The 128,920-nt window shown below is 33.6% G+C and overlaps 3 protein-coding genes across 5 annotated transcripts; 2 read left to right on the top strand and 1 right to left on the bottom strand.

Moving 5' to 3' along the window:
• Window positions 1-9,440: 9,440 nt before the first annotated feature.
• LOC129230116 (mediator of RNA polymerase II transcription subunit 28-like) lies at window positions 9,441-24,753 on the top strand. Its single transcript, XM_054864521.1, has 4 exons — window positions 9,441-9,476; window positions 11,167-11,233; window positions 21,667-21,779; window positions 23,696-24,753. The coding sequence occupies exons 1-4, from the start codon at window positions 9,441-9,443 to the stop codon at window positions 24,131-24,133; spliced, it is 654 nt and encodes a 217-aa protein (XP_054720496.1). The 3' UTR covers window positions 24,134-24,753.
• Window positions 24,754-26,780: 2,027 nt separating this feature from the next.
• Window positions 26,781-66,908, bottom strand: LOC129230747 (guanine nucleotide-binding protein G(o) subunit alpha-like). Of its 2 annotated transcripts, XM_054865176.1 has the most exons (10): window positions 66,798-66,908; window positions 66,481-66,614; window positions 66,300-66,391; window positions 61,352-61,444; window positions 59,512-59,672; window positions 58,584-58,712; window positions 42,772-42,901; window positions 42,609-42,680; window positions 36,308-36,395; window positions 26,781-27,079 (listed from the first exon to the last, which is right to left on the bottom strand). In XM_054865176.1, the coding sequence occupies exons 2-10, from the start codon at window positions 66,602-66,604 to the stop codon at window positions 26,889-26,891; spliced, it is 1,080 nt and encodes a 359-aa protein (XP_054721151.1). In that variant the 5' UTR covers window positions 66,605-66,614; window positions 66,798-66,908; the 3' UTR covers window positions 26,781-26,888. The 2 variants fall into 2 exon arrangements, with proteins under 2 accessions (XP_054721151.1, XP_054721153.1); XM_054865178.1 differs by lacking the exon at window positions 36,308-36,395 and having other exon boundaries at window positions 26,863-27,079.
• A 291-nt stretch (window positions 66,909-67,199) lies between these two features.
• On the top strand, window positions 67,200-100,980 carry LOC129229931 (uncharacterized). 2 transcript variants are annotated; one of them, XM_054864313.1, is made up of 11 exons: window positions 67,200-67,388; window positions 70,079-70,279; window positions 70,372-70,560; window positions 72,633-72,794; window positions 75,827-75,937; window positions 83,934-84,035; window positions 91,826-91,876; window positions 93,076-93,311; window positions 97,782-97,947; window positions 100,653-100,766; window positions 100,864-100,980. In XM_054864313.1, the coding sequence occupies exons 1-11, from the start codon at window positions 67,379-67,381 to the stop codon at window positions 100,905-100,907; spliced, it is 1,386 nt and encodes a 461-aa protein (XP_054720288.1). In that variant the 5' UTR covers window positions 67,200-67,378; the 3' UTR covers window positions 100,908-100,980. The 2 variants fall into 2 exon arrangements, with proteins under 2 accessions (XP_054720288.1, XP_054720287.1); XM_054864312.1 differs by having other exon boundaries at window positions 70,076-70,279.
• The last annotated feature ends 27,940 nt before the right edge of the window (window positions 100,981-128,920 follow it).

Here is a 128,920-nt window from a genome sequence, read left to right as displayed (position 1 = left end):
AAGATAGCATTCGAATAGTAAACAATCGATAGAATTAACGTTACACAATGTGACTTCCTCGGGAAGAAATTAAAAAAATTGAACAAGTATTCTTCAAATTACTGTACACTATTGCATATTAACCAAAAATTTTGGACTGACAACACATTCTAAAACTGAAATATTAATTAAAAAAAAGCTTCGAAATGTTGCCCCCCCCCCCCCCCCAAATGATTTTTTATGCACATTTGAAGAGATTTTTATGAGGAGGGGAGCATAGTTTCTGAAAATTTCACACTATTCTGAAAATTTTTCTTTACTCCACTATCACCCCTGGCTCATGTTCTTACATTAAGTTGTTGATTGCCCTCTAAGAAACACCTTTCCAAACACTTCCCCTTACATTTAGGGGACAAACCTCTAAGTTGGCTACTCTGGATGACTGATGGAAAGAAAGACCATAAGTGAAATTGTGTGTGAAGGTTTTTGACTCGTGGCCCTATGTGGTGCTTCTTAGCTTCTTTTGGACTACAATACGATTGTACTGTTGTACAATATTACTTTTTGTAAAATTGTTTAGTTATTTCTGTTTACATAGTAATTATAATTTTATTTTTCCAAAAAATGTGAAAAAATACAAAAAATGTTTACTTTTGCACCCTCTATGACTCTGGAATTGTTCCATTAACAAGATTATGCACATGACCGTTTTGTTCATAATTAAATGTACATTAATCGTATATTGCACTTTTCTTGCTAAACGGCATAGTTTTCTAAATATTTCCGAAAAATTTAAAAAAGCTACTAATTTACTAACTGTCCCCCCCCCCCTTCCCCTCAAACTTGACGCTCAAAAAGGTGTAACTTTTTACAAAACAATATGTGGACGGTGTAGAGCAGTTTGGATTGTTGGAGGAAAATTTTTACTTTGAATGTTGAGGTTTAGGTCTAATTACACTGTACTGTATCCTCATCTACGCATACAACAAATCTTTTAAGACTGACATAAAATCCACTTGAAAGGCTTTCTTGAAAATTATGCACTGCTTTCGTAGCCATTTCATATGCTTTGTCCACATTATCTGATTTAGCTGCTATACTCGTTTTCCAGATACAATGTTTACTAATCCTTGAGGATGCTCTGATGGATTTAAAGGTTGTTTACACACTTCTAGCTTTCTTCTTTGTGTAAATGCAATTTGTCAGAACCTCTATGTTCTCTCATGTCACATAGATCACTTCTAAGTTGACTTGTCGCATGCATACTTAATGCCCTGCATTTTACTCCTGATTTATTTGGAGTAAAACCAGTTAAAGGGCTTCCAATTTCACTGTGTCCGTATCTCATAAATTTGCTTTCAATCATCATATCTCCGTTCCTATAGCCACTTCTCTGTCTCAGTACTATGTCATTTACTCCATGAACATTCCATAAACAGAAGCATAACGTAAATAGTTTTAATGCCCAGCAGCAGCAAAGTAGGGCAACATTTGTTGTACACACCAAAGATTAAGGTACTAGTCTGCTTCCCTTTCAGCCCTCACATAACTCATCGTCAACAGACTTAGTTGAATAAAATTGCAAATCCGCGTAGGAGTGGTTCGGCCTTGTGTGCGCTTTTCTTCTAAGTTCTCAATCATATTTTCAAAACTAGTAATGTCATTCTCTTCAAAAACTGGTCGCAGTACTTCTTCTGCCAAAAACCACAATGCTCGCATATTCAGAGGAATTTTTTTCCTTTTAACGTTTTCAATACCCCAGTAAATACAGACTCAAGAATTTCTAAAATTCTACTCTCAGCCATAAGAGAACCTACGCACCCCTGAAAATAGGTCAATGTATGCATCCTACCTTAAGCAGGGAACAAAGATAGTAAACTTTTCAAGATGGTTCCGCATAATATCTACAACTACTTTATATAATAGCTTGATCTGCTGTGAAAACTACAAATGGCCGTCTACACTCATTGGTTAATCGCTAAGCTTTTAGCATGCAGGTTAAAACTGTCAGTTGGAGGAAATCCACCGATGGTTAATACATTACTTGTGTATAGTTCCCCAGTTTATGTCTTCAGGGGTCTGTCCAGGATTTTTTACAGGGTCCGTTTTTTGTGAAAAATCAAATAATTTTGTGAAAAATGAATTAATTTTGTGAAAAATCAAAAAATTTCGCAAAAAAAAAAAATTTTTTTTGTTCAAACGAAATTTTAGAGTTTAGAGATGGCACAAACTGCATCAATTAAACTTAAAGTTGAGTGTTTTCCTCTTCTACGTCGAGAAAATCATTCTGGATTTTTTTTCTGATATTTGCCGGGGGGAGAGGGGCATCGCTCTTTCAAGTATCAATATTTATCTACCATTCTGCATTATTATAAATTATACTAGATATATTTCAGTACAGTACTTAAAATAATTGTATAACAAAAATATAAATAAATAAAATAAAATTCAGAATAGGGTTCAGCATTCAACTTTTTGACCCAAGACACTCTTAAAAAGCACAGAATTTCGTTTAAAACTTATAAATTCCGTGATTTTAACAAAAATAAATATATATTTCAATTGTTTACCTTTTAACAAAGCGTAATAATCATTAAAAATTCGAAAAATCGGATTCCCATAGCGGATGCAAAGAGATCGTAAATCTCAAAGTGAAGGCATGAAAAGTATAAAAACGGCTTGTAAAAGAAATATTTTTGATAAAATTATTTTAAAATTGCATTTTAGAGTCCTATGATAAACATATCATTAATATCTGCGGACACAGTTGACCCAAAAAATAAAATAAAATCAACCATATATTTAGCATTTTAATTTTTGACTCATAACAGAAAATGGAATTTTGCTTTAAAAATTTGAAATGAGAGTTCTAACAGAAATAAAGAGACTTTTCATTTATTTGAATCCTAATAAAGCGAAGTTAGCTTGAAAAAAGAACAAAATATGATTATCATATCGGATGTTAAAAGATTGCATTTTTCAAAATGTAGACATCTAAAGAAAAAAAAACTGTAATTAAAAGAGTTTATTTAAAGTTAATCATCCTTTTCAGCATCGAAAAATCAAAACCCATATAATTTTCTCCCAAAATAACAATTAAACATCGCACCGCACCCTAAAAACGGAAATATTGACAAGCTGGCAAAATGATGAGAATATTTTCTAATCAAGTCATTATAAAGGTTCAACGCCAGACGCTAAGTGGTGATAATTTTGAAGTTAGTAACACTATATGAAGCTATCATATTTTTTCCTCACCCTTACTATCCCTTTGCCCATAAGTTCATTTTGCAGATATATATTATTATTGTTTATTAAATCATGAGCAGAGAAAAATGCTTACCAATGCCTTTTCAGAAAAGTTTACAAAAACACCCCTGCTAATTAGCTGTGATAAAACAAACAACCATTATATTTATTTGGCAGTAGCAATTATTTATCGCTTGCAGGAGCATCCCAAGAGTGCTGATTTTTTTTTTTTTTTTTCAAAATTAGCCGATTTTGTATAAGCTGATCCCTCTAATTTGACTTAAAAAAAGGTTCCAAAAATTATCGGTTTATACACAGAAATATGCGTTATTTTGCTTTCGGATTTGCTCTTTCAATAAACAATTTGACAGATCCGATCTTGTTTATCAGAATTTTGTGAAGGGTCCGTTTTGTTTAATCGGGATTTTGTGAAAGGTCCGTTTTGTTTGATCGGGATTTTGTAAAAGGTCCGTTTTAGTTGATCGGATTTTTGTGAAGGGTCTGTTAACGGACCCAAATATCCTCTGGCCAGACCCCTGGTCTTGATTCCCTATTAATAATTTATTCAAGGAAATACTGATTTGGACTAGTTGACACGTGCGGAACTCCGCACTGTGCTTCAAATCGTTTCATAAGGCATTTCGTTCTTTAAAAATTTCAAAGGAAGAACATTATGAAGAAGAACCAAAAAAAAGTACACGGAAAAAGTAAGCGCACAAGAAAAGGCATGTAATTTGAAGACATCAGTAACAAAACCTCGTTAAATACAACGTTGAGATAATTTGATCATCGCTCACCTTTTGGTTGTACGTAATTTCAATGCAAACATAAATATCATTAAAAGTGTGGCTGAGTAGTGACTTGTGAAAAAGCAGTAATTGTGCATGTGAAAAAACAGGTTGTGGCAAATACAGTCCTGTCCATGTGAGCTACTGACGGGAAAAAAAGAAACATTAAAGAGATATTTATTGGCACGGATTCGAATTGGCGCCATTCTGATTAACAGCACGACACGCCAACAAACCTAGCAATTGCGTATTACTTTTCAAATGCTATTCATTGAAGGAATGCGTAGTAAAAAACAGCAAAAAAGCTTTCTGCCGAAAAAAAGTAATCAGATTATGCGTCTATTTTTTGTCATTAGCCAGCATGATACGATTTAAAATTATTTGTCTAACATGGGATTTGATTAAAGAATGACGAATATCTGACGTAGCAATTGAAACAAACATTCTAAAGAAGTAATAAATTAGATTGAAAATAAGTGTTTTTATTTTTGAATATGAACTATTTCCCATAGCAGGCTGCTTTAACTGTTACGGCTTAAATTCCCGCACATGTTTCTCTTTTAATCGAACACTTAAAATTCAAAACCAAAACCAGTTAACCTGAATCCGTTTTTTAAAAGTAATTTTTCGTATGTATGTATGTTATACGAAAATGTATTTTTTTTCAGCAGAAAATGTATTTTTTTTTCAGCAGAAAATGTATTTTTTTTTTCAGCAGAAAGCAGAAGAGTAGAAAATGATTTCTTACGAATGACGTTGATAATAATTTTAATGTTTTATATCGCAGTCGCACAAATAAAAAATTAAAGGTTTACTGGGTGAGTCAAAGCTTTAAAAAAAGGAAGAACACCCTTCGATTAACAGTCAACTTATCCGAATGATAACTGTAGCCTGCATAAAGTAGTCGAAACACCAAGTAACATTCCCACTGCATTTATTTTATTACGTTTGTATGTTATGAGTACATGTAATGCGTAATACTAATATAAATTTAATATTATGTCAGACAGCCCAAACTTGTCCGAAATTCATATAGTTTATAGCTGAACGCTCTACCGAAAAAAACTTATCAATTTAACCGAACAACTAAGTCCAGTGCTTTTAAGCTTTATTAAAATATAAACACACACACAGGCTTTTTTTTTTCCCCAAAGCGACGTTAAAAAATGGAAAACTGCATTACAACTTTGCTTTAAAAAAATGCATAAAAACTACAGGCTGCATCAAGGTTTTGAAACAGCAAGGGGCGTTTTCTCAAACTTGATTTTTCGACCGTAAATCTATTTTTCCTCATTAGCCAGCCTGATAAGTTTTAAAATGTGAGGGGAATAATATACTAGATAAGATATTGAAGAAAAATATTTTTATTTTTGAAGATTTTTACAATTTGTAACCGCAGGCTGCTTGAACCGTTATAACTTAGATGGCAGCACGTGTTCATCATTTAACAGCACGGTTAAAATACAAAATAAATTAAATTATGCTTTTTTTTTAAGCGTAGCTTTTCGAATGTAGTAAAAATGTGATAAGCTATTTGTTTTGTTTTTTTTTTGCTAAAAGAAGAAAAAATATGTATTTTACTCTTCAAATTGAGGTAGTAATTTTTTTATTTGTACAAAGAGTCAAAAACTCATTAGAAGAATATATATTTCAATATACGATTTATTATTTTTTTCCAAACAAAAAACAATTCTATTGTAGTCTAAAATCTTAAACCTGTTACTTATATTTTAGCTTACATCATGCTTTAATTTTCTAACCAGAGCCAAAGCTTTAAAAAAAAAGAAAACGCACATTTCAGAAGTAATTTAGCCACAAAGTCGCATCAAGTTTTCATAAGAGCAAGGAGCGTTTCCTTCTCATTTATTCTATTTCCTCATATTTGTTATTCACTTAATTAAGTGTTAATGTAATGCACGATATTTCTCTAATTTTTTGCTGCAGATTGTCCGGACGTTGGCCCGAACACGCATTCTCCTGGTTACGAGGAAAACGCTCTGCCGATCAAGCTATTCAGCTCTGTCGGCCATAGTGCAAGTTAAAGTTATAAGTTTAACCGAAAACCTCATTCTGGTTCTTTAAAACACGTTTTTCGGCTGAAAAAAACGATTTTTAGACCGTGGGTCTATTTTTCGTCAGTAGCCAGCACCATAAGCTTTAAAATAAGGTGTAAATCAAAGAAATCGATCAAGAATTGAGGAAAATCTGGCGTAGAAACCAAAAACAGGCTACAGAAATAATATATAAGGATATTATAAACTATCTGTTTTAGTGCACTTATTGCTGTTTCCGTGCAGGGCCATTGGAAGAGATGGGTGAGTGGGGCAATGGCTCCGGGCACTAAAATATGAGAAGGTGCCGTAAATTTTTGCAGCATTGTAATTTAGTTTCTGAAATATTATCATTATTATTTTTAAACAAAAATAGTTTTTTAAATGTTCACTCTTTACATTTCCTTTCTTAAGATTCATATACATTTCCGATTATGTGTTCAACTATGTCTAAAAATTAAGTTATGATGACACGCGTTTGGTAATTTTCTATCACACAATTACGTGCCCTAAACAATTAGCACAATTTTTGAGGTTTTTATAAAAAAAAAGCCTTTTAATGTTCATCTTACTCTATACTAAAGTGTATATGGGGGGAGAAGGGTTGCCAGAGACTATTCACCCGGTAACCATCATTAGAACAACACTGGGTATGCAGATGATTCACTATAGGTCATTTCCATGCGTGACTTACACTACAATTGACAATTTAACAAGTATTGTTTGCATAGTTAATAATCAATTTTCATTTAATCAAAAAATCTTATTGTATGTCAGTTTACCTCTGAACATGTAGTATTTTTAGCAATATACAAAAACTTTTACATTTTGTATTTTACCAAAAAATCATAAAATTGTCATGATGTGACTTACACTACAGGAAAGGAAGTCAAGTTTTAGATACCATTCTAAATTCAATTTTCTTCTTCACTGGTGCAGTAATTTAACATTCTGTCAGTGTATTCTTTTAATACAAGGTTTAAAGCTATAAAATTGAATACAAACAAATTTTTAACTATTAAAGAAAAATATTTATTAGCATTTTTGTGCGTGACCTACACTACATTAATTTTGTGACTTACACTACAGGATGTAAATTTTATAACAACAATGGATACTGAACAAATTTAAGTAACTTTAAATCTTGTAAATGGAAGTTTAGTCACTGTATATATAGTAAATTAAAGTTAAGCCATTGCATACATGGTAAAATCATAAGTGGGAAAAGTGATATGTAACCGCCGGTCAAAGTTAGGTTCCGGTAATTTTTTAATACCTTCTTCAATGTCAATGTCTGACGAATCTTCATTGACAGGCCACGTGAAGTAACTTCCTTTACATTTCAGAAATTTCACTTTTATCGAAAACAAATCTTTGCTTAATATCTGTCCCACAAAATATTTGACACTTCTTTCCTGCAAATGGTACTAAAACCCAGCCGCCGACATCAAATTCTGTTTCATCTGCTTCTTCTTCTATATCTACATCTACATCTTTTTCCACATCTACATCTCCATCTTTTTCTGTATCTACATGTCCATTGGTTAAATCAACTGTACAAAATTTTTTGGGGTTCAAGGAAACATTTGAAAATTTAAGTATGTATTTCTTTACTTTAATGAAACAGTGGGATTTCTGAGTATCGGGAATCGGAAATATTTCTTTTCCGTTTGGAGAGCAAATATCATTGAGTTTAGTTATTTCTCCCTTTATGTTGTTGTCAGAAATATATAACAATGTGACGCTTGGACAAATATCTTGTGCACAGAGAAAAAATTCTTCTGCAGAATGTGGATCAATTTTCCTGGAGAGGGTGGCTTCTTTGACCCTTCTCTTCACCGTGCCACCAAGTCCATCAATAGGTCCTTTACCATGACTGGTTGCAGAGAAATGCCATTCAACAATGGGGAAGTTTTGGAACATGGCGATGCAGATTGAATATTTTTGCTTAAAGTGTTGTCCAGTTCCATCTGATTTGTATATAAGTCTTGAAATAAACAATTCAGGATAGTCGCATTGAATTTTCTCTATGATTTTTTCATTAAATACAGCTACTGCGTATTTGTCGTGCTGCATGTAATCTGATACTACAACTATTGGCACAGTTTTTTTTTTCATTTTGATATATGAAATATGCTATGGCCGTGTATATTGTGCACGATTTCGAGACCCAATGAGCCGACTGTATCTCATCTTGATAGAAGAAACTATAATTTTCACTGAAGTCGAAATGTAATAGCAAAGTGTTGGTTGATATGCCTGCCTTCAATTCTAAAAAAAAAGTATCTTGTTGTCGCTTGATATATACATGTGTTAAAAACTGTGGAAGTTTAGATTCTAATTTTTCTAAAGCATCTTTTAAAGTAGAAGAAACATTTCCCCTGAAAAGGGTTTTTGTCTCATCTCTCATCCATTGTGAATATTTAATTTCCTCTTCCAAATTCAAATCTTCAGTTAGCTCTTCCATGACATTGTGAAATTTCTGTAAATTTCCACAAACGGAACATCTTCCATAAAAGCAATCTTCCATATTGCCATCACAAACAATTAGCTTGACCAATTCTGAAGCATAATTTGGTAACTGTTTGACTGCTTGTAAAATTAATCGAACATTTTCGTGGTAAATACACAAACATAAATTTGATGGTGTTTGATGTCTGAGGCAAATGTGACCTGGTCGCAACTCACAAAATTTAGAGCGACCAATCTTAACACTTGGATTTTCAGCTTTAAAAATTTCATAAGTTTCTCCAAGAGTCAGCATCAAATATCTCTTCTGAATCTTATTTTTGTTGCCTTCTTCATCCTTCATTATTATAAAATCCCTAATACCAGGTGCCTGGTAGGATATACTATCATTTTCAAAAAAAGATAATACATGAGAAATTACTTCATTACTTATCTTGGTTACTCTTGATGACTGGGGAGCAGGTGATTTTAAGATGTTAGGAACTAGCTGGTGAGCTAACTTTTTCACAAGAGCTTGACATTTGTTAGGACTTGTGGGTAGGTTCCTTTTGACTTTTGCAATGGCTTTCCCAAATGACATTGGACTTTTAAATGCTTTTCTTGGTGAATCGGAATTGGGATCAAAAGAAGTACTTTGGTTTTTTGAAGCATCTCTTATGGATTTTTTTAGTCTGTACTTTCTCATTTCTTCTCTTTTCTTTACTCGTAGAGCTTCTTTATCCTCAATGGTCATTGACTTTTTCTTTGCTGTACGCCTACTCTTCTGTTTTTTGGTTTCATCTTCTTTAAAGGATTGAAATTTATTACTAGCTTTAAGTCTCTCTCTTTGCTCTCTTTTTCTTTCAGCTGCTGATTTAGCCATCTAAAATCAAAATGAACAAAATATCAGAAATGTACAAATCTAATGGCTTGTCTACAGCAGATAGATCAAACAGAAGCTGTAACTGACACTACATTGTGACTTACAGTACAAAGTTAAAATATTTCATAAATAGAGAAAATGACTTAAAATTTAAAATTTAAACATGTGTTAATTAGAGACATTACACATAGAAAGAAATAACTTAAAAATTTTAAAGAAAAGCTTAATTTTGAATCAAGTAGAGAAACTTTAGTATCTTTTTGTGACTTACACTACAACCAAAACAAGGTGATTTTTATGCTTCTTATTAAGTAACTTAAACTCATGAATCACTATTTAAAATAGGTTGTTTAATGGTAAATATATTATATTTTAATAATTTATCTACAAAAATCTGATGAAAATGCCACTTACCTTTAAATTCAAGAAATCAAAATGATGAAAAAAGACAGACCATGCTTTCAAAACAAAGTAGCCATTTTGAAACAGCAGTGTTGCCACAGATAAAAACAAAAATAGTTTTTGATATAAAATTTTTACATTTCAGACTATTCTAAAATACATATAAAAGTTATAACTGTTTAAAAAAAATATTTTTGTAATTCACTTGTTGGATACATTTACATGGAATTAACCTATAGTAGGTTTGATTGCATAAATACATTAAAAGTTAATGTTGCTTCAGAACAAAATTTTCAATGCTTGGGTGCCATCTTGAATTGCTCAAAATGTTCAACTCTGACAATGTGGCATCAAATGCTTCCGAAATGTACATAACATAAGCTATCAAAAACAGTCGAAAAATTTTATTCATACCTCCAAAACAAGCTTTTCAAAATGGCACCCAGCCAAGAATCTTCTATTCATTTCATTGGGAAAACAAGCTGGAGTACTTTTGATCTTCCTGTTTTCTTCCGATATAGCTTCCAAGTCATAATCCTGTTCAGAAGAAGGCCATTTAGTTGGATCTTCTTTTATCCATGAAGGCCACCACTTAGGATCAAAAGGATATTTATTTGTTTTTGCTCTCAAAACATTGCAAACTATCGTCCTCAACTCATCAGAACAAAAACTTAAACAAAAACGATTGCCACCATGAGACTAAAACATAAACTTTAAATAAACTTCTTTCAAAGCTTTAACACCCAACACTTTGGATCCCAATTCTTCCAAGTATTCTATCACATCACGAAAACCTCGATTAACTGCAATAATATCTTTCTTGAGTAATTTCATCAGATCATAAAGATCATTTGAGATGATTCTCACAATTTCTGCGTTGTTCAAAATATTAGCTGTTTATGGGCCCATTCATGTCTATAACAAAACCATTTGTGTTGCATATCGTAAATAGTTTACACGAACGGACCTTTCATTCTTTAAACATAATCTGATTTCCTTTGGTTTTCATTATTTGTACTTTATTGGTGGCGAATGTATATTCCATCGCAAATTATTAACTGATAACAAACGAGACAAAAATACGCTGAAGAGAGGAAAAGAAAGATGCACAAAAGGGTAGGCGAGAAAAAGGAAGTATAGCACAAGAGATTAGCTTAGCTAAATACCAAGTATATCAAACTAGTAGAGGAAATTTTATAGATTTGATGCATGTTTGTTTCTTTTCTTTCTCTATTCTTTTTTCTTTCTCTATTCTTAAAAAAAGGGTTGAGGGATGAGGTTTTAAGTTAATTGGAGTTTGGATTTGTAGTGCTAGACTCTATGTGAAATTAAATGTTGTAAAATATGTTATTACTTTATTTTCCAGGCTTGTCTTGCTGCTTTGACAAATCCTGATCATTTTAATGTACGTGATTCAGAAGAAATTAAAACTGGTAAGTGTAATTCTTTGTAGTCATGATAATATCTATGCATTTCCTGCAAAAATTCTTTCTGCTCTACTTGAAATTTTATTTCGTTTTTAATGTACTGAAATAATGTAATGCTGTTCAACTTTTCTATTATAAATAAAGGATGCACTGAATAGGGCTGGACGATATCTGGATTTGCATATTGCGATATATCGGAAACTAAACTTCATGATATATCGATATAGTCAACTACATGGGGGGGGGGGGGGGGGGGGCTTATAAAAATTCCTTCTCCACACCTTTCTAAAATAAATATCAAAATCAAGCTTTCATCTCTTACAGGGTCATACAAATAACTACCTTTAATTCGAAATGAGAGTTTTGAATAATATCCCAAGCTTTACATGTACAGTAGAAGATTGTTAAAGCATCCGTGGGACCAGAAATTTTGCATAGTACAGATTTTGGCACTATATAAATAATTTCATAAATTTATAAACTACTTTTAAAATAATAATCACATCAAAATAAGTTTGTAACATATTGTTATAAGTGTTGATTTAACATCAGAATAAGTTTCTTACTGTTTTTAAATTTCAAAATTGTTTTTTCCAGTTTGTGAGAACACATTTCTTGCCCTGCAATTGTATTTTAGAAACTTTTCCTGATTCAAATATGCAATTCTTAATTTTAAACATAAAACATCTAGTTATATTCATAAAGAAGAAGATAATGAGGAAGTAGATGAAATGTAAAAAAGAAAATGAAACAAAACTTTTCCATATACATAAAAGAGAAGCTAGTTTATTTATACTATTAGATAAAATGCATGAAATTATTGTCATTAATAAATAAAACAGAAAATAAAAATACTTAAAATAACAAAGCAATAATTTTATATTTTGTCGATATTTTGGGCCAGAAATATTTGCATTTTTAGGCTTTAAGGAAGCTCTTTGCTTTGTTACAACCAAACCACCTGTGCTGAACACTCTTTTTGAGGGTACATTTGTAGCTGGCATCGCTAAGTACTTCCTAGCAAGTACCCTCAGAAGTGGAAATGAAGAATGGTGGTCTTTCCACCATAGCAAAGGGGATTCATTACATCCAACCCTCGGCATGGACAAATACTCTTTTATTTCCTTTTCGGCTTTATATGAGGGAAGATTTATGGAACTTATTGAGAGGTTTTCTTCTTCCTCTTCTGCAAAGTTGAAAAACTTTTTTAAGCCTTGTTTTGCTTTCGGGGGAACATTTATAACTTCTTCCGAATTACTTGGCTGAACTAATTCTGCCATTTTCTGAAGGGCAGACTGCTCAACTCCTACTGGATCCTCCAGAAACCTTAATTTGAATCTAGGGTCACACAGTGTGGCAAGCCCTAAAATTCTCGTCATCGGAGACTGGAGACCGGAGCGTTCCTCTAAAGGAGCCAAAATTGCACCTTTGATTTTTGTTAGGAGTTGCCCCTGTCCTGCCTGAGGTTGCAGCTGCTGTTTTATCCTTGAATAAAGTGGAAGAACTGATGAGGCAGTAATATAGTTACTTCCACTCAAGGTTTTCGTCATGTCCTCAAGCAGGGAAGTCGCAGAAACGAAGTCCTCAATTGCACTGACTTCAGCCCCCTCTAGCATCAAATGCTTCTTATCAGTGTATGATAACAGCATTTTGCAGATTGCAAGCTGGTTGTGAAAAAATCGGTGGCAGAGTTTCACTGTACTCCACCACCTAGTTGGGCAAGCGCTGGGCAGAGTCATAGCATCCAAGTTTAAGTATGCTTGTGCTTTATGTAGATCTCTTTTCATTTTTCCAGCTGCGTGCTACACTGTTTTGAGGAAACTTAAGTCGCGACACAGCTTTTTTTAACTCTGGGATCTCCAATGCCTTGTTTACACCAATGTTTATGCTGTGTGCGAAACATAATATGTGCGGTAGTTTCAAGTCCGCTGCAGCTTTTACAATGTTCGCTCCGTTGTCGGTCGTCATGCAGCAGATTTCATGTACATTAATACCCCATTCCGACATAACATTTGTAATGATTTCAGAGATGTTTTCTCCTGTGTGGTCGGATTCAAAATGTCTGTAACTTATACAGGCGTCAGTCTGCTTCCACTCTTGGGAAATAAAATGTACAGTTACACCCAAGAATGGAGAACTCGCAATGAAAGTCCAGCAGTCAGTTGTTATCGACAATTGGTTGACACACACTTCTGCCAAAGCTCTCTTCATTTTAGCAACAGTGTCATTGTAGAGCTTTGGAATAGATGTGCAAGAGAAATACTTTCTCCCTGGTAACTTGTACCTCGGATTCAGTGAATGAACCATCTTTTTAAATTTTGGATGTTCCACTGTGTTGTAGGGCTGCATGGCAGTGGCCAAATACTCTGTTATGGCTTCAGTACATGAAGAACTGAGAGAAGCAGAGTCCAAAGGTTGAAATTCCAGCATCGTTTTCTGCTTTTTTGCTGGTGGTGGGGTTGCAGAACTAAAACTACTATTTAATGCCACTATAGGAGGATCATCAGCATCAGAAAAGTAGATTATTTACCCTTGTTCATATTTCTAGTTTTAAGATATATTTATTGTTATTGACGAAAATTGTTTTTGACTGTTAAATGTGTTTTTAATTCCATTCCCCCCCCCCCTCCCCCCGAGCAGATCACTCCACAATTTCCATTGGGCTTGCAACAACCCGTTTTAGTTCCTCGAACTTCGGGTATTTAATTCACGGTAGCACACAAGTCAAACAAACATAATAAATTTGCGTTAATTAAGGTTAATTTTACAGTTTCGTGTCTACCCAAATTGTGCATTGACAGGTTCATTGAACATTACAAATCTATCAGAAATTGTAGGCATTGGCAAGACTTTCACAATATCACTTCTAGACACTGGATGTTGTTCAGCATTCTCTACATAAGAAAAGCTTGTTGCTGATACTTTCTTTAGAGATAATTAAGTCATGATTTTCATCTTTGGGAATCGAAACTTGACATACAAAATTTTGCCATCTTTTTTTCCCTGCAACTTTTCCTAAAAGGAATGAACCTGTAACAATTACTTTCGACATTCGTTTGTTATCTACTTCTAAATATTTCAAAATGAATGTGGTTTCTTTACAGCTACAATTAGTGTAGAAATGCAATTCCGAATTTTCAAAAATAATTGCATGAATACTTTATATTCCTTTTACCTCCTGTGCTTTTGACCAATCTGTAGCTTCAGATTCTTCATCGATTTCATGTTGCATTATTGACATAACTGTGATATTAGGCATAAATTTAGCAGCTACTCTCGAAAAATCTAAAGCTGTTTGGACCGTTTCTCTTCTGGCCATAAAATCCGCATGCACTCGTGTTTTTGCTGACCCGCCAATACCATCAACAACTATTTTGCTATGAGAAGTGGCAGTATATTTCCAGCTTATGTTATGAAATTTTTCTTGGAATTTTAAATTTAGTTCATGTTGTAAATATGCCATGTACCGATTCTTAAATTCACTCAATGGGCCATCGGTCCAAATTATTAATTTTGATCTATTATTAGCTGGAATTACATTTAGGAAGATGGTTAAAAACACTGCAACAGTGTTTGAACTTTTATCATTGGTGTCTGATACAATAAGAAAACACAGGGTATTTTGTGCATCAAACAATGCTGCAGTAAACAATGTAACAGAGCTTCGACTCCATAATGCTGACTGCACCTCTCCTTGTCACTCACACCCGTAATTCATTGCAAAATCCAATTGAAGAACTAAACCATGCTTTTTGTCGTTCTCGAATGCCGATGCTTGGATTCGCTTAATGCGAACATGTTCTTGAAATTGGGTGTTTCTCCCAAAGCCCCCCATTGAACATGGGACTCAGGTGTAAGCTTATTAGTTTCCATTGTAAGACAGGCTCCATTTTGACAGTCTTCACAGTTATTTTGCCAACAATCAGATTGCAAGTTTTTGTATATAATCTGTGAACTTAATAGTCCCTCCCAAAATTGATGATTGTATTGCAGTCCTAGACCATGCAACATCATAAGGAAATTCTCTTGCAAAAAGCACTTGCACTGGTCAGCTGGTGTGTTCTTAAGAAGCAAAACATTCTGTGGATGTAGGCTACTGAATTTGGAATATCCAATTGGATTGTTGGGCTATTCTTCTTAAAATAAGAAATGTGCTTCCTTTACATGCAATATTAAGTAATATTTCTGCACCTGCTTTCTTTCCCCTTTTACCCAAATTGTCATTTCATCCTTTTGTCCTGGTGCTGTGTACACAATATCAGGACAGAAAAAGAAATTGGTGACTAAAGTTTCAGTCTCATTCCTTGGTTTTACTTCATATTTCATCTCCTGTAATAATTTTAGTCCAACGGTTTAGCCAATCCTGCCACAACAGCTTTCATTTTTCGAGGTGACTTTGGATGAGCTTATAGAGTTTTACGCACAGCTTTTCCGTATGTCTGAGGCACTCTGTAAGGGCTAGAAGATTGCTCAAGAACATCACTTGAACTCTGACCTTGTTTTGCCTCTGTAACTACCAACTTTTTGCGCATTCTGTATTGTCTTTGTCTTTCTTTGGCTGCTTCTCTCATTTTCATCTTTGCGGATGCACTCAATCTATCCTTTTTAAGATGTTGAATATCAGCTTGTCTCATCTTCTCCTTTTCTCTGAACTTTGGATTTTCATACTTTTGCTTATCATACACTGCTCGACATTGAAAATGCAACACCAATTAGGAGTGTTCAGAAATTTACACAAATTTTAACGTACATAACTGAGTTATGTAAATGATGTGAAATGCGCAGCTCTCCGACGCACATGAAGTAAGATATAAGGGAAGGAACTTGCAGAATGGGCAATATTCGTGTTGTTATTTCTGACTGGAGAATTATCAGAGAAATTTTGTTTTTGTCTTGGAGGATACGTGCAACATGAGAGAATGCCAGGCCGACATCAACGAAAGCACTTCCAGCAGGTAGACGATTTACAAGGGGTATGGTGATCGGACTGCGAAGGGGAGGTTGGTCTGTACATCAAATCGCAGCTGATACCCACATGGATGCGAGCACGGTGCATCGACTGTGCTGAAGATGGTTAGAACAACGAAATGGGGCAAGATTGAGGGGTGCAGGGGCAGCCAGAGTGACGTCAGAATGCGTGGATCGACACATCCATTGACAATCTGTAGCAGACCCACAAGTCACTTGTTCCTCGATTCTGCAGCAGGTGAAAGATACCCTGAATGTTCCTGTGTCAACCAGAACCATTTCCCGTCGTTTGGTCACACATGGTCTGCAATCACGGCATCCGCTAAGAAGACTGCCATTGACCTCACAACATAGACTGCAACGTTTAGTATGGTGTCCTCGCTTTTGCCATTCCACAGCATACATAAAGCAGCGAACTTTTCCAAACAAATTCCCTTTCGTAAATAGTGACATCATTGCTCTGACTTTCAAATAAAATACCTGAGCTGTCATGGCGATTGTTTGGTTTTTGTCCAGGTAGCAAGGCATCTGAAATATCTTTCCATCGTGGGTTGCAAGTAAAAGTAAGGAAAAGATCAGGACGGCTATAATGATGAATGTAAATCATTGCATCTTGTGTCTTTTCGTGCATGTATCTAGGCGATCCGGTAAAGGTTGAAAGTAGAACAACCTTCTGTCCAAGTTGAGAAACATCGGTGTCCTGTTTACCCACCGCATCTTTTAAATGTACGTAACTATCTGCTCTTAGCTATGCTTGATTGTTTTGGATGTAATTCAATCTTTATGTTTCAATTTTGGCATACATGTCCACTAAATATTGACTAAATAGAGTACAATAGTAAAGTAATCTATTTTCATCTCTTTGTCTGATCATGATGCGGTATGAATAAAAATTTAATGCTGATACTGTTTTCGAAAGAGCAGTTTTTGTTTTTGGATCATGTTGAGGTATATCAATGGAGTAGCCATCCTCAGCATAACAAAATATCAATGGATATTGTAGAGCGTCGTATGAATGGTGCAACTCGCTGATACCACACAACCTGCTATCGTGGCTTTGTAAAATTGTCTCTTTTTTTCGAACTGCTGTCCAACAATGACCAGAGCTACTTACCCCCTGCATTATAACATCCAATGCGATCATCGACTGGGGCTCTATCAGTGTGAATAACGATTTCAAAATTAGCAGCCTTTGGGTATTTTTTGTAGCGTTGTTTTTAGGGGTCCTTTATGTATGAATTTTCTTCTTGCAACATTTCTTGTAACTGTTTTATCATATTTTGGCTTCACATCTGAGAAGTTGCTGTATCTCAACTTTGCTTCTCTTTCATCTTCACCAACAAAGTAAATTTGAAGAAATTGAGGCTCTTGATTGGGCAAACGTAGAAGGCTTCCAACCAAATGGTCAAGTTGCCCCTTAACTTTAAAAGTCGGCAGGTAACCGTCTTCTATTATTCTGTTAGCTCCAAAAGATGTCATCTGAAAGCTGTGCGTTAATTGTCAGTCAGTAAAAGCTACTATATATATATAAAGTAGCTTGTCCTGACTGATGGATAGAGCCTTGAGCTGTTTATCTGAGTATCTGTATATACATATACTCAGATAAACAGCTATTAGGTGAATTTAACTCTTCCTGCAAAAATTCAACTATCTCTCTTTAATTTTTTATCTGTTCAGAAATTTCTATCTTCTTCGTCCGAAGTATCTTTGGAAACTTTAGCAAAAGCTTCTTTTTCCGAAGCATAAGCTAAATAGCTCTTAGTTTCACAATTTTCCAGTCATGGAAATCGAAAAAATATCCGTCTTTCCACAGCACCTTTAATGTGTCTGAGGCCTATAATTGTAGATTTGGATAAACTTAACCTTTTCTTTGTCAATATATTGTTATTAAGGGAAAAGCCTCGTATTACATCTGCATTTCCATGGGCATGAATTAAACGATTCTTAATCGAAATTGGAAGATTTGGACATCTTGTTTTAAAGGAAAATGTTTTTTAGGTCGAATATTTTGCTCCAGAATACCTCAATGCTATAATGATTTTCATAGTTGAATTTTTCACATATTTAAGTAATTTCGGGGTCCACCCTATAAGCTTGCTATTCAAAAACTAATCTATTCCTCTATCAAGATTTATAGGCTTTAAGTTGCTGGCACAATCGTTGAATTGCATCAGCTGATTTATTTTTCATCATGCAATGCAAAATTTGTAAATCTTGCAGTACATGATTCGTTAAACCAAGGGCACCTTTAAAACGTTTCGCTAATTTGATCAAGCATGACCATAATGCCATTTTTTTTTTTTTTGATTGATTTTCTTCCAGTAATAAAAGAGCTTTTGGTATTTATGCTAACAGCTAACTTATTGAGAGCTTTAAAATCACTGAAGTAATTAAAAAAATCAATTTCAAAAAATTTTTTTTTCACCAACTGGGTAACACTTGATTGTTCTTTATAAACATTAGCAAAATGTTATGTAACAGATCATTCATCTTATAATACAATATATGAACAAGAAGTCACTCAGTTTGAAACAATGGTAAATAAACATTTAAATTTTGTGACAGTGCACAACAAAGTGAATGTTTACGAGTACCCAGTTTTTTTAAATTGCTTACGATATGCTTGTAACGAGAGTTGTTTTTGAGAGCACTGAAATTACTCCTCTGTTTCGGCAGGAAATCTATGAAATATTCTTTGAGTGATTTATAAACACTCAACACTCTGTATCAGGACCCAGAGTAAGCCATTTACAGCTAACATGTCTAAAAAGGAATTCTCTTCACACTCCAAAAGTCTTTGCAGCTTTTGTAAATCTTCATGACAAGCAGCACTATATTTCAAGAAAGAAAACAGATCAACGTAGAATTCATTGATGTCTAAAGGAAAGTTGCTGAAATCTTTTGCAAAACAGTTGTGAACTTTGTGTAAATTACACGTACCAATCTCTACCAATTCGTTGGATTTCAAATTAAACAGTTCATCATTTAATTTTTTTGCCACCAATGAATTGGTGTTTGGACCATCTATACCTAACATCAAAATTTTCTTAACGTTTAAATTTTCAGCCTGTAGTGCATCTAAAATACTTATACAAACTATTTTAGCATCAGCATGGCCAAAAAATAATGATCTTTACTCTTTACTAATAATAAAGCTCAATGTCTGGATGTCTAGATGTCCGGATGTCTGTGACGCGCATAGCGCCTAGACCGTTCGGCCGATTTTCATGAAATTTGGCACAAAGTTAGTTTGTAGCATGAAGGTGTGCACCTCGAAGCGATTTTTCGAAAATTCCATGTGGTTCTTTTTCTGTTCCAATTTTAAGAACAAAACTATGATAAATTACGAAATTATCATAACGTGGAACCGTAACATGGGCACAAGCCAATTGGCGAGATACGAAATTATCATAACGTGGAACTGTAACGTGGGTACAAGCCAATTGGCGAGAAAATTCACCATACATTATTTGTAAATATACAGGCTAACCAAAAGACCTTTTTCTATTACGGGCAAAGCCGTGCAGGTGCCACTAGTTTAAAATAAGAGGACCTAACAGAATTGCTTATTAGACTCGAATACCTGAAATGCATACCCAATTGCAAGGACGCCGACTTGCAAAAATTATTGGGGTGGCCAGACATCACCGTGGGTTTAGAGGATTATGTAATTCCACGGAGGTTCCCAAGTCCCCCTCCCCAAAATAAAGGTCAGCTTTTTGTACCTTGAAAATGCCAATTTAGATATTTTTCGTGTGTATAATTTAAAACAAATAGTATGTGACAAGGCGTTTTCAAAGTAAAAATATCTAAAAATTGGTATACAAATTTTCTAGTTCAACTAGATCATGTCACTTGTCTTAGTAAGAAAAAATTTTTTGTTCCATTTTATGGGGAGCCGTGCAGTGCCGTAGCTAGGCATTGATATAAGGTAGGGCACTTGACTTGCATGGAAAGGCACTCCCAGAGAAGCCGACTTAAAAAAAATATTGGAGGGGGGGGGGGGGTATGCCAGGAGATCTTGCAGTGGGAAATTTTCTAAATTTGACATGAAAAAAAAGAGAGTTTCAAAGTTTTTTAAAAGTATTTTATAGTCTTATAATCAACATTAGAACCTCGAAAACTCGACAAGCCCGACACATATTTTTGGCTTTGAAAAAAGGAAAAAATAAGTACAAACATGCACAGTATTTTTGTAAAAAGGTAATTTAATTTATGCATGTTTTTTAAGACCAGTTGATTTTTCATTAGGGATATCAGCTCACATATTTCAAGTGTAAACGCAGTCTCTCAATGTCTGGTTAAGTCATTTTTGAAAAACTCAGTTGATTTTTCAAAATTTGTTTTACCCCTGTTTAATAAAAGCAAGCACTCTTGTTCAACTGCAATAACCTGTGTGAGTCCAGTTGATGTAAACCTCCCAACAATGCAAAATTGCACTTGGTACTACTCCTTTGGGATTTTGAATCAATCCCCAAAAGCATTCAAAACTATCACGCCTCCCATTATACAAATCAAACCCTCATATATTTTCTCCAGATCAGCAACACTTACTCACACATTACTTAATGTATTTTACAAGGTAAACTATCTTTAAACAAGGAAAATAAAAGATAAATTTATGAGTTGAGAAAGCATAATATAACTAATAATTTTCTTGATTTATTAAGGGGGCTCAGGCCCCATGGAGTCGGCGCCACTGCCCAGTTGTTTCCTAATTTGGGAAGTTGCTGCTTCGTCAAAAGATAGAGTGAAAAGCCCTCCATTATCTAAAGAACTTATGAAATCAGAAACATTTTCATTATTAAAATATGGTCCTAAACCATGTGAAGGGTTCCTGCACATGTGTGCCGAGTTAGAAAGGTTTTCATCCATTGAAATTAGCTTTGTCGAGTTACTGAGGTAATTGAGTTATCCACGTTACCAAAGTTTCACTGCATTTGAAATTTTGAAACAATTATTTTTTTAGTTGCATATTTTATGTAAAGATTCAGCATTTTATTGACTTAGCATAGCTTGAACATTTAATAGTGTTTTTCTTCTTCTGGTTACTGTTTTATATTTGATTGAGTTAGTAATAGTAAGGTTAATGTTATATGTTGAAAGGTTTAAAAGAAATTGAAAAGCCGGAAAAATTAAATTTAACATCTGAATGTTCCCTTTTTTAATAAATTTAATTTAAATGTCATAATATTAGTAACAATTTGAATTAGTATGACATTTAACCTTCTTTCATGGTATAAAACAAGTTTGATTATAAATTGTCGACTATCTAAATATGTTTACTATTTGGTTGCCAAATATTCAAGTATTCAACCAAACTGAATATTTGGTTTGTCAGCCGAATAGATATTTTTCCGAATAGCAACAGAATATTCGATGCATGCCTAGTTATAATGCACATTTTTTTGCATTTCGTTTTCAAAAGTTTTATTGTACTAATATTAAACATATTTATTTTGTCATTTCAGGTGTTGAGCAAACAATTCAACGCTTCCTGGATGTTGCAAAGCAAATGGAATGTTTTTTTCTTCAGAAGCGCTTGCTGCTGTCTGTGCAAAAGCCAGAACATATTGTTCTTGAGGTAAAGTACAGAATTGTGTGTATCAGAGGTCTTCTAACTTCATTGGCACATGAAACCTTTAGAACTACAAGATTTTTCTGGAGAACCTCGTCCTACCCTAAGAAAAATAAAATGTACAATAATATTCTAAGTGGATCTATATACTGTACTTTATGTATGAAACTTTTGACCTGCATCTGTAATACATATATTGCAACAACAACAACAATGTAAAGGTCAGTAAAGCTTGTCAGAATGGATTGACGGTTGGCGCATTGTCATTACAGGGCATATGTATATATGTAATCAATATTACAGAGCATATGAAAAAATCGTTAATATCCAAAGAACAGCGTGTATCAATATACGTTATGATGTATTTTTAAAACATTGAATTACCATATTTCACAAATGATTGTAAAAATCATTCAGATATAAATACCATTTAAAATACCTAAATTTTAATATAAAATCTATATTTATACACGAATAATGAAAGAAACATCAATTTTCTTTCCTAATAATAAAGCTGAAAGTCTCTCTGTCTGTCAGGGTCTCTCTCTGTCCGGATATCTGTCTGTCTGTCAGGATCTCTGTGACGCGCATAGCGCCTAGACCGTTTGGCCGATTTTCATGAAATTTGGCACTGAATTAGTTTGTAGCATGGGGGTGTGCACCTCGAAGCGTTTTTTCAAAAATTCGATTTGGTTCTTTTTCTATTCCAATTTTAAGAACAAAAATATCATAAGATGGACGAGTAAATTACGAAATTATCATAATGTGGAACTGTAACATGGGCACAAGCCAATTGGTGAGATACGAAATTATCATAAGGTAGAACCGTAACATGGGTACAAGCCAATTGGTGAGAAAATTCACCATACATTATTTGTAAATATACGGGCGAACCAAAAGACTTTTTAATTTTTCTATTACGAGCAAAGCCGTGCGGGTACCACTAGTAAGTCTATATATCTTGTAACAATTATATAAGAAAATAAAACAGTATTTTGATGATGCAGTTACTATTTAAAGACTTTAGTCTGTGCTGGTTGAAAATGCCATGTATATATGTACAAAAATGTCAGATCTTTTCGATATTTTCGAACCCTGCTTACAATTTATGTAATATGCCATTAACTTGTCTTTAGGTGTCATCTGCTCTTGTATTGTATTTGGTGAAGCCAACAAAACATCAGTTTAGATCTTTTTAGTTAATATACAAACATTTAGTTTTAAAATCAACAAAACACATGGTGAAAATGTCCAAGCTATTACTATATTTGTTAAAATTTAATAAACTCGGGGGGGGGGGGGACACTGAGACAAAACATTCACGCTTTTCATTATCTTCTGTGTTTAAGATTCGGCTACCAAGATGTCTTACTGAGCAAAATAAGTGGGCTCCCTGTTCTAACCTGCAATTAGAGAATCTGTTGAAACTGCTGGTAATGATAATGCTATGGCATATCATTCAGTAATCTGGTTATTCAAAGTATATTTTTCCTGACTCCCTATTTGAATTTTAAGAAAAGCTAATTACATTATATGAAAACACCCATTGAACTTAGTGAAATTTAGTTTCAGGGGGGGGGGGGGGAACATAACTGATATTTGCAATAAAAAGTTATAATTTGCTTTTTAGTGTAACTGAACTCAATCAAAATTTGTAGATAAAATAGAATTTTTTTTACCTATGACTATTGCTAGTTTCTATTTCTGAGCTAGAGAATTTTTGAACTGTTTATTTTTGTTGTCAAATTTTGTGATCTATTTATAAAGTTAGGATTTTTGTGAAAGGTATGTAAACAAACCCACTCTTTATAAATAAACCCCTACTACTGTGATAAAACTTAACTGCACTATTATATTTCTCTTTATATCAAAGGAATCGTGTTGAAGTTATTGTAATACATTTTTATCTTTCTGGTTTACAGAATATCACTGAACTGAAAAATGAACTACTAAGAAAAACTCATCTCCTCAACAAGTACAACGAAAAGCACCAGGTATGGCAAAATCTCCTACAGCAAGAAATACCGGGAACTCCGAGACCTCCTCCTCCGGCAGTCAATCTCCAACCCCCGCAGAATCTGCCACAAATGCAAGGTCCTCCACCGCAACAGATGCCCCCGATGCAGGTGGTGCCACAGGGTGGGGCTCCACCCGGCCACCCCCACCACATGATGCAACAGCACATGGTGCCACCCATGACTTCCTCCCCGGCACCCAACATGCAAGGCGGCATGATGATGCAATCGCAGCAGATGCATCCACAACACATGGCAGCAGCTCAACAAGGTGGACTGCAAGGGCCCTTGGCATATTTAGAAAGGACCATGTCTAACATTGGGATGCCTGATAGTGGAAGGTGAATTCTTAATGTTTGTTTATGTAAGATGCAAAGGATATATGAGGCAGTGAGAAGCAAAGGGATGCAAGTGGCAAAATTAAAAATTTGGAGATAACCAGTACAAATGGTAGGTGAACCTCTCCTCTGTCTTGGGGCAAGAGATTGTACTAGTAGCCCTGGTAGGCACTGCTGTACAGCGTGATATAGAAAAAAATTTCAATGAAAGCCTACCTAGGATCTGATCTTTAAACGCGTTTTACTCGAAACTTAAAATAGTCCACGCATCCCTTTGCTTCTCATTGCCTCATATGAAGAAGTGAGAAGTAAAGGGATGCAAGTGGCAAAATTAAAAATTTGGAGATAACCCGGTACAAATGGTAGGTGAACCCCTCCTCTGTCTTGGGGCAAGAGATAGTACAAGATGCCCTGGTAGGTGTTGCTGTACAGCATGATTTAGAGAAAAAAAATTCGATGAAAGCCTACCTAGAAAGTAGTTTTTATATGCATTTTACTCTAAACTTGAAAATGTCCACTTACATCACTTTGCTTCTCACTGCCTCACATAGAGATTTGCTTGTCATGTACGGGGATCAGGAAGAGGCAATCCTGATGAGAAATTATTCCTTACATGTACAATGTACATACCTGTCAAATCTACTGTTTTTTACCAAGAGCTTCCCACTTACTTAAGCTGTCTCCCAATTTCCCACTAAAATGATCTTCTTCCTCTTTTTTTTTTCTTTAAAAATAAGCTGAAGTTATTTTAAAAACTGATAGATCCTCAGAAGATCAGGCAAAAATAAAAATGTTAAAATGTACAAAAAATATTCAAAATTGCAGATTTTTCTTTTCATTATTTTTTAATACACCCAAAGGTTCCAATTAATCATATCAGTAAAGTGAAATTCCGTAACAACAAACTCCAAGAGTCCTCAAATTTTGTTTGATGTAACAAGAATTTTTTTGTAATGGAATGTATTTCGTTGTATTCATATTCATTGTAACGGGATTTCACTCATTGTTATTTATTAATATTGTCAGATTGAAATGCAATTCTAAAGTAATTTTATGTATTGAAAAATTCTGTTTTCGAATTTCTGATGAGAAATACAATCTTTTTGCATATGTGTTTGAATTAAAAAAAAAAAATCATTTTTGATTATCACTAAGCATTTAATTTAAAGGCTAGTGGGAAAAGTTTATGTTGTTTTCATTGAAAACCTTGATTTGAATATGTTTAAATGAAATTCTGTCAAAAGTTCAGAATGAAAGTTTAATTAAAAAATATTTTCAATTTAAAATTTGCTGCTTTCTGATTTGAAAATTTTTTCTCTTTATTTTTGAAGTTCTGTCTTTGGAAAGAAGTTCAAAAAACACAAATCGCTCAAACAGCGATATCCTTCGAACACATATTCCCTGGTCATTGGCAGTCAATGTGTTCAATTATATTGCTTCCTCTCCTCTTACTTATTTGTTTTGTATTTTCATAGTTTTTAATTTATCATTAAAATCATTTAAGTTCTTAAAATTAATTTTTTTTAGTATTTTCTTTTATTTTTTTCTGTATGGACAGATATTATTGTACCTAAAATAATAAATGTAAATATGTACATAATATGAGTTTGTGTTTTATTTGATATGTGATATACATTTTCTTAACAGAAATAAACTATTTAACCAAGTGAACTAATGAAAATGCTTGAAACTTCTTCATTATTTATCAAATGAAATCATATTAAAAGCCGTATTTTAACATTGTTTTTTCCTTTTTTAAAGTATGCCAATAATGTAATAAAATATTTTCTAAATGTTCTTTAATTCTCGAGACTTTTTCTACAAGCTTGGTTCAAACTGAAAAGTATAAAATAAGTGTATGATTTCTTCATTACAACACTCAAAAATTGTTAAATTTTTTATATTTAAGTAAGTTCTAAAGCGACCAATAGAATCAAAGCTAAAAGTTTGAAAGAAGGACAGAAATACCTTTTACTATACATTCCATTTTACGAGTTGTTTTCTCATCTATAAGCTGTTCTTTGTGTTCTAAAAAGAGCTCTTATTCACCTGGAAATACGTTGCTGCAATTCTTATTATTTTCAACTTCATAATTTGTCTGAGGTTTCGTAAAAAGGTTAACATTTTAATTGCAACTCTCTTTATTCTTATACAAGGAAAAGAATATGTAACATAAATATTCATTGAATTAATTTTTTTGATTATTTTTTGTAAAGGATTTGTAGAAGTGCAATTGCAGGACTGTCCCTGATAACTAAAATGAGGACTAATTTGAAGCAAAGGCAACTATGGAGATTATTTTATCCGAAATATGAGTGGCAATCCTGCTATTTTTAGTTTGTTTTTAATTTAAAATAATTCCTTTTTTGCAGAAAGGGATTTATTCATTTTGCAATAATTATTAAGTTTAAAATGTTTGAAAATTGTGCCAGTATTGTTACCTGTATATGTTCTACACATGTGTTGTCAGTTAGTTACTAAGGAACCTTTTTAGAGTGAAAAATACTTAGTGTCCCAAGGCTCAAAATAATTTTGCATTGTAAATTAGGTCCTTTTAACACATGCATTGTTTGTTTTTTTTTTCAGTTGAGAAATAGTAACAAACTTTTTTAACAAAAATAGTTTATTAAAGTAAAAAATGTATAAAAGATGAACAGATGTATCAAAAGAAAAATATGCAGTTCATGTATTCATTTGCATAAAAATGATTATAGGATTATATTTACAGCTCCAAAATGGCACTACAAAATGGACGTTTAACTTTACAACAATGTAGCTGTCTTTAAATTTTCTCTCACAATTGTGTCCATAACGACTTGGAAAACAACTTGAACATTGCTTGTATCTGTGGCTGTTGTAAAATGTGGGTAAATCACTTTTCCAGAATGTTTATTTTGGGCCTGGAACTTATGCTGAGCAAAAAGTGCACCACTATCAACATCATAATCAGGTCCTAAAATAAAAAGCACAATTGATATTAATTAACCTAACCTGTTGTATATCCCCTGCCCCCAATATAAGTCTTTTATTTTTGTTACTATTACTTTCTATCAAATATCTGTTTAGTTGCAGATTCGGCTGTCTGCACACCATGGTTGGTTATTTTTCTCCATAAGTTTTTCAATATTAATGTAGTTACAACACCATTCTCGAATAACCAAGGTGTGTTGAAAGCTCTCAATCGAGACTGCTTCTCTACCAAATCCATTTGGGAGTGCCATAATGCACTGTTAAGACTAGCTGGCAGTAGTAGGGTTTCCCTTTACTGGGTACCTGGTCATTGTGGGCAACGAATTGGCAGATCAGGTATCTAAGCAGGGCTCCAATACACCATTTATGGGACCCGAGCTTGCCCTCTGCCTGCCCTACAATGCAGTAAGGAGTACTGCAAAGAACCTTCTGATGGATGAATCATATGGCCTGTGGCTTCAGTCCGACTCTCAAAGACAGGCCAAGACTCTGAACCTCCCTGGCTTAGATCCAAAGAACTGCTTAATTTGAGTAGGAAAGAGATCAAGAAGTTTGTTGGGTTACTAACTGGACACTGCTCTTTTAATAGGCATCTTAATCTGATGGGTTTACCGACAATCCTTCGTGTAGAGGATGCTATATGGCTGATGAGAGCTGAATTCATGTGCTACATGTGTTGCAGATTGAACGTTAAAACCTGGGAGGTGGCGCTTCTGTGCCGAACCGGTGGAAGCGAGGTCCGATGTGGATGTGAGTGAAAAGGAAAAAAATGTAACAAGCTGTTCTTTGTGTGCTTATGTGACGTTCCGTATTGTTTATCGTGTCGTCAAGTGTTCGTGTATGTAATTAAAGTTTTTGGTATCTTTAAGTGGTGACCTTTTGATTTAGAAGGCGAAAGAAAAGAATCAGGTAAGAAAATTCTGATTTCATTAATTTCTGATTTATTATAGGGTGCCGAAATTACCGGAAGCCTAAAAAAAATATCATTAGTTAAAGAACAAGATTCAAAAAAACAAGATCTTAAATTAGAAAGATCCAAAGTTAAACGGAAAACCATTAAATCGGCTTTAACGAAAATTGTAAACAAAGTAACCGAACTACTTGACAGTGGAGATAATATAGATGATGATGATTTGGAAATCTTATGCAATCAGTTAATTGTGAAATCCGAACTGATCTTGCAATTAGATTCAGAAATCGAAGATCTCATTGAGGATTTAACCTTGCTCGAAACTGAAATTGCAGGAACTTTAGAATATCGTGAAAAGTTTGAAATCTCCAAATCAAAGATAGATATCTAAAACGGAAACATAAATACGAGAATGGAATTGATGCACAAAATGAACACTCTTTATCCTTTGAAGAAAATGTAAAAGAGAAGCCCAGTGTTCCTGAAAAACCTATTAATGCGTATTATCCTAATGTAAAATTGCCGAAACTAACAATTGAACCTTTTGACAGCAAACACGAAAATTGGCAGGAGTTCTGGGGATAATTTGAGGGAGTTATTCACGAAAACAACCAATTAGCGAAAGTTGAAAAATTGAACTGTTTAAAATCATTTTTGAAGGGTTTAGCTTTAAAATGCGTACAAGGTTTACCAATAACACCAAGCAGTTATGATTTATCTATTGAAAGGAAGATTTGATAAAAGTGAAATAGTCGTGCATTCACATGTCAACAAACTGTTAAGCCTAACACCAGTAAGATCAAGTTCTAACTTAGAAGAATTAAGACAATTATACGATACTTGTATGATTCAAATTAGAAGCTTTCAGGCAGCCGGAGTAGAACTAAATAACTATGGTGGGATTCTCTTTGCAGTCTTAATAAAGTTGATCCCTGATGATATTATTTTAGGATATAACTGTTCTACTAAAGAAAAAGAATCATGGGATTGTTCTAAATTGTTAGAATTTCCGAAACAAGAAATAGAAAAACGCGAGAAAACCTATTTGTTTCGCAAAACGGACGAACCTGATAAAAATAAAGCGACTTACAGAAAATGTAAAAATCATAAACCCTTCCCAACAGCTGCGACTGACTTTAAACGCATCAATCAAAAATGCATGCTTATTTTGTTCCAGTGAACATCACGAGATAGAAAATTGCCCCTTATCTATAGACGAACGGAAGGCTAAGCTGCAGTGTATGGGATATTGCTTTAATTGTTTGAAAAAATCCCATATTTCTCAATACTGCAAGGTGCTCGAATTGTAACAAAAAACGTAGCCGATATCTCTGCGAGCAAGACGAAAAAAAATGCAAATCATACACTGAGAAAGAAAAAATCGATTGAAACTCCTTGCACTTCAGAGGCAATAATCCAGAGTCCAGGGAAGGAAATATCGGAGTTCTGTGAACAAAGAAATATACCGATGGCTGATATATCTGGTTCTGAAAATTCGAAAGTATCTTTATTAATTGGTTCAGATTATTATTGGAATATTGTCACAGGGAAAATAAAACACATGCCAGGATCTTTAGTAGGAATAGAAAAGAAGTTGGGATATGTATTTAATGGGTCAGAATTTTTAGGAAATACTCTTGCAAAAGAAATAAAAATAATGAAGGCTATCGTTATAAATGTTGATTCAGAAGAAAGGAATATATTACAGAAAATATTTGATTTAAAAAGTTTGGGAATCGCAGCGAATGATAATTTAATTTCTGAACAGGATGAAGTACTGAAGCAGTTTGAAAATGCCATTTTAATTCCCCATAACTATGTCAATGCTGAAGGACGTTTCCGACACTAGTTAGGAAATTTAGGAAAAATGCTGAATTTTTTGATCAGTATAAAGGCATTATAATGAAGCATATTACGGAAGGAATTGCTGATGAAATGATCATGTTTCGAAGACTTTCTACATGCCTCATCAAGCAGTCATTTACGAAGATAAATTGACATTTAAAATGAGAATAGTTTTCGATGCGTCGTCTTGTGCTTCCGGTTCTCTCTCTCTCAATGACTGCTTACATCCTGGTCCAAACCTAACTCCAGATTTATTAGCATTGCTTTTGCAGTTTAGGTTAAATAGAATCGCCTTAACAGCGGATATCGAGGGAGCTTTTCTGCAAATTGCATTGGCTCCAGAAGATGGAGACGCGCTCCGATTTTCATGGTTAAAGGAAAATTTAAATATGGAATCTCAAATTTTAAGAATGACGCGTGTCAGTTTTGCTTAGTACTACAATAAAACATCACATAAAGAAAGATGAAGAAGATTATCCAGATGCATTTTACATCTTAAACAATAAGTTATATGTTGACAATCTTATCTATAGTCTAGAAGACGAAGAAACTGCATTGAAAGCTCATCTAGAAGTAAAAAGTATTTTGAGAGAAGCTGGATTCAACATGAGAAAATGGAGAACGAATTCTAAAGCACTGAAAGTTAAATTGCGCGAAGAATCCATCAACGACTCTGCCTCTTGCAAAATTCTAGGCTACTGCTGGAACTCAAAGCAAGACCTTCTGAGCATCGAAAATGAAAAGCTGCTCAGTGAGAAAAGGGCACACGATTTGAAAGCAACCAAGAGGGTTGTTATAAGAACTGCAGGAAAAGTATTTGATCCTATTGGACTGATTTCACCATTTACAGTACGAGGAAAGATTCTTTTGCAAGAAATTTGGAAGAGAAAATTTGATTGGGATGATCCCCTACCACCGGACTTAAATGACACCTTTCAAAATTGGTGCAAAGAGCTATATTACTTAAATGAAATTAGAGTAACAAGGCATCTAACTTAGATGTACAAAATGGAAGAATTGTCTGATTGGACCCTTCACTGATTTGTAGATGCTAGTCAAAAGGCCTATGGGATTGTAATTTATGAACAACGTTAGTAGCCTCAAAATCAAGAGTCGCACCGATACATGACATTACTCTTCCAAGATTGGAGCTTCTTTCTAAGTGATGTTCCGGATATCCGAGGGAAAATAAAGATCTGTATCCTTATTCGTTACTTTTTTGACGGATCTTAAACGGATCATTTCTATTCTAAAATTTTTTAAATATTTGAATAAAAGACTTAAATTCCGTTAAAATTAGGTTTTATTCCCTATTTAAATTTTACGGTATTTCAGAAGCCAATTTGTATCCCCCCCCCCCCCCCCGTTGCAAAAAGGAAGGGAAAATAATTTTTAAAAGTGTGTATCAATGTGTCTTTTTGTGGCATCGTAGCTCCTAAACAGATAAACCGATTTTGATAGTTCATTTTTCGTTCAAAAGGTGACTTGATTGAAAGTGTTCTTAGCTTGGCCTCGTTTTTGTAGAACTTTAATTACCGGAAATGTTAATAAAAACCGACTTAACGTTTTCACAATTAGGGTAGTAAAAATTTACCCATACGTTAAAAATATTGGCCCTAATTGAAAGAACGAAAGTAGGAGCTATAATCTTGTCAAGTAAATTTTAAATTCAATTCTAAGCCTTTACATGCGTGATTGGAAGCGATTTCATAGTCGGAAGATAAGGAGAAAAAGCTCAATCATTTAAAATTTTTACCTGTTGTCAGTTCATATTTGTTAACAAATGTGTAATCTGACCCGTGAAATTCATCTTAATATGAGGTCGGCTCTTTGGGACATGTTTTGGTTTTTTAATTTAATATTAGTTTTTGTTATTGATTTGGGGTTTCTGTTATTCTTCATTTTTGTTTTTCTCGGCATCCTTCCAAAAAAGTGAGAAATTCTCCATTGTATTTACTGTTTGTAAAGGTGTTCCGGCTTTGTATTTCATCAGTCGGAGTAAGTTCGGTGGAATGGGTCAGCGCTGCATTTATGCTGAAATAAAATGCGAAAAATTATTTCTAGCCTGTCCAGTGGCAGCTTTACACTCTTGTTCCTGTATCCTACATCCACCGAGCAAGCTAGAAATAATTTTTCACATTCCATCTAAGCATTAATGCAGCGCTGGCCCATTCCTTCCAACTCTCCCTCAATTTTAACGGACATTTATTTAAAGAGTAAATCATAGGCTTTATTATATTTTTGCTGCAGTTGACATTTTTTGAAGAAACTGCCATTATTCTGACGGAAATACCTACCGTAACAAATTTTACATTTGGATAGTTGAATTGGGTTAAAAAAATTTTGAGATCCGTATCCGTAGATCTTAACTCTAATGATCCGGATCTGTATCCGTGGATCTACTTTTTTAACGATCCGGCACATCACTACTTCTTTCAGCGCTCATAGGAGCAAGATTGTTCCAGTTTATTCGAAACAATCTGAAACTTCCAGAAAACGTTGGATTTTACTTCTGGTCAGATTCAATGATAACATTACACTGGATTAAGGGAAGCACAAGAAAAATATTCGTAAGAAATAGAGTCTAAGAAATCAAAAGGATTTGCCTTCCTGAGTGGTGGCATCATTGTCCTGGAACTGAAAATCCTGCGGACTTACTATCGAGAGGAGAAAATATAATTACCTTGAAGGATAAAGAACTGTGGTGGCAAGGACCACCATGGATAAGGAAAAACTCTGATCAATTGCTAGAAAGAATCAATAAAGAGTCTCATGAAGTTGATTTTGAATCTGAATTTCAGGAAGCAAACTAATCTCCATTTAAGTACGGAATTAGGAGCTCTTTTTGATCTACACAAATTCAGTAAATTCAATAAGGTACTGAGAATTACATCGTGGATTAAAAGATTAGTCTTCAACACGAAAAATCCTCTTAGTAAGAGAACTGAAGCGTTAACTTTGGAAGAACTTCAATCAACTGAGGAGTACTGGATAAAATTGACTCAGATGGAAAACTTTCCTGAAGAATATTTGGCTTTGAGAAAAGGTAAACCATTATCGACAACATCTCCCATCGAGTCCTTTAATCCATTTTTAAATGAGAAAGGAATCATATTAATTGACAGACGTTTGCAACATGCCAGTATGTCCTACCAAGAAGCACATCCCATCTTGTTGCCTAGTAAAAGTCCTCTATTGAATTTCATAATTATGGATTGTCACGAAAGAGTAAAACACGGAGGTGTGTCAGAAACCTTAACTCAACTAAGAGGAAAGACCTGGATCTTAAGAGCCCGACAGAGAATAAAAAGTATTATTTACAGATGCAATTTGTGTCAAAAATTGCAGGCGAAGCCAGCAACAGATTCCCGCACCTCTTCCAGCCGATAGGATATCCGAAGCATATCCATTTCAGGTTACTGGCGTGGATTACATGGGACCCTTGTATATTAAAGATCAGAACGTATCAAAAAAATCCTATGTACTGATATTCACCTGTGCTGTAACAAGAGAAGTGCACTTAGAATTGACAACAGACTTAACAACGAAGACATTCTTACAGGCCTTTCGAAAGTTTATTGGAAGACGAGGAATTTGTAAAACCATATACAGCGACAACACCAAGGCATTCCATAAAGCAAAACAAGAACTAAATCTGCTGTGGAATATAATGAAAGATGAGGAAGCTTGAAATTTATTTAGCAACTTGGCTATTCAGTGGAAATTTCAGTCGAAAGAGCAGCCTAGTGGGGTGGTTTTTTGGAACACTAAGTAAGATCTGTCAAGATGTCACAAAAGAGATTATTAGGGAAAACTTCAGTTTCGTTTCAGGAAGTAACTTTGATCGATGTTGAAACCATTATCAATTCAAGACCACTGACATAAGTTTTTAGTGATCCCCATGAGCCAGAACCACTCACACCAGGGCATTTTCTTATAGGAAGAAGATTGCTGACAATTCCTCAGGCTGGTAAAGAAATCAGCTCCTCCCTTTCCCAGCTGCTTAAATTACAGAAGTACCAAGAAGATCTCCTGAACCGCTTATGGAATAGATGGAAATCCTCGTATCTTCTTGAACTAAGGTCTGCTCATCAATGGAAGTCAGTGAGTGGAAATGTGAACATCGAAAAAGACACTGATTTTGATATGAGACGGTAACACCTCCAGACTTTTTTGGAAGATGGCCGTTGTAGCAGAACTTAAACCTTACACTTGAACGTTAAAACCTGGGAGGTGGCGCTTCTGTGCCGAACCGGTGGAAGCAAGTTCCGATGTGGATGTGAGTGAAAAGGAAAAAATGTAACAAGCTGTTCTTTGTGTGCTTATGTGACGTTCCGTATTGTTTTTCGTGTTGTCAAGTGTTCGTGTATGTAATTAAAGTTTTTGGTAAGTGGTGACCTTTTGATTTAGAAGGCAAAAGAAAAGAATCAGGTAAGAAAATTCCGATTTCACGAATTGCTGATTTATTATAACGTGAATGCGACTTCTACTCTGCGCAGAGATTTGAGCACTTGGGATACCCAGGGTTGGCAAGTTTCTGCCGACTCTGTTAAAACTGGCATGGCAAAAACCACTTTCTGCAATGTTCGTGAAACTTTCATCTATTGTATATTTTTTTAAACTGGTCCACCATGTAGTAACTGGGGTAGTGGTGAAAATTTGACTGGAAAAATAAATTTCGAGAAATGGGGCCAATTTGTTTTTCAAAGCTGTGACGTTAGGTACAAAATATATGTTAATATAGGAAGTAAAATTCTGGCACTTTCTTTTTGAAGCACATGATAATTTCAATCACAAGCAATTTAGATGAAGCGTATAAGCGAGCTAATAACAATCAGTAATTGCCTGTTTAATTCTGTATGTCACTCCTCTTTCCTAAACACCCTTATGATTTTTCATCCTTTGTTAGATTAATCCAAATATTATGAGCATTTGCAATTGAAAAGTTCCCTTTCCAAACACTAGCACTAGCATAGGATTTTATTTTTTTTAATGATTGAATAGAATTAAACTTTTTAGTTTACTTTAACGAATATCATTTAGTAATTACTTGAGTTATTAAAGATGCTTTTAAGTTTCTGCCGGTTTTTACCGGTTATAATAAGTTTCTGCCACTTGCAAGGCAAAAACTAGTTTCTGCCGGCAGAAAGCCAACCCTGAGGATACCACTATGTAGTTCCCTGGGAACTGCCTAATATTTCGGCTAAGCAACTGCTGAAATTTATTTCTGTTACTGGGTTCCTTTAGTAGTCTAAACGGGAACAGTACAATAGACCTGCGATCTCTGTGCTCACTTCAAGCGCCCCCCCCCCCCCTTTTCACTTCATACTTCAGTTACAACACTAATGTGGTACTATTAAATCTTATTGTAAGTTTTTCCCTTCATGTTTTCTGGAAAAATTTTAAAGCACTTAAAATTGTATTTCATATTATTAAAATCTTATGGAACTAAAGATTGCATGAACCTCAACTTTTGTGCTGGATAGTTTCAGCTTTAAGTACTGATAGGGTATTGTCTCCAAACGACTACCTACCTTTTAAAGCATGTTTGGGATTGCTACATGGTCTGGCATAACCACATCTCTTATTTGGAGAGAGCGTTATGTTACTTGCAATGGGGAAACAATGGTTGAGATAGTATCAATTGATAGCGGTATGCATGCCATTTGCAGTAGTCACAATGCCATGGTCGTTTGTTGTGGAGGAGTATATTCGTAATGGTGGTAATTTGAGTACTGCTTAGCAAGAATTTTGCATTTAGTTCCGACTTGTCCGACATGATCCTATTCAGCTAGAAAAATTATTCAAATTTTGAATATCCTGTACAGTTTTACTTACACTCCTAAATTGGACAATCACAGGGGCAGCTGTGTGTTTATGTGCTAAGATTTTAGCATGGATGCTCTCACATGCATTGCACCACATTTTTCAGACAATATAATTTTTAAGTAACAAATTTTTTGGTGATTATAAATCAATGGATCTAATTTCTCCAAATAGAGATGCTACATTTCTAAGCACACAAATTTTTAAACAAAGTATTTATCGTGTGTTGCTAAAAAATTACGTTCCATTTTAAAGAATAATGTAATAAAGCTAAAAATTCAAAATGAACCATATTTTACTCATATTGATTGCATTTTCATTGAAACAAGTTAAGAGGGATAATTTTTTTTTAATAAATTGAAACTTTTTTAACTTTTGTACAAAACTTTTCAGATAAATTTTAAAAACTAATGTAAATAATTTTTCAGTTGAATAAATATGAAGAAATTTTATAAGTACTAAGTGAAAAATGAAATAAATTTGCAAGGCGTATTTAAATTCTTTTTCAGATATTTTACGCATCAAGTGCTCATTTCTTCTGCTATTATTTTGAAACAAACAATTCAAATAATTATTAAATTATAATGAAAACTAAATTTTAAACAAATAAAACAAATTTTCTTAACATACCATCATAATCAATCATGTAATGTCTTAAATGACGTCCAGAATATAATATTTTTTCACGAAACAGATCTAGTTTGTTGAGAAATAATATCTAAAAAATAAGAAGCATGCAAACATAAAGTGGAAAATTCAAGTAAAAAGTGTAAACAAAAATGAAACAAAAACTCATATTTATCTGAAATGATAAAGTTATGAATTTAAAAACAGGTCATTCAAAAAATTAACTCAAATATTTTTAAGGTTTTTATTTTTGAGTATTTATTACAACAAAAGTAATTAAATCAGTGTTTTAAAGAACAGTAGAATGTAAAAATCTGAATCTAATTCAGACCATAGGTAGTTCATATTTTCAAATTGTTCAGATCTTTGAAAATAACGAAAAAAAAAAAAATCCTTAAGGTAAATAGTATGTCATTTAATGATATAAAGTGGTTATTTAATATGTATGCACATACCATGCAATACAATAGATAAGGTTATAATATATAACCACATTTTTTCACAAAATTTTATAACTATTAACTCTTCTTATTTTACTGGCGGTCCATTCTGTTACCTGAACATAAACAAACATTTATTAAAGCTTCATAGGAAGGCATTCAGACTTTTGACACAAGTCAATTTTCAAAGTTGAGAATTTTAAATTAAATATAATGTGAGTGCTGTATGTTAAAGCTCCCAAACTGGGTGCCTTAGGAACAGACAAGAAAAGCTACAAAGTGTTCATGGTATCAATAATATAGAATAAGAGATATAGATTAGGGTGCCATGAGAAAATTCGAAATCTTCAAACTTCAAAGGGTGCTGTCGTAAATTGTTAAAATTTGGAAACCTGTATGGTAAGGTATGATCTGCAATGAAAATCAAGTCCGTCTGGTTAAGAGTTAGAAGATACACAAAAATAAAGAGGTGGGAGGAGGAATTTATTTTTACACTGAAATAAAGCTACACCACTGGCCAAACGTATTACAAGTTTGAGAAATCTAACATTTTTACAAGATAAGGCCTTAACAATTAGTATTTTTTCAATTAAACTGACCTTCTTAAAGAGGCAACTGTAGCAGCGGCATTTAAATAACCAATTAAAGTTTGGCATTGTGAACAGCTAAAAAAAAGTGCTGCAAACCCTTGTGGAATCCATGCCTGGAAGAACGGTTGCTCTGCTTCAAGCCAAAGGTCATAATCATATTAAGAACCAGTTTTTATGAGTCAGGCAAGTCAGATACATGCCCATTTTTGATTTTGCTAAAAATTTTACAGTAGTTTCTTTGAATGATTTTAGAAGACACATATTTTTTTTTTCTTCCAAAAAAATTTTTTATGACCCACAAAAATTCTGAAAGTTGGTCCCAATTTAGAGATTTTCTCAAATCGACCTTTTTTAACATTTTTAATTATCTCTGCGTATTGAGCATCAGCAAAAAAAATCTTTGTGATTACAACATATTCAGGGGTAGAAGTGATCGACTTGTCACATATAGGACATTTCCCACAAAAAATGTAGGACACATTATACGAATAATTTTGCTATGAAAAAATAAATAATACGTATCATATATTATTTAGTTACTCTTATCAATGATTTTGTTTTTAAAAAAACCTCAAACAATATTATAACTTACATCTGAAATGACTTTCCTGTAGTTGAAAGAATAATTTTTGAAAAAGCAAAGTGTACTTTATAGACTAAATAACTAAACAAAATTTGAGCAAAGATAATTTTATTATTTCTTCCTCACTTCATGACCCAAGTACTAATTCCACTGTTCTTTGATTTTATATCTAAACTGAACCCTTTAGTACTTGTATTAAGAACAAACAGAGCTTGAGAAGGATCCTTCTGACGTTTTACTGAGTCTTCTTTATGCTTGAATGTTTTAGCATGCTGCCTCCATCGCAAAAATCCACTATTGCTTATGGGCACTGAACAGTTGCGAAAATGGCAAAAAGCGGTAAAATAATCTTTTCCTTTAGTGCACCATGCACCAAAATTTGTACTATTAATGTCCTCCTGGTTGAACCACGCCACACGAAATTTTGTTAAGCGATGCGATTTCGCCTTTATAATTTCACTTATTACAACAAACTACCATTTTCACATCATAAGGAACTAACATTCCACGATCACAAAATTCCACAAAAAGAAAAGATTGCCAAAAAGAATATTAGAACATTCCGATCAGAAAATGCACTAAACACAAAAATATACCAATGAAAACGAAAACCATGATGGAAAACAAAACAAAACGGCTGTTGCCCCCCCCCCCCTCCCCAAACTCAAAATTCTGAAACCAACTTCAAAACTTAGTTCTCGAAACTCCCCCCACTATAGTGACGTCACATTGCTGTAGCCAATGAGCGAAGATGCCTTTTGCAGGATTTAGTCAGTTTCGTTTTTTAATTTGAAATTCGTTTGGGGACGTACTTTCAGCTATATTTCAGCGAAAAATCTGATGTCAGAAAGTTTATTTAATGTTCTTTTTAAAAGATATATAGGGTAAAAAACTGGAATATAGGAAATATAGGACATTTTCGAAAAATATAGGAAATATAGGACGGTTTTTAATGCTTTTTTTGAAAATATAGGATACATAGGACTTTCTACCCCTGCATATTTAGTGCCTCAAATGAAATGTATCGTTAATTTTATGGCTGACCTTCAGTGGACCCTGGCAGGGGTGTCTAAACTGTGCCGAAAAAAGTGAAAATGTGTCATGTTTGAGGCCTCCTGGTTTCATGCACTGAGGTTCAAACCATAGTTTTTGCAAGCAATTTGTGTAGTGATATATGGATGCTTCACTTGTCAAATCTATTAACTCCATAAAACAAAAAGTCGAGAAAAGTGACGAAGAATATAGCGTTTTACACAGAAGCAAATGGGCCCCTCGTGTTACATTTTCTGCCATCGCAGGATCAGAAATGAACTGAACCAAAAGTTTAATATAAATTCACATTCTAAGCAATGATTAAGCACTATCAGGGGCCAATCCAGGATGTTTTTCTTGCTACCTATTTTTGTGAAAGTATTGCCTCATTCTATTTTTGTGAAAGTTTTTTTTATCAGCATTGCTTTTGTGAAATTTTAGACGCATCCTAAATTTTGTAAAAGTAGTAGTGGAACAAGTGAAATTTTAGTTCGAAAAGTGTAAATGTTATCTAGTATTATTTTTAACAGGTTTCGTTTTTTTTTGGGGGGGGGGGGGGGAGCTGAAAACCTAAGAAGTACTAAAAATACCATCGTAATTTCAGCTTAATGGTCTATATACTGTGTACAATATAGGAAATTATGAGAAAAAAAGGTTACTCAAAACAGATGTTTAAAGATTGCGATAATATTGCATAAATACACATTGGTGTGAAACAGATAAAAATTAGTTAAAATACTACAAAAAGGTTTCTATTTAAGCGATTGTTCATATAAACCTGCTTATAATTTTATTTTATGACTATATTTTGTTTTAAACAGAGAAACAAATTTTAAAATGCGAATTTTTGTGAAATTTTCGATGTTTTTGTGAAGCTACTGATTTTATTACTTGATTTTTGTGAAAGTACCGATTTCAAAATAATATTTTTGTGAAGGTACCGAAAAATGGTAGCAAAATCAGCCTGTATTGGGCCTTGACTATTAAAGCAGAAATGAGGATTTTTTTAAAAAGTGGAGTTAATCGGTTTGGTAACTGAGGCATCCATACATAAATTATTAAATTGGCCCATTAAATGCATGGTTAATGCTCACTGCTGCGAAAAAATATCAGTTTTGTCATCAAAATATCATTAAAAAGTGTACTTTTTAGAGGGCTTGTATCTCATAGCACTGAGGGTCAGTATAGAACTTCTGCCTACATTTCAAGCTAGAGTATGTGTATTTTCACAATCAAGTGACAGAACTATGGGCAAATTCTTTTCAAGAACACAATACGCATTTCAAAACAGTAAAATGAACTATTCAGTTTTCAATTCAATCAATATATCCGGGTTTTAACTTTCTTCCAGGGACTTCCAGATGCTATTTAAAAAACTAATATGATCAAAAACTTACCATAAAAGAGTTATAGACTTGCAAATATGACTAATTATGCTCACCCTCGCATGCTTTATAATATGATAACTGGAAGCAAAGCAACAAAAAAAAAAACGGTTATTATTGCGGTAAAAACTTAAGTTATTTGTAACACTTTTTTGAAGGTGTTTTAGGTATATTTTTAATTATTTTAATTAAGATAGCTTTTTTTTCGTTTAGGCTGTACATTATAGTGACAAAAAATTATTTTCGCTGCACTAAACTACTATGTGAGCAAACAATTACTAAGTCATATTTTATTACTTATGATAAAAGCAATACTATGACAGATAAAAACAAGGGTATAGTTGCCTAACTGACTAGTGGGACAATAAAAAAATGCAAGACAAAGCATATAAACTTGAGTACAACTAAGTGGATGCGTCGTTAACTCTTATGCAATTTCCTCATCTTGAAGTGCATTTTATGGACCTGCTACCATTGCCCATAGTTATTTCACTTGCTTGCAAAAAAACTTTGAAATGTAGGCATCAAGTTCTATACTAACTCTCAGTGCACTGAGATACAGGCCCCTAAAAAGTACATTTTTTATCGTATTTTGATGTTTTTCTTTCGCTTTGCTTCTAGTTATCATATTATAAAGTATGCGAGTAAGCATAATCAGTCTATTTGCAAGTTTATAACTCTTTTATGGTAAGTTTTTGATCTTACTAGTTTTTTAAATAGTATCTGGTAGATTGAATATTTCATTTTACTTTTTTGAAATGCGTATTGTGTTCAGTGAAAAGAATTTGCCCATAGTTCTGTCACTTGTTTGAAAATACATACTCTAGTTTGAAATGCAGGCATCCAGTTCTACACTGACCCTCAGTGAAATGAGATAAAGGCTTATGAAAACCGCTCTTTTTAGCATTTTTTGATACAAAAACTACCATTTTTTTGGCAGAGTAGAGGGTAAGCCATGCAACTAATGAGGGTATTGAATAATTTATACATATTCTTACACAAATTACATGAAAAAACCATGGTTGAGCCTGAATGCTCAACCATAGAGCCACAAACATGGCACTTTTTAATTTTTCTCGACAAAGTTCGGTGACCCCTGAAAGGCTGCACTGAACGTCAGCCACAAAATTTACGATATATTTCAACTTAGGTACTAAATGTCATATTGTCAACACAAGAATTTTTTTCTCTGATGCTCAATACACAGAAATAATCGAATTTTAAAAAACTCTGATTTGGAAAAACCTCTACGTTGGGCTCTACTTTACGAATTTTTACAGGTCCCCAAAAAGTTTTTTGGAGGAAAAGAAAATATACGTGTCTTCGAAAATCTTTAATAGAATCCACCATAAAAATTTGCGCAAAATTAAAAATGGTGTATACTCGAACATACATTTCTGCCCGGTTCTTATAAAAACTAGATCTTAAATATTCAATAGGACATCGAATTAACGGTTGCAGGCTAGCTGTTTTATACACAGTTTTCAAGAGAATATTGTAAAGTAACACTTGTCAACTGAACTACCTTTTCCGATTTTGAGTATAAAGGGAAAATTTTCATATTGTTGAAAGAATCGACCATAAAAGTTTGATCAAAATCAAAAATGGTGCATATTCGAACACCCATTTCTGTACGTTTCTTACAAAAACTGGCTCTTAAATGCTTTTCGTTTCAATTATGGTCCATTTATTACACCTTTTTTCAGGAAGAACTTGAAGTGGTTTCTTTATTTCCTTATGCTCTAGAATCAAAATGGATTCCAATTTCTGATAACCTGAACCTTTTTTCTGTGCTATTTTTTCGATAATTAAAAAATTATTTTATTCAGTAACTTAACCATATGTCTTGTCTTATACTAGCTATATCAATTTCGAAAAATATCAGTTAAGTTAAAAGAATACTAATTTACTTTTTTTTTCTTGTTTTATTCTTGAAGAACTATTATGAGTTTTTCCCCACTATACTTTTTGGCCAGTACTGTATTAAAATAACAAAAGCTTTTGCGACAACCAACTTGGTTATTTTTTTTTACGCGGCTATATTTTTTTTGATGGTTGGTGTTTCCAAATATGGGTAAAGAATTCTTATTACAAAATTACCTTGCCACCATTTGTTTTTTGCAACATTAATTGACCGCAAACCTGTCACTTCACTATTTGTATATGGCAATTATAAAATAAGTAAAACAGAAAAGCTAAGTATAAATAACAATAGCAGCAATAAAACAATAATACCAGCAAATAAGAAATGCACAAAATGTTAGAAAAACTCACTATTGATGTGTTGATAAAGAACCGGTTATTGCATATTGAAGAAAATAAATGCAAACTTTCTTGGAGACGATTCTATAAAAAGAAAAACATTTGGAATGTAAAAATTTAAGCTTAAACTCATGAATTAATTTTTTGGTTTCAAATAATTTGTTGAAAAACTCACAATGGATGAATCTTCTTGCAGTACCATGTCATAACCACTGAGAGCAACCACAAACAAAAGAGCTCCAACGTCATCAAAGCACTGAATCCACTTCCTTCGCTCTGATCTTTGTCCCCCAACATCAAACATTCTGTTATCATAGAAAGCACAATTCAGAAGAATGTAGTAAAATCTATAGAGTATATATAACCGGTGGCAGATTTACATGTTAGGGTGCCCCTTTGTCTAACAAATAATTTTTATACGCAGTTTGAATCATTTTCGGGGCCCTTACAGTTGCTACATTTTAAATCCACCACTGTATTTAACAATTACAGTGAAGCACCGTTTATACGTTTTTGCAGAGACTATAAAAAAAGCATACAAATGAAAAAACGTATAATAGGTATAGGTTAGTGTGTATTCGACTTCGCAGGGACCAATTTAAAAAACGTATAATTTATAAAAGAGAGGAATGAAAAACGTTCCTCATTAACACCAAAATACTCATTTGGAGCGAGAGGCAAAACAAGACAAAATGGAATAAAAATAGAGAGTTGTTAGAATACAAAACAGGTAAAACATTAAATGCATTGAAGCTGCTGAGCAATGGAACACGGGGCTATATAATAAATGTCGAATAAAAATAATTAGCCATGGTTCCACAACTAGATTACAGTATTCAAACAGAAGATACTAAATGGAATTTTTAAAAAGTTGACACTATCTTAAACATGGGAATTCGAGTAGAGTTAGGAATCAATAGCTTTGCACCCAATGACTTTATTAGATACCAAACAAAAATCAATTGGACTCAACTCAGAATCCATTTCCAGTGGATTCTTTTCTTTTCTTTTTTTTTTCTTTCTTTTCTTTTTTTTTTTTTTTTTGTAAAACAACTTTTCAAGTGTGTCATCAGAAACTGGAAGGAAAGTAAGGAAAACAAATCCGGAAATCCATTTGATTAAGATTCGAGTTCATCGTGGATGTGAACCGGCTAAACAATAACCGAAAACTCGGTTAAAGCGAAGAGTATAAAAAAAGGAAAGAAAATGAGTAGATATAAATGTAATATATTCAACAAATATAAAATTTAAAAGAGCATTTTTAAATTGAAAGAAGAATGCCACATACAAAAGTTGAAACATGCAGAACCAAATTATTGAAGTCTGTGATGAAATGACAATAAGAAAGATTGCATCAAAAGTAAATTGTTTTTTTTTTTGTTCAAGTGTCCATAGGTGATAAGATATTTCTCAAAGTGGGCAAACAATCCGGGATCAAATCCGGACAGGGAGTTTCCGTGTTCATGTGCAAATTTACTGACAGAAAATGCTTTCTGAAGGTCAAAACCTGAAACATGTATGTGTAATAAATAGATCGAAAAATATGTTCTACTTGTCTTGATTTAGCAGCTCAAATGGCTGGAACCAATATTGAAGTAAATAAGATTTCTGAAGATAATATCATACTAAAAAATGCAGAACTTGGTGTTTGGCTAGTGTGAGACAATTTTCCCATATTACATGGTATTAAAAAATATCACTGTATTAAAGTTATAAACAAGAAAGCCAAAGGTTTCTTATTATCTTCTGACAGCCAACTAACCAGTATCAACCATCTGCCTGATTAACCCAGTACTGGAGAAGGTGGCTGAAACCAAAAAATAAGGCAGCTAATTTATTTGAAGCATTAATTCAACTATTTTAATTCACACTTTTTTTACTATTTTAAATTCTTTAAGCAACTATATGCCGATAAAAAGTTATTCGACATCGCCAGTTTAGTTTAATGTCACTCATTTCACAAATAAATCTAAAAAGTGTTGTCAAATGCTAAAACTGAAATTGCTATAACATGATTTATTTCATCCGATAACAATAATTGCCCCACAAATTTCTGCTATTACTACCCAAAAATGTCTTCTTTTTTTTTTAATCACATCCATTGTCAACTAATTTTTCTATAAGATTGTAATATTCAATGATTTCATCATAGATACTTATATGACTGATTTTTTATTTTGCAGAAATATAAATTTTTAGATAAAACTGTTTGTGAGGTGAAACTTAAAGAGGGGAGGGAACACCAATTTGTTCCAAAATGAGAGTACAGTATACGAGGGGGGACCCAAAAGTAACCGGATTTTTGTTCTACAACATTTATACATTAGTTTAGTCACAAAATTTATTTTGTCTCTTTCAAATTGTTCATCACCCTTAGATGAAATACTCTTTAGCTTTGACCAAGTTCAGTGCCCGTTGCGAAGCAGTTTTTACAGCTTCTACATCATCAAAACGTTTCGATTTCAGAATTTTTTTCATCCTAGGGAACAGAAAAGGATCACAGGGGGCTAGGTCTGGCGAATACAGAGGTCGAGGAATGACTCCACCTCTGAGAGGCCAAGTAGCGGTTAATAGTGAAGGCTATGTGTACGGCAGCGTTATCATGGTGAAGGAACCATTCTTCCGATCGCCCGCGTGAGCTCCAACTCACTCTTGTTTCTTCTAAAGTTTCACCAATCAAAAACAACGACTCTCATTGATTTTTTGGCGGATTTTTTCAACGTTTTCATCATTTCGAGACGTTGAAGGGCGCTCAGAGCGAGCATGATCTTCAACATTCGGTTTACAGTTTTGATTTTACAAATGCTACCAAGTTAGGTTTGCCCCAAGTATAGTTAAAAACTCATATAGCATACTTTTTTGCATGAGTTTTCCTATTTTTTATTTATCAAATGCAACAAGCCGGTTTTCTTTCTTTTGAAAAACCACCCGCTGCAGGCGGCATTGAGATACCGTAGGTGGCGAACGGGGGTTAGCGAGCGAATCGAGCAGAGGACGGAGCCCCCAGTATAAAATAAATTACTAACTAACTTTCATTTGGATTTTTTTCTGGTGAAAGTCACTTCAATTGACAAAAAGCCGCAACTTCAAAAATTGATGATTTTGATGCTTTTTTTGACAATTACTGTACAAAAGCTATCGATTTCAATTTCGGCTTTATCATATTCGTAATCTACGCAAAAAACTGAAGATAATGACATCTCACTCAGCTTTATCGAGGGAAAATTTCCCCAGTACTTGGCACACATGCCAATTACTGGGGACTAGCAAAATTGAAGCACCAGTAAATGGCACCCATCATTATTTTAAAATTCCAAATAGGGACGGAAATATACTTTTATACAATTCATGGTTCCCGCGGCCTTGCAAAAGTCCTTGAATTTCATTTGGACTTTCAAGGGCCCTTGAAAGTACTTGAAAATCATCTGGAGTCCTTGAAAAGTTTGAAAAGTCCTTGAAAACTGCCGATGGCGAAAATCAAAAATTTCTCTTTTCCCATTGAACCACGTATGTGACTTTCCAGAAAACTGGCTGCGATAAGAACCATCAATAGCGCATGCGCGGCCGTATTTTCTCTTGCATCTGTGGAGGGAGGTAGAAAGCACTTTAGCATTTAGTCATTGCATTGACTGCTCGTTCTGGTTCGCGCCGTTGGTGCAGTTTCGGTTCTCAAAATGGGAAAATGCGTGTTTAACGTATTGTGGTTGGAGAAAGCAGATTATTGCGACTGGCTGCAACAAGGAAATGGAAAACACAAAGCCTTCTGCCGAGTGTGTGCTAAAGAATTGGATATTTCCAAGATGGGAGAAGCCGCTTTGCGATCCTACAATAAAGGTAAATATTTGGTTTTATTTTATTTATGCAATTTATTTAAGAATGCTATTTGATCTGATTTTAATTTTTTGCACCCTGCAAATGTTTTACTTAATTTGAAACATTATATTTGACATTATATTGAAACAAAAAATAGGCCTATCAGCATTGAAACACTTGCTTTTTTTGATATTGGCTAAAAAATATGGTGTGAATGATACGAATTGAACTGGATATTGTATTTAAATTTTCTGTATAATATCATGCGCAATTAAATCATGAAAATGTTATTTAAAGCATATTTTATATTAGTATAGTTTATTAATTACAGAAGATGCGATATTTATAACGTGTTTCAGAATTGTGTGATTTTACTTTAAACTTAATAGATTTTAGTTGAGATACTTTAGCATTAACTGATTATTCAATCTTCTTTTGTTAGTTACTTTTACAGTGATGGTTTAGAATTATAAAGTATGCATTTGTCAGTCAGGGCGATTTTTTAAAAATTCATATGAAATATTAACTATGCACTAAACATCAACATTAATGTTTTTGCATTACTAATAATTTTATGAAGATAAAATAAAAAAGGAATTCATGTTATTAACGGTTTAATACATCATCATGGTATGATGGTTTAATAGATCATATAAATGTAAAGAGTATAGTATTTTTTGGTTATTTTTTTAAAAAGGAATTAACAGTAGTATAAAAAATAAAATTGCAAAAAGTTGCAAATCGAAAGAAAAATAACAAAATATCATATTTTCTCAGGGGTGCTCACAGGAGGGAATTATGGCGTAGGTTGTGCCACCAAAAGTTGGGGGGGGGGGGGATTTTTTAATTTTTTTTATATAAATTATTTATTTTGTTAGATTATTTCTTTTATTTTTGCTTTGTTTGCTTATTTATTTTTTGTGTGTGTATGTCAGTGACGTAACTTATAACTGTTCCAACAAATGTAAATAATTATTTAAAAAAATAAATAAATGAATATTTAAGAAAAAAAAATTAAAAAACATAGCAAAAAAAAAAGAAGAGCACACATATTTGAGAAGAAACTTAAAAAATATATTTGTTAAATAATCATTAGATGAAAAGGTTCAAGTACTTCTTTAACTTTAATTATACATATAAACTGGACCTTATATACTTTTACCAGAAAGTTAGCAAACAAGAGTGGGTAGCTGTCTGATTTTGGGATACTATCTCTTTCCATTACTTGTCAGCATTAGAAATTATTGAAAAATCTTATTGGTCCTTTGGACCAGTTAACATGAATAAATATTGGTCCCCAGACAGCATCACTGGTTATTTTTTTGCAAATGTGATACTTTGAAGTACAAATATTAAAAATATGAAAATTATGATTATTTTCAAAATTAATATGATACATATTGAGGATCCCTTACATATCCCTTGGTCTTAAGTTTTCTTTTACTTTCAGGACAAAATCATAAGGATCTTTTGAAAAACCATAAGGTATCGGCCATAAAGGACTACATACAAGAAATTGCACCAGGTCATGATTCACTTGTACATGGCACTTCCACATCCCAAGAGACTGTCACAACCGTTGTCCAAGAAGTCACACCACCTTTAGAATTGGAGTCTACGACTACTAATGCAGCAAGAGCTCTTAATTTGAATGCTGACACTACTTCTGCAGAAGTAAGGTGGATTTTAAAATGTTTAGCGACAGTGAAATTGCAAAATCTTTTTTGTGTGCTTCCAACAAAGCACAATATTTCTTGTGCTTTGGCTTAGCACCATATTTCAAGTCAAAAGTTTATGAAAGTGTAAGCACATCAGGAGACTACTGCATTCTGTTTGATGAAACACTAAACAATGCCTTGCAAACGAAACAATTAGATGTGTTAGTCCGATTTTGGACTGAGGACCAAATTGTTACTAGATATATGAACTCTTGTTTTCTGGGCTACTCAACAGCAGATATTAAAGTGGCACACCTGATGAGCTCGTTGAGCAAATTAAATTTTTCGCACTTAACAGGAATATCTATGGATGGGCTGAATGTTAATTGGAAGATATTTACAAAGATTCAAACTCATCTTAAAAAAGAATTTTCACGTGAAATACTATATATTGGCAGCTGTTCTTTACACATAGTCAACAACAGTTTCAAAAAAGGGAGCAGTGAAACTGAATGGGCTCTAGATGATTTTTTAAGAAGCTTATATTGGCTGTTTAAAGATACTCCAGCACGGAGAGAGGACTATTTAGAGACATCAACAACAAAGCTGATGCCTCTGAAATTTTGCGGGCATAGATGGCTCGAAAACGGTCTTGCGGCCCAAAGGGCCTTAGAAATATTAAATGATGTAAAGCAGTACATTTCAACAGTAGAAAAGAGGCGATACAAAGGAGCCAAGTGCAAATCTTATTTTGTGGTATTAAATGCATGCAAAGATGCTCTTCTGCCAGTAAAGCTTAATTTTTTTTATTTCTGTAGTTAGAATGCTTCAACCATTTTTAGCAGGATTCCAAAGGGATTGGCCAATGTTACCGTTTTTGGCTGATGACTTACAGAAATTGATCTTCAACCTATTGGACATTTTCAAAGTTTTGAAAAGTAGTGTAGTGTCAGACATGAAAAAAATGTGCAATTTTTCAAATGTAAATTTCGATGAAAGTAAAAATAGTATCAGCAATGTTTCAGCTGGCTTTGTAGGAAATAGCTTGCTTAAAAACCTAGCTGTGCAGAAGGAAATCAGCGACAAAGCTGTTATGGACATTCAGCACGACTGTCAGAACTTCATAATTGCAGTGGTGAAGCAGATCTGAGAAGTCACCAGTGTCCAACCAATTTGTGAGATGTTTATCCTCCTTAGATCCAAGGAGGATATATCAAAATAGTGAGTTGTCACAAAAAAATGAGCATCATTCTGAAGGAGTTAGTTCGGTGCAAAAAAATAAATGAAGATGATTGCGACCTAGTTCTTTTGGAATTTTTAAATTTTTTAAATTCAGTGGCAAATGATGAGTCGTTTAAAAGTTTCGATGTATCAACACAACAGTTAGATGTGTTTTTGATGAATCATTTGTGCACGGATGAGTATAGACTGCTGTGGGGGGTCATAAAAAGACTATTGCTTCTTTCCCACGGGCAAGCTAGTGTGGAACGTGGTTTCTCAATTAATAAAAAAATTGAGACTGAAAACATGAAGGAAGAAACATATGTAGCCAAGAGGCTTGTTAAAGATACATTGGCTTTGAGTGGAGAGGCGAAAAATTTTGAGGTGACAAAGAAAATCAAGATAGCTGTTAGAGGAGCACGGCAGAAATACCGCCAATATCTTGAACTAAAGGCTGCTGAAAAAAAATTGAAAAATAAAAAGAGAAAGAATCACAATCAAGAGATAGATCACTGAATTGAAATCGAAAAAAGTCTGCCTGGAGAAAACCGTGGCAGAACTGGAAAAATCTGCAGACAGATTGTTAGAAAAAGCTGAAGCGACTGAAAATGTGTTGTTCTTGAAACAAGCAAATAGCTTCAGGAGAACAATTAAGGACAAAAAGTCTGAAATTGATGAAAAAAATTAAGGGAATAACTCAGACTTAAACTGATTATTGTTTTTCTTGTGCAACATGCTAATTTCAGGGCTTTTAGTAAGGTGAGTCAAATAATTATAATCAAATTGTTCATTAAACTTCCCCTCATTTTTTAATTTTTATTCTGTTTAACAAAAGTGATAGCATAATTATTAGGGATGCACCGATAAACAAATTGGCAAATAACCGATTAATCGACCAATCCGATCAATGATCATTATGATATTTTTATTGCTACCAATATTTCTCCATCACCGTTTTTTTCTTTTACATTTTGATTTTAGTGACAGTCGTTAATTTATTTCTAAGAGACAATTTATTTTGTTCCATTTTCCTAAATTTCAAAATCTATGCAAGATAATATTCATCGTACGTTGATTAAGTTACATTATATTAACTAGGCATAAAAATTCAAAAAAGAGGAAAATGTATGGGAAAGGCTGTAGTGAGCATGTTAATTCAGGAGCAGTTTTAATTTAAATAAATTTATCATTTATTAGTAGCCACTTAATCCAAGACTTCTTCTCTATAAAAATTATTAAGTTGTCTAAAGTCACTATGCTAATTCAGAAAATATAGACACATGAAAAATGCTGCAACATTATATGTATGTGTATACTTATTCAAATTAGGAAAAGTAACTCATTTAAATATGTGTATGAATTGTGAGAATTATTTTTTATATTTTTTTCCCTTATGCAGTTATGGATTTTTTTTTTTTTTCACTACACTTTTGTGCTACATGTTCTAGTGTTTGCCCATAGTTATTTATTTACTGTGTACAAGTTTATTCATCATAGATTCTTGTTCAAGGCCACCTAAAATTAATTTTATTTTAAAAATGCTTTTTCCGCCGTTGAATTGGCAAAATTTGACCAAATTTAAATAAAATGAAATACTCATGATTTCGGCATTCCAATTTAATAGTCCTGGAATTCTTAGTGTCATCCAATTTATAACTACGAGGGTAATTTTTTAATACTTCATTCAGTTTTACAACTATTTGCTTTGCTTTTGCTCTCTAATCATTTTCTATACAAAAAAAATTAGAAAATTTTTTTCCACCGAGTAATCAGCAAACTATGCCGCGGATTATGGAAAATTAATTAATGCATCCCTGATAATTACTATGCAAGTGCCATTGTCTTACAAACCGTTTAGGGTGGGTTTTTTTTTTTTTTTTTTGCTGATCTTTTTATGTCCTTCCCCCAAAAAATAATTTTCATGCCCCAACATTTTACAAATGTTTTATGACTTAGGGCTTAAATATTATTTGGAATAGGTTAACAAAGTAATAAAAGTGACATTTATATATTTTATGCAGTGTAACTGTCAAAATTTCATTATTTCACTTGTTCTCCTTATCTAGTTATTTTTAAGGTAACAATCAAAGAGTTTCAAATGTTTTTCACTTCAAAATTTTTAATATATCTACTAGAAAAATTTTAACTTTAAAATTGTCATTTCAAGTACATAATTTCAAACAATTTTTAGCTTTTTTTCCCATCATTTTCTCTAACATCTTAGAATGGCAATGAAATGATAAGAGTAGTAATGGGTTTAGAGTTTACCAATGGAAGTAAAGAGCAATGCAGATTGTTTTAGTCTTCAATTGTAGATTTACCTCTGTAATAAATTTGTATACATGTTACCAGGAAATGATTTTAATTTAGTCTTTTTAAGAAGTTAAATTTAAATAATCTGAGAACTAATTTAACTTGAAAGTCAAATTTATTTTTATTTCTATTCTATAAAAGGTTTTGGTCCTTGAAGTTAGTTTGTCTTTTTAGTCTGTGTTTGTATTTTTATTGCTGAAAGCCCTGCAATTATTTCCAATCTTTTTGATGTTAAAAATTGATTGTATGCAAATTATAACTTCAAAATTAAGATGTTAAAAATGTTTGTTCAAAATGTACTTTTTTAAAGGATAATAAATACTCTGATATTTTAAAAAGCATCTTGTATCAATAATGCAGCGTTCACGCTGAACTATGCTTTACCTGGAACCGATAAATGTAAAAAAATTTACTTTAATGAAAAAATTCACACGATTGCGTCAAAGTTGAGTCTTTTCTTCAAGAATTTGGGTTAAAAAAAAAGCTGTAGCGGGTAAGCGCGAACCCTGAATAATGGCTATGAATTGTTCCATTGCATGGACAGTAAATTTTCTTTTTCAGCGAATTCATTCTGTTTCGTCACAATGATCCAATATTTTCTACCGAAGTTGTCAAATTAATTTCCTGTACAGTAGTAAATTGTTTTGTATTTGCACTCGAATGAGCCTAAGTATTGAACATTTAATTCTACTGTACATTACCTTAGTGTCGGTTTTTCATGTGATTCAATATTTTTAAGTTTTTGAAATTTATTTCACATAAAATCCAGATATAATCATTATACTATTGTACAATAATTACAGGGTGGCCACAGACCGGGAATACCGGGAATTATCAGGGAATTTGAAAATTCAGGAAAAATCAAGGAATTATCAGGGAATTCCAGAAAGGATCAGGGAAAATCCTCAGCTGTTTTTTTTTTCTAAGTTAAGCGGCACTTTTGTAGCGCCAAAAACGCGATAACTGGCTCAAGTCTAGTGTCCTACATAAACAACTCGCCGCACCGAAAGGAGAGGGGGGATGGAGGGGGTAAAAGCAAACTCTTATCTATGTCTGTAGCGTGGTGGAAATGCTGCTTTCCCCAAACAGATCGTAATTCAAGTCACTTGAGCCCCTCAATGGTGACATCAAAAGTCAGTTTTTCAATTCAAGATGGGGAGGGGAAAAAAAACAATGCAGAAAGACATCGGCATGCTGAGCAGAACGTTATTTGAAGGAGGATTAAGTACAAGTACTACTGGACAAAAGAAAGTACTGGTCTCATAAAAATTCAAGGTAAGAAATTCCATTATTTTTGTACAGCTTTATTGTTATTTAGCATTTTGCCAATTGCATTTTTTGAGCATACGAGGCGTACGTTCATAAGTTTTAAGTATTAGAGTTGTGCGCATTTCTTTTCTTTTTTTTTCTTGGTAGGTAATTACATTAGTGTGAATTATTTAAAAAAAAAGATGCAAAACAATTACTTTTAGAGCATTAAACAAGAATAATTGTTAACAATTAACTAGAGTGTGCTAGCGTGCATGAAAAGGTTTCGTTTTTGCGTTTTTTTTTGGGGGGGGGTACACGGTTCGTTTTTACGATTAAGATTTTTGCTAATGTTCTTACTGCCCCCCCCCCCCCCATTTCATTTCATATTATGTGAACAGATTTCGATTTCGCGTGCGTGATTTTTTTCAGATTCGTCTCTATTAGTTTTTTGTTGATTATTTATTTAGGGGATTAGGATAGAGATATATGAGAGAATATATAGTAATTTTTTTTTCTTTTAAAAATGCTTTTTGATGAATATTTTCTACCCTGATTACCAAGGGTGAATAATTAATCGTTTTTAAGTTTGACGTTTACGGTAATGCATGGGCACTTCTGAGCGCTTAAAATATTTTGAACGCACTTTTTCCAGTGTCTTTCCTCAATAGTAATTAGAAATATGTGTATAGTAGAGCTTTAAAATGCAATTTCGAAACAATTTATACTCTTTTTATTAACGCATTCATTTTGGAAATCGCGATCTCTGCATCCGATATGTGATTTTTTTTCTTTTTTATATTTACTACACCTTGTTAAGAGGCAAGCGAATAATTTTTTTTCTTATTTTTATCAATTCATTAAATTAAAAAGTTTTAAGCGAAATTTCATGCTCTTACATTGAGTGTTAAATATTTCAATGCTGAATCGCTGCCTGAATTTTATTTTTGTTTCAATTATTTAAATTTTAAAAGTACATAAATATCTCTGGTTAGTGTTTCACTTCTGTGTTTAAAAATATGTAAAATAAATGAGAAATAAATTTTTAATTAATTTTTCTCACGAAATGTCCGAAAATAGTCTTTTTTTTTTTTGCTTGGACGTCAAGTTATGTGTCAAAAATTATTTTTGTCTTGTTGTTTTCAAAGTGAAATTTGTTATACAGAATTTAGTTAAGAACCATTGCTCTAATGTATTACAGTATGAGACCCCAATTTCGGAATCTCGAAATCCCGAAGACCCGAAATCCAAAACTTTTTCCCTTTACTATACTTAAAAACAGAAATCATCATTTTTTTTCCCCAGTTTTGAAAGTTCAAAATTGTTAAAGTTCGGCAATTACTTGTTGAAAACACACTACTTCCAGTTCACCTTTTTTTTTTGAACGCGTTTTCAATGCCACGTGTTTTGCGTTATACGCGTTCTGCTGTAATTGTGCCGCGATCTTTTAACATCTACTTCCGGTTATCAATTATTCATTTTTTTTCCCTCATAAGTATATAATATAAAGCCTATTAAACTTAAGTTGATAATTATTTTCAGTAAAAATATGCTTCGACGCATTAGATAATAATAAAAACCAAAATTCGCAGAACAACGTCGCTGTAAATTATCTTTTGTTTTAGCATAATAAAGTATCCTTCCATTCAGATTGAACAAAAAATGAAAGAAATTTAGCGCAAACTTTTTGCAAAACCAGACAAAACGTGAGAAATACTGTTTGTCAGGATAGCAATCACTATTTTTTGAGTCAGAATCCAAAATCCGGAAAAGTCACGGTCTTAACCGTTTCAGATTTCAGGTCCCATACCGTAATTTGTTTTTTGTTGAGTGAAATTGATTTTTGTATGACATATTTTTTTTTTCTCTTACAGCCAGCAAAAAGAAAAAACGATGTCGACTCGCTTTCAAGTAGATTGGTTACACTGCACTCAGTTTAAGGATTGGATTCAAAGTGTTCCCAATGATATACATAAAGCTAGATGTAGTATATGTCAGAAAACTTTTACACTAAGTAACATGGGTAGAAGAGCATTAAGGAGTCATGCTAAAGGGACTGACCATAAAAAAAGAGTAAAAGAAAGACCTGAAATTTTGAAGTTAACACCCTATTTTTCAAACAAAAGTAAAGAAAGGTCACATATTGCGGAGTCTAATGTTGTTACTACTTCCATGCCTGATTCATCAAGAGTTGTTTCAAGTTTCTCTCTTGAACCCTCAATTTCCTCTTTAGCATCTTCAAGTTCCTCTTTGGCTCCTTCAAGGGCATTGAAAACATTTTTAATTAATGATTCAGTCGTTAAAGCTGAAATATTATGGTGTTTACAAACCATAATGACACATAAATCTATGAGAGCAGCTAGTGCTGATGTTCTTTTGTTTCAGAATATGTTTACTGATACGATTATATATGATTACAACGAACTAAAATTGCATATTCAATTTTGTACGGTATTGCTCCTTATTTCAAGGATAACTTTTTACGAAAGTTGTCAGATGTGAAGTGTTTTACTGTAGGGTTTGATGAATCTTTAAATAAAGTATCACAAAGGACTCAAATGGACATTAATGTCCGTTTTTGGGACTTAGAAAAATCAGAAGTTAGCACTAGGTTTCTTACTTCAATGTTCTTGACTAGTACTACTTCAGATGCCTTAAGAACAGCATTCAAAGATGCTTTGAAACCTATTTTAAATATAAAGTACATAGTGCAAATTACGATGGATGGACCAAATGTGAACCAAAAATGTTTTCGTGATCTAAAAGAAGAGATTCAATCAGAAGATGAGGCTAACATTATCAGCATAGGCACATGTGCACTGTGCATTTAAGTCTGCTGTGAAAGAAACAGGCTGGCTAATTATTGAATATCTACGAGCGCTGTACAACTTATTTAAAGATGTTCCAGCTCGTAGAGGTCTATATACTGAAGTTTCAGGGTCTAAAGTCTTTCCCAAAAAATTTTGTTCTGTTCGTTGGCTGGAAAATAGTGATGTTGCCCAGCGGGCTATTGAAATTTTACCAAATATCATTAAATTTGTAAACACAGCTCAAGAAAATAAAAAAAAGCTATCTACTTCAAGTTTTAAACTTGTTTCAGCCCATATAAATGATCCCCTACTAACAGCCAAATTATCATTCTTTATTTCAATGACATCTGAAATTGAACCTTTTTTGAAAGAATACCAGACGGATGTTCCAATGGTTCCGTTCCTCCAAACTGCAATTACCACAGTTATCAAGTCTGTCATGTCGAGGTTTGTGAAGCCAGAGACTTTAAACACCACTGATCTGAAACTGATTGATTTAAGTGACAAAAAGAATATATTGCCTGCAGCAGAAGTAGATTTAGGGTATGGAACAAGACAAGCGCTAAGAAAAAAGAATTTGGTGAGCAAAATACCTGACACAAGCATCTTAAATCTTCGCAAGGACTGTCTAAAGGCTTTAAAAGTACTTGCTGCTAAACTTTTGGAAAAATCACCTGCATCATATCCATTACTTGGAGCATTTAGTTGTTTTGACCCATCTATAGCAGCTATCGAATCTCTTAGAAAGATTAAAATTCGAAAATTGTTAACAATATTAGAAGAAAATAGGCACATTAGCAGCTTATTGGCTGATAAAGCTGAGAAACAGTTTCACACACTTTGTTCTGAGCCTGCTGTACAAGAAGAACTAAAAGCTTTCTCTCATTCTTCTCAGCAGGTGGATCCTTTTTGGAGCAATTTATTTAAAAGGTCTACCAATTTTGAGGCAATAAATGCTGTTATGCAGATTGTTATGATCTTTTCGCATGGGAACTCAAATATTGAAAGAGGATTTTCGGTTAACAAAGAATGCCTTGTCGAAAACATTAAAGAAGATTCTCTGATAGCACAAAGAACTGTGTACGATGCAGTATTGAATAATGGGAAAAACATATTAAATATTGAGATAAGCAAAAGTCTAATGCACTCATATAAAAATGCCAGATAACGTTTATCTGAAGAAACGAGAAAGAGAAGACAAAGATAAAGATATTGAAAAGGCCAAAAAAAGGAAGCTTGATCTTGAAAAAAAAAAAATTAGAGGCCAAAATTAACAAGGTGAAACAAGACGCCTCAAAGGAATTGAAGCACTGAAAGAAAAAATAATAAGTTTGAATGATGGTAAACTGTAATGTAATGTGTATAATAATATATATTTAAAATTATTTGTAGAATTAGTCAATTAAAAAACTACAGTTCATTATAAACTTTTTTCTTGGTTAAATTTTTCATAATCAACTTTTCTTGGATCAGTTTTTGATGATGCATGAAACTTATTTTAGAAAAAAAATGGATATTTAAAGGTAAGAACTTATTTATAAAGTTTCATTTCTCTGAGAAATATCATTTATGTACCATGTTTTATTTAATCAAGGTCATGATTTAACAATTGTCTAGTTAGTACAAGGTCAAACTTGTTTGGCAAAAAAATGCATTTGTTTATTTTTTAATGTGGAGAGAGAATGCTTGAAAAAGAGAGTGTAGTAATGTAATTTTAAATGTGGAACAGACATTACTTTGTAAAGAAAAATTGTTCTATCTTGTTAAATAAAACTAACCAATAGTATAAATTCCTCTTTTATTTTTCTAACTATTTAGCAACCTCAAAACATTTTACGTTAATGCTAAATATTTTTGGAAAGATGCGTCTGATACAGCCAAACCCAGATAGTACAGAAAAACAGTCGAACATTGCTCACAGAACATTTTTCATTACAGACAATGTTTATATGTGAAACTAATTTATGTATTACTACACTTTTATGCTGAGCAACAAATGTTGGTTGACAGTTTTGAAGTCCTAATTAATAATAAAGAAACTCGCTGGAATTATTGCGGTACTCGACTCGCTTTCAACTTGATATTTTTGGCTGTTGGAGAAGTACTGCGGTTTTCTGCAGAAAATTTTTAAGAAATTATTTCAGTTTGCAGACAGTTTAAAATTTAATCTTGGTCTGGATACAGCTAGGTGTATCACAACATCAAGGAGGAATCGAAATATAACTTAAAAAGGTGTAAAATGACGCTATAAGAAAAATCAGGGAAAATTTTTGTCAGACAGGGAAAAATCAGGGAAAAGTCAGGGAAACTCATTTTGTTCCTGCTGTGGCCACCCCGAATTACTTCCGTCTTGTCAATTATCTGAATTTTTCATAGACCCTTCCAAAAAATTGAGTCCTTGAAAATTTTGTAGAAGTCCTTAAAAAGTCCTTGAATTTCAATTTCAAAATTGTGGGGGAACCTTGCAATTAAAGTAACACCTTTCAACTAAACAAAACTTTTGACAACGAAAATTTAAAATATATTTTAAGTCAGAGTTTAATGGACTGATGCGCATGCTTCCCTTAAGCCAGAGAAGAAGCTTTTGCAACAAAAATGGCTGATTTGACACAAGCCACAATTGTTTCTCTTTTCTATATACTGCTGCCATTTAGTAACATGAATTGAAGTTATAATCTTTAAAATGAATGTACATTCAGTTGGTATATAGCCTTCTATTTTAAAAAAATTGGATATGAGTCTTTTTTTAGGACATTTTTGTTGAAAGTGCCAATCACTGGTGTCGTGCCAATTACTGGGGGTGTTACCCTATTTTAGCACTTTTTTTGACAAGTTAAAACACATTAAAACCCCCTTTAGTAGACTTACAACAACAGCAACCTGGCAACACAAAAAACGACTTAAGTAATCGAGGCATTTCTTACCTTATCACAAAATCATTTATCTTGAAATGAGTTTCAATGATGCCAGTAGTACGTACTCTGGCCCTGAGTACATCAGTGGCAGTTGGCACATATTTTTCTGAGCAAATGCGATCCATGCTCTCAAATAAACTGCAGAAAAGAAAAAAAGCATCATGTAAATATTTTATTTGAAAACTAACTATACACAGTAGATCAACTGATTGAGCATTTTTTTTCTATGTTACATCAATGCGATGCATGAATTTTATAGATGCACACAATATTTGCTTGAAATTTGGTATACTATATTTTTGACAGAGAAATTGTATACTTTAATTTTTGGCAATTGGTAAACACACCATTTTTTCCAATGGATGGAAGCTGTAGCACACTGCCATAGTACAATATTAATTCGAATTGTAACTTATTATTATCTCATGGAAGTAACTTTAATGTAAGAGAAAACACTCATGTTAAAGTATCAGTTTCTACAGTGAAATCCCGTTACAACAAACTTCAAGCGACCTCAAATTTTGTTCGTTGTAACAGGAATTTAGTTGTAATGGAATTCAAATAATGCAATGGTAATTACATAGGGACTGAAAATTTATTTTGTTAAAATGGAAATTTCCTTGTCATTATTTTCTGTATATCATTCCTATAAAAGTATGAAAAGATGCATTGAAAATTTTAAGGTTCACAATGTATTTTGTAATACAAAATTGCATAATCAGTATTAAAATAAAACTAGTTATTTGTTGAATCAGAGTAAATAAACTAAAACTAGCATTTGTGCATAAGCTGGAAAACTAATAAAGATTCATCAAAAACTGCAAAATTACAATGTAATGAATGAAGATGTTACTCTGAACATCCTTTTTCTCCCTTTTTGGGCTCTTAACAGGCCATTCTTAGTATGAAATATAAGAATGATAATAGCAAAACTTACTAAAGAGCTGAATCGTTTAATTCATATTCATATCCTCGGGCAACCGCTAAACGTACACCTTTGTCATTCCATAAATTTCTTAGAGCATTGGCTACAAATGGAAGCATGACAAAATTCTCATCAAAGCAGCACTGACAAGACAATATGGATTGAGCATGTGCCTATGAAAATGAACAAAATTTAAATCACAATCTGGTTTACTGTTGTAACATGAAGCTAATAAGGGAAAGAAAATGGTAAATTTAACATTTTCATTATATGGAACTGAGACAGATGTTATCCCAGAGAAAGTCCCTTTTCTTTGAAAATACTATTCGTATTTACAGTTTGAGACCCCAATTTCGGAATCCCGAAATCTGGAACTTTTTCATTTCAATATTTTTAAAAAATCGCATTTTTTACCCCAGTTTTGAAAGTTCAAAACTGTTAATGATCGGTGTTGGCCAAAATTACTAACTTTGATAGCTCTAAGGCACAAAAAGCACTTAAACACCTTGTGTAAAAAACACCTTTATTAGTGACACTCTGGCACTGCAAAACAAACACTCTCAAAGAACAGAACCTACACTGAATTGGCTTTCAATTTAACTTGGGCCGCGTAGCGGCGGTCACAGCATTATATGATAATTTGCATAAACAATCGGCAATTACTTGTTCAAAACACAGGACTTTCAGTTCAGCTTTTTTTTTTAAATACATTTTTTAAATGCCACGGGTTATGGGTAGATATGCGTTTTGCTGTATTTGTGTAGCAATCTTTTACCATCCACTTTTGGTTAACGATAATTTTTTTTTCTCTTCATAGGTATGCAATACAAAGGTTACTGAACAAAAATAACAAATTATTTTTCGTAAAAATATGATTTCTTAATTGTATTGATTGGCATATTTCAGAATAATAAAAAGGAACATTCGTGGACTATATACCACTGCAAATACTCTCCAACTTTTGTTTTAGCGTGGTAAAGAATACTTTCATTCAGACTGATCAAAAAATAAAAGAAATTTAATGCGAACATAAGTGAAATCAGGAAAAACCTGACAAATACTGCACAACAGATGAGTTTTACTATTTTTTGAGTCGGGAAAATTCCAAAACCTGGAAAGGTCACAATCCTAAGTATTCTGGATTTCGAGTCCAATACTGTATTAGATCTGGGATAATTATAGTCATTCAGGGTATCTTTAAACTAGTCCAGTTAACTTTGCACCAACTTGTATTTTTAAATTTACTTGGCTTAAAAAAACTTAAAGACCCATTCTTCCTGGCAAGATTATAAAATAAAATTTCTGATCTTTATTATTTTAAAACACAGTGAAGCACCGCTTATGTATTTCAAAGCGACTATATGAAATGATTGTATAAATGAAAAAACGTATAATAGGTATATACATTAATATGCAATGGGACTGGAACGGGATCGATTAAAGAAACGTATAAATGGTAAAAAAGTATAAAAGGAAACCTATAAACGGTACTTCACTATATACTATAATATAAAAATGTGAGATGGCGCAAAGTTGAGCGGACTGGCTCAAAGATACCCTGAATTATCATAGCAGTTGAGAAAATGGTTTACAGTAAATCCCTATTAACCATACATTAATTGTAGAAACAAAAACTAAAAGGACATTGAATTCTTTTAAGTGCTGTCGTAGGCAAAAGGTTAACAATAACTGTAATAACTAACATTATTTTTCAAAGTTGGGCGACAACATGATATTACCAATATAAATTCTACTTGATCAAATTTTAAATGTGTAAAGAAAAATGACTAGCAAAAGGAATATTAAATTATTTGTCAAAACATAACAAGAAACAAAATTGTACAATTCATACCTTGTTTTTTGCATTTTCGAGATTAATGCGCAATATGCCCATTCCAGTGAGCACATACTTCATGGAACTAAGAATGTTATCTAACACAGTGGGCTGAAAATGAAAAAATACAACAGTTATACTTTATTTCTTGTGTTACAACATTAAAGTAAAGTACAAAATATATTTTTTCTAAAATTTAAATAATAAAAGAATTACAAACATAAAATAACATTTCTATTTAAAAAAATATTCTACATCATAAATCATTATTTGTTCTCTCTCACTTGTAACAATCTATGTTCTTTAAAGAATCCATGTGCTTGTAAATATTTTGAAATAAAATATTTTCAGTCAAAATATGTTTAATAAACCGAAACAAAAAAATTTCGTTTTTCAATCATAACCAAAGGTTGCTTTTTTTTGTAAATAGTCTAAACCTGAAGAATATAGATGAGAAATTTCATCGAAATGAATTGATGGCAATCACTATCAAGTTTCAATTTTCATGATTTTTTTTAACTACAAAAATCAATAGTCCAAGAGCCCATGGGTGCCAGACTACGTCACAGTATAAATGCCCAAAATTTTTTTGCTTAAGCACATCACAGCAAATAAGAAAAGTTTGCTATTATTCAAGCTCAGGGTTCATACCCTTTAGGCAGAAAAAAGTTCAAGCACTTTTCAAGTACTTTTCAAGGTAAAAAATTTTGTTTTCAAGGCAATATCATAAATTTGTACTAAAAATATTGTATGCAGATTTCATTTACTACAAACACATAGAAATAAGGCAATAATACAAAAAAGTATAGGAAAACAAAATTGTTTTTTCTACAACAAGAGACGCTTTGATGAAAGATCTACTGCGTTGAAAGTCTTTCTGAAAATGTTTGAAAAGTTCGGTCATAAGAGAAGCAGATACCAAGAGGTTTAATTTTGAGGTTTTTCAAAGGTTGCAGCAGTCAGAGGTTTGTATATTTTCTAGAATCAGCAAATTAATACTTAAAAAACCCTTTCATAAATGCTTTTAACTTTTATGGGAAGAAACTAAAATACCCAAGTTCAATGGCATTGCCAGAGAGGAGTTTTTGAAGTCACTCCCCCCCCCCCCCCGGTTTCAACATTTATTTCCAGTACCATACAGTGGTTTATTACAATATAAGGGTGGCTAGGACAAAAACACTACCTAGAAAGTTATTTCAGTTTGCACTATTAAGTTCTAAAAATATTAGGTTTGCAAATCATTTATAAGTATTCAAATCAATTATTCGTATGTATTTATTAGCTGTTCAGCCAATAAGGCATTTCAACTGTCCTCGAGTAAATTTAAAAATTAGGAAGTAAGAAAAGTTAATGAAAGTCCACAGTCCAGTCTCTACACCTCAAAATATACAAAAGCAGCTTAAGCAGTGATAAATACTCTGAATGCAAACTTGAGCCTATTCAGCTTACATTGATTAACTTGCAATGGACAATAAATGTGCAAATTCAGATTTATAGAGCCATATTTCGGAATCGAAAAGATTTAAAAGAAGTTGACATGTATTATGACAAAAGTAGTTTTATTTTGGGAAAAAATGGGTTATTGTTGAAATTAGAATTTAAATTCAGAAAGGCAATAATATTCAGGTGTAATTGTGATTTGTGAGTTCATAAAAAATTACCTGAAAGTTTCAAAGAGCAAAATGGGGCGGGGGGGGGGGAATAATTTTTAAAACTAAGACCCCTATGACTTGAATATACATATGTACAACAATAACTTTTGCTATGCATACAATTCATAAAATAGTTTATTAAGTCAAAATATTCTGCATAGAAATACCATGCCCAGTGCCTGTTGATAACCAGCAACAGGCACTGGGCCTAGCTAGGCTGGTACTGGTCAATTTATTAGATCCAAATGAAGATGAAAGACCCTCCTTAAGCTATCTACCCCTTTGCTGATTAAAGCCTCTTTCAGTAAGCTCCAAGTACCCACAACCATAATAAAGTAGTAATTTTGAACATTTGAGGAAAAGGGGAAAATTGGAGATATAAGGAGGTAAAAGCATAAAAACGAACACTACTGGATTTCAAGTGAATAATCATAACACAACCACCCCGTTATACACCTTATTTATTTTAGCAGACATAAAAAAAATGATGTACTTATAAATAAAATTATATAAATCAACTTTATATTTAAAATACAAACTTTAAGTTAATTTGTTAGGTGCTCAACTGCTGAAATTTAAATTAAAAAAAAAAAAAATCTGTTATGACCAAAAATTAGGTAAAGATAATCATTCAAAATTGCAAAAATAAATAAGCAAATAATTAAACAAGACCAAGCTAATAAATACTTTAACTCTTTAGTTATTAAAATAAAAAAATAAAATAAGCTAATCTGATGTAGCAGTGTCAAAATAACTACTAATTGCCAAAAATATAAAAATATTTACAAAATGCAAAAGGATTGAAATCTCAAACAAGGGAAGCAAATTTTCGCGAATTAAGTTTAATGTTGTCATGTTTCCCATAAAATAAACTTATATTTTACTGAAATTAAACATAAAATATGCTAATCTACGGTAGCAAATATGAAAATAACATCCGATTAGTGAATATATTTAAATATTTGCAAGATGCAAAAAGATTGAAATTTCAAACACGAGAAGCAATTTTTCGCAAAGTCTGAGTTCGTTCAACGTGGCATGTTTCCCATGAAATAAATTTATTTGTTTTTCATTAAAATTAAACAAAAAATATACTAATCTAAGGTAGCATATGCGAAACTAACATTTGATTAGCCAAAATATTTAAATATTTGCAGGATGCAAAAAGATTGAAATTTCAAACACAAGAGCAATTTTCCGCGAAACCCGAGTAAGTTCAATGTTGTCATGGTTTCGAAATTAATTTCTTTGTTAATTAATGAAATTAAACAAAAAATAAACTAATCTAAGGTACCATATGTCAAAATATCTTTCGGTTGTAAAAAACATCAAAATATTTACCAGATGCAAAAGGATTGAAATCCCACACACGGAAGCAATTTTTCGCGGTGTTGCATACTGAACACATGTTCAGAAAATTTCATTGGTGAAATACTTTTTTAAAACTTCTAAGCACAATTCGTTGATTTTTGAGAGAATTTAAGCACTAAGAAACTTTTTCAAGGTTTTAAAACTTTTTCAAGGTTTTCAAGCACTTGAAAATGAACTTTCTTTTTTCAAGCACTTTTCAAGGTTTTTCAAGGGCGTACGAACCCTGAAGCTGAGTCTCCCAGACTTTGGCAGGAAACAGGTAGCAAAGGTTTATAAAATTGCTGCAAAAACTAAACATTATAGATTCATTCCATATCACATGATCTGGTGGTCCCCATCCAACCATTTCCAATTTGTAGGATGTTTTAGAGAGGTGCAGACATGCCAATGAAACTCACCTGTACAGATTTTCAGCTTCCAAAACACAAATCATGAGGATCTAATATGCCTCCCCCCCCCCCCCAAAAAAAAAAAATAAATAAAAATAAAGTGGGCTCCAAAAAAAAGCCTCCAAAGGGGGATCAGCCTAAACATGGCAATTTGTTTCACAAAGCTGATCCCCCATTTTGGAGCCCTTTCTTTCACTGATCCTAGATCCTCAAGGTTTGGGTCTTGGAAGCTGAAAATTTGCATAGATTAGTTTCAAAGGTCACAAAGGTTTACCCTCTATAAAATTTCATTCAAATCAGAGATGTTCGTGTGAAGATGACGAGGTCACTTGACATGGAATTCAGCTTTTGATGCATCTTTTGCAACCTGTTTCCCTGCCTAAGCCAGTGTGACTGTTTAAATAATAAAGAACCTTTCTTACCTGCTGTGATGTCTTTATGCAGAAAAATTTTGGGCCTTTATACTAAGACATATGACTGGCACTCACAGGTTCTTGTTCTAAACTCTCGACATGTTTTTGAATTAAAAGTTTACATAATTCAGATATGTAATTTTTTCAGGGGGGGGGGGATATAATGCACTTACTAAAACTCAAATGCCTGGATTAAACCCAGTTGTACGTGTAGAAAAATGAAAATATGAACGGAAGAAAGAATAGGAAAAAAAGAACATCCAGAATTCTGCCCCTGACATTCATTTAAATTTTGATGTCTTGAAGTACAAATTATGTTTTTTGGATTCAAATTGCGATTGGACCTTATTTGTTAGGTTTCTTGCTGAATGGAAGGGAGAAGAAATTTGTATCTGTCATATGGCTGGTGATTTTCTAGATTAGAAAATAAGAGGCACATCCATAAAAAATAAATGGTAATTAGGATACCCTAATAAAGATATGGTAATTATGGCAAATTTGGACTTGAAGTCTTATGATAAAGATTATATTTAAAGGGTACACTATAATGGTATTTATATTTATTTTCAATCTTAAGTGATAAGAATTAGTAATCAGGAAATTTTGTATTTAAAAAGAGTCTTGCTATTGAAGTTCTTTTATATAGATGTTTTCCCTTAAAAAAACTTGATTACAAAAAAAAGAGTCTTGCTATTGAAGTTCTTTTATATAGATGTTTTCCCTAAAAAAAACTTGATTACAAAAAAAAAAATGTTTTTTAAAGTAAAAGATGCTTGTAAAACATTTCACTGCACCAAATATCTAGTGAAATCATAAGGAGGCTCACTAAGACACAAACTTTTTTTAACAGGCCCGGATCTGCATACCCAGACTCCGCAGCATGGGGGGGGGGGAGACATGTCCTTAAAAGGGCCCAAGAAATTGGAAGAAAAAAAAACTAGCACAAAAATTGTTGAAGTTGCAAATATACACTGCTGGTCTATGAGGCCTGACAGATTTTGTTGCATGGGGGGGGGGTAACTTTTTTTATATACTTTGTTATTTTAAAATTTGTATAAAAATAATAATTTTTAAATTTATGCTTTACGATTTTATGATTATTTCAAAAAAAATTTATGAAGATTGTAATTTAAAATACTACCTTAAAACTTTTAAGTTCTTCTGTAGTGAATCCATCGCTGTGTATTATTTTCATTTGCTTGACAAGTGTACTTTTCCCACTTTCTCCAGCTCCTGACAGAATTTAAGAAAATAAATAATAAATAATTAATAAACAATGCCGCACAACTTTGGAAAGTATTTGAAGACTGAAAAGTAAATACCTAAGAGCAATATCTTAATGACATTTCTCTCTTGTTTTGCGAGCTCAGCGAGTTGTCTGTCAATTTCATTGCTTCTCAATTGGGCTCGTCTTTCCTCTTCATCAAGACTTAAACATGCCCCCATACTCCATTACCTGAAAGATTCAAAATGTAAAAAAATGAATAAGAGGTGATCTTTTATGGAATCCATTTAATTTTCCAACGGACGCAAAGCCTTAAGTGTAGTGCAAAACATCCAAGACGCTTTTGTGATCCAAATTGTTGTTGCTTTCGTATTTAACCAAAACTAATCACAAGTTCAAAGAAGATGAACTTACCTTTACCACGAAAAATATTTAAGAATTGAAAAACACAACAATTTCATTAATTAGCTGAATGCTAAAGTTAAATTGACTCATGATTACACACGCTCATATTTTGTTGTCAAAACAGGAGGTAGGCATTAACAGGAATGCTACAACCGGATATTGCCAACTAAGATTTTGTAAATTTTTTCTTGTTTCGAGGAAACGTTTGAGTACGCAAGCAGAGATACTTTCCACTTTGTTTTAAATGCCGAAAATTTGAAAATAAATGAAACATAAAAGAAGTAAAACATTCATCTGTTGTGCAAAAAAATAACTAAAACATAAGCAGTTTTAGTATTTACGATACTGTCAGTTTCATGAAGCAGATTATTAACTAACATTTGGCAATGCCGTTTTCCATTGTTGTTAGGATATTTGATTATTGTCCAACGTATTTGTATATCACTAAAATAAAATTTAAAATAAGATACAAATATAAAATATGATGCTATGATTTTAGTGATTTTTATGTGCTTCAAAGTGTAGATTGTACAAGTGAGCACACATCCTAAGAAGTCCAGCTTTTACAATTTAGCCGCACGTGTTTGAAAATGACATCAGGTAACATTGTGATATTTTGTTTCAATATTGCATTAATTAATGTATGACAAAAAATATCGAAATATTTTTATCTCTCTTGCTTATGAGAGGAATATTATATTGATTGCATAAATAAAATGATGCAGCAATTTTTACTGAAAAATACAAATTTTCATGTTACTCTTATTCTTCAAAATTAACAAAATTTGCAGCATTTAAAAAGCGCGAAAATCAAAAGCTGAGTTCGTGAAATTAAGCATACATCCTTATTCCTTAATAATTTATGTATTTGTTGAATTAGTGTTGAAATTAAAAAAAATAATGCGTTTAACAAAATCTCTTAGCAACCCTAATAAAACTAAGTTACAATTTTCGCGTTCACTGGGTTTGATCTCTGGTAAAAGTATTAAGTACCTCAATTTTAAAGCTAAGATTTCTGCTACATGTGATCAATCTACTAGGATAACAAGAATTTGAAACGTACAGCATATTTTATGAAGAAAAGTATAGTATATATTCATTTTTGACATTTTCGTTTTCTAGAAATTGCAACTGCATTATTTGAATCTTTTCCTGCTGTATAGAGTACTTTGCTGATTACTCAGTGTTAGTTATGTTTGCAAAAGAACCCTGGGCATCTAAATACAAATACAAAAGTGACGACCAGCAACAAACTCGAGGCTCAGCTACGCTGGTACAGACAATTTATCAATTCCCAATGAAGATCCCTCTTAAAATTCTTCACCCCATTGCAAGTTTCAAATACCTACAACGTTGTTGAAACAGAGGTGCCCACCTAGGAATGGGCCGTGGCACAGACTGCTCCATTGAAATTTTTAGGGGAAGGGGGGTGTTTTGAAGGGCATTTTTCTCTTTTTTTAGGGGGTGCGCCTTTGCTCTTGGGGGGGCGGGGACACCCCTGGTTAAAATACTAATTTTTCCTGATTTCAAAGTTAGCTTCGGACATGGGACACATTTTGCACTTAATATCAATATGGATCTTGAGCATACCTATTAATAATTTAATAAAGGCCCCAGTCAAAATTTTTATGACATTGAAATTATTTTTAAACGATTTGGCACTGTATTGAAATTATGTCTTTTTCAGGGTTAGTCATCTTTAAAATGTAAAATTTTAAATTGAAGTCTTTTTAGTTTATAGTAACTCTTGACATAAGCCCTTCACAATTTCATTATTAAAAGGTTTAAAAAGAACACATTTTAGTTCAATCTTCTGTGAGTTTTTTTTTTTTTTTTTTTGGTTTAACAGTAGTTGTCCATGCCTTAAACTGAGCTTTTGCGCTAGAATTACGGCAATCTTCGAGCTTCCTATACCTAGAAATACTGCGGAAGGGATGGGGGGGGGAGAAGAAATCTGCATAGTTCCCTACGTAATGTTATATATTTGTAAAGATTAGTTTAAAATAAAGATATTTATTATGAATGCTGTTTATTAAAAGGATGCAGAGGTTGGTTGGTTTATTTATTTTTAATGGCGCAAGAGCCCTTGAGAGCTATACTGCGCCAAAAGGAGGCAGAGATTTTAAGGATATGTAATAAGTTATTTTTAAAAAGTTTAAAACGCCTTTAAAACAACTAGCACTATTTCAGTTTCATTTCAGAAACTAGTGGCCAATGTACCCTTTTTTGTGCAAAAACATTATTAATGCTTCATGTTCTTGCAATAGTATGTTTTAAGAGAACATTTTTGAGTTTTTGCTTTGTTTCAGTATGGGTAAATGTATTTGCATTCCTTTCTTTCTCAAAAGGGTCCCCACACTTTTAGGTATAACCTTTTAGTTTGGGTTTTTAAAACATTACAATTTTCTTGAAAGCTTTATATTGTTACACAGCACGATGGTTTAGGAAAAGTCAAGGATGGATTAAGCTTTTAATACAGAGGAGCAGTTAACAAAATAAGTTAGCTTGGGGTTAAAATTAGAGCTCCTGTAATCAAGGGCACCCATATGCAAAATTTTAGGGGGGGGGGGGGCTCAGATATTTTCCCCATGGTTTAACAGGATATTTTCTCCATAGAAATCGATTTCAGTACAGATTAGAGTTATTAAAATTTGACATTTTTAATAACTTATTCATTAATTGCTGGAAAAGAAATGTTTTTACATTTTTGCAAAGAAAAAAGTACTAAAACCAAGGAAGTTCTAATTTCAAAGGGGGGAGGGCTTGAGCTCCCTTTTGCCCCCCCCCCCCCCCATATGGGCGCCCTTGCCTGTGATTCTAGTGTTAAAAAGAACCAAAAAAAAAAAAAAGAACACTGTTTCAATCATGCCAAAGCTCATTTATGTATGTCTTCATATCTTTTTTTTCTTAATCTACTGAAAACAGTGGCACAGTAAAGAAGGGATTTTGGGGGTGAACCCCCCCCCCCCCCCCAGAGGTTGGTTTTAACATAAATGTAAATTATAATACAGTAATTTATGCATATGAAATGGCTGTTTTGATCAACGAAAAAAACTCCTTCAAAAGGTTTTTTGATCAAAAAATACTCTTCAAAAGGTATTTCAAATAAACCCCCCCCCCCCAGAAGGTATTTTTGATTTAAAAAAAAAACCTCCAGTAGGTATTTTTGATCAAAAAACCCCCCCTCCAGAAGGTATTCCTGGCTGCGCTAGTGACTGGCTTTTTTATTGCTGAACTTAGTGCTTTAAATTATAATTCAAGTGACTATTTTTGCTTTGTAACCCCAGCAGCTTCAACTGAGAAAGCATTTGCAGTTGTGGAATTTGAAGAGGAAGACAGCCTGAAAATAATTCCTACTAAATGGATTGTTGATGATTGTGCAAAATATCCCACCAAATGCTCTGAAAAGGCGCTTAAAAAGTTAGTCAAGAGCTGTGTTGATGCTGAAAGTTCTTGGAAGTCGTTGAAAATGCAAATATACTGTAAGACAAGTACGTAGGTTCACAAAAAAAAAATTAATATTATGAGAGAAAGAGTAGTTTTGACTTTGTTTTAATTGATCAATATTTTCTATTCCCACTAGATTCTTTTATGAAGGCAGAAAAATTGTTAGCTTTAGTAAAAGATGCATCAGATGGAGAATTGGATCCGTCAGGGACTGAAAATGGCCAGTCCGAGAAGTCATTGGGAAAGAGACAAATAAAAATGCCTTCTCGTTATGCGAGTGATGAAGAATCCCCAAGAAAAAGCACAACACTAAAACCTGAAAAAGGTATTTAAATTATGTCTGTGGTAGAAAACTTGTAATTATTTCTCTTGTAGAACTTTGATTTGTTTAAATACATCTTCAAATCTCAATCAATCATCTCTGTTGAACCCTATTTGCATTGTCAAAACAAAGAGCCACTCAAGTGCTGAGTAAGTTTGAAAAGGCACTCAAATAGCAGGGCAGTTTTTTACTGCAAAAAAGTGAAGATAGCAGCTAGTGAGTAGTGGCTACACAACTCGGTTTCATCAGTGCAAGCAAGATTTGTGTTTTGGTTTTCATCAAGCACTTTTATTAATGTGTATAATAAAGCTCTAGATTAGTGGTTGCCAGTCACCAGCAGGTGACCATTTCATTGAAAATGGCTACCAAAGAATCAAGTCCCTATCACCAAATGGTTCTTTATTTGTTAAAAATAATATCCCTATTTGAGCCCTTCTCTTGACTCCCCTTCTCTTGTTGTTGTTTATTTTAGAACAAATGTTTCAAATTATGTAATAAAATCAAGGATTCCTAAAGTTTGCACATCTACTTGTATTTAAAAGTGGTCAGATTTTACAAATGGGATATTTTTTTGCATTTGTAACTTTAACAATTCCAAATTCCCCAAAAAAATAATCGTGTCAGGCAACAGAAATTTTCTGACTTATAAATAAATGCATGAGCTCTCACATTTGCTTTCATTTAGTTATACATTGCCTACATTTGTACGCTACATTTACAGTATCACAACCTTTTAATTTGTTGTTACTATTACTAATGAAAAACTTTTTGCTCTGGGTACATTTTTAAATATGGCTACCAAAAGTACAAAAGTCGGCTGTCAGGACTCCTGGTCCTCCTATCTTTATTGTATGAAAGGTAAGACCAATAGAATTCTTTGGTTTATCAATAGATTTATTTCAAAGAATTTTCAGTAGCTTCTTCTGCCTTTACACAGAAGTTGTTTCAGCTTTCATGAAACACTTTTATTACAGGTATGAAGTGACTGATAAACCTAAGCATTCTATTTGGGCACATATAACACATCACCTCCGAGGGCCCCTTGTTTCTATCACATTGTGACCTACCATACGAGAGTCTTTGCACATATAACACAGTGCCCAAATAGAATGCTTAGGTTTTTCAGTCGAAAGCTATTTTGAAGAATTCTCAGTTGCTTCTTTTTGCAGAAGTTTGGTAAGATCTCCTCAGTTCTGGTCTCTTTTTCTCAAAAACAAAAAGAAAAAAGAAAGGGTTTAAAAGAGGACTACTAGGCTACGGTATATACTCACATATAAGTCGAGAAATTTAATTTAAAAATTGAGGTTAAAAGTTAGGGGGTCAACTTATATGGAGGGCAGAACTTCCGAAAATTTTTATCGAACAATTCTTGAGAAAAAACACTTGAAAACGAGAACATTTTCCCGAATTTAGTCCAACTCCGTTAAGCAGATGGTATAGAAGTAAATACCTACACATTCTGCTATAATTGTATATGGACTGATTGTGAAATAAAGACTAAAAATCGCTTCAAGGTGCTCGCCCTCATTCTACAAACTAATTCTGTGAAAATTTTCATTAAAATTGGTTAAACGGTCTTGGGCCTATGCGCATAACAGACATCCAAAGACACAGACATGCAGAGAAACAGATTTACAGCTTTATTATTATAGTAAAGATAAAAGCAATAAGTTCCAAAAATCGTAACAGCAAAATCGAGCCCTTTACAAAAAACGGGATTGCAGAAATGAACCCTTTTTGTGCAAAAGAATATTAATCCGACTATTTTTAGCTTAAAAATGTTCATTGTATTTCATTTTCCTCCTTTTTACAACGTTTATATTCAAAATTAGCGGCAAAACATTTTCAGTTTTTTTGTGAAAGTAGGGGGTTCGACATATGCAGGTTTTCGATTTTTTTTTCCTGATTTTCCTCCTAAAAGTAGGAGGATTGACTTATTCATGAGTATATATGGTAGTAAGGGAACTTTTGAATTTAGATTATAACAAATAATGATTTTCACTTTACTGTTTTAGTGTTAAAATTACATTTAAAAAAGTATATCTTTGAATTGATTCTTTCCCTTTTTTACACAGGTTCAATCATGAAGGCGAAAAAGAAGTTGAAAGATACCTCAGACGTGCAATCTGATTCCTCAGAATCCAATGATGCCTCTTTTTCTAGCAGAAAAAGAAGAATTTCTGCTCTTTATGCAGATGGGAAAATGCCCTCAAGAAAAAGTGTGACACATAGGACAGGTATTAAAGTTACTTTGAGGGGTCACAGTACCTTTCAAGCAATTTTTTTTAATTTAAGTAAATTCTATTTTTTGTTGAAACCATAACATGCTCACTTATTTTGTAATCAATAACTTTTTAAAAAACTTAAAAATATTGTTTACTTTTTTAAAAAATTCAAAACATTTAGGAAAATTTCATTTTTTTAAAATCCCTAAGGCTTTTTTGTTTTTAAACTAATATAAAAAAATCTTTTTGCTAAACGATCACAAACATCATCTCTAAAAATCTGTGCATTCATTTGCTTTTGTGTTTGCTGGAAAATTTTCTGTGATCAATTACGGAAAAAATCGTAATTTTTTTCAAAAAAAATTTGATTTTTAAAGGTATAACATGCTCTAAACATTTGAGTAATTTATAAAATGCTTATCCAGTGCACACTTTTGTTAAATATACTATCTTAATTTTAAAAAGTATTACTTTAAAGCTGTATCTTTAATAGAAAAAAAATCCTTCGGGATTCTTATGACACGAAAACAAAAAAAAAAAAAAAAACGATCATCGAGAAAAATCAATTTAAAGTTTTCTTTTTGCATAAGAACACATAGCGAGCATGACCTAAAACCATTCATAACTTTTTAAATATTTGAACTAAAGCAATGAAACTTTTCCCCTGTGTTTGGACTAGTGTTTAGTTTTGAAATAAGCAATAAATTTTTTTTTTTTTTGATGTTTGGTCATTTTTGAGGTACTGTAACCCCTTAACCTGAAAACTTAAAGAAATTGCTGTTGATGTCTTTGTTTCTATCTCTTTCATTCAATCACAATTGTGTTTTGTTTGCATATTTTCAACATCTGCCAGGATTTTCAATATCTAATTGTACATCCTGATGCAAAAAGGTTAAATTTGATTTCTGTAGAATGGATTTTAGTATGCCAAATTGCTTTTTAACAGGAAATAAATTGCAACTAGCTGCGTCGCCCGGCTTTGCACGGTCCACCTCGAAAATAAAAGTTATGTCAAGTGACGCGAGTTCAACACTCAGGCTTGAACCAAAAAAAAAAAAAAAGTCAGTGAAATTTTGTGGCAGATTGCGGAAAACCCCCATAAAGTAAACATTTTAAATCCCCTGATTACAGGAAAAGCCTCAAAACAAAAACAAGAATTTTACCTGAGCATATTCGAGAAAAAAAATGGCAACAGATCTTTCATCTCAATGATTTTCTTCACGCTCACATACATTTTAATAAAAGCATTGTTGCGGAAAGTTGAGATGAAGCACTGAATAATAATTTGAATGGAGGAAAGCCTTCGAAAAATAGGGATTTGATTTTGAAATCTAAGAGTCATAATTAATAGTTTTTAATTGATATCTCCGCTAATTATTATCGGAGGATTATGTTAAATAGCTAAACATGGAGACGGGAGGATTACGAATCCATCGATACCTGGTTCGATGGTCAGTTCACTGTCGTTCGGGAGAAGAAGCTTGGACATAGATAGATAGATACTCAGATTTTATATGTATAAGATTATTTCCACTTCACTAACAGTTACAAAATGAAATTTAAAGGGAAAAAAGAGAATTACCCATTTGAAACCTCCACATCTAATTTTCAGTCCCATATTACTCTTAAAAGCATAGCTGCCTACCCTCCCGTTTCATTCAAAGGGGGGGGGGGATTTCGATGCCTTCAACTTGATTCCCTAATGAAGGACTTACATCCCGAAATTGCATCAAAACAACAAAAGTTCCCCAAAGAAGGGACAAGACTTCAGGGACAAATTCCTACAATAAAATAATCATGACCGGAAAAACAAAAAAAAATCATATCCTAAAATGTATATGTTTAATCATTTTTATTTCATTTTCCTTCTTAAAAAAAATATATTACAGAAAAGAATAGTAGAATGTTCCCAATTTTCCTCTAAACTTCCTAAATTTTGACTTATTGCAAGGAATATTTAGTATCACTTATAAGAAAAAACAACTTATGTATATTTTAAAACATTTTTTTAAACCTAAAAGTTGCCGTTTTCAAACTTTGAAGAATATTACTCATAATCAAATTCAATTTCTGAACTTCAAGTCCTGCTAGGTTTCCAAATGCAGATTTTAAAACAATTTTTATTTCCAAACACCAAAGTTTGGTTCCTGTACAGGCTTAATTTAAGAAATCCTTACTTATATTTTAAAAATATCTTTTACCACTCATATTTTATTGTTAAGTTTTTGTATGAAGTCTTCCTAATTTTGAGCTTTCAAGGTTGGCAGCTATAAATAACAAGCAGAACAAATGCAGAAAAAAAACTGATCATTGGCAAATATTTATTTCTAATGATTTTAACTGGTGCTTCTCGGAAAATTACTTCTTTTTAATGTTTTTTTTTCTCAGTGAAATGTTAATTTTATTACAGGACTAGAACTTTTATAGACATTTTTGACTGAATCTTGGATACTTTGTTTGAATTTTAAATTCTACAAAGTATAAGTAACCTCATCCCCTCTTTTTTTTTTTTTTTTTTTTTACTTGCTAACATAGAACATATATTTTGCCAAAAACTGCATACTGTGTTGAAAAGTTCAATCTTTTAGCAACCTGTAACAAATACTTTACAAAATATTAAGTGGCATAATTTGCCCATTACATTTGTATACTATTAAAAAATTATTCTAATCTTTAAATGCTTTAATACATTTTATTTAAACTCTCATTTATTTCATTTAAGGAATAATTTGTCCAGTGAAATTTTATTACAGCAAATATCCATACAACAAAATATCCATTTCACAAAAAAAAAAAAAAAAATCAGCCCCATTTCAACTATTACTACATAGCTTGAAATCCATTACAACAAAATTTCTGATACAGCGAACAAAATTTATGATCCCTTGAAGTTTGTTGCAATGAGATTCCATGCGTGAAAATGTTCGATGTTTTTAGCACCAAGGTGTGCATTATGAAAATTCTGTTTTGAGTTTTAACTTCTCTTGCTGATTTAAAAATATTCATCTAATTTATTAAGTGTATAACTTAAAATTTTATTGCAGATCCTCTTCACTATTATCAAGAAATGTTAAACGAAGGGGCTGATTCATCTTTTGATGAGAAAGATTACATTGCTCATGCATCATACCAAAAAAGACGCAAAATGCTTTCAAGTAAGTTCTTAAAAAAGTACTTTGCTGTATCTGTCGTTCTAGAAATCCTGAGAAGAAAGATTTAAAATATTGCAACAATTTGCACTCAGGTTTACAAGGAACACGTCTTCTATCCAGAAAAGGTTTTGTGTTTGTATTCAAAGCTGCAATTCTGATAAATCGGTCTTTGTAGGTACCTGCTGAGTGTACTAAGCTAAACAACTTTTGCTACAGTGAAAAAAAGCTTTTTTTTTTTGTAGCTCAAAAATATACATACAACATATTTGTAAATTTGTGCTTTAACAAAATTTATTGTACCATCTCAGGTATGACCCTTTCCTGCCAGGGGTGCCCATCTCCCCAGAGCTCAATGGCGCACATATCCCCCCCCCCCCCAAAAAAAAAAATCCAGCTTTCAAATTGCGTTAAACATACCATTTTTTAGTCTTTAACTTCCAGTTAAATTCACATACATCTCGCATCTAGTGAATCAATTAAAAAAGTGAAAAGAAAAAAAATCACGAATTAAATTTGCGTGAGATAAATAAAGTGAAATAAATGCACTGTAAGCTGAAAAAATGAACAAATCACATTTACGACACAACAAGTAAAGAGATGCTAATTCACAATTTAAAAAAACTGCATGATGTACTAAAAATATTTTTTAAAAAAGATTTTGCTATGTCAAAAAATGTATCCTATCATGACTTCATTCGTAGAATTAGAAATTGAATGAATAACATGAATGTAACAATGAAATGATAATCAGCGGATGGGGGGAGAGGAGCATTCCACTCGAGGCCCTTAGTGGCATAAATATCTAGTAGACCAGTGGTTTCCAACCTTTTTAGTTGTGCGGCCCACCTGTTTTGTAGAAAACACCAATGAGGCCCATTAACTATACTGCATATTACTTGCAAAATTACAGCAAAAATTTACATTCTGAGGTGGGGGGGGGGGGAATTTGAGCATCTGCTCATAACTGTCCTTAATATACTGTATTAGGAAATTCGGATTGAAAGTGTCAAAAACAAGAGTTCTGGAGGTATACTGTACAAGAACAATTTTCAAAATCTTTTCTTCGAGAAAAGAACTTTATTGCATTCACTTAGCTGGCATAGCTGTAAGAAAACTCCAAAAAAAAGTCATCAAAGTAAAAGCTCCATGGGATTTTCCGCCGCTGTTTTTCCTCGACGAGGGAGTTGATATCTGGATTGAAACTGGATAGTTTAAGTCTCAAATAACTCGCAAGCTTTAATGCATTTCTATATTATTATTTATTTATTTTTTTAACTGCAATGAAAAGTCTCATTCAAATAGGTAGGTGTTTGAAAAGCCCCTCAAGTGTCCAGTTCACTCAAGTGTCCTTCACAAAATTCTGACCCCTAATAGCACGCGCGTTAGCATCGGAGCATTACCGTCCATCGGATCGGAGGAAGGATGAGGTTTGCCTCTTGACTTGCGTCACTGTACTTGGGTCTCTCGCTGATTGTATATCGAGTGCACAGCGTGGCTACCAAGTAGAAATTGTTGGCGGATGCCTTGCTGAATGGAGTGTTTGTTTCATTGTGTTCGATGTCTGGACACATCGGGCTAAGATACAGGGTTCGTACTTCCTTAAAAAACCCTTAAGAAACCCTTAATTATAACAAGCAAAATTAAGGTCCCTAAAAAACCCTTAAAAAGTCCTTAATTTTTTGAAATTTTCCTTAATTTTTTAAAAACTATTGATTTTATTTTTCTTAGTGTTACTTCCATGAATTAAAAAGCTGGCATGTGATCTGAAAGGTTTTATTTATTTATTTAGAAGCTAAACAGCATTCAACATACATGAGGACTGCGTACAAATCCGAAAGGTTTGTTTTCGCCGTTTGCACTCGTGCAATACTTCTCCAACTTGTTATCCAGCTCAGTGACTTCAACAGATGTGTGACAACTTAACTTGTGTCGTTCGCGTCATGGACGGTTAAATGCCAGGAATAACCATTTTGGAAGTGTGGAAGAAAATCATAGAGCAAAAGCGGGATACGTCACTGACGTTCCCGAGGTTTAATCGTTGGTGTCGCGCCGCGCTCGATGCGAAAGGAAAACAACGTGGATCTTCATCGGCATATATGATTGAGTTTTGAGTTAATGCAGAAGTTTCACAAGTCCAAATATGTCTAATAAATGCGTGTTCAACGTGTTGTGGTTAAAGAAACCAGAGTACGACTGGCTGGAGCAATACTCTCCCAACAAGCATAAAGCTAGATGTCGCATTTGCAGTAAAGTAATTGATTTAGGAAAAATGGGGGAATACGCATTGAAAACGCACATGTCAGGTATGTAAATTTCAGTCTTTTGTCTGTTTCAATTAACTTGATATGTGTAAGTTTTTTTTTTATTCATTGATTTTATTTTAATTTAAATTATTTATTTTATTAATTTTGTGTGTGAATGTCATTGGCGTAGCACAAGACTTTTCTGACAAAATAATAAAAATTAAATATCAAGAAATTATAAATGTTAAAAAATAAACTTCTTTTAAAAAGTGCTAAAAATAAGCGCGCAAGGGTTTTAAAAAAAAAAGGGGGAAAGGGGTCGTAAGCAGTTATTTTTTTTATCTCATAATTTATGAAAAGTTGATAGGGTTAACTATTAACACCTTAATGTTACATTTATTATATTTTATACTAGTAGTTTGTTTATATGATGAAAGTTTAACCTTGTATATTCCTCAATATTAATTTTAAAGTATACCTATTTTTTTCTTTATAGAATGAAGGTAATTAATGTGTCTAAATTGATTGATTTTTGTGTGGGGCAGGGGATTATGGTGCGAATTGCACCTTCAAAATTTAGTGGAGGGAGATTAAATTTTTTTTTTTTTTTGAATTGATTTATGGATTTAATTGTTTAATTATTTATTTTATTTTCATTTTTTAAAATTATTTTGTCTGTGGAAATGTCATAGCTCAGAATTCTTCTATTTTTTTAAATAAATGAAATAAAAAAAATAGGGCTAACAAAGAATGAAAAGGGGCAAGAGGGTTGTGAAAATTTTAGATGAGGGGGGGGGGCAGTTGGCATTGAGCTTGGGAAGGGGGCCCCTAGTGTAGGGTTAAGAATGCTAATTTGCAGAACAACCTGTTTTAATCTCTTTTTTATTTCCAGGGAAAAAGCACAAGGATTTAATGGCAGCAAAGAAGTCTGGTATATCTCTTCGGCAATTTGTGTCTACAACTGAAAGTTCTAGTGTGGAGACTTGTACTCAGGTGCAGCCGACGATAACGTTAGTTGAGCAGCCGACGATAACGTTAGTTGAGCAGCCGAGTTCTAGCAGTGCAACAGAGCTGAACAAAAGATCTGTAACAGACTTTGTTACAAAATCTGATGTGGTATCTGCTGAGATTTTGTGGTTGTTAAAATGCATGACGTCCCATTATTCGTTGAAGTCGTGTGAAGACATCTCGAAACTTTTCTCTACAATGTTTCCAGACAGCGCTGTTGCCCAGAAGTTCTCTCAAGGAGAAAAGAAAAGTGCTTATGTGTGCTACTATGGCATTGCACCACACTTCCAACAGCTTCTGTGTGACTCGCTTAAAAATGTGCAGTGTTACACACTTCTGTTTGATGAAACGTTAAACAAAGCAAGGCAATCCAAACAAATGGATCTATATGTCAGATTTTGGCATTCTGGACTGAATGAAGTATATACAAGATTTCTGACTTCTGTCTTTCTTGGCCACTCAACTGCTGGCGACTTATTAAAGTCGTTTTATAGTGGTATTGGGGACAGGTTAGAATTCAAGAATATTTTACAAATATCAATGGATGGACCAGCGGTTAACTGGTCTTTTTATGAAAAATTACAGAAAGACACTGCGCAAAATTATGACTGCGAAATTCTTAACATTGGATCTTGTGGTTTACACATAATTAACAATGCGTTCAAAAGAGGAGAAGCAGAAGCAGAATGGGGGATATCTTCCTTCCTAGTTGCCCTCTACTGGTTATTTAAGGACTGTCCATCTCGTCGAGATGATTATGTGAAATATTCAAAGACTGGCAAATTTCCGTTAAAATTTGTTAATCATAGGTGGTTGGAAAATGTCCCAGTTGTAGAGCGTGCGCTTGAAATTTGGGAGGACTTGGCCGTTTTTTTCAAAAATATTGAAAAAGGTGTGATCAAAACAAGAAAGCAGCCTAAATCTTTTTTTGTTGTGCAAACTGCTATTAAAGATACACTTATGCCAGCAAAATTAAATTGCTTTCTATCAATTGCTCTGCAGTTAAGGCCTTTTTTAACTGAATACCAAACTGATAAGCCAATGTTGCCCTTTTTGGCTACTGATGTTCATGTTCTAGTTAGAAAATGTTGTTTAAATTTTAATGTACTAAAAAAAGATGCCATGAAAAGTATGGGAACCGTTCTAAAAATGTGCAGTTATGATTTTAAGGACAAAGCTGCATATTCTGCAATAGCCGACATCAGCAGTGGATTTACTGCTGCTAAAATTTTAAGTGAGCTTGTGAATAAAAAATTAATTGTGGAGCATCAACTGATGCGGTTTAAACATGAATGTCAACAATTTGTTGTGACTATGCTAAAAGATATAACTGACAAATGTCCTGTCAATCACAGCGTTGTCAGAAATATTGTTTGTTTAGACCCCCAGCGTATGGCTGGCAATGAAAAAGATACGATTAAAAAATTTCAAAAAGTTTTGGAGAAATTAGTGGACTGTCATAAAGTTGATGTTAAGGACTGTGAAGTCATCTTGTGTGAATTTAAAGACTTTGTAGCTAGTGAAGTGTCTGCAAATAAGGGTGAATTTTCTTCCTTTTCAAAAGAAAAGAAAAGGTTAGATTCTTTTTTGTATAAATATTTTGCCAAAGAAAAATACACTAATTGTTGGAAAATTGTAAAGATGCTTTTAACCTTATCCCATGGCCAAGCAACAGTAGAAAGAGGATTTTCTATCAACAAAAAAATTGAGGTTGAAAATCTAAAAGAGGAGTCGTATGTTAGCCAACGAGTAATATATGATCATGTGAAATTTTGTGGTGGAATTGATAAGGTGCCTATAACTAAAGAACTTATATCTTCTGTGTCATGTGCTAGGTCTCGATATATGGCATATTTGGACAGCCTTAAAGAACAAAATAGTTCTGCTGGAGTGAAACGGAAACTCTTGGAAGATGAATTATTATTGTTAACATCCAAGAAATCTAAATTAGAAATTGATGTTAAAAGTTTAAAAATTTCTGCTGATAACCTCTGTTGTGAGGGGGAAAAAGAAATAGATGTTCACAAATTTATCAAAGCAAATGCGATAAGTAAAAGTGCTTCTGAGAAAGAAACTGAACTAAATGATATTATTAAAAAAATTGAGGAACATAAAATGAAGTTAAAAAATTGAGCAATTGCCTCTGTCTGTTTTATGAAAATTCTCTGTTTTATGAAAATAAATGAAAAGTTTTTTTTGTTTTTTCTTAAGTCGTATCTTTTCAAAAGAGTTTTAATTAAAAATTCATTGCATCAGATTTATTGATTTATGAAATTTTAAAATATGTTTTACTGAAAATGGGTTCGTATTGTATTAAATTATACATAGACAAACTTAACTTGGTAGAAGGTAAGAAGATCTTAACAATAGTTGGTATTATACCGGAGTAGGTTTGTCCCATCTCAAGATCGTTTTCAAGATGTTCTAAATGACAGGCCTTGTCATTTAGGATATCTTAGTAAATTGGGCCTTTCTGTGCATTTTGGAAACATGTTATGCATGTGTATATATATGTACTAATAGGTACAGAGTACTTTACCTCCCCCCCCCCCCGGAAAAATTTAGAACTGGTGTTCCTAAAGTTAGATAATTATATTCCGATGAGTCCTTAAAAAATTTTGAGAGTCCTTAAAAAGTCCTTAATTTTCATTTTAAAAAATGAGTATGAACCCTGAGATAGGAATGCTGTCTTTACTTTATTAAAAGCTTTTATTTCTACTCTCAAATATTTTTAAGAATGATAAATATCACTTTAAGTTGTTTTTAGCCATTTTTCCTTTGAAAAATTACATATGATTTGTGGAAAAACTGTACTTAATTTGCATTTTTTTCTCACAAAATTCCTAAAAACGGACAAAAATTCCTGGATATACCCCTGTTCTTATCCTCAAAAAATTGTCAAAAAGTAAGTTATACTTCACTCTGTGATTAAATATTTCTGCAGACAAAAATACATTAAAGTGAGTAAAAGTTATTCTTTGACTAAGCCTTTTGAAATTTGGCTAACACTTTAAAAATTTGGCTAATTTACTGGCGAACAACTCAAAATCCTTAGCAAGGTCCCTGGGGGTGCTAAACATACACATAAGGGTCCACAAGCTTAGACATTTAAGCAAATTTGCATTGTATTTTAGTCCATCTATTAGTACTATATTGAACAAAACACAATTAACTAGCAGTGAATTTGTGCCAGAAGGCTGTTCCGGTACTTCTTTTCTGGAAAAAATGTTTTCTCTTTCACATTAAATTGGTCTGAACTCAGAATTCAATGACTTTTCACTGGCTTTCCGGCACTGGAAAATTTACGAATTCACCACCCGGTAATCACATATTGATTTTTTATATAGTAGGAATACAAGATTTTACATGACAGAAATATGGATTCCACCAAAATAAGTTTTAATATGATGTTAATATTTCCAAAAAAAGTTTTAAGATAATATTAAGATTTAAATTTAGGAAATTTCAAAACCCCCAATGTAATATTTCAGTCTATCAGGTAAGTTTGTGATTTATCTCATGACATTTCCATTTATTCTGCTTTTCCCTGATAGTTTTAGAATAGCTTAGGCAATAGTTAAACACCTAATTCACTCTGTTTTGAAACACTTGAATGTAAATAGTACTTGGTCTTACTAATTTTGGAACTAGACCTCGATAAGGGGTCCACATAAAACAAAATAATGGCAATGGGTTCACAGGAAAAAAAGTAAGGGAACCTTGGATGATCTAGACATACATTTTATATTCCGAAAGAAAGATGATTTTTTTTTTTGCATAGGGGGTAGGGGAGGGGTGTTACCACTTGTTCACACTACCAACCTAAGGCGGGGGGGAAAAAACATGCCGATGAAAAAACCATGCTGCAAAAATTAATTTGAATCTTTTACAAAAAATATGATTTAATACCTCCAAGAGTATGAAAAAAAATGGTTGACTGTTTTAGTGCTAGTTAAAAATTTCCCTTTATTTAATTAATTGAAGCTAAACTCAGTGCCTCAACAGCCCATAAGGACCAAGAGGGCATACTGTGATCAAGAGGTGCAAAGGTAGATATTCTGCTTGGTGGTCAGCCGAAAGTTGAACCCCCAGTGTTTAGTTTTTGAACACACTCGGTACTCATTTTATCTCCCCACTGAAGGGATGAAAGACCGAGTCAACCTTAATGAACACTGATCTATCACGCGGAAGTATGAAACCGCTGTGCTTCGATTAATTAATTGAGCCCTTACAAAAAGCCATTTTTATAGTGCGGCAATCTATTGGTGTTCACTTAAGTTAAAATATCACAAGTAATTTTAATTCATAAAATTATTAAAAGGAAGAAAAAAATAGGATATTGGTGTCTTCAGCTCTGTTGAGTTCTATTCCAGGTCAGGCTTTCCAAAGAATCAAGCCTCTAGTTTCAGACTAGGCTGACATGGCCGCTTGTCGACCCTGAGCGTCTTAAAGGGTGAAAGCAAAAAATTTTGTTTCAATTTAAATAAAATCAGAAGGTTAAAAAAAAGCGTTTAAAAGTTAAACATGCGTTAAATACAAATTTAAAGCTCATTTCTTACATTCAAAAATCAAAAAATCTAAAAAAATAGCAAATGATTACCTTAATGCTGAAAAATGAATGTTAAAACCAACCATTCTTCAACCACAAAATTTGCAAATGTACTGCATACCAATGTCTAGATAAAATAAATACTTTTGGTTTTGCTTAATATTTGATCAGTAATTAAGTTTCTTTCGACATGCACTAGGATTTAATCGTCAACAAATGGATGGCTCGTCCTCTGATGAAGAATTATATGGTACAAGGAAAATGCGAAAGAAATTTTCAACGTCGCCTGCCATGCTTTCAAGTTTGTATATTATTGGCTGTAATATGTTTCCTCTTTCAAAATAATTAGTTTTCTGACAAGCTTTGTTTTTTAAACTAACCTTTGCCTGGCTTTCTCTCTCTTTTTAATTTCATAACCAATTATTTATTTATTTTGTTAAAATTTAAAATTTAATTTCTAATTATAACTATTTTTAATTTCTAAGGAAAACCGCAAACTTGCTTTTGTTAACGTTTTAGTTTCATCAAGCAGTTATTTTGATTACTGCACTTGCCAGCTTTTAGCCACTAAGTTTCTAAATATTGTCATTCTTAGCTGTTAATCTATTTTTATACTATTTTTATTTATTTAGTTTGATTTTTTAAATATTTGGGGAACCCGGGATTTACAGGAATCAAGTTTACTTCTCTGGAATACTTAAAGTATAAAACTCTTACGATTTTCCAGGTTTTATAAAAAGTAAAATTATAGTAAAATAGAAACAGGGATAAATTAGCATATTAGTAGTGTATATAGTTGCATGATTCTTAATTTTTGATATTCCTTCACACAGTTGCAATTTGACAAAAGATTCAAATTATATTTTGTGTAGTACAGATTGCATTTCTTTTCGAGCTCTATCAGTTCCTTACTAGATTATTAATTAAACAGTCACAGTCATTTTGCTGCCGTCTGAATACCTTTGTAAAGAAAAACTCCAGGACATTTGTGTGTGGATGTGTTGGGATATGTTTGCACTGTGACCAGTCTTAGGTTTTCAAAAAAAGGCTTTAAAATTAATTGTGGTAAACAAGAGTTCTTAAGTGAAGAAAAAAGAAATAAAAATCATTAAACAAATTTTGGTTAACAAAATGTACAATAATTCAGTTTATGTGGTACCCACAAGGGCACTGAACCTAAATTTTTGGGAGGGAGAATTCTCAATTTACTAAACTCCTAATTTTACAGAATCATAAAAAAACAAAACAAAACAAAGCAAAAATACATATACAAGCATACATACCTACATCTAATGAGAAGTGGCAAGATTAAAAAGTTTTTTTTTTTAATTGCAATGTTAATCTCCAAATTTCTTGACTCATCAGTGAAAATTGGTTGAATAAAAACATTTTTGGGGCAGTAACCTCCAATCGAGGCTCCTTTAGTTGTCATTTTTGGCAATCATTTAAAATTTTAATATTAGATGTGGAATTAAAAAATAACAACAAGAATTCATTTAACCTTAATAAAATTTTAAAAGTACTAAACGCTCTTATTTAAAATGTTCTTCCTTTATGTTCCCAACTTCAGAAAATGTTTACTTCTTGCTTTCCATGATTATTTCGTGTTTAACTAAGCTGTAAGCAATTTAAACTAGCAGCAAAAAACAGTTCACTATTAATTATTCTTTTTCTAGTTTTGCCAATTATAAATAAAAATGGTTGAGAACTCTTAAACAAAGCACATATTTATATAAGCGCAATTTATAGGTTAAAAACTCCTGATAAAAAGGCTGTTAAATATTTTCAATACAGACAGACCATTTATTGAATGAAAAATTCCTGCAGCTTTTTAAACTTCAGCTTACACAGGGTGATTCAAAAAGAATAGTGGGGTTTCATAAAGCTACGGATTTGAGTATATTGGACCTACAGCTCTTTGGTGGAGCTTGAAAGAAAGAGCCAGTTGAAAAGTTTCAATTGGCTACTACTAAATATCTCTGTCTGTTATTGTATAGGTCTCACTTGCTATTTATTGTTGGTCAAAATGACAGTCAAGGAATAATCACTTTGTGATTGGTCCCCTGGGTCACCAGACATAAGCCAATGTAATTTTTTTCCTTGTGGGAATATGTAAAGCAGCGATTCTCAACTGGCACTGATCCTCAGAAAAATTTCAACAATCCAGAGATTTTTTTCTCGTCTACAATTGAAAAAAATTCCTTTTCTCGAAAAAAAAGAAGAAAGGAGGGCAGGGAGAAAAGAAAATATATGATGAATAATAATAATATCCTTTACTGCCATACTAAGCACAGATGTGGTATCTGCATATCTGCAGTTGAGCTCCAAATGAGACGTTTACGGTTAAGTTTTACAGCCTATAATTTTTTAATTGTAGCTGAATATAAAATTTAACTTACCGTAACTTATTTATAACTGGTTAGTCTAACATGTACAAATATGTTTTTTGAGAAAGTTTTTGTTTATAATTAATAAATATAGTCATTTATATTAAATGAATTTTCATTCATTAGACTTCATGTAGGCTACTTTTCATTCGTAAATAAAATGCTTCATTAATTAAGGCATGTATCTTCATCATTCTTAAATGCAATAAATTAAAATATAATTTATGTTTTACATTTATGTAATACATTTTTTATTATCTTCAGTGGCATGAGCTTATAGAATGTGAAAATATTTATTGAATACAAAATACAATACAAAAATAAAACATGACAATCTGCATAAAGTGCAGCTACAAAAGCTTAACAAGTACAATAATTTTTCTTTTTTATCGCTTACCTGCAACTGATTCCAAAAAGCAAAACGACTTACTTTGTGGTATTATACCTTTTAACTGAATTAAGAAGATTTTTGATTATGTTATTTTTTCTTGATACAGTGATCCCAACTGCATGTTCATAATGTTGAGGCAGTTTAATGGCATTTTTCAACATTTTGATGTTTAAAAAGTCAAGTTCTTCCCATGTAGCATCGTGATAGTTTTTTTGTAGAACAAAATGTTCTTTCCTCTTTCTGCCCGCAAATGTACGATATCACGTAAATAGGGCAAATTGTTGTCACTTTTTCCCTTGTTTCTAGTCATAGCTGAACCACTCTTTGTTGCCATTGACACATTTATGTTACATTATTTTTTCTTTTTATAGCATAGTCTTTCCATTTGAAAAAATCATTTGGTTGCATTTCCAACACATTAACTTTCGCTGATGTAGATTTTACCGCATTTTTGAAATCGTCAAAATTGTAAATCTTTTTTGTTTTATGGATTGCTTTCTAACCTGGTGATGAAATGAATCACAAGACATAAAAGTGTACCCTGGCTCAAAGTACTTGATTTCAATTGTGTCTGCATCAATGTAGATTGAATTGCTGCAGAACGTAAGATAGCTTAAGAAAGCCCAATTTTTATTTCGCGATGAGCGATTATCCATCCATAATACGATACGCTTGATATCCCGACACGTCGTTATGAGAAACTTGTATACCGTACTTATAATTTCTTCTTTATTTTGGCCTTGTATGGCATCATGCCATAAGTATGCAACAGTCGGATTGTTTGATTTTTTTCCTACTGGTACGAAACTTTCATTGTAAACAGTTAATCTTCGGCTGAAAACAACAGATTTGAACATCTCACACCTTGGAAGTATAATTACTTTTTCTATATCGACAGAGTATTTTACAACTTTGTCTATTTAGCCCTCGTCTGCATCCTTTTTATACTCTGCTTCCAGCTGTAGTAGCTTTTCTAATGTGATTGTTCCATGCATTACAATGACTGCAATCTATTTTCCGATGGTTCAAGCAATATGAAATGCTCGCATTCTTGGTTACCTAATGTAATGAACGATATATTCATCTTTGATACTTCTTTTCTATGAAACTCGTACAAACATGTAGAATCGGGATGTCTTTTTATGATGTGGTGATACATTTTTTAAGGGTTGTGTCACTTGGCAAATAACCTCTGTTTGGGGAATGCTCTCTTCTATAATGAGCAGTTTTAGGTTCGAGGGATTAAATATGTTCAATGAGTGACTGATGATTATATTTATTCTTTAAAGCCCTTTCTCTTCTCTTGTCAAACTCAGGAGATATCTCACTTTTCTCTCTAGAAAAAGCGTAATATTGAGTCGTTATGTTTATTATATTCTAAAGTTGCAAGAAAAAATTTTTTTACCAACTCTTACGGAGTGTCTTTCATTTGTTTAATAAAATATATTTGTATTGAAATGCCTTGAGTCAATCCGGCAAGTCTTTCATTTAACAGGCATTTTGCTGACCATGTTGAGAACAAAAAAAATTCTGCCCTCTACAGAACTAATGTCCCAAAATTGCTCATTTATTGCAATCCGCCTATTCTCTGGGATTTTTGTTCTGCAGATAAGTTTGTAACTTTAAATATTATGGAGCCAATATAGGGTGAGATTCTTTAATCCTCTTCAGCTTAATGTCATTTCTTTCCTGAATGGAAAAATCAAATTATTTCCTTTTTCTTGAATTCCCCTCTTCTGTTGTAAAACTTGAACATTGAAATTCTTCCTGTACATTAAAGTTGTCAGGATTTTTTAAAGGCTCATCACATATTGGTAGCCTGTTAACAAGTTCAATTTGATATTCTTCAAACTTTCTTGTTACAGTTATTTTCAAGGTTTGCAATTAATATTGAAACAGACTCTTCAGTGGTGAAAATGTTTGGAATTTACAGAAGTAATTACAGTCGAACCTCGTTAAACCGCCAACCTTAGTGATGGCCCAAAAGTTGGCGAAACTCGAGGGTGGCGGTTTAACGAGGTTTCCTCTATCTTTCATAAATGCATGGTTTTAAGAAAATATAGTTAAAATTATGTATTTTCCTTCCCAATTGATCTTTGAATCATAATAGAAAATGGATACTAAGACAGTAAATAAAACAAAAACAAATATTCAAAAGATAAACTTACCCGCATGAACCAGTTTAATGTTTAAAAAAATAACTATCTAAAGTTCTTTTTTTTTTTTTTTTTTTTTTTTGTCGAGTACAAAACTCATTCACATTTTTTTTCAAAACGGAGTACATTGTTGATCATTTCTCTGTCAGTTTTTTTGTTTTGTTCGAAGTAGAGTCTAAGGTTTTTGACGCAATCTTGTGCTTCTTTCCCGGTGATTTTTGGTTCTGATTCCTCTTCGTCACAATCCGATTCGCTGTGGTCTGATACTTCGGGAACTTTAAAAAAGTCAACTATTTCTTCATCTGTCAACACGTCAAATATTGGCTCATCATGGTCGATGTTTAAAAATTCATCCACTCTCATTTCAAGGCTAAGCACCTCATTCGCTTCTTGAAATTTTTCATTAAAAGCTGTAATTGCAGGGTCTTGAAAAATCTGTTGATCAACATTTGCATCGGCTCTTATCAATCCGGTATGTTTCCAACAGTTTTTGATTGTGTCCTCACTTACACAGTCCCAGGCTTTTTTTACAAAGTAAATTGCATCTTTCAACCTAGCATCACATTTACGATTTTCATTCATATCCTCCATGGTTTTCTTTAACAAAAAACCGTCTGAAATGGGCCCTAAACAATATGATGATGCCAGCATCCATTGGTTGCAGAATTCCTGTGGTGTTCAGTGGCAAAAATTCTATTCTCACATTAGACAGTATTTTTAATTTGTGGCATGGTGAATTGTCGAGAATTAGCAACATGTTTCTTTTTTGCATTTTCATCCCGTTGTTAAACGCATTCACCCAGTCAGTAAATTCAACTTCATTTATCCACGCCTTTTTATTGAAACGATTCTTCACATAGAGTTCTGAGCGAAAATTTTTGAAGCAATGAGGCTTTCTCGCTTTACCAATGACTTCTAAAAGTCGTTTGTCGCTTCCATCAGCATTTGTGCAGTGCACAGTTGTTATCCTGGTTTTCTTCTTCTTCACACCTTTTTCGGCTTTATTTGAAATTGTTTTGGAGGGGCATCATCTCAAAGAACAATCCAGATTCGTCCATGTTGTAAACATCTTTCAAGTTGTACTCTGCAATAATTTCAGCTAGCTTTGTTTTCCCAGCATTACGTTTTGTGACATAAACTGTAGCAGTCTCACCGTGACGAGTGTGCAAACACAGGCCATTCCTTTTTTTAAATCGGTCGAGCCAACTGTTACTGTACGAAAAGTTTTCAACGTTCAATTCTTTGCCAAAAATTTTTGCTTTTTCCTTTATAACTTCATCAGCCACAGCACCGTTATTTTCGTTCACTTGGGTTATCCGCATGAGTAGAGCATTTTCCAAATTTTCGTGCTTCCCAGTTTTTATCTTCTTGACTGTATGTAATGATTTCTCTAATCCTAACCACTTTTGTTTCTCCTGCAGAATATCTCCAACGGTTCTTTGGCTAACTTTTTATTCCAGAATATTGAAGAAATGATTGGCAATAGATTGATGGCTTGCGGCTTGATTTTTTTCCTTAAACTCACAAATTAGAATTTTTTCATGCACGCTTAAGATAGTTTTCGACATTTTTACATTGCAAAATGAGAGAACGGGACGTTATAGAACGCTGATACCTAACAACAGTCGTTTGCAAAACTTGCATAAGAAGTCAAAGGTTTAGTCTAACCCCCTCCCTCCCCCAAGCCAGATACAAGAAGGGGTGGAGAATAGCTGAGTAAAGGCGAAATGTCAAAATGAAGAGTAGAAACATGGAAGAGCTGATAATCTCAGGTTAAGAATTCTTGGAGACGTTGAAAACAATGCTCCTTGGGGAACCGAGCTTCGCAGGAGACGGATTAATGGGTAAATGGCCAGAAAGTAGAGGTGAAGCTGAATGTTGATAGAGAGCGAAAGAAAACTGGACAATTACCTGGTGACTAATCTAGGGAAATTTGTTAAGGGCAACACATTGTGGACAACAAGAAGTGGCAGGTGCAAGTGATTTCATATGCATGATTTCTGTGTACATAGTCACACTCTAGTAAATGATTTATCTCCTACTTTGAACTGCCTGACATTCTTTGAATAGAGGGCATTGAAAAATATCCATTGTATAGTCTATCTTCTCTAGTCCTGCTTTCAATATGGCGGTTTAAACAGTTATTTTAACATGCTGAGTATATAGTTTCCGTGGAAAATCAATGGCCTTTGGCGGACAGTGAGGTGGCGGTTTAATGAGGGAATTTGTACTACATTCCAATACGGAATGGTTTTTTTTCAGTCTTTCTTGGCGAACTAATAGGGTGGCGGTTTTTCGGGGGGCGGTTTAATGAGGTTAGACTGTATGCACTTCTTATTGCAATTTGAAGGCCAACATGCGCTATCTTGATCAGAAGAATTTGATGGCAAGGAACAATCATTACTAATTTCATACACATTGTCTAGTCACTCTTCGCAGATGAAACTAGCAAAATCTCCAATGCGACTAGACATACCTTTTGGCGTTTCTCCATTGTCATGATTAACTTCTACATTAAGACTAGAAGATGTATTTATATTGCTCTCAATGTGACTAGAATCTTCTTCAGTATTAAAAATGATACACTTATCTGTCGTTCTATTTTTATCCAAAAATCTAACAAAAGTTCCCTTCCGGAAAATACTATTTATGGTCAAAAAAGGTTGAAAAATGGTGATGTGAAGGATACATTGGTTGCCACTTACGTGAGTCGCTGTTTGTTCAAAACAGTTTTGATTCGATAAAGTGGCTGATTCAATAAAGCAGCTAGTTCAATGAAGCTGAATTTTTGTTCTGTTTTGACAATTTGATTCATTAAAGTGGTTTATTCAATTAACCACTGATTCAGCTGAAAAACTGATCTCTGCCGCAATCGCTTCTGGGTACTTCTGCTTTTGTACAATTTAAAATATTTTAAATATACATGTTTGAAACTCCACGATTTCATTCGAATAACCTTGTGTATTCGATTTCTCTTCTGGACTGGCTAAATAGGGCAAACTGATTTTAATTATTTATAGTATAAGAGTATTAAAGATATATTAGTTCAGGTAATATGCTCTCAAGTTATATTGCTACAGTTTTTGTCTTCAATGTTTAATTCTTGTAATGCATTTATCATAAGAATTGCTATATACCATGTATTCTTTAATTTTAGGCATACATAAACTTAAAAAAGATTTGGAGTTTAAGGAGCTGAAGCAATTAAGTGAGTATAATAAATTACTTTAGTTTTGATTTTTTATATGTGGTACATAGTACAACCCTTAAAGTGGAGCCATTATGGAAAGGCATTTTAGATTATGGTTAAACAATGGTTTAAACAATGTAATCTCAATTATGATTAATGCTTTGAAAACATATCAGATAGTGAAATTTGACAATATTTAAACTTCTGCATAAAAATTTCATAAAAGAGACTTTCATTAATGTTGAATTATAAATTTTTATTCTTAGTATTACTTTTTGATTTGTAAATAAATTCGTAAGTAATATAAAATTGGTTAAGACTATGTAAATACTCTCAATTAAAATTTAAAAAAAAAATGAGTCAAAAAAAAACTTAATATTCAGTCACAGGTGAGTAAAATGTAAATTAAGGTCGATTTTTGAGTGAAAATTTTTTCGCGAATACAATACTTCCTTTTTTGTAAAAGGAAGTAAAAAGGTTTTCTTTGTGTGTGTGTAGGAGTAAGTTTCTTCCATCCTTAGTATGAGTGAATGTAAAATTATGTTGGTGTGTGAGTCTGAAGTAAAATTTATTCTAATGTGAACAAAAACTCCCCACATAAAATGAAATACATGCACTATACCAGACAGGATGTTATCACATTCAGAGCCTACAGAGCCCTTATTAGAACTCATCAGTCTGGGTTAGTGAATAACCGAGCAGGAGGCAGATGTCATCTCATTGGAACTGAGAGCCCCAACAAACTGGTAGATAAAGTAAATTTATTTCCTCAGCGAGTGTCCGCATCATGGTGCCGTTCAACTCGTGAATTGAAGGCAAAGTTTGGATATTTAGAAGTAAGTTATCGTCCCTGAGCCAGGGCTAAGGCAGAATCTAATGATGCAAGACAGACTGGTTGAATTTATCCCGGTATAGTGCATGTAGTTCTGTCTTAGCCCTGTCTATGGGGCGGTAACTAATTGCAATATTAATGTGTACTTATTGTGTATAAGGTTCACTTGGTAATTTAAAAAAATCATTTGACATGATAGTTGCCTTCTTTTGAGCATTTTCTCTTATAACTTGCATATAAAACACTCTCTGAAATCCAGAATTTCCCCATCCTGAAATATTATACTTATTGGTGATTACATATGTGTTATGTTCTTTATCGATATAACATATTTTTTATCCGTAATGTAGTACATTTTTTTATTTTTGAAAAATTTTCATTTTAGTGATGGAACTTTTAAATGTCCAAGAGAAAACCTTCTTGAAGGTAAAGGATGTAGAAGAAAGGCAAAAACGGCTACAGGCAGAACTGCGCAAGATAAGAGAAGTAATTTTAAAGCCAAATGACATGGTTGAGGTACCTCACCTCCCAGATGACCTTATTTTGCCTATATTTACCGATTCAGAGCTGGAAAATCTGAATGAAAGGCTAGGAAATGACAAAGAGTTGCAAACCAGATTTGTAAGTCAAAATCATTTGTTGCAAAATTTTAATGATTTAAGCTAAACATACAGTATAATTTTGATTTAACGATACTCCATTTAATGATTTTCTCAGTTGAATGATACATTTTACTGATCCACATTTGACTGCGTTGACTGTCCATGCTCCACAATTTAATGATATCCTTGGTTTAACAATAACTTTTCCAGTCCTTGACAATTATTAAATTGGGATTATATTGCATACTGTTATTTTTAATAACCAGGCGCAAGTTCAATCCATATATTTAATGATTGCAATGATTATATACAGTGTGATGAATATATTTGCATATGAAAAACATTATGAACTAAAATATATAATACATAATCGCCTACCTTTGGTAGTGGTAGAACGAAACTTGTTGTATATATAATGGCTGACTGGAGAGTAGTGCGCAGTTCGCTTTGCTAGTGTTACAATTAAAAATGATATAAGTGCGTTTTTTAAAGATGCTTAAGGCGACATCTGGTGATCTGAAAAATAGTTAAAGGAATTAAAGTTCTACATTAAGTTTCTGTAAGCAAAATGTTCTATCACATACGCAAAAGTTGTTAGTTTTGAATGTTTTAAACAACATCTGACACTAAGCATGGCACTTCTAATTATAAATTGCATTTTAGTTTACTACGATTAGAGGAATACATTCAAGTTTTCAAAAGCACTGGATAATTTCTAAGAGGCAAATATCTTTATATATATCTATCTATGTCATTGCTACTCCTGATGAATGACAGAAAACTGAGCATCAAATCAGGTATCAATAAATTTGTTATTTTCCTGGCTACATGTTTAGCTAGGTGTTAAAATTCTGCAACTTTAATTAGCAGAGAAATTAATGATAAACCTAACATTCTCCCCTATTGGTTCTTCTTCAAAACACTTTTCCCTTCTTTCGGAACAATTTTCCAATAATAATATTAATATTACCCAAAGTGACTCACAGAGTGAAGGTTTTTCCTTTTTCTCGAGGCCACATTGTCCTGTGTTCGTAATTTCTCTCTCTTTTCTGCTTAAAGTGGAAGTTATTGAATAGTTCAGAATCAAATGATTCTAGAGCTTTGCCGCAAAAAAAATTAACACTTTTTTATTGATGTACCGATGCAGGGGATGCATTTTTCGATGCAATAATTTTTTCGTCTTTTCCTTTGAAGGAATGTTATTTACGTATCAAAAACGTCATTTAAATTTCTTTCACTTATCAAAGCCAAAGACAGTACAGCTCCAAAAGTGCTGTACTTTAGTACTTCGGAAGAACAGAGTTGTACACCAACTCACCAGCAGCAGATTGTGCGAGCCATCGTAGGTGGCGATGCCAACACCACAGGCCACTAATCTAGCTGCATTGGCGTCTAGTATCATCATTAAAATTTTAATCATCCAAATTAACTATTGGCATATGTCCCCTATGATTTGTTCTGCAGTACTTCACTATCAGTCAATCACATTTTTAAACACTTTCTTATTAATCTAATACCAGGAGGAGACAGCCTGAACCATTTGCCCCAGCCAGCAAATTCACCCTATTTCTGAGTTTTTTTCACTGAAACTCACATCAAAACTTTAAGTAAGATAGGTAAAGGCGGCAGTTTCATGTTTTTGCCCCTGCTTGGAAAAATTGCATGATTTATTAACATAGACTTTTTGATATCAATGCCCCTACTAACAATAGTCTCTAATAGTGAAGTAGCATGGCCTCAGTAGGCAATTGTTCTTACAGCATGAAGCTATTTGCTCTTTGAAACTATGCACATTGATGTGATTTTTTAATATGTTCAATTTCCACATTGAGTTCTTGCACTGTTCAGGGGTAGAAGTGACCAACTTGTCACATATAGGACATTTTCCACAAAAAATATAGGACACATTATATGAATAATTTTGCTATGAAAAAAGAAATAATATATATCACAAATAATTTAGTTATTCTCATCAATGATTTAAAAAAAAAAAAACCTCAAACAAAATTATACCTTACATCTGAAATGACTTTCCAGTAGTTAAAAGAATATTTTTTGAAAAAACTGTACTTTATAGAAGAAATAACTAAACGAAATTTGAACATTTATTTTTTCTTCCTCACTCATAACCCAAATACTAATTCCACTGTTCTTTGATTTTATATCTGAACTGAATCCTTTAACACTTGTATTAAGAACAAACAGAGCTTGAGAAGGTCCCTTCTGACGTTTTTCAGAGTTTCCGTTATTCTTGAATGTTTTAGCATGCTCCCTCAATTGCGAAAATCCACTATTGCTTATAGGCACTGAACAGTTGAAAAAATGGCAAAAACATCTTTTCCTTTAGTGCACCATGCACCAAAATTTGCAGAATTATCGTCCTCCTGGTTCAACAACAACAAAAAACGGGAATATAAGACATTTTTGAAAAATATAGGAAATATAGGACGATTTTGATGCTTTTTTTGAAAATATAGGAAATATAGGATATATAGGACTACTTCGACCCCTGACTGTTCAGTGTTTGTTAGCATACATAGACTTTTGATATCAAATGCTCCCAAAAGGAAAACATTCAAAATTTACCTTGAGGTTACTTGACCTTAGCAAGCCAGTTTCGATCTTTGTTGGGAGAAAGGACCTGAATCAGAGTTGTCAACCAACCTTGAAACATGTCACTTTGATCAGATATTGCCTTTCTGAATTAGGCCCATTCTAGTGATATAAATTTATGTGCCATTTTTATAACTGCACGATGTTTTTACAGATAAGTCTGCTATTCTGTCCTGAATATTAGCCCATGATTAATACTTATGTCATAAATAATATTGATATCCAACTGAGCATTTATTGCTCTTTGCCAGAGAACTTCCGACTTTTGAAAATTCAACCATTTAATTATTTTCCATGCTTTTGTTTTCTGGATTTACTTACAAAACATAACTTGATTTCTACTGATTTAGGTAAAATTTAATTGGCCAAGATAATTTTTAACCCCTTGCCTCTGAAGTATATTTGAGAAAAAAAAAACATGTAAAAAATGGGAAATTTTGATTTTTTTTTCATTGTTAATTGTAAGCACCCACCTTCTTGATCCGCTTTTTGGCTTCAGGGGTTGCCTTTCAATGCATTATTGTGCGTATCTGTTTGTCTCTACCATATCAGTGTGCCTCAAATTGTCATCAAATAATAGTTCGAAATTTTGTTTTTCTTGAGCAAAAGTAGAAATACAAGAAATACACCGCCAGCTCAATCATTTCCAGCCGAGGACTGCAGTTTCTTGCCTTCAAAATTCGAGTTGAACCGAACCATTGCTTCGGTCACTCGTCTGGTCAGTGCTAATTCTGTATTAGCTACCAGTTTGTTTGGCACTCTTGGCTTCCTTAAGTTGTTTCCCACCTCCAGCTCAGTCACTTTCCTATGCCGGGCTGATGAGTGCTAATAAGCACGAAACTGCAGTCCTTGGCTGGAAATGATTGAGCTGGCGGTGTATTTCTTGTATTTCTGCCTTAGGCCTGGCTATAGGGCGGTAACTTACTGAATAAAAGTAGAAATGTCAATTGTTGCACCGACTTGTTGCTGTTGGAATGGAAATCTTGGTAGGGCTGGAAGGAGGTTATTCAAACATAACGGCATCCAGCTTCAGCTTGAAAAAGTCTCTCTTTCGTTGTCACTTGCGGAATGGTCGTTCTCGTGTCGAAATACTGATATCTGAGCATGAAGGGCCTAGAAGTATTCTTCATCATCGGCTGGTTCCCCGTTCTGAATATTATGTGGTTTGAATGAAATTTGGGAAGCGGAAAATTTAAAAACAAGTATCAAATACAAATACAAAAGTGACAACCAGCAACAGGCTCTGGGCCCAGCTAGGCTGGCCCTAGTCAATTTACAATCCCCAGTGAAGATCAATGGCCCTCTTAAAACTATCTACTCCCGTGCTCATTACCACCTCTTCCGGTAAGCTGTTCCAAGGTTCCACTACCCTGCTGAAATAATAATTTTGCCTAATATCCATATTAGCCTGAGATTTAAATAGCTTAAAACAATGACCCCTTGTCCTGTTTTTAGTGCTGAACTTTAGCCCTGTAACATCTTTCAATTTAATAAATTTTAACAACTGAATCATGTCCCCTCGGTCTCTTCTTTGCTCAAGACTGTACATTTTTAGCATTCTAAGCCTGGAATCATAATCTAAGTGGGAAAGTCCACTTATTAGCCTTGTAGCCCGCCTTTGAACCGGGGCCGCCAACTATTGGAAAATGGTAAATTACATATTATGCTTTGGACAGACAAACTGAGTTTGGGCTTCACAGAAATTAAACACCGATTTTTCTCCTGTCCGAACTCTAGTCGAGCATTCGAAAATTAGTGCACTTAAAATGCTGAAGTGAGTTTGGGTGTCACGGGCAAGAGGTTAACTTTGAGAACTCATAATGGAAATGATTTGTTATGCCGTTTTACTTATTATTATTTTTAAATATACTTATAGGTTCACTTTTTATTCCATACTTCGTATGGGAAAAACATTTCAACATTCATGACAGCATGTCTAAAAAGAGTCATGACGCAAAATGTGGCACAGTTGTACAGCAGACTAGGGAGGAAAGGAAAAAAGAGTTTCACGGCTCTAGCAAACTTATATGCTGCTATAATAGGTATACTTTTGCTTGTTCAATTCTCTTTAATTTCTCAGCTGAAAATTGCTTAACTATTTTATATTGATGACTTATTTTTATTTATTTATTTATTGTGGAATGCATAATAATGGCTTGATTATATTGCTTCTTATTAGAGCCCATATAATATGCCAATGCATACAGTAGAATGTCTATAAGCTGCTGACCTATAACATGCAAGTCTATATGAAGTGTTAAGCTTTTCAGAAGCAAACAAAAAGTTGTGTAGTTATATTCTGAAACTCAAACATAACAGCCTTCTCAGGCAAAATTTTCAAATTTTTGTCTTTCCACTCTAATTCAAAGCTTTTACATGAAAAATTGTGTTCACAGAAATGAAGTATCAAACTGTCCTTGTATACACAAGCAGGGTTGGCCGGATTGGACCCAATTGGGTCGGACCCAATGGGTTTTTTTGAAAAAACCCATTTAAAAAAACCCATTATTTAGCCCACTTTTGGGTTTTTTAAATTTTTTGGGAAGTTTTTAAAAAAATTAATTTAAATACTTTCACAATTTAAACTTCTTTTTCATTTCTTCTTCACCACAGACATTGGACATAAAAAATGAATTTTTTGAAATAGTATTTCTCAACTCTTAACAGCATTAAAAAAATGTTTCAAAGATTTTAAATAAATATATTTAACTTTTTTCTTTAACTGATAAATAAATGGACTCAAATTATTTTGACTAAGTCCTGTCACGTCTGATTTTCCCAATATTTGCAGATTGTACAGAGGAAACTACTCTAGCTAAAAGGCTTTCATGTGAATTATTTCCTGCAAACAAACACTTCGCAAATCTCGAATAAACACAAGGTATATTTTTTAGAAATTAACAGGTTTTTCAAACGGTCGGGCAGAAAACAGAACAGGATGTACAGTATTTTCATTATCTTACGAAAAAGTTTAATATTTCTATTCATAAAATTGAAAGAAATATCTTGATTAAGCTGGAATTCAGTAAAAAGGGAGTAAAAACCTACTTGAGGTTCTACAGTAGTTTTGCATAACAAAATAAAATACAGGAAAGTAAAATGCAAAAAAAAAGTAGTAGCAATTAAAAACGAACAACAGATTTTCTCACTCGAGAAGTAACTTTGCATTAACTGCTGGTAATCATGAAAACTAAAAAATCTGAAACTTCACCATTCTTGGGTTTTGTCGTCTTTTATACTTTTCTTCAGAAAACGCTGAATTTTAACTAGTTTTCCAGTTTTTTTACCCTAAGACAATTTTTGCGCTTTGTCCATATACTTACGCTACAATATGCTACAAGTACCCCACATTTTCCCTAAAAAAAAGACAAAAAAAAAAAAAGAAAAAAACCCACATTTCTTTTAAAAAACCCAGCTTTAGTTGGGTTTTTTTGGGTTTTATTTAAAAAAAACCAAAAAACCCTGGGTCCATGGGCTTTTTTAAAAAAAACCCGGGTTTTTGCCAACCCTGTACACAAGTGATATGAAAACCATAAAGCTGGCCAAAATGCAGCATAATGCACTTACGTTTGGTTATCAAGCACACATATTTATCCATATTATATCCATTAATGCCTTTTGTAGTTTATTACTAGTGGCTTGTGTTTAGTGTTTTTAAATATCAAAAATATATTATTGAAGTTGTTTCCCTCGAACTTTTAAAAAATAATCAAGTAGATTATTTTCTAAAACCACCAATTTCAACTTTAATGCTTGAGGAGAAGCTCGAAATAAGTAAATTGCAATAAAGTGCACAAAAGAACTGCGATAAAGACTGATATTAATATATAGTAGCAATTAAGGGATTAATTATGTTTTACAGCAGTTATAACCAAGAATGCGATTTGGCCTTACTAGGAGCACGTGTCCCCCCATAGAGCCAACTCTGAAAAGATGCCAAAAGTACAATGAAACTAAAAACAATTGAAAAATTCTTTATTGTCAATTCATCTGGTAAACTCAAAAACATAACATTTTTAAAAATTCAATATTTACCTCAATGGAAATGAGAAGGATCAATCATCACATTTGGGGCACTGATAAGTCGTTATCAGTGCCCCAAGAGTATTTGTGTGCCAAGAGTGTCAGTATTTAATTACTTTCTAGAACAATTAACTTTTTTACACCATTAAATTACAGAGAACCACGAAGAAACAAAATGCACAGTAAAATAAGATCGGGCAATTTTAATAAGACTCTTTTGCAATAACTGTTGCTGTACTTTTGCCTGCTTTTGACAAACAGCTCATTCATAATGCTTTATCATCAGTTGAGTTAGGCTTTCTGACGACGATAAAACCACGATCTGTTTTTCTATTTTTTTGTGAAAACTTTATACAAACGCCAGAGGCACCCCGAACTAAAATTTTTGGGAGGAGAGGGGTTAAGTTCTCAATTCACAAAATGAAACTCCGAACTTTACCGAATGATAAAAAATTAGATACTTAAACATAATTAGAAGATACATTAGGCCTAAAAAGCTATATGGTCTTCAAATTTGCCAAATAAAGAAACTTTTTGGAGGCCACAGTGCCCTCCCATTGGGACGCCTCTGATAACAGCGGGCCCACCCGCCGAATTAAGCCACAAGCCGCCACTGATTATCAGCAAATGATTGCTGATTGCTCAGGTATAATACAAACTTGTGGCATTTCTTAAAGAGTTTTGTAGCTTATCAAATTTTTTGAAATCATAAATTTTTACTTAGGTGCTGCAGCTTTGAAATTTCCAGATGGAACAACTGATGAATTTTCAGAAAGACTGGGAAGAACATTAGCCAGTTCAGGCGACTGGGAAGGTCGTAATAGACCTCCCATTACTAGTCAGTATTTTTTTTCCCCATCATAGCTATTCGGTATAATCATAACTATTTTTAATTCTGAAAATATTATCAATGATTTTGTTTTTTCTTTTTACAGTTACAGTAGTGAAACAAGCTACAACTGAAGATGAAAACTGTTGATGTTGCCATATTGTGTTTTTTTAGTTACAAAAAATTGTGAATAAAAACGTTTCTATTTTAAACTTCTGTTTTAACATTTGTTAAATTGCTACAGCTTACATTTTGTGATTTTAAAGTATACAATATGCAGTTTAAAATTTTGATAAAAAGGATATTTTAGTCTGTCACTAATAAATTTCAGTTGTAATGACAAAATGCTGATTAAATATGCTACAAATCGTTTTAACCACAAAATGACTAAAACCACTTTGAGTGATCACCAAAACTATTTTTAAAAATAGAAAGAAAGAAAAAAAAATATTTATTTTTTGCTTTATTTATGGAAATATCTTCAAATTCCTCATATTGCAGTTACATTTATCTATTTTATGAGGTAAAAGTTGCTATAACTAAAACAAATTATTGCAATTCATTGAAATTTAAATTATATGCAGCAAAAATTGCTAAAATTTGCACTAAAATTACCTAAACTTTTTTTTTTTGTTTTTGTTTTGTGGAAAATGTTTCACATCTAAATAGAATATGAAGGGCTGTACTATTTCAATACTTTGTTATTAAGGAGATAAAAACATATTAAAGCAATTTTTCTCACAGAAAATGGTATTTACATTAACTACTTTTATTGCAATAAATTATTATATATTATTTGATGTTTTCTAATGCAGTGTTACAAATAAGAATTTTAATCTAGGTGCCATGATGGCGCTTAATGTAAGTTGCTAGGCATCAAAACGTGTCCATGTAGTACCTCTGTGATCCATATTCCATTGCATTTTTTGTTTGTCTTGATGTGTATTATCATTCCTCTAAGTTTGTTAAAGATACACTAGATCAGGGGTTCTCAATTTTTTTGACTTGTGGCATCCTTTGAAGAATTAGAATTTCTTTATGGTACCCTAGTCAATCTTTATTATTTAGATAAGTGCATAAGTAAGCCAAATAAGGGTATTCTAAAGTTCAAAACCTAAAACTGTTCTCCTTTGTGATTGAATTGCTCCAGCTTTTTTATATCATCAGGTGACTCATAAAAACTAAGAGAAAAATAAAACCAAGGGAAAATTTCAGTTTCAATTGTGTTTCTCCGCAGTTTTAGTAAAGAAAAGTGATTTAGTCTTCTCAGGAACATGGAACCCTAATAAGATAGACACTGGGCAAAGATTAATTCACGCAAACTTGAAGACAAAATGCCAAAAAGTACTCTCAAAGTAAAACGAATTGAAAGATCTTAATTATCAATATACAGTGAAACCTGTGTGTGAAGATACTTTCTATGTCTATAACGATATTTTCCTTGATCCCAGCATAATGTCAGCATAAATAATCAAACTTAACTGTCTATAACAATATTTTTAGGTCCCAACAGTATCGTTGTAGACAGGTTTTACTGTATATTAAACCACATTTGATAACCTCTAAAACATTACCAAAAATTCCATGTTTACTTCCATGAAAAAGAGAAAGAGCAATCATCATATTCTGGACAACTGATAATTCATTATTTTCTGTTTTTTGTCATTTGTCTTGGGCACGATTCATGTAGCATATGCAGCGCATGGCATGATCTTATTCTCTGACTGATACTCCTGTGTCATATTATAATGACACAGGAGTTCTAAGAAGTCCAATCACATCCTTAATAATAAGATAAATAAATACCTTTGTGCTGAATAGTAAAGTCAGAACAAACAACGTAAGTAGAAGCACAAATTTGTAAATTACAGCAGACACGTGTTTCGGCGTTACAGGGAACGCCTTTTTCAATGCAAAAAATAATGAGCTTATGGATGAAAAGACATCACCCAACAGAACACCAATGACAAAGTTATAAACCGATCAGGAACCAATAGGAATGCAAGCAAAGGCCAGGAGCTGTCTCTTAGGTACGAACCCAGAAAGAAAGAATTCAATTGGACAAGGATTAAGCCGAAGCTTAAACAAAAAGAAAAGAAATTGTCAGTAACCGTGAACCGCAAGAAAGGAAATGCAGAATGGAAAACCAAGAAATAAAATAAACAGAAACAAAAAATATTCGAAAAAAGGAAAAATAAAGATAAATAGAAGAAAATTGGGGGGGGGGGGGTGTCAATCAAGACAAAAAGGTAAAAATAAACAAAGGAAGATAGATAAAAATGAGTGGGAAAAAAGGGGAGTATTAAAGATATGGGAGCCAAATGTTAGAAAAATATGGAACTGAACTAAAATCGTTAACTAAGTTAGAACTGTTCCTCAAAATATGAAAGGATTCCCAAAAGTCAAGATCTGATGAATTGGGGCATTTTTGGATAATCTGATAAGAGTTAAAATCAAAAGAGTGATTCGAATCCCAACAATGTTGAGCAATACTAGACTTATTTAATTGTTGTTTTTTCACATAATTTTGATGCTCTTTCAAGCGAATTTTTAAAGCACGCCGAGTCTGTCCAATATAGGCAAGTTTACAACTACAATTAATTCTATAAATTCCACAACAATTAAGAGGGTGAATAGGATCTTTAAGAGAAGAGAATGAAAGTTTATTAATAGGAGAGAACACCACCTGGAATTGGAAACGTTTTAGAATCTTAGCAACCTGATAGCTTACAGATGGAAAGAATGGCAAAACAACCAAATTCTTTCTGATGCAGGTTCGGTTAAGAACATTAGTTTGGGATTTATTTGAAAGTTTTTTATAAATGGAATCAATCAAAGTTGGCGGATAGTCTCTATCAATTGCCACAGCTTTAAGATAATTAAGTTCCACTTTAAGAAGTTCCGACGAAGAACAAATATTAATTGCGCGATAAACAAAAGAATTGAAAGCAGAATATTTTTGATTTGGAGGATGAGACGACAGTCTATGAGGAGGTAAAGAGACAGCAAAAGGTTTGCGATAAACAGTAGTTTCAAAACCAATTTCAGTACGAGAAACAAGTACATCAAGAAATGAAATGCAATTATTCCGTTCTTTCTCACAAGACAACTGAATATGAGGATCAATGGAGTTTAAAATAGATAAAACCTCATCACTCTCAAACTGATTCTGGTTCATTAGAACAAAACAATCATCAACATACCGAACATAAAATTGGAACTGCAGTTTTTGGAACAGCTTAACCTCAAAATAATGCATGTAAATATCACTAAGAATGGGGCTAAGTGGGTTACCCATAGCCAGACCATCTAACATAATATAAAAATTCCCATTAAAAACAAAAGAACATTGCTTAAGACAAGTACGGGTAAGGAAAATTAAATCCTCAATTTCCGTATTGGTGAAATGAAATTCAGGAAATTTCGTTTTTTTGAACCATTTAAAATTTCTTCAAGAGTGTAGGCGCAAGAAAATTATTCCGAAGTTTATTTCTTCGAAATGTAATTTACCACGTTCTGTAAAAATTGACAAAGTAATCTTTCGGTCGAAATTGGCTTTACTCAGAGCTTCGATCCAGGAAACTAGGAAACATAGTTGTCTTGTGAGAAAGAACGGAATAATTGCATTTCATTTCTTGATGTACTTGTTTCTCGTACTGAAATTGGTTTTGAAACTACTGTTTATCGCAAACCTTTTGCTGTCTCTTTACCTCCTCATAGACTATCGTCTCATCCTCCAAATCAAAAATATTCTGCTTTCAATTCTTTTGTTTATCGCGCAATTAATATTTGTTCTTCGTCGGAACTTCTTAAAGTGGAACTTAATTATCTTAAAGCTGTGGCAATTGATAGAGACTATCCGCCAACTTTGATTGATTCCATTTATAAAAAACTTTCAAATAAATCCCAAACTAATGTTCTTAACCGAACCTTCATCAGAAAGAATTTGGTTGTTTTGCCATTCTTTCCATCTGTAAGCTATCAGGTTGCTAAGATTCTAAAACGTTTCCAATTCCAGGTGGTGTTCTCTCCTATTAATAAACTTTCATTCTCTTCTCTTAAAGATCCTATTCACCCTCTTAATTGTTGTGGAATTTATAGAATTAATTGTAGTTGTAAACTTGCCTATATTGGACAGACTCGGCGTGCTTTAAAAATTCGCTTGAAAGAGCATCAAAATTATGTGAAAAAACAACAATTAAATAAGTCTAGTATTGCTCAACATTGTTGGGATTCGAATCACTCTTTTGATTTTAACTCTTATCAGATTATCCAAAAATGCCCCAATTCATCAGATCTTGACTTTTGGGAATCCTTTCATATTTTGAGGAACAGTTCTAACTTAGTTAACGATTTTAGTTCAGTTCCATATTTTTCTAACATTTGGCTCCCATATCTTTAATACTCCCCTTTTTTCCCACTCATTTTTATCTATCTTCCTTTGTTTATTTTTACCTTTTTGTCTTGATTGACACCCCCCCCCCCCCCCCCAATTTCTTCTATTTATCTTTATTTTTCTTTTTTTCGAATATTTTTTGTTTCTGTTTATTTTATTTCTTGGTTTTCCATTCTGCATTTCCTTTCTTGCGGTTCACGGTTACTGACAATTTCTTTTCTTTTTGTTTAAGCTTCGGCTTAATCCTTGTCCAATTGAATTCTTTCTTTCTGGGTTCGTACCTAAGAGAAAGCTCCTGGCCTTTGCTTGCATTCCTATTGGTTCCTGATCGGTTTATAACTTTGTCATTGGTGTTTGGCTAATCCGCTGTTTTTATCTTTTAAGCTGCATGCTTATCTGCTCTTGGCTTTTGTCGGATGTCTTTTCATCCATAAGCTCATTATTTTTTGCATTGAAAAAGGCGTTCCCTGTAACGCCGAAACACGTGTCTGCTGTAATTTACAAATTTGTGCTTCTACTTACGTTGTTTGTTCTGACTTTACATCCTTAATAGTTAAAAATATACTTTTCTTGGTTATCATATCACAAAGAAAAAAAAAGACGGTGCCCAGCGACATTTATCTCAGTGAATTCGTCAGCTACATAAATTAGGCTGCAAAAACAATAAATAACTTTTTTATGCTAGTAACCTACAGTGAACCATGTAGAAGCAAAACTTCCAACAAAATATTATCAGAGGTAGTTTTACATCAATCTTCTCCGATAACTTGCCCGGTAATTTAAAACTGCTTGCTGATAAAGCTTTATCATCACTTAGGCTTTCTGATGAAGATGAAGTCAGGATCTAGGGAGTTTTTAATATGATACATCAAAAAAGGAGGGGTGACCTTATTTGGCACTCCCATCAAGGGCGCCCATATGAGGGGGTGCAAATGGAGGCTCAAGCCCCCTCCCCTCCTTAGAATTTAGAACTTCCTTACTTTTAGTACTTTTTTCTTTGCAAAAACGTAAAAACATTTCTTCTTCGACCGTTAATGAATAAGTTATTAAAAATGGCAAACTTTAATAAATCTAATCTGCACTGAAATCAGTTTTCATGGGGAAAATCTCCTGCTAAACCATGGGGAAACTAGCTGAACCCCACCCTTACAAATTTGCATATGGGCGTCCTTGAAACCCACCTGACATAAACTACAGTGTGCCCGCTTATGTCCCTTGTCACCTTCGGAAAGATGGCTGCCATCTTTATAAACGTGTTGTCTAGGTATAGTGAATCGGATCGGATAGAGCTACCGAATGAGACCGCTCACAGCGCCACCTGGTGTAAAACTAAGGAGTTCATATCTCGAAAATGAACAAGACAGGGGAGGAGGGTGAATTACAAAGTTGTTGAGCGTTATCGATTTCGTCCAGAAAGACACCTCATTGACATAGATGTAGAAAATAGAATGGTTAATGGTTAAAAAGTGCATTTGGTATTCGTGATTTCACGTAAGCATCACGGATTCACGTTCCTGTGACGTCACAAAATTTGGACGGAAGGAGTGTACGAAATCACGGAAAAACAAATGTGCGTTTTAGCGTTCTTTTCTTTGGCATTGATGATCACAAGGTTTGTACTTAATTGATGTACTCTACAACTTTGACAATCACTTTTTCTCTTATTTCAATCCATATTTGAGATGGAAATTCTAACTCCGCAATTTTTCCACCAGGTGGAGCTCTGAGCGGTCTCAGTCGGTAACGCATATCCGATTTACTACATCTAAACAAAACGTTTATAAAGGTAGCAGCAGCTGTTTCGAAATTAAGAGGGTGACAAAAGGGACTTTAGTGGGCATACTGTGTATATTGATAACATTGACACTTCGCGGCATCCTCGCATCTTCCTACAGCACCCAGTTTGAGAACTCCCCGATCTAGTGATGATCCCATGACCTGTTGAGTTCAAATTAATCCACAATTGCGATAGAACCCTTCGCTTTGGGTTTCCTGTTCCTATAGCAATTATAATTGCGATTTGCGAAAAACAGAATTTGAATTCACAAAGTCAAAGAACCTAATTAATTCGAACATGCTTAAAACGAATTACTGCGCATCACAAACTACCTTTCCCATCCCCATCCTGTTCTATTTTAAATATTAAACTTTAAATATTTTTTGAGCTCGTTTTTACGAGTCTCGACTGTATTGGAATTTTTGCTTGTTACATGTGGTAATGTTTTTATCATGTAGCAGGCGTTTAAGTATTATTTTACAGGCTGATTTAAATTCATTTTTTAAGAAGTCAGGTTATTTAAAAAACGGAGGAGAAAACTTTTAAAGATGTCTAAAATTTAAAAAAAAAATCTCAGCATAAAACTTAGGATGTAAACGGACGCAATAAAGGAATTTCGGCACCTGAGGAAATATTCAAGCAAATTAAGTTTCGAAAGTAGTTTACGATTGCGCCTAATAATTAGTTTCGTTTTAGCGATTGCTATTTTTAAGAAATTTTAGTTTGTTTCTTTCCTTTGACAATAATATTAAAATACTAGAAAGTCACCCGTCAAGATGGGTGAAATTGCTTCTACATTTGAACGAAGACATTGCCTGTTTGGTGATATTTTGAGAGTTGAAATTGTAACCCTAAACTCTCCGGTGGATTAACCCTAAACTCCAATAAGGTAGCTTTCATTGTTGAACATTGTTTCGTTTCTTCATTCCCCTGAAATGACTCAGTCTTACCAGTAAAACAGTTAAGTTACCGGATCGAGGTTAGCTTTGTCACAATAAAGCCTTTCCCTGCATGTTAAACATTGCCAAAACATATTATCAGAGCCGGCCTTAAGCCGATTAGAGCAAAAGATCCCAATGGGGCCCCGCGCCAGCAGGGGCCCCGCTCTAAAAAAGTATTTTTTTCCTCACAGAAGAAAATAAAGGAAATATAAGGTTCAAATGAACTTAACTGATATTAATCATAATATGCTTAACTGATATTTAATCTGGCGGGTATGGAGCTACTTTCAGTGCAATTGAGGTAGTATAGGGGAATTTCCTGAGGCTTTTAGCATCCCTATTAAGTCCAAAACTACTAGTCTCAAATAAATTTCCTGAAGAAAAAAATAAAACATATGGCCAGATAAAAAATTTTAAATTCATATCTAAGGCGACACCTGCTGTATCCTATAACTTCCGATTAAGAGAAAGGAACTAGGTAGTGGGGAACCAAAGCACAAATTTTTAATGATTATTAGCAGTCCGCAATAACGTAAGGGTCAAGGACCCCTATCCCAGGATCTACTCGTATGACATGAGCAATGCGGAAATTTACATGAAACTCCGAAATTTCAGGAATTTCCAAAGCTATCTTTTTAGTTTCATTTATATATTTACTTTTATTATTTTTTTTACTTTCTTTATTAGTATTGATAAAAAAATCTTAAAACTTAGCAGCAATGCCAATTTTTTTACTACACAATTAACACCAACGTAAGTGCAATTCTGAAAAATAAATAAATAAATGATAGACTTCAAATACTGCGTATTTAATACGCGGAAAACATCTCCATAACAATTCTAAAGAAAGCAAATTGCCATTCTTCTTCTAACGTTTATACATATAGAATGGAATTTGGTTTTAAATCTTCAAGGTCAAAAAATTACTTGGAGCCAACCAAACCCTGACATCTCTCTTAACGTGACTGAAGATGCGTGTTTAAGACCTTTATTTTAAAAAGTTCAGGTGAAGGCTACTCAAACGCTCACCCTTACCTCAACGTTATCACAAAAAACTGACTAAAATTACATCATTCAGTTTTCAATTTTAAAGGATTTCCAAGGAAAGAAGAGATTCATAAATTTCCTTCTCTTCTATCGTCTCTAAAGGAAGCCTAAAGTAGTGTTTTTAAGATTCAAATTTCGAAATATTTCATGAGGAAGGTCTCTGAAGAAGCTGTGGTGTTAGCATCAGCACAATAGCTTAAAATTTCCCTTTTAGAAAATACTACCACAAGAAAACACTCGAACCCTTCCTTCAAATGGATAGCATAAAATTCATTTCAGTATCGAAAAAAATTCCGGGAGGAAAACTCCTCCCGTTTCCCCTATCGTTACCAAATATATAAAACTGATAACGTGACTGATGAGGTATAAAACTGAGTTTTTTTGCGCCATAAAACCCTTTATTTTGAAAGTTTTCCGTAGGAGATCACTAAATTCCTTTCTTTTCCATTTTCATCAAACATCATCTAATGGGGACAAAAATTTCTGAGAGGAGCTCCCAATTCCCCATCGTTACCAAAATTAATCTAAACTTATCTTAAATTTTAAAATAAAATTTGGTTGGCAGGGAACCTCCGCCTCTCCCCCTTTCCCTTCAGTTTACATAAAATTGTCCAAAGTGGCGATTTTAAACGTCAGCTTTGAAGACTCTTCCAGGGACTGCTGGTATTTTATCTGACCTCTAACGTCCCTCTTCTCTCCCCCCCCCCCTCAAACCTCATCTCCGTACCAAAACTGCCTTTTTAAACTTCAATTTCAAAAAATTTCCAAGGAGAGCTCCCCCGTTCCCTGCAATTCCGTTCCACTTCTGACACCCCAAAGACATCTGGTCTTTTGCTTGTAGTCAAAAATTACTTTTTTTAGGACAGATACATTTTGGTGCATTTTCCTTTTCTGTCCTAAGTTATAAATTGCGCTACCCGCTTACTTCCAACGGTGAAGGGGTTCTCACTTCTCAAAGTTGCACAATAATGATCGATAGAAAAATGATTTTTTACTGGGTGGGTTGATTTACTCCATGAAAATAAAAATTAAAAACTCCAACTGAATGGACTTTTATCAAGTTATTTCACAATAAGCGAACTAAGAATTGGAAGAGAGACGTCTACGGTGACCATCCGTCCCGGTTTTGGAGACAATATTCCACATTTTTTGGAGGTTATTTAATCAGTCATGTTAAATTCCCATAATATCGTCCAATTTTACAAAAAAAAGGAAGAACAAATCAGCGTCTGGGAAGTTATTCCCTCAGTTCCACATAGTTCCACACTTCTTTTGACACCCCAATTTTCTCGTGCACCAACCGGATGTGATAGGGCATAAAGATTCTCAGAGCTACTTTTCTTACATTTTTAAAATGTACACTTATTTTTGTGGGAATTCATTCATTCGTTTCTTAAGAAATAAAAAAAGTAAAAATCGAACGTGATATAGAAATTTGAAGTTTCGAATCCTTGCCTGAATTAAAAAAAAAAAAAAAAAAAATCGGTCAGCACTTTTTGAATTTGTACGACCAATCTGTAAGGGGCCCCGCCAGATTTCTCTAATCGGGCCCTGCATGTGCTAAGGCCGGCTCTGCATATTATCAAATTATCAAGCCGAGGCGCGAGTTTCATTGTTGAAACACGCGGGTTATTCGATCATCGGCAATTATTTATGTAAGGATTTCGTTGCTGTCTTGCAGCATCTTACAAACGTTAATATTTTAAAGAGATCTAAAATTTACTGGTTCTAAACTACATGGAAAACATGCGTATCCCGAAATTGCTTATTTCCAACGATAATCGAACTTCGCATGATAAAAGTTGCTCGATGAGATTTTTCTGCAATCCAGAGTGCATCCAAAAAAACGTTGTTCGCTTGAATATTTTTGCACAAAAAAATTTAAAATTTGAAATGTTTTCCTGCGTTTTGAGGTGGCTCTTTTCGTTATTGGTTTGGTAATTCAATTTTTCTTTCTTGCAGCAGTAAAAAGAAAAATTTATCTCCTGTTTCATAAAATTTACTTAAGAAAGTTCTGGTAAAAACAGAGTTATGGCACTCTTTTTTACTATTTTCGGATATTATTAAAACAATCCAAATTCAATCCCAGCCACAGAATAAATTTTGTTTTTGCTTTCCCCCCCCCCCCCAAGCTTCTAGTTGATATTTCAATGTTATTTGAAAAGATGAAACTTTCTTCACCTCGATCCCCAGGGCCGCAGAGAGCCTAGGCAGGCCTCTTGTCAGTTTTACACTCCCCCCCCCCCGGCAAAAAAAATAATAATAAGACCAAGAAAAGGAGAGCAAGAAAAAAAAAGAGAAAAACAACTGCTAGACAAACCGTTATTTTGAATGCCATAACAGCAAATACCAAAAGAATACATTTTACTTCATCTCTACGTTTTCGCTTATTCGGAGTCCCCACTCCTCCCCCCTTTTTTTTTTCTTTCTTCCTTTCTTTTTTGCGTCAGTGTCGCGGGGACCCTAGTTTCCGACTAGGTTGACATGGCCTCCCGTCGGACCTGATGATCCCCCCCCCCTAAAATAGTAGTTTGCATCCACTCCTGCGTACGTGAAATGAAGGTACGAATGAGAAGTAAGGACGTAGGAGGCGCCAATGAATGTCCAAGGTCGGCCAAAAAAAAAATTTCAACAGGCAAAAAAAAAGTTATAATAATGGCGTTACTAGCTCCGAATAAACAGCCTTAGAAATTGTAACTAAATTTTAGGGCGGGTAGCAAGGGGAAACAAGGGTGACATCCCGCATCGTTTTTAAGAAAAATAGCGTGATATGTGACACAGAAGGAGGGGGGGGGTCAAAATGTTGAAAAAAGAGCATCATTTATGGTAGTCAACAAGGTCGTCTCCAGCTCAACATAGAAGAGGAGGCAGGCCCAGGGGAGACCCGATATTTTCCTCATTCGGCAAATTGAGTTTCCGTCCTCCCAAGAATATACTTTCGGGGCGCTTCTGGGCAAAGTGGCGGTGGTACCTTAGAATCCTTAGATTATTAACACATAGTATCACTAAATCTCGTGGGGATTTGAATAGTCGTCGATTTTAATTTTTTACCTTCTGCCTGAAATGTTTTGGCACAGTTTGTTTCTGTCACCGACAAGTGCAAAGTTTACTGATTCATGGATAAAGTGTTTTCTTTTTCAAATTTCTACAGTCAGTTGTTGAGTTATGCCGCTTAAAAATGGTTCCAAAAGCTGCGCTCTCGTAGAATAGCGACAGAGGAAGAAAACGCCGAAATCCAAAGGACCGGCCACGTGATACACGGCGGCGAAATTATTCGATCTTTTCCCCAAGTCATAAAACTTGCCGTCTTTACTCCTGCTTTAGCGCATACAATAGTGAATGAATGGAATAGCTTGTCTATCTCTCAATGGTCTAAGGGAGATACGATGGGGGGGGGGGGGGGGGAATTGTATGGTAAATTTATTTATTTTATTTTAAAATTTTGGAACCGAAATTAGAAATTATTTAAAAAAAGTAGAATGGTCAAAATTTTCAGAACATAATTATTTTTTTTTACTTGGTACATCTGTTTTCGAAACATTGTTTAGCACAAGCAATAACTTTTAGTTTATGTTGGTTGGTTGGTTTATTTAGTTTTAATGGTGCAAAGCCCTTGAGGGCTATACAGCGCCAAACGTCTTTTTTAATCTTCATTATTTATTAATTACACAAATATAAAGTCAGGATATAATAAAAGTAAACGTGTTTTGACGAAAAATGAATAAAACTTCAGTAATTTAAAATAAGCAGTAAAGAACATGTAAACATTAAAAGCATTTAAACTAAGTATGAATTCATAAAATATGGATAAAACGATGGGTTGAAAATAAACCTTGATTAACAAGAAAAGGACAAAATCACATTTTGACGACACAAACACTAAATTAAAAAGGAGAAACCAATCTCCTGGAGGAAGGAGTATAAATTGCGGTTGGGTGGGCCCCCCAGAAACTCCTTTAAAGATGGATTTGATTAAAATATTTAATACGTATTTGATTAAAATTTGGGCAGTTACTTAAAATATATAACACTGTCTGATTTGCATTACATGTAATGCATGTACGAACTGGTTCACAACATAAGAGTACAACTTGATCCCTCCTGGTGAGCTGCAATGATTTGAAACCTTTACTCGAGGTCTGAATCGAATGCAATTTATTTAGTGTTTCAAGATTCCAGGTCCTCTGCCAATGCATGTGAAGAGCAGGGACGTAACTAGAGGGGGGCAGACGGGGCTCGCGCCCCGGGCGCCAGATTTCAGGGGCGCAAAACTGACGAAGTAAATGCATGAATATATATTTTTACCCATGGAAAAAGTGAAACAAAGAAACAACGTAGAAGAAATTAAAAATAAAAAAAAAAACCCTCAGAACAGGCACAGGCTGATAATGAAAAAGATAGACGGAAAGCAGGTGGGCGCAGTAAATGGCATAAATGTATTTTCTTAGAGTGACCAGTTCTTATTACATCTCATCTAAGAATTACCCAAAAGCAGCGGAAATGCTTAAATCTGCTTCATCCACAATGAAACCATAATAAAACTGTCAACGTGATGTCCCTTTACTACATAAGAACGAGAGCTAGTCTACTCTACTGGTCTCAGGTAAAACCGTTTTACAGCGTTCCCTCGGACGTAGCCCCTTTTTAAAAATTGGAGCGAGTTTCCATCCCCATAATCTTGATCCTATAGAATAATTCTCTAAAGAGTTTCTCTGTGGTACGAGCTCTCGTACTACATATTTCTCTGATATAGTTTTGCCTTTTTCATTTTATTATTCCACGGTATGTTTTGCTCATCTTGTGTAGTTTTAATTCAATTTAAAAATATGTCGAAAAAGCAATCTGGTCAGGGCCTGATTACTGAATAGGCCAACTAGGCCATGGCCTAGGGCTTCCAAATGGCTGAAATTATTTTAGTCTATGGCAAAAATTGTTTCATCTAACGGCTAAATTTATCTAAAGTTTGAATACAGGGGGCTCCAAAAAAGTATTTGGCATAGGGTCCATCGATATCTTAATCGGGCCCTGCATCAGGTGCTGAATTTAGGAGGACAGCTAAAGCGAGCATGAAAAAGAATATCATCAGTCCTCATCTTAATTATCATCTTGGTTAAATGTTTAACACGTTTGGTAAGACATTGTTTATCTAATTTAAAAACTTCGCACTATAATTATTGAGATTTAGTTCAAAGTTCTGAAGGCTGACAATATTTTCTTTAGCAAACATTGGTTTTTTTAGAGAAAAATTGGGCTAAATTGAGATATTTTCTGCTTAGTATGAATATAGTTTTGCCACTCACAATGTTTAAAATTTCTTCAAACATCAACGTCAATAGGTGGGAAATCAGCCACTTTTCACAGCTCTCAAACTTGAATTTCGTTTCGGTACTTTTGACGTATATTTAACATTAAAACATTAAATGGAAGTAACTTGGAAAAAAGGGTGCTGAAAACATGTAATTATAATATTTTAAAGATGCGTTGTTTTACTGAAAAAAAAAAAAAAAAAAAGAAAGAAAGAAAAGAAACTGCAGGCACAGATACGTGTTTCCGTGTTACAAGGAACTCTTTTTTCAAAAGCTGATTCCTTTAGACTGAGAAATGACCCTGCTCTTGTAGTCCCCAAAATATGTGTTTTTTTAAAACAAGTTTTGCGGTATGCTGGAGACAAAATGCTTTCCTATTATTATAAAATGCAGGAATTCTGGTGCCTCTCCCCCACCCCGCTCCTGTTTTTTTCTTTTACTCTTGTATCAGTTCTATGGAAACATGAAGTTCATGCAATTTCAGGAACAACACGCATTTGTTTTTGTGGAGTAACGAAAGTTACTCGTACATTACAAGATAAGCATTGAAAATTAATTTTGAATGCATTTTATGTAAATTTTACGCTTGATTCATATGTAACTGCATCATCTGCACAATAGTGTTCTCTATTTATATTTGATAGATAAAATATAGATTAAACTGCTAGGGGTCTGCCGCCATCTGCTCGCCTAACGTTCACCTATCCCCTATTATTGCTTTGAAATCTTATTTGGCTCTCGAAGATTTTAATTGTCTGTTAGGAAGAATTAGATTAAAATATGTGTTACAGTTAAAGAAAAATGAAATTCCCGCTCCCCCTCTTGTAGAAAATAGAATTTAAGTTAAGGGCTCATTATAATTACTAACAACTTAATAGCTCATTATAATTGGAACAATAAAAAAATCCCGCTCCTACACAACGAAAAAAAGAACTTGATAAAAATACGCATAATAAAATTAATTTTAAAACAAAAACGCTTCAAAGAATAACCCTATCCCGGGGTTGAAACTAAATTGCACAAACTTTCCCAGCTATAGGGGCTAAAGGGCTCTTGACCAGTTTTGTACGGTTGAAAAAAAGTTTTCAAATTCATCTTCTCTAATAACATTTCCCTCTTTAGCTCCAGGCTTGAATTGAGTTTATCCAATGACTTCCGATGAAATAGAAACTCCTATATTTATTCATTTACTGTTCTAATTAAATGAGAAAATTGGATCAAGCTTCACCTGATACAGTGAAAAACTTTTTTTGGACTGACATAAAAGAGGTTGTGAATTACATAAAACGGCTGTGAGAAATCTTTCATCCCCATAAAAGTATGCACGGGAAGTTTTAGATTAAAAAATGAATTTCAAAAAAGAAAAGAAAAAATACCTTTAATTCGAAAAAAAAAAAAAAAAAAAAAAACCCGAGGTACAAACCATGGGGATCCGAAATCCGAAGTAATTGTGTCCGAAATTTCAAAGATGAGGTGGTTATGGGGTCTCCTGGGCGTGGGACAGCCACAAACCCAATTTCTTTGACGTTATGATTTTAAAAATACGTATAGAGAGGTTTTGGAGAATTTTTCAGAATTAAAATATTAATATTTTTATAAAACTTAAAAATCCACCTTTTGTTTCACCATTGAGATGGGTATCACCTCGGGATGAATCCCCCTCCCCCCCTTCCGTCGTAGTGACGCTACTGATAATTATGTATGTATGTTGGAGTGTTTTCAGCGTATTTTCTGTGTAATATATATTGAAAGGTCTGATGCTGACTTTATGAAAGAATTTTTTTTTCAAAGGGGGGGGGGGGCGCCAAAAAGAAGTCTTGCCCCTGTTTGAAAATGACCTAGTTACGTCCCTGGTTAAGAGATTCAGAAATGGCGTTTTTAATGTCCTCTTAAGGAACAGTATCATCGGTCAGGATACTTGCAGCTCTGGCAGCCAAATAGGCTGCCTCATTGTCTGCAATACCCACATGACCAGGGATCCAACAAAAGGTAATTTCAAAATTATTTTGCTTAAGGTTTTTGTATAAAAGATATGACTGGATGACTATAGGATGGCTATTATTATTGCAGTGAGTGATGGCTTCCACTGAACTCTTTGCGTCAGTGTATATCACCCACTTTTTGTGGACGGATTGGGCTATTGATTGTAGAGATGAACATATAGCTTTTATTTCTGAAGTAAATACCGAGCAAGAGGTGTTTAATTTTTCTGCCGTTACTTGACCATTAATTATGGTGGAAAAGCAGACGTGATTGTTTGCTTTTGATCCGTCAGTGAATTTAGTTTATGTATTCATTGTTTTGATTTTAGTAATAGGTTGTTCTACTTAAACAAGCCGTACCTGTTTAATAAAATTAACCAAGTGTTTGTGAAACGTCAAAATACTTCGGGGTAAATAACGTAAGTCTAATTCATGTCTAAGTGCTTATTTGCTTCAATGTTCTCAAAATCAGCCCTAATAAAATTTTGTACTTTTTTTCTTTTTTTGTTGCCAATATACACTGGTGTGCAAAAATTAAGGACGAGACGGTTTTTTCAATATAACTTTGTACAAAAGCTTTCCAAATCAACACACTTAATACCGTAAGATCCCCAATACGTAAGGACATGTGTAATGTAAGCAACACTTACTAAAAGAGAAATCAGAGGGATAAAAAGAAGCTTTATTGAAAAAGTAGCATGGAGCGCAATGACTGAAGGCCGAAATATCCCTGTGATGGGTGTCCAGTAAGAAACATCCGGTCTTTAGTAGGGGATATGATCTCCCCCGACTGCTAGGCAGATTTCACAGCGTCTGCCCATGCTGAGAATGAGGGTGTCAATGAGTTGTTGAGGCATTGCTGCCCATTCGTCTTGCAGCGCCAATCGAAGCTCCCGAATCGTTACTGGTGGTAAGGTACGAGCTGCCAAGCGTCTGCCTAGAAAATCCCATACATGCTCGATGGGATTGAGATCCGGAGATCGTGCCGGCCAATCCATACGTTCAATATCCTCACTCTCTAAGAGCTGTTCGGCAGCTACTGTGCGATGACATGGTGCATTGTCGTCCATGAAAAGGAACTGCGGACCCATAGCGCCTCTAAAAAGACGCACATATGGAAGAAGAATCTCGATACAATAACGGGTCCCGTTGACTGAACCTGCGTCGAAGATGTGAAGGTCTGTACGACTATCAAGCATGATGCCTCCCCAAACGAGAACACCGCGACCTCCATACCTGTCCCTTTCAATGATGTTCGAGGGATGATTGCGGCTTCTCCGCTCTCTCCAGATGAGTATGCGATGAGAATCGCTACTCAGACTGAATCTACTCTCATCTGTAAAGAGTACTCGTCCCCATTCATTGTCTCTCCAATTCTGATGTTCCCGGCACCACAGAGAACGCCTTCTCCGATGGGCAGGCGTTAGAGGTACACACCGTATAGGGCGTCGTGCAAACAGACCATCACCGTGCAGTCTTCTGGCCACGGTAAAACGTGATATCGGTCGTCCAGTCGCCTGTGTCGTGTGTCTAGCGATTTCTCCCACTGTCTGCCACCTGTTTCTTCTGGCCTGTAAGACAATATACCGGTCATCTGCGGGTGTGGTTCCTCGTGGACGACCACTACTGAACGCCCGGATAGCTGTTCCTGTAGTTTGAAATTGTCTCCAAAGTCGTGAAACGATGCTGTGAGCAATTCTGAACTCTGAAGCCACACTTGTCACACTGCGGCTTTCCTCCAACTTCCCAATGATTCGACCTCGGGTAAAAGCATCCAGATGTCGTCTAACAAATTGATTATTCGCCATTTCTCGCTGAGGCAGCAACTCGGTGTGATTTTAACTGCTATACGGCGTGCAGCGGGGTGCCCACAGGGAGGGATTATGGCGCAAGTTGCGCCATCAAAATTTTGGGGGGGAGGATTTTTTTTACGGAAAGTTTTTTCTTTAGACCATGACATTTTTGAATTTTGAAAGAGAAAAAATATTTAAACTTATTCAACAAGAAATAGATGCATTAATAATGCTTTTCTCACGTACTCTTGAGGGCAGTTTCCGTACCCCCCCCCCCCCACCCCCCACACACACAGTTTTTCAGAAGTGAGGCCGCCAATTTCATTTTAGCGATGCAACTAACGAAGAAAAAGGGAAACTTCGTCGTTTGAAAAAATTAAAATAGTAACTTGAAATGAACAATTGAAATAATAGTGCCAAAAGGTTTTTTGTGAAATTTGAATAGAAAATGTAATCTTAAAATACAATTTAGGAACATCCATGATTCTCTTTTATTAAGAATATCTAAGTTAGGGCCGCGGAAATGTACACTTCAAACATGTTTATCAACGAAAAAAGAAGTATTCAGTACAGTATACTCTTCACTGGGCCGCAGAGTGGGTATGTCTGCCTAGTCGAAAACTATGGGCTCGACTCAAATTAAAGTATTGTGCATAGAGTAAAATTAGCATTATGAGAGGGAGGACTGGCGACAAAACTAACATGGTGCACGCCTTGTCTCTCGGCAGCCCTGGTTACACAAAACCATGCTTTATGATTCTACAGTTAAAAAAAAAATACATAAATTAATAGGACAGCTTCATTAGGATATCCCATAGAATAGGGGTAGCCGAAACATTCCTTTATTATTATTATTATTATTTTTTTTTTTTTTGATGAAAAATGTTGTCCTAAAAATCATTACTAAGTGGAGAAAAATGTATGGGTCGCCGAAACAAGTTTGAAATAGAGAGAGAGAGAGGAAAAAAAAAACAGTCCAATGTAAAGAGAGATTCAAATGCAAAGAGAGTATTGTAATGAATACTCACAACAAAAGCTCTAAATGTTTGAATGTAAAAATTGTAAGTAAATCAAAGCTTGATCAAGAGATGCAGGTGGCATATTTAAAATAAAATGAAGTAGAATAGAGACCTAAGGTATCTCAGAAAATTACCACATCCGTTCAAAATGTTAAAAGTCCTTTTTCTAAGGCCGAAAACGCTTGTATTGCAAGAAAACAAAAATATTAAGCAAGAAATTGAAAACTTTATTATGGAAAATCCAACCAAATAATCTTGTTTGGCAAAGAAAATTGGAAGAAAATATTAACACAATATGTTTACCAATAATTAAAATTTACAATGAAGATAGGAGAGACGTAGCCAAACTGAAAAGAAGAGTGAGGAACTCCAAACCCTTCTTTTTACGTCCCCAAAGCTGACCTGTGAGTGACTTTTAAAAAACTTAGGTTTTGAAAAACTCCTAGGAAAACGTTCTCAAACCCCATCCCTCACCCTAACGTCAGTAATAGAGGTGCGACATCGATGGCAAAACATCGATGTTTCAAAACATCGATGTTAGAAATTGAAACATCGATGGTATTGATACATCGACCAAAAAACATCGATCTTTTTATCAATGTATAACATACATTTTTGAATCTACTACACTAATTTAAGCAATACAAAAGAATGCGTCCCCGACGAATATATTGAAAATACTGAACCTCAAATCATGAACATAATTTTATAAGAATAATTTCGCGACATGTTGGTATTATAGTAAGACAAAAATTGATAATAAGACAAACACCGATTGATACAAACTAGTTATAGTAATAAGGAAATATTTTCAAACTGAATGAAACTAAAAGTAAATTTACATCGAAAAAGAATCTAAGAAAAATGTATCATAGCACCGTCAGTTGAATGATGAGAAAATGTTTTGAAAATTATTTTAAAAATACAAAATTAATTCTAACAATTCTTTTTAAGAGCAAGAAATATGTGCTGTACTCTTAGTTAATAATTAAACACAAATTGCAAGTAATAGAGGGACGACTTGTTGGGGGAAATCGATAAGTAACCCCAAATATTGGTGTTGACAGTTTGGAGAAAAAGACGTTTGTTTACTTTGCTCCCCAGAAGAGCATTTCTCTTTTCGCAGACTATCCCACCAGCCAGAGAAACATCTCTTTCCAATGGAACAGAAGTTGCCATCACTATCAAATACTTCAAAACAACTTTTACCAGTTCTGAATTTTTAAAGTTATAGTTTTCGCCGTAGTAACGTATAGGATTTTCCTTTAGTTAAGTTCTGGCACCAGAGTACCAGTGTCAGGTTCTTCCAATAGCTTTGAACTTTTCCTCACACTCCATTTATCTTCTACCATCTTTTAGTGATCTTCCCAAACACCATCCTCTACACAGAAAAATTGATCTTATAAAATGTGGGCAAGGAAAATTATTATTACTATTTTTTTTTTGGCAACTCCATAAGCAGGGGTGATTGTAACTCCATGAAAAATACCTGAACTTTTTTTTTCCCAAGAAGAAAAAGTGCTTTGATGGGCATATATATGCATTACGTGTATGTACACATCATATTATGTATATAAATAATTTAGATACATAGTTATTTGTTGGGGCTAAAACTCGAAGTTTTAATTGGACTTCATACGTCCATGTGCATGGTGGGAATTAAATTCTTTTAATTTTTCTCATTTCTTAAAATTTTTCAAAGAATGTTAACTGAATCCTTAACCATTAATTACATTCATTTACTAATACACTAAAGCCTAATACACCAGCATTTTTTAATGATTCCCGGTTTCTTTTATGAGTATTTGTAGAAGAATGTTGCATTGCAATAATGCCTTCACACCATCATTAGAATATGTAAAGGGCTTGTTGCAAGAAACACAAAACCAAAATCCAGCCCTATCAATTTTTTTACACTATATTTCCATCTTTTCATTGTAGGAATCCACTCTGTTTAACCATTCCCAATTAAACTTGTTCTTCTTTCCTGCATCGATGGAGCCAATATCTTCAGATTTATCCAGATACCTCATTTTTTAAATGAGAACATGCAAAGTTCAAATGAATAAATTTATCAAACAAAAATAGTAGCGAAATGAAAAGTACGAGTTAACTAAACAAACTAATTTATATTTACGAGGAGCATATTAATAACGATGAAGTATAATTAGAATTAGTTCAATAACAACAGAACGAACGCAGATAAAGATCATAAACCAGAATATAAAATAAAGAAAATATTTGCATACGATCAATTCCTCCAACTGCCATAAAGAAAAAAGACAGGAGTCGAAGCTCTTATCCCTTTTCTCTTTCTACCTTCCCCCAGTTTACAAAACATGACCGTAGCTTACGCTTTATATTTATACCAAACGTCTTCAATTTGGATTTTTTTCGTTTCATCAAACATCGCCCTAAATTTTACTAAAATGAGTTTTTCTGAAAATATAGAAGTTCCGGTATTTTCGAAGATGAAGATACCGGAATTCAAGATGAAAATACCGGAAATCCGGTAAAATATCGGAACACAATCACCCCTGCATAAGTAAACTTAATTACCTAATCGGAAAATTGGAGCAAATTTTATGTTTTCAATTAAAAAGTAAAGATGGCCTACACCTGAGAACTTAGGACTGCAATTTCGAAAAACCGTGAGAATGCTCCCAACGTAACCTCCGAGAAACACCCTCTAAATTAATCATTCATCATCATTCAAAGCCGAATAAATTTCGTATTTTCTACTTTAAATTAAAAAAAAAAAAAAAAAACTCGTTGAGGTTTTCCAAACTGTCGTTCTCCAAATATTACCGAAGATCTTCAAAAATTTCACTGTTAAAAGCTTCAATTCATAAATTGTTTCGGGGGAGATCTCCAAAACCTTATACCCCTCTAACATTATTTAAAATTGTCTACGATTGCGTTAACTGAATTTCAATTTTTTTAAAAAAATTTGCTAGGAGAGGACTCCTAATCTCTCCACCCATCAAATCTCCCCCCTCCCCCTTTTCATCGAAGGTTGGATTAAATTACGTTTTCGGAGCTTCAGTTTCAAGAAACTGGCGTTGCACTAAATTTTCAAAAGAAAAAAAAAGTCTACAATCGCATTTTCAAGGCTTCAAAATTTCAAAAAATTTCGGGGGTGGGGGCGCATCTCTTTTCTTTAATATCACCATAAATCGTCTAAAACTGCATTTTTCGAACTACAATTTTCAAATTTTTCCCGGGGGGAAACCCCCCGACCCCCCCCCCCCCTATACGTGTCACAATAAGAAATAATTCACAATTGGGAATGCGTGCTTGGAGTTTGCATTTTGAAAAATTATAGAACGATGACCCCCGAGTCTCTTCCTCCAACATCACCACGGATCGTCTAAAACTGTGTTTTTCAAATAACAATCTTGAAAATTTTCGGGGGAGATGCCCCAGATTCCCTTTTCTGAACATAATTAAAAATAACGTACAATTGTGTTGGAAACTTAAATTTGGAAAAAAATATCAGAAGATACTATCCTGGACCTCATCTCCTCTTCCTTCCAAACTTAAAAAATGTTTTTATGTCTTCAATTTCGAAATAATGCAGGAAGGTAGCCCTCCGACACCCCCTAATTCTGATTGAATATTATCCTTACGATTAAACTTATATTGCTAGTACTAAAGTCTCGTAATATGACTATCCCTGCTAAACCAGAAGCCAATTCTTCTCTCTCTCTGCACATTAAAACATGCGTTTGAAACAATTAAGGGCCCGCCAAAGCGTACCCCCCCCCCCCCCCGAAGTTTTTTGACCTAGCGACGACCCTGGTACTCTTTTCAAAATTTAATGACCGTGTCTCTTTTTCAATGAAGGGAACACATCATAGACGGCATGGAGTTGATATCCGTATCAAAGCTGCGGATCAGACCTTCTTTTCAATTTTTTTATGCATTTTCTGGAAGTAGCATAATTCTGCATGAATACGTTTGGCAGTGATGAGAGTCATTTAAAACTGCGTTTCTAGTACTGCAATGTCGAAAAAGTTATAGGAGAGAGCCCCTGATTCCCCCTCTCTTTCCTTAACACGATTAGACAAGCCTAGAATTGCGCTTTTGGAGTATCATTTTCAAACAATTGCCGGGGCAATGGCACCGAAATTCGATTTCCACTAACATTATCAAGATCTATCAAAACTGCGTTTTTAAAGTTACAAGTTCGAAAACTTAAGTGGAGTGCCCCTCTCCCCCCCCCCTCATTCTTGTCAACATTATTAAAAAATCGTGTTAAATTTGGTTTTCAAGTCTTCAATTTCGAGAAAATCCGGGAGAGCTTCCGAAAACTCTTTTTTTTAACGTCACAAAGGTCGGCTGCGATTTTAGAGCTTCAATTTCAGAAAACTGCTTTTTTCCCAACCATAGATAGCATTTTTAAAACTTTAATTTTGAAAATTTTCCTGGGGTGAACCCTAGGATATCTTCTTTCCCTAACCTTATCACAGATAGTCTAAAACTGCGTTTTTAGAACTACAATTTTGAAAATATAAAAAAAGCTCTTTTTCACACAACGTTAGACTGTCTACAATTGCGCTTTTAAAGTTTCAATATTGAAAAATTACGGGGAAGGGCACACCAAACCTTTTATCCCTCTAACATCACCAGAGATCGTCTAAAACTGGTTTTAAAACTACAATTTCGAAAATTTTACGGGGGAGAAACCCCCGGACCCCCTATCTAAGGGACATTAAAATACGATTCATATTGCACAGATTCATATTGTGTACATCTAGTAAATAGCTCCATCCCAAGCCAGAAAGTTGAATCCACTCTTCCTGTAATTGTTCATGCGTTTGAAAAAAAGAAACAAAAAAAAAAAAAAAAGGTGTAGCAAAATTCAGGTACTCAAAACTTGTTTACTCAAGGTGCATGTTGTAAAATTTGGGAAGGCAAGGCGGGTCAACAATCCAACAATGCTTCAGTTCAAAATGCTATTTGTTAGCGCTACCCCCCCCTCCTCCATGAATTGGACTGGAAATAAAACATTCCAAAAACTTATATTTAACCCAATTCGAAAGCGAGAAAAAAAAAAAAAAACAATTTTGGGGGGGGGGGGGGGAATTTGCGCCATTGAGCTTGGGGGGAGTGGGCACCCCTGGGCGTGCAATCTCTTTGCCAGAAATACTGATCTTACACCGACAACATGCTTTATACTACTCAGACACTCCCCCATTACGTCTGCTTGCATATCTGCGCATGTGCTACCGTACATCACCTTACTTAATCTCCTAATTTCTCTTTCTGTCCGCTCTGCCTCTTCGTTCAGCTGATATGCTAATTTTTCGACTTCGTCCTTAATTTTTGCCCCCCCCCCCCCACTTTTCGGCCCCAATCGCCACAACTGTCTGGGCAGGCTTATCATTTGGGCAATTATCGCACTGGTGTATTGTCCCCCCCCCCCCTCATATTTTGGACGCAATTTTTATTGGGACACGAGAAAGAGATATTGAGACAGTTCAAAGCAAATAGACCAATTTTTCTTTTCACTGCACAGATTAAAAAGTGCGAAAAAAAAGCAACTCTGCCGAATTTTTATTATTTTTTTCACGAAATAGTTTTTTCGAGCACTCGGTTATAACGAGCTTGTAATAAGCGAGTTCGACTGTATAACTTTTCGCTTTTTTTAAAGTTAAAAAGTATTCTCTTATCTGCATTTCAATAAAAATTTAAGAACAAATACAAATTGAACTTTCTTTATTGTATTATAAAAATCAAAATAACATCTTTTTTTTTTACAATTTGCAAAATATAGTTCTTATAAGAAGTAATAATAAGAAAAACAGTAATCATGTTGTATGATACGTGTAGAAACTGTCAAAACCGTTTCAAGTACCATATAAAATGCAATCTAATTTGTTGAGAGAAAAATAAGTTAAGCTTAAAAAGAAAGAAGACACCGAAAATTATTCATAAGCAAAATTATGATTTCAGCGATAAACGTAAATAAACATGGTGAGCTTTTAGAACAAAAAATAGGTTCGAAAACTAACTCGACTATTTTTTCGAATAAGTTTTTATCACGATGTATTTAAATTTGTGAAATAAAATAAAAATAAATATACAATTCACTTTTTTTTTCACATTATAAATTGTTATCTATTTATAATAATAAAAAAGAATTCTCCTTTTGAAACTTAAAATGAGCTATGATTTTTGCAGCCATAAAACAAGATTGGATACAACATAACACATACTGGTATAAATTAGCATTTGGAACTCGATCTTAATTCTTATAAAGATAAAGTAACGAAAAACAACATGAGCGATTCTTATACTAAAAATAATGATGTCAAATGTTTATCACTAGTACTCCATTCAAAACATATGAAGTATTTAAAAACAAAATCCTAAAACTAAACGCAGAAAATATTCACATTGAAACGACGAAAACGAGGTATTTATATTTTAGAAAAATCAAAATAAACAAACCCTCATTTTATGCTTTTCAAGTTAATTCTAAATTTGCTGAAAATACAATATAACGAAAACAATAAGTATTGCATGATACGCCTGGGAGAACCAATAATTTTTCTCCAAGTACAAGATAAAATGCAAATACTTAAATCATAAACGGACAGCAAATTTTAAAACAAAGGAATTTATCAAATAATATACATAATAAAATTATATGTGAAATAGGGCAAAATTAAAAGTACAAAAATCAAAGTTCTGTATTCTAAATTAGAAAACTTAAATTACTGCTCGTTTTCGATTAAGTTTATAACATGATGCATTTATTACATGCAAACAGTTTTATGATTCGCACAGTTTTCACACAATAATAGAATTATCATTAATAAGTGTAAGATACCAATCAAAGCGAGCTTGTTTTTATAAAATGAAACTCAGTTTTTCCATCCACAAAATAGAGAAAAGAATCGTACACTGAAAATTATAAAGCACGATGAATTATTTTTAGATTTAACACAAAAAATACATATTTTAAAAAATTCAAATAAATGCAGATATTGGACATTCATCTAGCAACAACAATGTTGATGTCGATGAATTTGCAACCAAAAAAAAAAAAAAAAGAAAAGAAAAGAAAAAGATGGTCGTACGATTTTAACACTTCACTTTTTTTCTAATGGAAAAAAGTACTATCTCATTTGCGAATTCCGTATTCGTTTCCATTAATTTCAACCACTTCTTTGTTTCCATCAGACTCTCATAGTTTTCGAAAATAACGTGCTTTGCTACTTTTTTAATATCGGAGATATTCATAAGAAGAGCGAAATCTATCAGGTCAAAAACTGTGTTAGCATCCATAGTGTTGCATAAGAAGTGAACACATTTCATTTGTAACTCGAGCACTTTATACTTTGTACCAACGACATAAAGAGATTGGGCCGTTTCTTGAGTCAGAGTTCGTACTTGGTCCGTGTATAAAAAATGCAAAAACAACTCCATAGTTTCACGATCTACGTCGTCAATAACAATCATGTTTTCCTTTACGTCTGGAGTTTCGTTTTCTAACATGGAAGCTAAAACCTCAGATCTTGCCATCAACACAGTTTTGTGAATATTAATAAAATTCCTATGATTGCTAATAACCAGGTCGCTGCCTTTTTTATCTCTGAAACACACACAAAGATGATAAGGTAAATTTAAAGCATAACTAGATCTAGGTGAAGCTTTCATAGCAACTACGATCGAGCATTCAGACTCGTGCTTTATTTTAGCAGAAAACTTGAAATACTTAGAAAGAAACAATATGTCCGAAACACTTCGAAACACGCAGATGGACTTCGAGCAAAATTCACTTACGACTATGTTGACTAAAGTTTCAAACTCAGCTGCATGCTCTCTTAGTTCGTAGTCAAGGAAAACTGCCATTTCATCACTTTCGATCTTGATGCTCGCATTGATAACGGACAATTCCTCTTCGACGGGAACACGCATGCCTAAAGTAAAAGCATCATCCACTTTGGGGACTTTTGGTATCCATAAAACAGAATAATCATCATCAATCTTGAGCGCTTCATACAGTTTTTTGCGATTTTTCTCGTCAAGAAATGCCATGTTACAGCAGAGTGCAAACAACTAATCGCAACGAGTTGCTAAAATTTAACTAACTTTTCTGATTCATACATCTAGGTGCCGTCTATCACTTGACAGACTTTCAGCAGACAGAGGAGAGCCAGACTGGCTGACTACTATTGCTTCCAAGTATTTATTCGCAGCAAAAAAAAAAAAAAAAAAAATCCAAAGCAAAGTTGCAATATCGACACAATCAGCACTCATGTTTACGATGATCTCGTTAATTAGCTATATTGTAAACTGAAAGAAAGGTTAGATATGTGACCTGTGGATGGAAAGCGATACGGCTGACAAGAATGTTTGCTCAGAACTGTTCAGTGTTCTGATTTGTAGCGGGAAAAAAAATTGAAAAAAAAAAAAAAAAATCTTAGCAACAGCAAATTCTCACTGTGAGCTTAAAAGAGAGTGAGGGAGAAAAGCATTTCAAATGTCCACTTGCTTATGTCAGCATATTTCACTTTTTCTGCTCCACGCGATAATCAATGTGAATATTGGTTCAGCATAAAATGTTAACACAAATTCCGATGTCATACAGGGGTAATCAGTGCAGATCAGCTTGTAAATATTTTTACAAAATTAAAACCAAACATAGGTTTTCTATATAAAAAAGGGGGGGGGGACCCAGAGGTATTGCGATTTAGGACTCTTGAATCTCCCTTTCTTTTTCCTTTCACAAATAACGTAGTAGAATTTTTTTCAACAGTTTGTGTGACGCAGGGGTCAAAAAGCTCGAAATTAGTCTGCAAGGTTAGATTAGTTGTGGCACTTATTGTAAATTATCACCAAGAAAATGCCTGAAAATAAATGCTAAATTAAAAATTACGAGTAAAATACACGCTAAAATGTTTCAAAATAAAAAAGAGAGCTTATAGAAGCGTGGCAATCGAAGCAAGCTTCCCCCAGACCTCTTCGCAGAACCCCTGAATAGATTCAGACTCATAAGAGCCCCCCAAAACTGGAAAAACAAAATCGGTAGCTAAATTTCTGAAGTGAAACTTTTTGTGCGAGGACTTTGAAATTCTTCCCTTATGAGTGATGGAAGTGACATAGTTGTTTTGTGTGTGACGAAAAGTCGTACATGAGCTTCTCACTTTCTTTCTCGTTGTCCGTTTGCGTTGAGCTGGCGGTGGCGATCACTGAGTACAGCTGTTCATCAGCAGAGCATATGTTGAATATATTTTTTACATTAAAATATACAATTTTGTTGTGAATATACCTGAAACGTTTTTGCTGGGGCTCGATCCGGGGTCCGAAGCTTAGCGCTGTGCCGATGGAGCTACTGTGATTTTCAGTCAGATTGCCTAGAGCGGCAATATTAGTATGTGTAACAAAACCGTGTTGAAGAAATGGGGTGTCTAAACTTAAGACGTGTAGTTTGATTGATGTTAGACTGTTTCAGTTAGATTTTATTCGTTCACATGTAATACGTTAGGTATGAAAATTGGGTTCTTTAACATGAAATATTTTCCGAGGAGTTGTTATTTATTTTAAGAAATTAGTTTCGTTGCTAGATTTGTTGAAAGCGCGTTTTACTCAACTTTTCATCAGTTATTTTTTCGACTTAGCATCCGGCAACTATAGTACATAGCTCTCACAAGGCACTTGAAACAAGTCTGTATCCAAAGCGTATTTGGAACCAAAAGGGAAGAATGTTCGGCCTGTCTTCTGGAAGGGTTCTGGGTTTCCAATCCCGATCTCGAATCCCGCAGAATATTTAGCGGGATTAATTCCGCGGGAAAAGGTTTCAATAATATTAAAACTTCGAAGAGCGGACCCTATGATTGAACCACTTTTTGCTTGGGCAACCGTATACCACTGGTTTGTTAAAATTTTTA

Source organism: Uloborus diversus, chromosome 9 (assembly GCF_026930045.1).
Source record: "Uloborus diversus isolate 005 chromosome 9, Udiv.v.3.1, whole genome shotgun sequence".
In the NCBI taxonomy this organism is placed as follows: Eukaryota; Metazoa; Arthropoda; class Arachnida; order Araneae; family Uloboridae; genus Uloborus; species Uloborus diversus.
The sequence above is the reverse complement of the archived record's forward strand: the minus strand, read 5'-3'. Positions and strand labels throughout refer to the sequence as shown.

Excerpts from the sequence above, each read along its gene's own strand:
- LOC129229931 (XM_054864312.1), top strand. Across the intron at positions 75,938-83,933 it reads AAGACGCAAAATGCTTTCAA|GATTTAATCGTCAACAAATG; the intron begins GTAAGTTCTTAA and ends GACATGCACTAG. Across the intron at positions 91,877-93,075 it reads TAAGGAGCTGAAGCAATTAA|TGATGGAACTTTTAAATGTC; the intron begins GTGAGTATAATA and ends TTTTCATTTTAG.
- LOC129230116 (XM_054864521.1), top strand. The coding sequence starts at position 9,441 with ATGGCTTGTCTACAGCAGATAGATCAAACAGAAGCT. Across the intron at positions 9,477-11,166 it reads AGATAGATCAAACAGAAGCT|GCTTGTCTTGCTGCTTTGAC; the intron begins GTAACTGACACT and ends TTTATTTTCCAG. Across the intron at positions 11,234-21,666 it reads TTCAGAAGAAATTAAAACTG|GTGTTGAGCAAACAATTCAA; the intron begins GTAAGTGTAATT and ends TTGTCATTTCAG.
- LOC129230747 (XM_054865176.1), bottom strand. The coding sequence starts at position 66,604 with ATGGGGGCATGTTTAAGTCTTGATGAAGAGGAAAGACGAGCCCAATTG. Across the intron at positions 58,713-59,511 it reads TTAAACGATTCAGCTCTTTA|TTTATTTGAGAGCATGGATC; the intron begins GTAAGTTTTGCT and ends TCTTTTCTGCAG. Across the intron at positions 42,681-42,771 it reads TGCAAGAAGATTCATCCATT|AATCGTCTCCAAGAAAGTTT; the intron begins GTGAGTTTTTCA and ends TTCTTTTTATAG.